Consider the following 141,816-nt stretch of genomic DNA (forward strand, 5'->3'; position numbering starts at 1 on the left):
TCAATACCATTTACAACGCCCCGAATGACACATGTGCGGGGCACAGTCCTCTCCATATTCTCCCCGCGGCTTGTGGGAAACGTAAAATCTATCAAGCCGACCATGTAAGCGTGTGTCAATTGTTCTCGCGCACGTGCCCTGCTTAATCATCGCCGACCCTTCTAGCTGCATTTTGATCAACAGATGATCATCTATTGTGCCAGATATGCGTCATCATAACGGCAACGCGTCCTCACTATTTGCGATTCTGTTACGGGGAGAATTAATTACGGGAATTTTCCAGAGTGCTTTCGACAACGGCTTTTATTAGACGCGATTGCGAGCTTTTTGTTTCGTCCTCAGTTGTCTGTCCTGCCCCACCACGCCACATGAAATTATCGCTGGGCTTTTAGCCGCTTTTTTCTAGTGAGGATAATGCATTCGTTATTCAAGCAGGGTTTATTACAGTAGGAATTAACTAAACAGGACTCTGGAGAGGACATTGGAGCTGTTTCCTATGGAAAACTAGTTAGACTAGCAAGAAAGGTTTTCCTGAACTGTATCTTGCACAAAATTGTAGCACTATCACATTTTTTTATCAAATAACAGAATGTTTTTAATGTAATTGAAGGATGTTCTAATTAAGCCCCAAATGGTATTTGATTTTTCTTTGTGCAATCAAATTTCTCTTTAAAACTTTGATGAACCTTGAAAAGCTTCCATTTGCCTGATGATTTCTACTCTTTTTAACGTAATTATGAGGTTAATTTTCGCTTTTGTAACATTTCAGCAAAGGACCTACAATTTTACATAACTCAACTTCACAGGATTAGCAATCAACACTTCAAAGAAGGCAAAAGTAATGTTTGTAAAAGAATGTTCAAAATTCCATGGGAAGTATACTCATGTTATCGTTTAATTAATTTTTCGATTGTTTGTGTTAATTTTTAACATATCTTGAACTCAAATTGGAATCTGAAGCGTTTTGTTTCACCATTTAATCAGAACATAGCAAAATTTTAATTAATGTTTCAAAATAGCAAAAAATGTGCCCTAATTGATCTGGTTTAGAGCTTCTAATACACATCATTTGATTTTTCGACGATTTAATATGATGTCGGTATGTCTTGCTAGGGGCTGGCACAAGCAATAATTGAAATTTAACTCGATTCCCCGCGGGAATTTTATCGACTTTTATTTAAAAGTTGGAATAGATGTACGAATGCACTGGAAACAAGGAAAAGTACTTTGGGCAGACAGTATTACTTCCCAGCTTTATTGAGTTTATAGATTCCCGATAAATCGAATTTCAGTGGCACGAAAGAACTGGCACAAGAACGAAAAGATTTTTTTAACTCTTTGTATCGTTGCGCTTTGTAACAAGAAAAATATGTCTAGCAAAGTAATATAACTCAAATTTTGAGATTCTCTTTGTAAATTTTCATTTATTCATTAATTTCTCTTGGATTAATTCGATCATCTTAAATCTATTTCTAAAATTAGTTTTTCTCTGAGCTTTGAAAGCAAGGAGTTGTCGAATTTTTCTAAATGTTGTTTTACCACTAGCGCCTTCGCCAAATTATAGAAAAATTAATCTAATTCGAAATTGTTTTTTTTACTTACTCTTTATTCTAAGAACGTTTCTTTATATCTGACATTGCAAATCAGTTCTGGTCTTTTATAGTAATTTAATATCGAAATAGCAGTCAATAGCAATTAAAAAGAACCAAAACTACAATAAACGCAATTTTGAAGAACTCATTTCATAGAACAAAATTTATAAATATAATTGAAATCAATTACATGTCATTATTACACAATAGATTTAAAGTGTCCCGTTGCAAATTGCATGCATATTGAACTGACCCTTGCACTATGTCCATCTCGCTTAATATCTCTATAAACTGGTGGACTGATTTAGTCATTGTTCCCGATTCTTCTACGGTTATTTAATTCTAATATACTCAGCATTTTGTAAAGAATTTTTAAACCCCGGAAAATTGGTGAATCGTGGCTAGTCCTGGGCTAGTCCTGGGCCAGTCCTGGGCCGGTCCGCAGCCAGTCTGGAGCCACTTTGAGAGCCAGTCGATGGCCAGGAGCCAGTTCACCATTTTGTCGTCCACATGAAAAGCAACCCCTCAGATGTGAGTATGTATTTTGTGTAATAAAATAAAAAAATTAATTAATTTGTCTCCGTTTTTACCCTCTTAGCAGCCAACCGAGTATCCCGAGAAAATAATATTTTTTTTACTAGTTATTTTCCGTATTTTCTACAAAAACGGTGTAAGGAATTTTTTGCTAGAAATACAATTTTAAAAACATTTGTCAACAGTCTTAAAAAATAATTTACGTAAAAATTTTCGTAAAATTTCGGAAAATTAAATTAGACATAAAGTAAGGAACCTAAACGCATGCTTTATCTATACGCTGAATGTTCAGAAAATAACCGAACTTATTTTTTTTATAAACTTTATTATTAATTAATTAATCCCCCGTTATGATCATTTGAAGGAACGTTTCAACTTTACTAGATTTGCTCAAGAAGTAGCGGGCAAACATTTTGTTGCAACTCGATACACTTCAATTTTTTTGTCAAAATTTCATGGCTAGACCCAATTGACCTTTTATGCAATTTCTCTGACTTTCTGTCCGTGTTAGTCATTAGTTGAATCGAAGGTTTTCCTATCACTGATTGACGACCATTTCTAAATCGAAAACCATTCGTAACATTGCTTACAACTCAGAGCATCATCTCTGTAAGCTTGCTTCAAAAGTTGAAACCAAGAACATGTGATTACAGGGGAGGTTATGCGCAACACAATGCTGTCAACCTCATATCACTAAATATCTCAATTAGCGCGTAATTCAAAAAGTTCAATTAATTTCTGAACAGACGTAGTAGATTATCGGTAGCAAAATGACTGCCACAATAAGGTTTTGCTTTTATCTCTGAAACAGTGTTTAACATATTCCCATTCTTTTTCCAATGTTCCTTTTAAAACTGCTTCTCTGTGGGTGGTTTTATTACAAGATCGTAGTGATTCCTCCAACATTATCATTACCCAAATCCCGATTCCAGTAATAAAACCTGTGCTAACGATTCGACAACGGAGTAATTTTGGGAGAGCGATATGGAAGTATCTCTTTAAGATGTTTGTTAATTCGTAACACGTGTTATTTTTAGTTTAATTTTAACAATTTCAATTTACTTTTTAGTTAAGGTGTGTTGCGAAACAGTAATTTAATTTTTAATTAAATGCTTAATCTAAATATTATCAAATATTAGAATAGACTGAATATTGTTTATAAAATTGAATATATTTGTATTCGTTTTTTTTTTTAATTTATTGATAAATATATTTTTGGATACAAATGTAATCAGTTTGTTAAATTTTAAGAAATTGTTTATGGTTTTAAAAGAGCCTCACTAATGTTTACATAATCTACAACGTTTGAATATTTAATTCCTTCGCTGTTTTTATTATGAGTTCATATTAAAGTAAAACTTTATCAAGGGTTATTTTTATAGTTTTCCTAACAATATTTTTATTCTTTGGCAATATCACAGCGAAATTTATCAGTTGATATGTACAGGGTGTGGCGTGTAAAATCTATAAAAATTAATCTACATCTTCCTAACGATATTTGTAATAGAAAAGTCTTAGGTATATGAAAAAGTTCTATTTTTGCGTTTTTTTTTTTTTCGTAAATTAAAGTTCAATTATGGATCACTCTGGAACGGTCCTGTCCGTGTGCTGATGAGTTACGTGCTGTAGACCAGCCGCGTAAACAAATCGTCGTTGAAAGATAGAAAGATACTTCTCAATTTTTGGGGAGTTTTTCAATGCAAAAGTACAAACTAATTGTAAGAAAAATAGATATTAAAAAAAACCTGATATTTTCTTATTATAATAATTAATAGTAATTACTATCTTAAATGCATTGTTGTCACTGCAAGAGTTCGCAAACAAAACCACATCCGTAAGTATCTATAGTTGCCAACTGCGTGTACTAAATAAACTCCATTAGAATATGGAACATAATGAAGTAAAACTTACCATTTCTAGAGAAAATGTTGAAATCGATCCCCATTAGCGCATTAGTACTAATTGTGGGCTCTTCGTCAAGATTTTCCAACACTGCATCTTCAACATTCACAACAACGCCGCGAGCGCATTTTCTTCGGCTGCACCACACACTAACACCATATCGACACGTTGAGAAATAGTAATGCATTGTCTCGGTTCATTGTAAAACTAGTTTGTGCACAAACTAAAAAATTAAGCAAAGTAAGAATCTCGTTTTTAATGTAATCGGAACGCTATTCTTATTTTTTACATCTTTATAAAAATCACACTGTCACCATCGTGGAATTACAAAATAAAAACTTTTGTCTGGAATCTTTCACTTTTTAACACTGATGAGTCGATGGACGATGCTTAATATTTAATAAATTAAGTGAATAATGAATTCAATACAAATACAAAATCAGTTGACTGCACAAATTTTTTGACAATGTAACCTAACCTTCTTTTAGTGTTAATAATATTAGATTATACCGACTTAAATTATAAGGTTGCATCTCGGGTCGCGTAAAAACAATTCCAAAGTTTTTAATAAATAACACAGGGTCGGCCTTCATTTTCATTGAATAAATGAACTTTAATTTACGAAAAAAAAAAACGCGATGATAGAACTTGTTTGTATAAGACTTTTCTATTACAAATATCATCAGGAAGCTGTAGTTTAATTTTATAAATTATACACGCCCTGTATTTTGCCGTACAAGGTGATCTTTTCAGGATGAATAGTAATACGTCAAAAAATAATAATACCTTTTTATACACTTATACTTTTTATTTAACTAAACAATTTCAGGAATTTTGGAATTTTCTATACCATGTAAAAAGCAATCATATAGGCACCAAACATGTAAGTATTATATTAAAACCCAAGGTATTTTTTATAAACAATTAAACATATTTTTTTGTAAGATATCCAATTAACTTCCGTCTAAATTTATCAAACTTCTTTGCTATTCGGATTGCTAATGAATATTTGTCAGGAGAGGATCTTGACGAAACACTGGATTGATTTATGCCTACACTTGGGCTGACGGAAGCTCATTTGTATTCCATTCCAGTTCCACCAATTTTCCCTCTCTATACGACTCCTCTGCTGCAGTAGCTATTTTCGAAACAGCCAATAAATCCCTACCTTCGACTAGAAGCTTGCATTTTCCTTTAAAAACATACAAGTTAAAGTTAATAAATAAACTACGATACAACATCAACTCAAAACGTCTCAGGCAACAGGTCATAGTCATAAGAAAAAACAGTAAAAGCGATCGGTCGTTTTACATTACCGACAAAAAATGAGTGTTAGGTATTACCAAAAAATACGTAGATTTACGTCCGATATCTTAGGAAACATATTTATAGGAACTTTTTCACAAAATTTCACACCAAGAATTATAAATGATAAAACCTTACCTTCTAAAACATCTAGATAATGCTCCATTTCAATTCGATAAGCTTCCTCATATCTAGAAGCGAAAGAATAGTAAATTGGTGCTCTTTTGACACTCTCATGGGTGTATTTTTCGATAGTTTGCACAGGCGCACGATTTTCTGTCTTCAGCATCCCCTTTTCGCCAAAAACCTGAAAGAAACAGATGGCATTTCACTTACAATCTAATTTACCTTTGAAGGAAACTTCACAAATTAGACTAATCAATCCTGCTCCACCAAACATTAAGTGAGTTAAAGATTTTCTACTTACTTCCAATCTCTGGTCATATCCGTAGACGCATTGCCTGCTGAGATCGATGATGCCGATGGCACCGCTGTCAAAGGATAAAACAATTGCTACAGTGTCAACGTCGTCGATTTCGTCAATCTCTGGAATGTTGGCATGTGCTATGGCTGACACTTTAGTAGGGTATTCGCCCAGTATGGAAATCACTTGATCTATGTCATGTACTGCACAATCGTGAAATATTCCTCCTATTGAAATAGATTAATTGGTAAGAAATAATATAATAATAAACTATAATTGTTATCTTAAAAATGGTGTAAGAAAATTCAAGGACTTTCTTGAATGTTAAAATAAGTGCAATTAGTTTTTGAACAACGTTATTAAGAGATTATTAAAAAATTAAGGAAACTAAAAACCTACAGAAATTACAGTAAAAATGTTTTAATCAGTTGCGATTTTATAAATGAACTGTAAAATTCCATACATAATTATTTACTATGGTAACATTACTTGTGATGTAAAGGATTGTAACTCCCTTGTAACACATTTTAGAAAGTTTGTTCATAACAACTTTTTCTGTTATTTTGATGAGTATTTTCTGCCCTGTAAGGTTCCACACTATATTTTTGATATCTTGCACAAGTTTTTGATATTTTCATTAATTTTGTCATAAAAAAGCTCTTACCAGAAATTTTTAGATAAGCCAGACTTGGTAGAGGCGAATCTCGACTAGAAACTTTTACAGTCAATACTTTTCCAACTTCTCCTTGTTTCACTCTTTCCCTTATTGCAGCATAAGTTGGATCAAATCGTCTTCAACATATGGTTTCACATTACTGTCAATGGTATAGTTCTTTCGAGATACACAAAAATATTTATTATTTAAAAATGTAAGAAAAGTTCTAAACAACTTTATTTTCGATATGTTGTGTTAAAGTATTTAGAAAATGTCAAATTTTTACAGATATCTCGTAGGATATTTGACATGGATTAAGGAAATCTACAGCAATCTTAGAAAAATAAAAATGTTTCGGATATTATCGGTTCATTTGAACTTTTCTTCTTCAAATGATCCAAGGAATCACCTTTTTTACGTACTTAGATTACATTTTGTTATAGAATATTAATGAATTCGAAAATATTTTTGGAAAAATTCGATGTTACAAGAAATATACTAGCATGAAATACCTGTTAAAAGCGCTGAACAGCGGTTGATTAACTTTTTCAGCCAATTCAAACAAAGTCCTCGACTGCTCAATAGTTTCAGCTATGGGTTTCTCGCAGAACACCGCCTTGTTGCTTTTCAAAGCCTCCGTTATAATATCTTCATGTGTGTAAGTTGGCGAGGCACATACGATGTATCTCACACTTAAACGAAAGACTTTTAAGAAAGAGAAATTGATTTACATGTGTAGATATCTCTTAGAAGAAGAGATATTCAAAATAAATACATAATTTGAATTTTTAAAGTGATTTACTGATTGTCTTGTCTTAGAAAAAGAATATGGATATCTCAGCCACATTTATTTAAAAATATTTTAAATATTGGTTAGGCAGAATTTCGGAAAGTCAAATTTGGAAAAGTCGTTTCATTCCCAATTTTTAATTTGGTCTCAAATCAAACTTTTACTAAAGTACATTTTCATTCAGATAATAAATGTACAGTTAAAGGCTTGACCTACTTTTTTGTAACACCCTGTCCAATAACAGCGGATATTAAATTTCTTAGGACGTAGGTATATGTTGTGGTTAAACAAACAAAACTGCTATTGATTAGACACCTCCATAATCTTATGTATTAAAATTTTCATTACATTATCAATTATATGAAGTCAATATAGTACCTAATTATCAAAACGTTATCGAATCAGTTGCATCAATGATACTTACTTGGGATCTGTAAATACAGTGCTCTGTTCGGCGCTAGTAATGAATTCAACTTGAAGTAAATTAAAGTAATTTTTAACTTTCAACAATTTCTCTTTGTCGTCATCCACCACATATAAAATTTTGCCTCTTCTGTTTTTCACGAGATTGGTAATATGAATTGTTCCTAAAATAACCCAAAAATTAACATTACTTTTAGTAAAAAACCAATGTGACAGAAGTTTGCTTTGAAATATTTTTTCAACACATAGTTTCATAGTATGTATTTAATTTACGTTTTTTATTAACTTATATAAGAATGTAAAAAGTGGTTTTAGAATTTAAAACAAAACATATTTTTGCTTCAATGTTTTAACACTTTGTAGTTGGAAAACTTAACTCTGCAGCACATGTTAATACAATTGTTTGTTAATTTGTAAAGTAGAATTCGACAGTTCTTACCAGCTCTGCCTATTCCAAAAACAGCCACTCCAAATACCTGTGCTTCAGAATTTCCACTGAGATTCAGGTCCTTAAGATGCCTGTAATAATGGAACACAATATAATACAAAAAAGGTACAAAATATGTATAATAAATGTTCATCAAAACCTGAATTATTTATACAAAAACATTAAAAATAGAAACATCTTATAAGAATACTTTTTACAATGTTACATGTTACATTTTCGAATAATTTGAATTAGTTATTAGTGAAAGTACAAGAAAGTATATTTAAAATACTAATTCATTTTTATCTTACATGCATGTTTATTGCAATAAACGTCTAGAAGCCTGTATTAAAAACAATCAATAAAAAAATTACTTGCTACTCCAATAAAAATCACAAAGTACTTACTCGTAATAAGTAACATCTTCCGTTGGTGGTGGCGGAGCCTTCAAAGTATAAGGTGAAGGAGCTTTATATTTCAAAGTTGACATAGTAGTTACTAACAGGAATGTACCGTATATTTTCTAATACTGACTGAAACTTCAATAGTGCAGCCAATATATATGTATTAACAACATTGTTTACAATAATTTATGACATATGTTCGAGATAAAGCAAGGCATTATGTTCTATACAGTGGGACATAAAATCGGCAAAATAATACCACTAAAATATGTAAATGGTAAGAAACAAAATTAAAAATTCTGGAGATTTTAAAAATAGACAGTACTGGAGTTTTAGAGCCTGGAACTAAGATTCGGAGGAATACAAACTCTTGGAGCTCAGATAAGGAGATCTAACAAATACAAGCTTAGCATATTTCTTATGACATTTATGGAATCTACTTGTATTATTGTTTCTAAATAAATTTGGCGACCACTTGCGATTCATATATTTATTAATTTTGACTTTGCCCATTCCATCGAATGTTATATATTTAGTTAAAGGTCAATAGATCGATAGGACATCATTAACGTTCCTTCTTATTTTCACCATGTTATCTAAATGAGAATCTATATTTGGTTCAAAATTACGTAATACATAAAGATCGTAAGTTGACATTGAACTTGATCTCTTAAACTTATTTAATTTTTATGTAAATCACATGCCAAATTAGTTGATTGTATACGTATTTAAAATTGTGTTTCGAACAAAAAAGTCACACATATTTTTTGTGAAACGAATAACTTTAGAATTATTATTTATTAATTTATTTATTTATCATAAATTCCTAATTTTTCAATTAAAATGGAATCTATCCATTAGAAATTAAATTCATTTATTCAATTTGTAAAATATTCGTAGGCTCTAAGATCTAAGGCTCTTTGGCCTAAATTAAAGAGCAATATTTTCATACTCAAAGTTAAATCTATCGAAAATTTGCTACGCTCAAGTGACATTTTCTGTTACACATAAAATCAGAATTAGTTTAATAACAATCAACAGTAGTTTCCTACCGCTGTTGATTTTGAGAACTTTAATATAAATTCAAAGAACACACTATGACAAAACACTTGGTAACAATATTGTATACATACAAGTTAAGTAATTAGATTTCTTAAAAGTTTAGAATTAGCAAAATACTCCTGAACATACGAAAGCGAGGCATCTGGATGAGGGTAGGATTTTATAATATAAAATACCTTTTTCCGGTGACATACAGAATTTCGTGTTACGCGGATAAACTTTTATCGAAAGAATATAGGATCTCGAAATACGCGCTCGAAATAGTATCTACTTGGGAGTTTTAAAGAAACATAAAAGTTTCAGATATAGAAGGAAAGATGTATCCATACAGATACAATGGGAATATAACAGCTGTATTATAGCAGCTGACTTTGAATATATTATATAGGTATCTACTGATGGAAATAGGGCGAATATAGGGGATTTTAATTTATAATTCATTCTGTTAATTTCTAACAGCGGTGGAACATTAAAAAATCCTCATTATTTAATATAACATGTGTGAATGGGTAGTCTCAACAACTAAGATACATTGAGCAACTTATAATTGATAAATCGTTTTTTTTTCAAAGAAAAGAATAGAAATATACTTCCCGTACATTTTTAAATGATACCAGTAATGAACAATTACTCTACAGAAATGTCTAGGCGGAAGGAAAAATAATATCTTCTTTATTTAGAGAACAAAAAAAATTTACAATTTTTTATTGTTATAAAAAAGAAATTGAATTTCCTCATATATTTTTAGTCAACGATAAACTGGCAATTTTTTCAGGATTGGTTTAATAATGTTAAGCATGCACCCTTATAAAAATTAAAATTAACTACTTTGAAATTTGAAAGTAACTCATTCTAAAATATATAAACAGAATAGGAAATTTCCATTAGCTTTACAGATATTGGATCGATGTATATCTACCATCTTTTAAGCTTCTATCGAAATGCGGTGCAATTCTAAAAGCGAAAGCTGCTCTTGCCGCTACTATTTCGTACGCCTGCCGCTAATAGTGCATTCATCCACCCAGAGATGTCTCAAGCAAACCAATCTCGTTACAGTGGCGGCAGACAATATAGTTTACCGCTATTTAGCTAACAATATAGTTACTGTAAATCTCGTAGGTAAGGATACAAACATTGTTTGAAAATTTGAAATATAGAGCAATTAAACAATAGTATATGACGTATCTCTTGTACATCAGTGTACAAATTAATACTAATAAAATACAAGGTGTTTCTAAAATATGTTGTTAAACTAAAACAGAAGTTAGGAAATGTCAAGTTGAGCTGGTCTGAACACGCTTCGTAAAGACTCGATTACATTGAGCGAGTTTAGAAGCTGACGAGTCAGCTATAGTAAGATCATTCATATTCGTTGCAAAGTAATAAATCATTGCCTGTCAAGGGATCCAGTGACATTCGCTTTTAAGGGTTTTAGAAATTGAATAATTTCTTTATACATTATGAAGGGACGAAGGGATCAGTTCACGTCTGGCACCCTTGTTCCTACAAAAATTCCTTTATTCTCATAAACTATTTATTTTAAATGTAATTTATGATAAATCCAATTTGTTTTTTAATTTCCACATATGTACTACATTTTACCTTTGTACGCGCCACTGTTGTTTACTTGTTTTTTGGAAGCGGTCTCTGTTTTACGATCAAGCTCGTCAGGTTAGTATTTGACGTATAACCGACCACTTCGTACACTCGATGCACCTGGGCGACTACAGCTACTACGAGAACACAGTCGGTATGATGCGGTATTTCAGATTTAACATTGAATTTCATTTTAAATTTGAAATGGTTCACCTTACGCCTCCTAAAAATGATGACACGATTTTCCTTTGATAAAAGACCGACAACCTTTGGCTCTACTTTGCATCGAATACGATCCTACTATAGTGCGATAGTAACGATGGCACACAACGGTCTCGGTAGCCAAGTAGCTTGTTGACATTGAAACCAGGAACCACTTGGATACTTGCAGTTAGTTTACTAGCAATTGTGATGACACAGGTTTACTAGCTAACAAGCTCACACGCCAGCGAATAGCGAGTAAAGTAGTCCAACTTTAAGGCTCGATTACACTGAGCGAGATTACCAGCTACTAGCTGGCGAATTCATTAGCTGCTAGTAAGCTCGCCCACTGTAATCATGTTCACTAACTAACTAGCCGATTGTAAACAATCTGCGAGAAAAATTGAAAGCCAGACTACTTTACTCGCTACTTGCTGGCGTGTGAGCCTTTGTTAGCTAGTAAGCTAGCCATGTGTCATCATAGTTGCTATAGTGAACTAGATGTATCATGGTGGTTCCTGTTTTCAATGTCAACATGCTAGTTGGTTACTGAGTGAGTGGACAGTTTTGTGTGCCATCGTCACTATATCGCACTAGCTGACTAGTCCGCTTCTAAACTCGCCGGCTAGTAGCTATATACTCGCTCAATGTAATCGAGTCTTTTGGGCTCGATTACGTTGAGCGAGTTTACTAGCTACTGCCGGCGAATTCAGTAGCTGCCAGTAAACTCGCTCAGTGTAAACATGTTCACTGGTTATAAACAATATGCAAGAAAAATTGAAAACCTCGCTTTATCCGCTGGCGTGTGGGCTTGTAAGCCAGTAAACTAACCGTGTTGTCATCAGTTACTAATGAACTAACTACGAGTGTCCCAGTATCCCACTGGTTCCTGGTTTCAATATCAACAAGCTAGTTAGCTACTGAGCGAATGGAAAGTTTTGTGCTTAGAGCGTATACTGGAGACAGCGTTGCAGTGCCCGAGAGTGTAACGGAGGTTGTAGAGAGAGAGGCACGCGATTGGCTACCGTCCTCTCCCCCTGTCAACGACAGAAGCAGAATCGCATGCTGCTAGAGAGAGATAGCATATACCCGCCTATACCTCTCTATCTACAAGCTCCGCTACACTCTCGGCCACTGAGACGCTGCCTCCAGTAGTATATGCTCTAAGGTTTTGCGTGTTATCGTCACTATCGCACTAGCTGACTCGCCCGCTTCTAAACTCGCCGGCTAGAAGCTAGTAAACTTGCTCAATATAATCGAGCCCTTTGACTTTTTCTCGCAGATTGTCTACAATCAGCTAGTTAGCTAGTAAACATGATCACACCGGGCAAGTTTACTAGCTAGTGAATTCGCCCGCTAGTAGCTAGTAAACGGTGCCCGCGGAACAGTTCCGCGCTACCCTAACGTACCCTTCCCCACACCAGAGTCCACCGAGTCATTTGGCTCGATGACCCTACGGATCCTTAGCTAAAACGCTATTCCCAAAAACCCACCTCCGGGGTGCGAGTGGTACCGCCACTCACGCCCACGACGATGACTACCCCCCGAGGGGTTAGACTTAGACAAGCCGGCGAAGAAAGAACCGAAAAGATAAGGAGATCGTCAAAAAAGGCTCCCTCAGCCAGGACAAGAGGAGGTCCCACAAAGCGCCTACACCGGCCACGCTGGTGGTCGGAGTCGACGACACATGGGGCCCACTTTCACGAGGTTATACAGGCCTACAGCGACGAAGCAGGACAAACATGAGGGATAGTCCCCCTCGGTTCCAAATCATTTAGACGACTAACATCGCCAAAAATAACGGCGCGCGCCGTGACTGAGGCATAAATAGTGCGAATACCTACCTGCATTGCTCTATTTACTACTAATAGAGCACTGACCAAAAATGAATTAATGATTCCTAATTTTAACATTAACTAATAAAGTAAATTCTTCAATACTTCAAAATAAATACAAAGATTCAATTACATACGCTTAGTAACTATTTTAGCAGCAAATTGCTATTCAGAATTACTCTGAACTGATAATATAATACAATAATATAAATAATAATAAATAATTAATATTTGCTAGAATTAATATACAAATGACAATATTCAATTTAGATACCGACCAAATGAGAAAATTAACAGTGATCATGACGAATTTTTAAAATATGTTTAAAGTACATACTTATTTAAATATTAATCATTCACTAAGCTATTTGTGTTCAACTTCATATGTTCATAGGGCCTTTCGATTTGGCAAAAATAGAAGCTATTAACAGCCAATAGCAACTCAAGAATTACTATGAACTGATACTAGCTGCTAATAGCTACTATTTTTGCCAAAATGAAAGAACTTCAAGTACTTGCATAATATCATATCTGCTTTCAAGGTCAGATCACTTGTAAAATGAAATAGATAAGTGACTAGATCAGAAATTGAAAATAAAGTACCTACCTATCTATATTTTTTTCTATTCGACTTGTTAATGTTTGTACCTACTTAAATTATTTGTTTAATTTATATTTAAAAACAAAAATTGATATGGATTTATTTTCTGAAAACTTATAAGGGACGTATTATGGATACTGAATCAAATAAAGTTAGCTGTCTAGATAGACAATGAAATTTGACAAGCTATACCTAGATAGATTTTTAAAATATATGTTCAGTCCTGTCGAACGATTTTATAAATATGTATTTCATAGTATCTACCTATAAATACATCTATTTTATCAGGTATCTAGTATTATAAGCATTTTAAGATTATTTTACTAGCTAGATAGGTACCTAGGTATATTGAATAATTATCTAGGTATACACCTAAGAAGGCATTTTTAAATAGGTTCTTAGATACTCAGCAACTCAGCCAATATATAGGTATCTATAAGTATATTATAAACATATTAAGATTATTTTACTAGCTAGCTATAGGTACTTACTTAGGTATATTGAATAATTGTCTAGGTATACACCTAAGTAGGCAATATAGGCATTCTTAATTAGGTTCTTAGATACTAGATACACAGCAACTCAGCCAATATATACCTAGGTATTTTGTTGTATGTATAATGAGAACAAAATAAATTAAATTCATGTCGTTACTTTAATATCCTTGGCTACCTATATACCTATAAATGAAATTTAAAGCTACAATAATTCCTATATTAATTAGATAGGTACCTATTGAATCAAATATAGGTATACCTTTTTTGACATATTAAAACGCAACACAACAAATGCCCAAGTACCTACCTATCTAACTCCTATTTTTATATAAATTTAATTGTAATTTATGTTTTTTAAATTTTCCAGTCACTCAATTAATTAATTTCCTTCAATTTTTTTAGGGTACCTACTCTACCCAAATTCAAAAAGAAAGTACCTAATACTTAAATATTATATATCACTAAGATGGACGCCAAAGAAAATAATGGAACGTTCCGAATGGCAAATGTTTGTACTCTTCGAAATGATAAATTTTCTTAAATAATAAGGTATATATTATTTAATTAGGTTTTTTATTTTCCTTATTGTCATCTACAAAGTCTTTATTCCAATATATTTTTAAATTTGACAAAAACGTATTTTTTATGCTTACCATAACCATACTTATTCGATCGAAGTGTTCATTCGGTTAGAGCGTTATTTGCTGGTTATTTACGTAGTTTAAGCGTATGTTCTTCCGTGCGATTTACATTTACAACACAAAAAATGCCTACCAAATGTTCTGTAAACGGCTGTGAGAATTATTATTCTAAAGGGGTGCCGTTTTTTGATGTACCGTCGCCTATAAAATATAAGTTCTGTTCTAAAAAGGCAGAATTGTCCAAGAAAAGGAGAAAGCTTTGGTTAGACGCTATGGGATTAACGAACGATTCATCAGATGTGTTAAGGATATGTAGTAAACATTTTATAACAGGTTTGTTTGGTATAAATCTAAATTTAAATTGATAGCTGTCAATGTTAGTGTTTATGTTATGAATATTTCTTGTCAGGAAAACCGGCAGCTTTGGAGAAGACTAGAGATGACGACTGGATTCCTACGCTGCAAATGAAGTCTCGCTCTTCAATTCATAGAAAAACTAGAAGCGATAATGGAAAACAAAGAGAATCGTCAAACTCATATCCATCAAAGGTTTGTTGATGTTTAATACCTAGATTATCGTTATGTAATTGGTATCATATACCATTCTGTACAATAATAGCAAGTCGAACAATGAAAATGTTGCCAAGTAATACTACCGATGAGCACTGTGGCGTTAAATCTATGGAAATATTTGATAGTACCAGACTATTCGAATTATTTGATAATCCAAAAAGTATTGCAGTAGTCATCGTCGACTGAGTAGTATTAGTAGATATTCCCATCGTCTCATACTCGTTTGAGCACAAACAATACCAACTATTTGCATAAATGAATTGCTATTGTGCCATACTAAGTTGTAGTAAATCATACTTCTTTTTGAAAATAAATAATCATTGTGTAGCCCTCGGGTGCAACAAACTAATTTATTCGATAATTGATGTTTACTAATTATTCGATAGTCGAATTCATTTGATAGTGCCAATTTCCAGTATCATGTTTATTTTCAGAAAAATACTCTTACATCCAAGCACAACATATCTACTGCAAAAAGCAGCAGAAAGTATGGTCAAACAGAGCTCAGAATCGTAAAAAAGGTATGTATAAAATTTAAAAGAAAAATGTAAAAATTAAATTAAAAACTTTTCTATTTCCATTATTTATTTATGAATTTTTTATACAATTGAATTCTCTGTTTTTATCCATTCCATTTTAATTCAAATAATCAAATTTAAATTGTTATTTTAATAATTAAACACATCCATTTGCTCTTTGCCAGAAATTAGATGATTTTAGAACTTTGCGAATCGTCATTGCAGTTCCCGAATTTTAACTGTTTAAAATTTAAATTGGTTCAGATTTTCTTTAATTTCTTTTTGCATTGAACTTAATTCTGTAGAACAAACGTTCTATTACTCCTGATCTCATAGTTATACATTGTTCTTATCAGATTTCATAAAAATAGTAGGTAAATAAAATATGATGCAAGTACCTATATAAATCTTAATTTTTCATAGCTGCTTCCTCTTAGGTTTAAATTTCCGTGGTTACCGCGAAAAAAAGTAAAATCTTAATTTGAATAAAAATTCAGATTATTTTAATTATTTCTAAGGTTCAATTAATCCGCCACACTTTTCATTACATATTTATTAATCCGACATACTCTTTTCATGACATTTGCGTTCAAATTCAATGAAAATTGATGTATCAAATATTGAACTTCAGAAACGATTTTTCTTTATAGATATGTGGTTTTCTCTTTTAGCTTAAAATTATTGAATAGAAAATCCCATTTCTGTGTAATATTCTAAGTCGTAAATTGAAAATAAAATTTATTTGTGCTAATGTATTCAGTTCCTGTTCCTAACAACGCAACAAAACACGTTACGGAACGTACTACCAAACAAAGGCGGGCAACTAGCGTCACTTTACGGACAACAAGCAGATAGCGCCACTGTGAAATTTTAATTATTAAGTAAACTAATTTTTCCAAAATTATTATTTGTCAGTTAATAACGATAACGAATATTAGTGAATTATTCAAAACGGTATATTTAAAAAAAAGAAAAATCTGATCTGATGTATACGTCGGGGATATGGTTAGTAGAGTTGCAAAGTTGTTTTCAAAGTAGAATTAGGGTTATGCTTGCTATTTTAGGATATCGGAAAAAATTCTAAAAGAATCGATTTGAAAAAATTCCTTAATTGTAAGGTCATTTTGGATGGAAATATACAATGTACCACATTTAAGGGCACCAACGGATCAGGTTTGACAGTCGCACAAAAACATGGTTACTTCACATCGGACAACATTACGGTGAAAGAAACAGCACTTAACAATAAGGTTCTTAGGATACGTTTAATAAGGGAGGACCTTCTTGGTAAGTCATTTTTAAATTCTTATTGGAATTTTCCTAAAAAATTATTTGTAGATTTAAAAAGAAAATACACGACATTTAATTCCCCGAGTAGAAGAAAACGGAAGGAGCAGGTAGTGTCAAGTTTTGGAAGGCAGATAAAAAGGAAAAGTCATTTCTTTGAAGAGTCTCCTATTCACTCCCCGTTGAGAAAAGGTGTTGATAAGAATTTAATAGAAAATATGAAATATTCACTTTCAAGTGCGAAAACTGAACAACAAATGAAAAATCAAAACGAGAAAGAAAAATCATTTATTATCAACAGTAAATTTCAATCAAGAAATGTAATGATGAAAAACAGTTCAGAGGATGCTTCAAAGACCTTGAACAGGGTGATAAAGAAACAATACAGAGATAAAATAAAAATAAAGCTTTTCCCAAAAGCAGCTGTTAGTATTGGAAGGGCAATTAAAAATGGAGCAGTAATTCCTAAATCAGATAAATCTGTGCCATTCCATAGAGAAATATTGTTTGTCAAAAATTATAAAAATGCCCAGCAGTGGAATAAGACAGATAAGACATTTTTTTTAAAATTTGCTCCCTATCGTTACCCTGAAGACGGCACTCTAGATTACTCTTTTCAGAAACTGGTAACGGATGTTAAACACATGAAACTACCCGCACCAAGTTGGAAAATAAAAGTTATTATTAAACAGGGAAAAATATCAGCGGTTACGTTTACAAATAAATTGACGCCGGAACGATGTGTCGGTTTCTCTGCAAATAGCGATAAGTACAAAATTACTATTGATAACAAACCTGCTTTATTATTAGGTTCACCAGAGCATGTTGCAACATCGGAAGATTTAGAAATTCTTTTAGACATCATACAGAATATAGATTCCAAAAATCCTATGGTATTTTATAAATAGTTCTTTTTCTCATAAGTTTTATATTTTACTTTAACCATACGAAGAGATGTTTATACTTGAAATGGACCGTTTAATATAAGTTGAACATGTTTTAAATAAGAATTGTATATAATGCATATAGTTTCGTTATAAGAAGGATAGTTTCAAGTTAAAAATTATATGTTATTTTTTAGTAATTGGAAAATAAAAGTTTTTGCTAATTTATAGTTTTTCTTATTATTATTACCGAAATGTACAAACCTGCAAATAATGCCATTTTTCTCAAGAATAACTGTAGGTGATTTTCTTAAGAGATAATATTTTTTTAAATAAAACGACTTTCAATGTTGCTGCCCGTTTTAAAAAAAGATAGATAAAGGACGCCCCTGAAAATCGATTTTTTTTTTAATAACTTTTAAAATACTTTGTAATTTAGTTATTTTTAGGAAAAAACAAATGTAAATAAAAGTAGCATCTTTTTAAGATAGGCACAGAAAGAATGCAAATTTCAACAGTTTATTTCTCTTTACGGATATAATAAAAATCATATTAAACAAAAATAAGCCAAGAGTGCCGCTATCTAAAAATATTATTTTTGTGCCTTTACCATAAAAAAATTTACATTATTGTGCTACAGCTTGTCCGTCCCTGGCAAACCAAATAAGCCAAATTGTTTTCCTGGGTCAATTTTTAAGGAGTCTTATATGTTCTCCATCTTATTAAAAATAATTAAATTACACAAAGTATTTTGAGTTATTTTAAAAAATCAATTTTCAAGGGGCGTTCTCTAGGGAAAATTTTGTTAGGGACCTGTCATGTTATTTTAACGTCCCCTGTATAAATCCCAGAAATTGCCCACCTGTTCTGAGACACCCTGTATAGTGTAACAGTCGCAAACATAAATAATTTTACAACGAACGTATCCATATGTATAATTCGTTATGGAGAGCGCTGCTGGTGCACCGAAATTTAATAGCACACGTGAAGGAAATAAAATTGTTTGAAACAAAATTACTGATCACGTAGCTTGGAATCATTTACGGGAGCTCTGTGTATTTGTTCTTAGATAACTGCATTATTAAGTGTTAGTTTTCTGTTTTTTTTTCGAATGTTTACATACAAATTTGCACAGGTGCTTCCGACAGCGCAAATATTAATATATTTTGACAAGTTTTATCAAAATTACCAGTAAATTGTTCTATACATTTTTTGTAAGTAAAGTCTATATAGAAGTAAAAATAATTGCAAGATAAGTTTCTAATTTAAAACACACTTCATTACCGTAGATGAGGATTTACAAAACTTAAATTTAGTTAGGCAACTTTATATACAATTTAGAGAATTGTCTGTTGTATGAACTTTCAGCCTTTACTATAAATAAACAAATTTTGTTTACCGTTATATTGTATGCGCTCGTCTCTGCAAAAGGAGTAGGTAATAAGATTACATCATCTTAGTTAATGAACGTAGTTAAAATGGGTTAGAAATCCAAGAATGTGTTTTACTAGAACAAAATATTATCAAGCCCTGGTGGCGGTGGTGCTCCTGTTCATACTTATAATCACATTTTCAATCAAAAACAAAAATCAAAGTTATATATCGTTAATAGAGATTGAAGAAGCAACAAACTCGAATCCCAGAAACCAAAATCAAACCTTCGGGAGAATATTCGACATAGACTTAAAATATGTTTTAAACAATGGGGATATGTGTGAAAAGGATTCAAACATATTAGCGTTATTTATCGTGACGTCATACTTTGCCAACACGGAAACGAGGAGTTCCATGCGCAGGATTTTTACCCGGGAAGATTTGAAACTGCTAAATTTCAGAAGGGTGTTTTTGTTGGGGGAAGCACCAGCAGACAAATTTGTAAACCAGAAAGAAGTAGAAGATGAAAGTAAAATGTTTGGTGATATAGTCCAGGGAAATTTCATAGAAGCTTACAGAAATTTAACTTACAAACATGTAATGGGTTTGAAATGGGCTAAGGATTACTGTTCTAATGCTAAGTATGTTATAAAAATGGATGACGATATTGTGGTAAATGTAGAACGGGTTCCCAACTTATTACAATCTTTTAAGCTACCCAAAAGCGGTAATTTTATGGCAGGATATATTTTGAAGAATATGTTCCCCATTCGAGAGCCAGCGAATAAGTGGTACGTAACTCCCGAAGAGTATGACCAAAATACTTACCCCCTCTTTGTCTCTGGGTGGTTCTATGTAACAACCCCAAATACTTCCGCCAAATTAGTTGCCTTAAGTAAAACCACAAAATATTTTTGGATCGACGATACTTACATCACTGGTATTTTAGCTAGGAAATTAAAAATTAGGCATTTCGATATAAGCCAGTACTTTGCAGTTCATGCCGAGTATTTAAATTGTTGCATTCAAGATGTACGAAACAAACATTTAGACTGCGACATATTGGTTGGCCCAAATGGGGGAAACAGTAATTTATTTTATGATTTCAATCTGGCCATGAATATCTGCGATTTAAAATTGTGCAAAGCTAGAACGAAATCAATAAATGAAACCTGCGTGGCTGAAAGAAAGGTTTATTTTGGAAGAGGGAAAGCTGTTGTCGAAAATTACAAACTGCATTAGATGAAGCGTTCGTTTAAAATTTTTTTGAATATTTGTGGGTCCATCACTAATAAATAAATTTTTTAGAATATGTATTAAAATTCTGAATAGTTACTGAACCTACAAGATGATTGGCATATTTCCTAAATGCGGTAGAGCAGATCTGAAATTTATATTAAAATAAATGGAGTACTTTGTCTAAGAAACATGAATCTTTACAGTTATCGTTAATTTTACAAAAATATCTCGATACATTAACATCAGCAACAACTGATGAAAATGAAAGTCGTCGTAACATAGTAAGCTCGAGTGGTTGTGAACTTTTGTTACAAATAAAAATTCGAACGAAATTTGCAAAATAAAAAATTAAAATAGGGCGACTTACCTTGAGATCTCGAAAAGGGTTGCACATATAGTTTGGTCTATTAAGAACCATGATGGTTCTATGTTTTTTGTACAAGTTGCACAAGTGATGCACAATTCTACTGATTTTTTTTTATTATACATATTAATTAATTATGGAAAATTTTGGAATTTCAAGATATATTCTAAACATTTAAAATTTGTAATTATGTTTATTTCGGTTTATAAATCTAGAAGCCATCCTGTATGCACAATATACAGGATGTTCGCAAATTTCACCGACAACGTTTGACTGCATATTCACGACAAATAAATACGATCTAGGAAAAAAAAGTTAAATAAAAACTTTTTGATTTTTGAGTTAAATGCCTTCAAAGTTGTCAAAAAGAAAACTAATTTAATTAATAACTTCATAACCCTCTTACTGATCGTGTTAAAATTTGGCACATTTATTTGGACCATTATGGCGTATTATTTCTTAAAACTTTAGTCAAATCGATATACTGGGTGATAATTTCCTCCGGTTATCTCTCGTCTGTGAAATTTCACAAGTCCGCAGATTTACGGACACCCTGTGTATTATTGTAATCAACTCAGATACCATTTTTCTTTGACTAAATTTAATTTTCTCTGTAAGTAGTTGTGTACCTTTTTCAAGTACAATTTCACAGTAACATTCCATTTTTCAAAATTTAAAAGATTAAAATTTGATCATGATGTTATCACCAAAATTTTCTGTGGGCCATCATCCCGTAACAACCAGTATTGTTACTGCATCACATTATCAAAATATGACCACTTTAATTTTCACGAGTAGTCAAATTATTTATTTTACATCGATATAAATAATTAATATTATTTATATAAACCCTGCTAAAATTATACTAAAAAACTTATATAGTTTATTTATAGTATATTATATACTAATAAATTTTATTTTTACTAAAATTGTTATAGTTTTCAATAATTAAAAAAAATACAAAAAATATGAATCGTTTATTTTTGGCATGGCAATATCACATTTACAGTCATATTTTTCAACTAAATATTTGTTATTTACATTAAACATAATGTAGGTGCATTACAAAAATTTCGAAAGATTCGAATAAGTAGAGTACATCTACAATTAGATTAATATCAACAAATGTAATGAGAAATATTTATTACGGTTCTACGTCATTGAATTTAAATTTTTCAATCTCATCTCGTCCAGTTTCGCCCAGTCCATTTTGGAAAGTGGATAAGATCCGTGCTTTTCTTTAATGAGCCAAATCGAATCTATTACGGCTCCGTCTTTATCGTCGGACACTTGCTCGATATACAAATGTGACCCGTTATATGCTTTTAGTCGAGTGTAGCCATAATCACGGCTGATGTAAGCCGACCAAGGCGGTCTGGTTATAGTGAAATTTTCCCTGCCTTCCTTACAACCCGCCGAACCAGTCACGATATGGACGGGAGCCGAAGGATTCACGTATGGTTGTTCATAGCTACCGTTGTACACCGTATAGTTATAAATAGGCCATAGTCTTTCATAGGAATGTTCGTGTGCCCATATTTCTAAATCTACGCCGTAGTTATAGAACAACTGCTCCAAACCGAAAAAGTGTAAAAACGGTAGACCTACTCTGGTTAGTGTCTCGTAGTGAGTGCAGTCGTCGTGGTTCAGATTCGAACAGTACATGGGTCTGTGACCCATAACGACGATCCAGGGTTGCTTCTCCCTGTTCTCTGGTAAGTTGGCTTGAGCCAGATCGTTTTCCAGCCACTGGTACTGGAATACCAGAGGCTTTATGCCGTAGTTCATGAAGTAATAAACTTCCGTCGATATGGATATGATGTGTAAAGGCCCTACGTTGATGCTGAACATGTAGGATTCCGAACCACCTGGCATGCTGAACCGTTCACGGTAGTTACTGAAATTGCTGAAATTTAAATATAATATAGATGAAAGGCATAGAAGATGTAGTACATTATAATATATGATTGACGTACTTATATCACGTACTAAACTAAACTATACAAAATAAATATTATGGGGTAAGTAACATAAATGTACAGGATAGGTCAAATTTGATACTCTTTTGGTTGAATTTCTCTTATTTTTGGAAAATATAGAAAGTAGTTCAAATGTCACGACTTAATTTTTGAAAAATGTTGAATGGCAAAAACCACATGGCGGTATCTTGACTCGTTTCAGAGATACAGGACGTTATTCTATTTTGTTCATTTTCTGATGCGGAATCAGATGTGGTTTTATTTAATCAAATTTTGCTTGAAATATTTTTTTGAAAAATAGGAGAAATGCCAAAGATGCCGAATTTGGTTCAGCCTGTACGTACATTCATACGTAAATTATTATTTTTTCTGTAAACATAAATTTCCTTGAAGTATTGGTGAAAAAATATTTACGTCATGCTAAGAAAGAGTTATCATTTAAAACTATTTCAGCATAATATATTTGCGATTTCAAACAAAACAAACTGATTTTTCTAGCCTTGACAAGTTTTTGAATATTATCAGTCTAAGGTTATTGCATTTTTAAAAGATAAAACTCAAATTTATTACCCGTTTACATAAATAGGCAAGCAACAAATACATCTACACATGCTTTATTAAATTTGTATTTCTTACTGATAAAAAAATAATACAAACAACAATATAAACATGCTGAGCAATAAGACCAACATACTTCGTAGTAATATAATCAAAAGATTTTTTGCAACAAAAGAAATATTAAAATCAACTATTTGTATATCGTATTATAAGTATCTGTGTTGCATAATAATATTTTTGCAAATATAAATGTAAAGGAGTCATGCCTAAATAGCACGTCATCATTACTGTGAAATAAGTATAAATATCAAACCAGGAATAACCACAAACTTGCAATAACAATAATTATTTTGCTTTAAATGCAGGTAATAATATTAGTACCATTAACACAAATGGTTATTAATTTTTTATGAATAAACTTACTAATTTTCCTCGTGATTTCCGGGGCAAGTCATATAAGGCAAGTACGCAGAAATGCTTTCAATTTGCCTCATAAAAGCATCACCAACTTCTGCATTTTCCTGTACAATAAAATTAAGAATGTATTTTTTTTTGTTTTATATAATTCGCCAAATTACTATATGAGTATCTATAACCCCCTCTTACTTATTATAATCAAGCCTTACCGAATCCATATCATAAGCAAAATCGCCTACATGCAAGGCAGCATCATACAACCCTCTTTGTGTTTCTTCTTGTAAGCGGACCAAAGACTGAGCATTTTCATTACCCATGTCGCCAAAAATTAATAAATGTGGCTGCCAATCTGTAGTATTAGGAGCGGTTTTAAAGAAAAATAAATTGGACCAGCCCATCTCACTCCCACAGTGGTAAACTTAGAGAAACATACATTTATTGTAGATAAATTATATAAAATAATAAAACAAATAATATCAACTTACCATATTTGCTATCTGGGGTGAGATCTTTAAGGGTAACTTTGTGAATATACTGTGAACGGTGCAGCTCTCCTCCATCAGTGAAAATTTTTGAAGTACCCACTTCTTGCAGTATCAGTCCACCAATTCCGTACTCGACAATAGAACTGGGTGTTTCGTTGAAAGTACTCCATGTCACAACTATTTCAAAAATATTATTTCCATAAGCAATATGCACTTGTTCTGGCTGTTGCCACACAATATCCCCGTAGCTTAAACTCGCACAAACGCAAAATATTTGTACAATTGTTAACCACGACATTGTTCAGATACAAATAAAGATTTCTATTCAAATACTATTACTGGTAATAATCAGTTTGTTTTAATCGTTTATCTACTACTGTTTCCTGAATACAAATTGATAACTTTGTTTGTCATCGTCATTTGAATGATTTTAAAATAAATAATAATACAATAATACAATGCAAAAACACAAGATAACGTCAATAAAATATTTTTGGGGTTATTTCATCGTCATTGATAATTGATTTTTTTTTTTAATGGTAGGGGGAGTTCCTTCTCTTTTTCCAATCAGATGTAAGGGAACTGGCCTGATCAGTTATTATTTAACGTGATTTGTTCGCTCAAATATGACGTCTTCAATTAGCAAAGCCAGCCATCTAATTCTAAATTTAATCTCTTGTTATAATTTCCATGGTGTTATTCTGTGCTAAGGTCTTATAAACCTATGATGGACATAACATCTCCATGACATCTCCGCATGATATTCGCTCTTTGTTCCCAAGATCTTACTGATCTTGCTTTGATCAAATTTTGCATTTCTATAATTGGTCGCAAAGAAATTTCTTATCCGGATTTCGTTGATTGCATGCCATGCGGATGAGCCCTTAGAAGCAAAGAACACAAATGTCAAATGTCAATTTTTAATTTCTTACAGTGGCGGCAAATACATTTTTAAGTTTTATTTTTATTTACATTAATCTCATATTTACTACAGCCCATTATGAGCAAAGTTTGTTTAATAAACAAATGGGAATTTAAGGTATTTTGCTCTGATTATTGAAATATTCCATGTATGCCCGAGACACCAGGGAACAACCAGAACTTTGGAGCCTGCTACAGATTTTACAGAAATGAAAGCCAACAATGTAATAGTAAGTGAATTTTATTTTTATTATTTTACTTACCAGGAGTATATAAAGTATTATTTAGCAACTGTAGAATAATATACACATATTCATATCAACAAGTTTTATTATAAAAATGTATTCAACATAATATAAAATACATGTTCTACCTACATATAAATTTATAAATCTCACATTTGCAGAACTAATACCTACAAGGAAAATATTCTCTTGATACAAAATTTTTCCGTTATAGCAACACATTTTTTAAGGCTTATTCACGTCCATGGATATTTCAAAAATAGTATACAGTGGAGTATACAACTCCTATTTTAATGAGCTTCTACATAGTGCGTGATACTCTTATCCATAACGTCTATTGTTACGACCTACTGCTTACAACCTAATTTTAAATCATTTTGTTCAGTATAACAAAAGTATCAATTACTGATACTTTGACTATTTTTTATACTTTTTAAATAACATCGGATTACTTCCTTTTTGTCCTGATTTATGAAATTATCCAAAATGCACTCGTTTTGCTTTACCTTCATACGAGAAAAAAGAAATAATACAGATAGAGACTAGACTTTTTGACAGAACTGCTGTTCCGTTTCGGTGATTTCACTAATTACATTATTTTTTAAGATAAATATTTTACTTTTGGTGAGTTATTAGCAGCACAACTAAAATGTAGCAAAAAAAATCAATTTAAAAAAAATCACAATTGTTTTCGTAAAGTACTTGATGTCTTTTTGTACACAGGTAACAATTATTTCCCATTCCAATTATCACAGAAAGTGATTCAATATACGTAACTTTTTTGTTGCTTACAGAAAATTTAATAAAATTAATTTACTAACAAATTTTGATTGATTCAAAGAGCTGAATCAAAGGAAAATGATTTAAGTGCAAAATCTGAAGAAATCTAGGGAAAATATATCAAATTAATCTATCACATTTTGCCGTAATATCAATCTCTAAAAATCGACACATAAATTCCAAATAATTTAATAAATTGTCCACAGTATGGTTTAACAGGAGTAAATAAAATTAAAAATAAAAATTATATTTTAAATATGCAAAAGTCAGGGCGGGGATTCTTAAACGTCATTTCTTATCTTCACAGGGCTTTTGCCTAGTAGTGCACTGAAAAAGAATCATGAAAATAAAAAACCTACCTAAATTCTCAGTATGTGACCGAGCCCTAGATACTTTTTTTGACAGTGATCAACTCTACTCGCTACAAATACAATGATACCGTAAATGGTGCTTAAATAGATTCGTGTTGATAAGTATTATAGCTTTGCCTTGACTTTTTTTGTAATTTTCTCGCTCAAAATGTTGGTGTTTTCTAAAAACGCATTCAAAGTGGAGATGTATTCTTTTTGGTGAGAACGGAAGTGGCCCACATGCGGCGACCTGTCCCAACACTTCCAGTATACCTGAAATAAAAATACTTCATGCAGGCGAAAAAAATTTTTTCTAAAAAAATACACTTTTTCCATATTGGCATTCAATTGATTTTCTGATTGCACAATATTCTGACTCTACAGGGGCTTTTAGGTATGCCTACATACATTTAGTCTCGTCCATATGTTTTACTAAAAAATATTTTGATAATGAAGCATGGGACCTACACTATTTTAAAAAATATATATTAGGCATAAAACCTGCTAAGTCAGTACTTCCTTTGTTAATAAAACACAACATTATTTTACCTAGCGACAAAAAGAACAGGAAATGAACTAAATTATGTGAATAATGAAATAGTTTATTGACACTTTCTTTTTTGTGACCTTCCCATTCATTTTCTGCATAAAGTACTACACTGTGAGACCACAAAGAACTTAATAGATTAATAAATAGCCAAAAAGACTATTAATTTTGAGTATTTTGAAAGATATTACTTGAACTCGAAGAGATTAGAGATGCACAATGCAAACGTATAAAAATGATATTTGGGTGGTCGAGGGAGTGAGGTTCTCAAAGAAATAACACCCTGTGTGTCATTTACATACATACGCTAGTAATATCTAACTCTTAAATAAATAAAGACGCATATCAGTTAAGAAGTCTCTATCTCAAACCGTTTTAAAGTCATTTGGAAGAAAAATCCCAAAGTTTGTCCGTCCAGTGATGTTTGAGAGTTTTTAATTCGTCGCAGAAATCCTTTTCTTGAGGGTTATTAAAATAAGTATAAGGTTTTTTCGATATTCAAAGTGATTTGAGGAATTAAATCCAAGATACTAGTTGAAACAAGTCGTAGTTAAACTGAGTAAGCTTTGTCAAAGTACCAATTTGTCGTGTTCATTCATTTATTACCTAAATCTCACCTGAATTCCCATGCTTTCCCAACTTTCCTTCGCCCTCTGGTTGGATTTCACAGCACCAATAGGATCAGTTTTACTCAAGAAAAACTGAGCTGGCGCTCTCACTAGATTAGTGTGGAACATCTGACTGGACCTCACGTAGTGCCTTGTTGCTACCTTATCGAATGCTTTTAAGTGATACCTAAAAAAGATACGTCGTTAAATGTCTAATTTTAAGGATTTTTCCATGCACATGCTTTTGGGGCTGCAACTTTACTTACACAACATATTGTCTGAGAGCGGCTTGCATAACCTTGTTCCTTGGGAATACAGCAATGGGGAGACCGACAGAAATTTCGGTAATATCAGCGGCGCTGTCCCAGACCTGACCTGCTATACGGTCCACGACGTGAGCGTAGCGATCCCTTTCAGCGGCAATGTTTACCAAAACTTCACCCCAAAGATAACCGCCAACAGAGAATCCGTGTAGGATTAGTGGACCATATTTCGTGTTGATATCCAAAAATTTTAGCACGTCCTTTGCTACCATCTAGAGGGAAATAGAATCTGCTTATAAAGAGTTATTCAATTTTAATGGAACCTTGATACCGTTCGAAAGAGAATAAAATTGTGTATCAGAATATAGAAAAACATACAGGGTGTTCCATTTAAAAAAACCGACATATGAAGGTTTGAAGTTAACTAAACTCGGCATTAAATTTTTAGCACCCTGTATGCAATTAAGCCACTTTGAAAGTATGGATGGGAAGCTTAAGGGTCTAGCTGTCCCCCCCTATAAATATTGTTGCTTTATCTTTCTTACTATAAAATACACATGGTTTGAAGCGAGTCACTGTTTCTCTCCATATAAAAAAAAATTAAATATCTCGAAAACGGTTAATTTTAGGAATAGGGAAACTTCATAAAAGTCCACCTAAAATAACATGTAGAATCAAAATTGCAATAATATATAGGGTGTTCCATTTAAAATAAGCAAGTTGATGGCGACTTCCGGTATAACCGGAAGTGGTACGTGGACGCCATTATTATAGTTGAGAAGGGCATGCCCGAAAACCCGGTATCCCAAATTTTCAAAATTCAAATAGAAGTAGTCTGAAATAATTCTAATGGGCCGTCACCGCGAGATACCCTGTATAAGATTTTGTAGTAGTTTTGTAGAAATTCTGCTGAAACTTTGGCAGTGTTAAATAAAAAAATTATAAATAAAATTATATTTGGAAGACTTGCAATTTTGAGGAAGTTATGGTTTCCAATTTTGTGCGTATTTAGGTCTATTTAATAAAATATATTTGAACTTTTTTTTACTTATTACGTTAATGGTGTGCTACTTATATATCGGGACATGCTCTGTTTAAAATAATGTACCACAGTAAAATTACAGTAGTATATAAAAAAGTGAATTACATAGTAGTTATACAAATATGTATTAATTATAATTATTATATAAATTATAATTTATTTTTATCAAAATAAGACCACCACTTACGCAACCACTTCATATATCACGTGGCTATTATAATACCTTATGATCTTTTAGCTTTTACCGAGTCAAATAATCTAATAAATAATTCATTGCGGATTACAACCTACTTTAATTTGTAAAATGTATGTTCATTATTATTTATTAGGCACTTCTGAACTTTACAGGTCAAAATAAGTGTTGTTTCAAACAACTCTTCAACATTGAATAGCTTTGATATCAATGGTATTTGTCTATACCAATTTGGAAAAGAGAAAATCCGAATTTATCAGAGAATTTCACAGATCTGAAAATTGGTCTTTACCATCGAGATATTGGCACTAGATGTCATGACTTTTTTTTATCATAATTCTAGGGAAAAAAACACAAATATGTTGTTGTCTAAATACCAAATAAACTCAACTCTTTTTCGCATATTTTACAAAAATCCACAATTTAAATTTTGGTTTGTTGCCCTTCAAAATTCAGGCAACCAGTGTATGGTTTTCAAAATAATCATGCTTTGTTAAATATTTACATGGAAAATACTGACCAAAACGAAAAATAGGGGTTATTGAAAAACAGAAATCGATCTAGAATTTAAATTTTTGTAACCAGGAATTTTTCATATCATAATACTCTAATAAATTCAGAAAAAAATGTAAGGAGTGGAGAATCTAAAATGACATGTACTTATTGTTATAAATACAGTCAGCATTTTAAGTAATCTAGCTGATTAGTGATTACAGTATAATAATAGAGAAACTGATAATGATTCCATTTTCATTACTGGCTACTGTTTGATATTTGTGTTTAAATTTCAAGTATTGAATAATGCAAAATTTAAGCATAATTTCAATGAACACTAAAGCCCTTATATCATTTTTTAATTTTAAAAAATTCACTGCAGTATTTTACTAATTTCCAGAAGTATAATAGAAAATAATAATTTCTTAAAGCAGAGGTATAGAAAAATTTAAAAGCTGGTATACATTTTTATGAACAGTGCTGTACATAATTGTTATTTACTTTTGAGAAATTATGCAGATGCAAAAAATAACATAACATGTCAACAACAACATATACTTCATAAAAAGTATCTATACATACTATATGTAAGTTCAGTTGCAAAGTTCAATATACTCAAACCGATAACTTACTTGAGTTCCTTTGGTAGGCCACAGCAATTGCCAGGGACTTATACTAACATTCAAAACATCAAAATCATGTTGCAAATACAAATCAGCATATTTATAAATATGTTTTCTTCTGGCCATTAGCCAGGATAACATTACAACTAAGGGCTTGCCTTCAGGTTTCTCCAATTTCAAATTTATCACTTTATTACTCTTCTTTTCCTTACTGAGTAATGAGAGATTTTTTGTTATCTCCAAAGAAGAAATGCTCCGAGTGTGAACCGTAGAAACCATAATCATCTGAAAAGCGTTTAAATTTGAACGAAATACAGTAATTTTCATTATTATTAAAAAAAAAATTCATTAGAAATATATGCATATAAGTATAACAGGCTTGTGAAAGCAATTTTTAATGAAGGTTTAATCCAATAGGTACTTCTTCAGTTATACTTTTATAGTAGATATAGGACATAACCAGCAGAAATGAAAGAGATATAAAAACCTTGATATATGTACTTACTATATAAAAAAAATTGGAAATGGTACTTACCAAATTTGAAGGCCTATTCTGAAGTTTATGGAAAGTATGAAGTTCGTTTTTTATATTCAAAGTCACTAATCGTCTGAAAGCCATTGCTGAAAGAAAAAAATCAATGCAAATACAAATAAATACAACCTATAAACTAGTTAATACTTATGTAGATACCCACTGTTCAATTTATCGGACTAATTAATAAATATATCGAATACAGCAAATTATAAATTTATCAGTGGCAAGACATTACAGATTACAGTCCAAAGTACAATTTAGTTTAGAGCGGCGAAATAAAAGGAACAAGAACTATTAAACAATTGTTACAAATAACCCTGAAGTAGATTCACATTTACACTTTTTTTAGTTTGTACCACGAAATTCAGTCAACGCGTGTTCACAAAAAATTTTAGAGAGAAATATACTAATATGAACCTTATTTATTTGACTCTTAAAGATTAGTCTTTGTGAAGGTACATTGCATTCAACTAGTCAGCTGTGCTTACTGCTTCTGTATTTAACAAGGTATTGTTGGAAGTTGGAACTTGGATTGGAACTTGGATTGTCGCTGTCTGCTGCCTTGTCTGCCTGTTTCCCACTTCTGCCTTGCCACTGCCACTATCATCACTATACCTACTCGTGCTCCCTGCTGTCTGGTTTCCTATGTTCTTGTTTGCTCAGCCAGAGGCGCACCATGACATTGTCCCCGATGATCATATTATAAAAATAACCATTTCCGATTTATGAAATTCAATTAACTGCATCCATTTTAATAATACGTATACTTATACTTCAAGGGGTTCCTTAGCTTTAAGATATTTCAATAAAACTCGTTATGGGGCAGCTTTTCTGGCTTATTATTTGTTTTTTTAATTGTAAAGAAAAAAATACTCGTTCTGCTGTATGTCACTAAAATTAATAGGTTCTGAGTTTTGAACATTCAGATATAATTATAATTAAACTTCATCTCTTTGTCAAAATTGTAACTATTTTAAATGTTTTTAATAGATTTCTAATTGTAGATGTATTCAGGTTTTATAAACATCAGCTTTTTTACTGAAGGTAGGTCCAAATCGTATATGATATTTATTATAGTTAATTAATAAAAATGTGAAGTTTAATCAAAATAGATTTATCTCGGAACAAAACTGAAATTAATTTTTTTTCGCGAAATGCCCTTTACACTTATTTCCAACAAATGAATAAATATATTTTTACTTTTACAGTAAATACTGTTTCATTAAAGTCTCTAGATTGACCAAATACCGCAATCAATGTTCTTATACTCACTCCAAAATGACTATGTATTTTAGAATTTCATTTAAATATATGTATATTGAAGTACATTCTTCACATTGCAAATGTTTAAAACAGTGAAACTTTCAAAATGGCAGATATTTTCTTATTGACTAGGACTTAAGACGTGACACTTGAAAAAATTGTTTCTGAAGTTAGCATTTTACATAGGTTTACATATTGTTTTAAGTACATTATTTAGTACCTTAAACCCTACCCAACTCTGCGGCTTTTGCACTTATGTTTGACTTATCATGGAAGTCTACAGTCTACAAACGTAGACATAACAAGTTTTTATATTTATTTTATTTTACGTATGTAACATATTTCTTGATAATTTCGACGAATAATAACAGCAGAAAGTTATTTGTTTAACTCTTGTTCCAATTTATTTAAAATTAAAATATCAACATATATGTAAAAAGGGTTGCATACTAATACAGATGATGTTTGAAATTTTATTATCCTGTATCCCATTATGCCTATAAGCATTGAGCTAAAATTGTTCGATTATATTTTCCATTTAAAAATGTTTTACTTAATTTTTTTCAATGGAGATAAACAGTATCTACCTAATAATTCTTTTATAACTGTTCGCAGTAGGTACCTACCTATCTGCCTCATTAAAATAAGTACCTACCTAGATTACAGGTAGATATGTCGTAGATATGTCATGCGGTATTTGTAAAATAAAAAAATTGTCATCTTTGAAGATTCTTATATATAAATAAATAAATCCAGAAATTAAAGTTAATACCTAATTAGATAGGTACGTAATTATATAAAGATGTTATCACAATCATTGTTATGGTATAGGTATTAGTTGTAGAATTTGTATTAAAAAACGCATTGCATCCAAGATCCAAGAATGCTCAAAAAGTAGTTAATCCCGTATTACAAAATTGCTCTGTATCCTGTGGGTTCATGATAACTTTGTTTGTACAGACGAGCTATTAAAACATTTCTCAGAAAATTCTGAGCCGCTCTGTTGAATAATATAATATATACCTAGGCATCCTGATAGTGGGGTGTACGCTTCTGTGGACATCCGCAGTCGACATACCAATACCAATCACCAATCCAAGACATTAAAAATAAAACAAATTTACGCGCCTCACACGTCGAAGTTTATTTGGATCCTCGGCATTTTTAAAAACTGTATTTAGTCAGAAATAAGTCGCTTCATGAATACATTCTTGACGAATTCTGTTAAAAACGTAGTGGCGTTGCAATCTGAATATCCATGAAACAAACAACAGAGCGATACGATAATTGACGTTTGAAGAAACATAACCTAACTTTTTAAACTTAGTCGGGTGTGTGGTGGATATTTTGTTTTGTTTGAACAAAATGTGATGTTTTGTGTTTTTTAAAAATGTCTTTCTTCCCAAGTACGGGAGTCATTCGAGAGTGCTTTATGATAAAACGTTCACAAAATAAAAAAGTTTATACCAGAGTAAATTATAAAAAGAGGTGGTTTCTTTTAACTAAAAAGTTTCTTATCTATTATGACGATTGTGACGAAGCAGTAAGTACCTTTTTGATTACAATTTCAGATATAATATGCCAGGGAATCATTTTCTTATAATAATATAGAATGTAATTTATTAGAATACAATCTAAACTGCTTGATTTATACTTTTAGGTATTTATTGCAAATTTTTCAGTGTTAAAAAATGTATACTCTAATGTAAATTGATGTGTATAATGTTAATTATGGATTTAAAACTATTTATAACTTCAGAAAGTGATCACCCATATTTAGATGGTAATTTATATTTTTTATGAATTTTTATATCATTTGCCATAAAAGGTTGAAGTTTAAAATAAATATTTAGTAGGTATCAGAAACTTTACTTTTTATTGGCGATGTTAAAATTCACATTCTTTTTACTTTTATTATTATCTCCAAGCTCTGTACGTATTTATATCACAACTACCATACATACCTACCTACCTACCTATTTGACTGTTTAAGACTTCAATATTCACTAATGTCATGAGACAACTTGACAACTTTTATAGATTTATTGATATTATGGTTTCCACGAGTTAAGATATTCTGTTATGTAAAAAGTCGTTTGTAATAATAATTTAATATATTTTTTTTATGAAATATGTATGTATAGATTTGTTTAATAATGGAAAATTTTAAAGGGAATATCGGTTATTTCATTCTTTGTCATATAATGAAAACAAAGAAATATGTACTGGAATTCTTTTTATTTTTTGAGAAATATTTAAGAATATTTTTGTGAATATTGAATAACAGTCTAGATTGTCTTATACTTATTCTTATACATTTTTTGTACAATTTATTAGAGAAATATTAAACACGAACCTTGTTTTTAGGTAATCAATGAACCTATTTTGTATCTGATCCAAGTCGAAATCCAGGTTTATTAAAACTCAAATAACTGTTATTTGTTAATTGTTATACTGCCCAGTACACCACTTTACTGACTTTACAAACACTATCTTTGCTAACTGTTTCTAAGAATATTTATAAATGGTTTAAAATCTTATTCATGTATACAATAGGTACTCATTTTATTTAACAATTAAGTATGTTATGATTTATGATTTTAAACGCTGTTTTACGTTCATTCTTATAAGCAATGTATTATTTTACAAGTGATAAAAGTTATTTTTGCCACACGTATCCTGGAAAAAAATTGTTGCCACAATATAGAATTTCAGATATTAATACGTTATTACCTTACTTTCTATTTGGTTTATCGATTTTGTATTTCGTCAAAATAATGTATTTTTTGGAAATTGGGCTATCAAAATATTAAGGTATATAATATTTTCAGTTAGATTTATTTAGTGTCAGTTTCAAATGAATAATGCGAATATCCATATTTCTACCCGATCGTTGTAATCTGTTGGGTATTAATCTGCCTTGAATCTCACAAAATTTATAACAGATAATGCCATTAAATCAATCTAAGAAAATAAGTTTGCTTATAAATTTGGATATAAATACGTGTATAAAAAAAGCCCTTTAAATTCGATGCCGCTAGATATTTTCAAAATTTTACCACTAGCTGTAACTTATTACGGTGTTTCCAATAAAAAAGTGGAATTTTATTCGAAAAACGAACCATTTTTTATTTTGTTTGTAGTCTAAGAAAAGGTGATTTTTTTAAATCTAAAATAAATATCGATTTGAGGACCCATGTTTATATAACCTTTTTGGATTAAACTCGCTCAAACAATCGCCTTTTAAAGTTTATACACATACTTTATTACACTCTGTACAACAATTAAATAAACCACTATCGCTAATTGAAAAAAATCTTGAATGTAACACTGGTTCCTCTGTAACATTTGTTGCCATACTTCTATCTAGAGTTTATTTTAATGGTATGTCTATAAAAAAAAAATCCCATTAACTTCTCAAAATTAGTAGTTTTATAGTTATTTTAAACTAATTGAAGTATTTGGTAACAGCAATATAAGTTAGAAAAAGTGATATCTCGAAACTAGTTTTAGATGTTTTTTTTTTCTTTGAAAAACGTGAATAAAATTTTGTGTTTTTTTTTTAAATTCAACACAATATTGATTCCTTCAAAGGAATTTTCTTTCTTTTATTTGAGCCACTTGAGGTCAGTTTTCAATGGCCAATTAGGTAATTTGGAGTATTTTAGTACAAGCTTTAGTTGTATTAATTTGTGTTTAGTTGTCAAATTTATATGTAAGATATATTTACAAATATCAATATTAAAAAATAGGAAATACTGTCTGATGAATATTAGATGTGTGTTTCAAATTTCTTGCACCGAAAATTTATTATTGTAAAAATAATGTATTATTGTAAAACAGCATAAATTTCGTTGATTTTTGCGCAGCGCACCATGGGATGTACCTTTGGAGTTTTCTTTGATACCATGAGTCACAATATGAAGCGTAAAAATAAATTTTTGTTCAATCATCAGAACATATTTTTTTATTCATTTAATTGATGTAAACTGAATTCAACATTGATTAGTACCATCTCGACTATTAGCTGCTATATTTAAATAATTTACTATACATCTGAGAACATTCCGTATGTTCTGTTGTTACTTTATTAATTAATCAATTGCGAGCCCGTTTAAATCATGTCGGTTGTATTTTGATTTCGAGGAATGCGACTGAGTGATACGATTTTGATGTTCCTTACATCTGTATAAGCTTATTATTCATAAGTTCATTGAAATGATATTATTGTAATAGTTTTTATCTTCCTAGTGTTCATTGTAGCCTTGCTCGATTTAAAGGCCCATTTATTTCGGCGCTACTGAACCCATTTTGTTTAAATTTTACGTGTAAGGCAATTACCTCGGGACTGTAATATCGATGTAATACACTATATTCGGTTTACAAATTGCACCTTCAATTAACTCTTCTTGGATAATTTATGTGAAATATAACTATAATACTGAAAACCCGGGTCGGCTTGCCGTACCCATTCCAATTCATTCTCGACAGATCTAATCTATAAGCACGATTGTTTTGTTGATCGCAGACTAATTTAAGTTTTAAGTAAATTTAAAATAAAAGCAGATAAATTTGGCGATCTGAACGAGAACGAACTTGACTGATTTTTACAAAAAATATCGACGTTCGTTAATGGTCTGCTGACCCAATATTTATTGCTGCGAGCCGCCACTATCTATAGAAGGCCTATATATCTTTAAACCTGTCAAATTTTGATAAAAATACATTTAAACTTTAGTTAAATAGCAAAAAGGATAAGTAAACAAAGTTGGTGTTACAAAAACTGACCACTGCCTGATTCTTTTGGCGCAAGGTAAAGATTTTAAAGCCTTTTAGGGCACGAATCACCCTGTGAATGGTTTAATAACTAGCGTCCGTTCTAGTTATTTGCTTACACGTCCATTAGGCTCGGAATTTGAACTGTCAGTCTGGGTGCGTGTACCCTTCTAGCTTCTATCCCTACACATAACACCCCCGCAAGGGGCCAAAAGGGCGAAACCTCTCGGTAAGGGCACGAATGCGCACGACTATGGGTGGAACCGAGTTTCAGCTGTGCCCTCTGTGTCGTCATTTTCCTCGGGCGAAAATCTGCTGCCAGTGAAAATTCATTCATTCGACCAGTGAAATTCTACGGTTTTTCTTAGTAGTTTGTTATGTAGCTCAAGGAGAAGGTAAATCGAATAAGTAAGTTGTTGCTGGTAGGGTGTTTTCATTGATGTTTTTTTTTTTTATTTCATTGAGGGTGTGAAAGGAGTAAATACAAGTATACCCCCGAGAATTAGGCCTAGTTGCTTTGCTGTGCTTTTGCCAATTATTTTACTGGTAGTGGATTTTGTATGCCACTGTAGGTAGTGGAAAAGGGAAGAAAACTAAATGTTGTTTTTATAGTCGGGTTTACATGTGTACTAGTTTTATTTCGAAACGTTTTTTTTTTTTTTGTAATAGTTCATTACTCCTGGTTGGATCCATAAAGCAGTACAGAAATGTGTAAAATTGTATTATCAGCTAATGAATAGCCTGTGTTTATATTTCAGCATTTGTATCAGAAATAAAATTCCAACTAGGTATAAATTTGGGTCAAATTTAATAGCGTATATAGTTTTATTATTATTATTAGCTTCTTTTAGTTTTTGTTCATTTTTATAAATTTACGTATTCTGGGATTTTCTGTATCAACATACGTAATTGGTGTGAGTGCAGTTCTATTTTTGGGGATCGATAGAACTTTTCCGAAATAGTCAGATATTCGAGTTGATGCGCGATATATCAGTGGCGAAGGTAGTACAAACTCTATTCCTAATGTGTTTAGAAATTTGATTGTAGTTTTGCATGCAATTGTTAATTTTTAATACATATATACATTCTTTTATACGTTCTACAGAAAAATTAATTATGAAGTTGTTTTTTTTTCTAGTCAGTTGTGATAAGATGCAGGTCTCCTAAGTTGAGAACTTAGAGACTGGCGTATTCTGCCGATTCTATACGGGGCCTAACTTTGAATAAGGGTCATATTTAGACAAATATTACTTTTAACCTTTAAAAACACATGCCATAAGTTTGTTTACTCAAATTCGTCATAATTGTTATAAATGCTTTTCATTAAAAACGAGATAAGTAATTTTAAAAAAATATTTCAAATCCGTCAGATCAGTATTTTTATTTATGTTTTATATTGTGAATATATTGTTGAAATTACAAAAAAGTTTTTAATACAAAAGTTTTAGCTTTTTTATGAATTTTTATAATACAGCGTTAGAAAAAACAATTGAATAATGGAAATAACTAAATTAAAGAAAACAAAATTGTTTAATGGAACACCCTATATATTAGTGCATTAGCTTCGTTAAATTTTTCTCTTTTTAAAAATATATAATATGTTACTGTTTGATTTAGGACTTTTCGACATATTTCAGTTTAAAACTATTTTTGAAAAAACAGGAAGGAAATTATGTCTGACGGATCGCAGTGGCTATGGACGAGGCAAGTGGAACAAACAAGTGATTTTGACAGAAGTTTATTTATCATCATTAATTTATTTCCTATAACAAACTATTTTAACAAAGAAATAATGTTTAGTGAGAACGAAAATTTGAAGTTATCCATTTGTTTTATGATAATAATAAAAATCATAAAATCAGTAAGAGAAAGAAACAGCTGAAAATCGTCAATCAGTTTTATAAAAAAAATCAGTTTTGAATTCTTTAATTCTACAAAGGAAAATCCAAAAGTGGTCACTCAAACCCTCCTAGTAGTCAGCATTCTGTGTTTTAATAATATTGTTCGTGGTGGAAAATGGTTAAGCCCACATTACGCGCTTCATCTGGCTTGAACTGGGTCACCTGTCGCCTTAAAACCACTCCTGAAATATTAAATTATGTTGTTTTATTTTTGGATTTAGACACCACCCCAAAATGTTTCACCCTATACGACCGGACGGTTCATCTCCCCCTCGCGTTAAAATTGATCCTACATCACACCCAACGCTTCAGTTTCCTTGTTTCGGTGATTAATAGCCAAGTTCAAAACCAGAATACGTTAATCTGGTGCCTTATAGAGGGCAAATGCGTTTCCCGTTCTTCTCCGAACTTCCTTTGAAATTTAAATGTTTTGGCGTGTTTACACGATCCACCTGACAGAAAAATGGCGTTGTTTCTTTCCCGTTTCCCAGATTTTCCTGAAAAAACAAACACTGTAATATATTAAATAGGTTTATCGATTGAAATGTTATTCGTGTCTAAAATAAATGCATTTAGCTAGGTGCGAGTTTATTGTGTCTGTTGACTTTGTGTTGTTCATTTATCGAAACAAATATTCTGGTAAAATTTCAACAAATAATATGTATTGTATATTTGTACATCAATATCATCAATATTTTAAGTTCAGTCAAAATCAGTTAACGTGTTTCGGCGTTTTAAAAAAAATTAAACTCATTCAAAAGATATGAATTTTATTCCGTACTTCTGGCCATCCCTGTATTTACAAAGATTTTGAATAACTTTGAACCTTGGACAATTTTTTTTTGTTTTTTTTTATAGGTTTCGATTTACGTCAGTTATAGCATATCTTATCTGAAATACAGAAGTATAGGGGCATGTAATTAAAACTATTGATAATGTTTAATAGATTTAAGGTTGTTTACATTAATTATTGAAAAATCGCATAGACATTACTTTGCAACAAACATCTAAAAAAAAATGATAAAGTATCAAAGCTTGTGTAATAGTTATCAGTGACTTCCGGATTTATATCACTAGAGCTGAAATACAGTAGACGAACGTAGTTCAATTAATAATATCGACTTTTATTTTTCTCTTACCTACTATTACAAATTTTTTAAAACCTATTTTTGTTAGTTTGATCTAATTCGAGAGAAAGTAAGTGGGAAACGATTTTCTTTTGTTTTCTTAGTAATTACGTAAAGATGAGTTTGTATAAAAAAAATTTTTACTAGCTTTTATTTAACTTGCCTTGTTATTATGGGTCAAATCTTGCAACTGAATTTTGTTGTTGTCCCCTACCGATTGAGCTGAAATTTTGCAAACACGTTTAGTTTGGATGACAATGCATGGTTAGATAAGTGACGTCATTCTAAATCCAACATGGCAGACTCCCAAAGGTGGCGGATCAGTTATTTTTAATGCACCCCCATGATATGGATATCAAATGAAAGGATTTGCTGAGAAGAGTACGAACATAAAATAACGTCACTAAAAGCTTGCCTTTAAAATTTTTTTTATACATGAACTATATTACTATTTCTTATTTCATGAACAAACTAATTTACAGTTATGATTTACTTATTTTAAGAGAAGCTTGCTACACAGTTGAATAAATCGAAAACAACTCAAAAACCGTTCTTTATACGAAATATGATTTTGCATAAATTTTACGTCAATGATTTTTTGAATTTCCCCATTCTTTGATTAAAACGGAAGATATATTTTTTTTTTTAGAAATAGTAATTAAGTGTCTACTTTCTAAAATACTCAGTGGCGTCGAAATTCTTATTTCGTAGGGTTATTATTATTTCTCAAGTGTTGTTAGGTGCTATCTATCATTATGCTTTTACATCAGTCAACAAAATTTGAGCTTGATTAAACTAGTAGTCCTGAAATTTCATTCTACGTCGCATTTTCTTAGATTTTCCTGTAAGATATCCTTAAATGTGAAGCTACAGTCCGCAGTCTTAATGGCATCTAATTAATTCAATTTTTCTTCGAGCGATTAAAAGCCATGTCATTTTTCATTTTGCCAGTTTATATTCTCGTCCCATCCTTGCCCAAGACTCTTGATTTTCTCGCTGAAACAAGCAGTCTGTCTAGGATGCAAAGTGAATGCAGCATTGGATTTAATTATTCTGCCGTATATTTTTAGATATGTTTCTGTTTAAAGAGTATTTAAAATATTTGGGTTTATACACGTACTCTAAAATTATATCTACCGCAGAAAGGGTACCAGTGAGAATATTCTGTTCTCTCACGATCATCACTTTAGTGTTTATGATATTCGGTTTTAGAACATTTGGCCTTTTTTCTACTATTCTGTACCCGCTGTTTTTGTAAATAATTCGTTAGAAACGCAGTGTTCCAGGCGTTTCGGAAATATGTACAAACAATTTGAGGCTGGTTCTACTCATAAAAATAGTGTTACAACTTTTTTTATTTGAATGGTAATAAATTTTTATGGTAACAAGCTGCAGTTCATGAAAAAAAAATAATAATCATCAAAATAGTGTAACCCTACAAGGTTTAAACAAAGTTTTATTGACGTCTGTATGGAAAAATTAAACATGATAATAAATATTATTAAAATATCTTACCAGAAAGTTATTTTGTTCCAAATCGATAATATTAACTGTTTCCGTGAAAAAACGTATTGGGTTATTTTGTGATGTGACCACATTTTCCTATCAATGCAAATTACTATTTCCGTTTCTAATTTTCATATTTTTTATAAAACAGTCAGTACAAGAGATAGTTAGGCAAATTTTAATACTTACAATTGTATAAAACAATATTTTCTTGTCTGTTTAAATCTTTCTCCATTTATCCTGCAAAGTTAGTACATTTAACCGTTTTTTTAAGGTCAATGAATTTTTATTTTTATTTACCTATCGAAATTATCATACAGGATGATTCACAAAAGGTGACCAAAAATGAAACCTCGTGTTCTTTGGTGAATTTTAAGAGGAGTCTTTCCTATAAAGTTTTTATCTATGACGCTTCGTTAAAAAGATACAGAACTTAAAAAAATAATTTGAATTTTTTAAAAATATTTTTCTAAATAAAATAGTACGCCACTGCTTTACGGTAACAATCATGACATTTTCGGATTCGCCTTTCAATTTTCTACAAATTATTACTCTTTTATGTTTTTCGAAAAAAGCCTTATTTTCGAGTAAAACTTAAAAAACGAATTGAAAACACCCGACCTCAACCCACTGGATTTATTTGTGGAGTTTTATTCGCAAATCAGGCTTTTTTCGTAGAACATAAGAGAGTAGTAATTTGTAGAAAATTGAAATACGAATCCGAAAATATCATGATTGTTACTGTAAAGCAGTGGCGTACTATTTTATTTAGAAAAATATGTCGCCTATACCCTGTATCTCCGCCACTGCAACATCTAAGTTTTAGAAAAAGGCCCCAGATTTTAAACAAAGTTTACATAAATACATGTGCCCAATTTCAAATTATTTCACTAATTTTTAAATTATTTAAAAAAATTAAAAATATTTTTTTAAGTTTAACACCCTGTAACTTTTTAACGAAGCGCCCTAGATAAAAATTTTATAGGAAAGACTTCCCTTAAAATTTACCAAAGAATGCGAGTTTTCATTTGTGATCACCGTTAGTGAATCACCCTGTATTATACAGTATGCAATCTTTTTTACGTTACATGTTGCAGCTAATCTTTTAAAAGATGCGATTGTCCTTGCCTGTATGAATAATAAAAAATATCCACAGGCTGAATTATAGTCCACATACTTTCTATTCAAGTCAACCTAAATTTATTGACTCAGTTTGGGTAATTACTAATACATATATTTTTTAAAAATTTTATCTAAATGCATGAAATTGGTTTAAGGAATATTTATCCTCGACGTAAAATAATAAAACTTGTTCCGAATACGCTGTGGTATTTTCTGATAACTGTGGTAGATAATGAAAAATTCCTTGCATAATAAATTTTTTAAAGCGTGTAAGAAAGTATATTCTGCATATTAATTCTTAAATAGTACATAGGGTGATTGTATTGATCTGTATATCGATATATATCCTAGTCACTCCCAATTTTCTTAATCTTTTATCACACGTTTGTTCTTGGCGCTAGATTGTAAGATAAAAAATTGAATTTTTATTAAATATTAGCCAATATCCATTTCGTTAGTTGTTACAATATATTTCGAACTGATATATTCGTATTCAAAATTGTACAGTGTTATTCATATTCCTCGTAACATTGCACCCCCTTTATGTCTTTTATTTTTGTATTAGGTAGATATGAATCAAGACTTTAGTTTTTTTTTTTAATAGAACACTGTATACTATTCTTTTTTATGCAGAGGGTGATAGATATTAATAAAATAAAGCCATTTTTTCCTATCAACTTTGGACCCATAAAGATGATTTTATTAATTGATATTTTATACAAGTAATTTTCCTCCATTGACCGTCTCAAAGTCATCCTACTTCTGTCCTTAATATACAGAGCGTTCGCAAACTAACAGATGATACTTCAAGAATAGCTTCTTTCAATGAAAATATTCCTAAGTACCGATCTAGATTCATTTGCTTGGTACAATTTTGTTTCCTTAAAAAGTTACGGTCCTTCAAAAAAAATAAACATTTTCTTTTGAAGGCTTGTACTTTAAAAAAAAAACTTTGAACCTTTGAAGTATAGTCCATTCGTTTCGAGGCATCCTGTATACAGATACACAACAAAAAGTAGAAGTTGGTTGACTTTGGGACAGTCAGTTGGGATATGGTCAGAAACTGTGGGTTTTCTCTATTTTTTTTTCTCATTCAATTGTAAAAAACCTAACCTCAAAAAAATTGGGCCACTGAGGGCGATAGCGACCTCTAGCAGATAGTCACAAACTAACAATTCTATTTATTTAGCAACTTCAAAAACTTGTGCCAAATTTCCGTAAAGTATATTGAATTTTGGAAAATATGTGGGTGAAATTTGATTATAAAAAATGTTAACACCCTGTATGTCAAAAACGAAAAACTATAGTCCCATAATCCACAGGAAAATCGCCTTCCTTTTTCTGGTGAATTTTTCGTGAAGCACCCTCGTATTTTATTGATTCGAGCTTGTCGTTCAACAAAACAATACGTAAAAGAAATTGGATTATGTATCTAGAAATACTACCAAAGGGCCGTACGAAAAAGGGTCTGATGTAATGCCTAATTTGAATAAAATGTCTCCCTCTCTTGTGGCTATGTGAGTATCTTTCGAGGAATGTAAAACCGGCTGACTCATCACCTACATATATAGTCGTTTCTTAGGGTAACACATTTTTGGGATGCCTAACGGACAGCGCTGATGTTTCGTTAAATTGAAAGTGATACATTTTGATGATGTATCGAGGAAAGGAATTCTATATAAACCAACATCCTAGTCATTCATTCATACCAATTGGTCAGCGTTAAATCTTTCAGATAACTGTTTTATATAAACATTTGCCCCTGTAATTTTGGTTTTTGAACTACAAGATGTTGGATTTTCCGAAAAAAAATAAAACGCGAACGCAAAATTCACACTTTTGACGAATATTAATTTTTATTTGTATCAATTGCAAATCTTTTTCGTAATTAAACTGATGGATACAATCGAAGAAAATTATAAGAAAGTAGGAAACGAGTTTTACATAGATCTTTTAAGGGTTAAAAAATAAATGATTGTATTTTATAACCTTCATAGTTACAATTACAGGAAAACATTAAGGAATTGGCAGCAGAAACTATCCCGAGTCACTTGATCTATAAATCATGCGAATTACAATTTAAACAATCGTCTCGTTTGTTCTAGAAGCGGAAAGAAAGGGGTAGGGTCGACTTGGAAACTGTCCATACCGTGGAACCGATTGAACATTTCGGTAGGGACGAGATCAGCAGCCAAGGAAATCTCTGGCCCTTCCTAGTGGGGTATCATCAATCCAACAATGATTATTCGCTTTTCCTACTGGCCTTCACGGACTCTGATCGCATCGATTGGATCCTAGACATCCGAAAAGGTATATGTGTAATGTGTATACTTGTTATACGAAAATTTGTAGAAATTTATAAATATTTTCCATTAAAAAATAATTAACCATCAAGTAAATTATCGAAAATATTATTTGCCTTCCATTTGGTCATGTAAATATTTCTTGCAAAGTAAAAAATTTGTAATGTGTTATTTCTAAAGTATTAATCATTTACAGATGTCTATAAATAACAAAATCCTAGCATTTGATGTCTTTAATCACTTAATCGCACAGCTAATTAAGACGACTCAACCTAACTACAATAGCTATCATTATCTAATTTTGTATAAAACATATATTTTTGAATAACAATAAGTACTTATCGACAAACCGGATTTCGTTATCTGCATGGATATTACTATTTTAAACCTCAAAACAAAATATTTATCATTTATCAATGAATTAAACATATGCAAAATTATATTTTCATCTAAACTAACATTAAAAGTCCCTATATCTTATAACGTCTTATTTATTAATACTGCTAGTTTCGTTGTTATACAACTACATCTTCAGACTTCAATAAAGCGGTAATCAGAAGTTTCAGGATTTGAAACGATGGTTAAAAAAATTCTTTCAAAAAATGTATAAATACATTAAAAATGAAGCAAATTTTGAAGTAAACACGTAGAATGCAAGTAGGTTACAAATATTTTAATTTCGAGTGGTTACTCTAATCTACTTATAAAACCAAATCACGTTATTTTTATACAGGGTGCTTCATAATGATGTGTAAATATTTTAAGGTATTTAAAAAGTAATTTTATAGGGGGTACTTCCAATACATTTTTTTAAATCTCAAGATGGCCGAAAAAATTAGCTTTTATTTTTTTTTTAATTAAATTTTTAGTTCATATTTGTTTAGCTTTTCCTGTGGATAAAAAAGAATCTTTGCAAAAAGCATGTCAAAAATAATTTATTTTTTTGCTCGTAAACCATTAAGTATAAAAATGAAAAAAATATATTGGAAGTACCCCCCCCCCCCTCTAAAATTACTTATTAAATACCTCCTTAAAATATTTGCGCATCATATGAAACACCCTGTATGTCATTATTATTTTAAATAAATATTAATATTAATTTTAACTATTTTTAGCACAAACAATCACGTAATGCGTAATGTGGTTGTAAAGGTATGTAAAAAAATATGTATTATTGGATATCCTGTTCGAATAATTTTAAATTTCCCAGAATTATTAATAAATTGTTGGAAAGTGCAACCACATATCGTTGCAAATCTAACGTCATTTTATTTTTACCCATGATTTTGACATATGCAATTGCTCATTGACGTTATGTTATCATGCTAAAAAAGGACATACGTTTTTATATGTAGATACTGTGAACAGAATTATCAATGTCCTTGAGAGGAATGCAAAACAGAACAGAGCAAATAATATTGATAACAACTTATATCCCAGATATGTCTCCAGTTCGAGTCGACACTTTTAGGAATAGTTGGCCCTTGCTTTGCACAATTTCAGATCGTCTTTTGTCATTCGCTTATACAACTTTTCAACTCTACAACTAAGTAGCAATACGTTAAGTTGAAATTTGGGACACACCATATAAACAACAATACATCAGGTGTTCCAAAAAGTTTGGACACCGCTCGATCACAGACTGTTGGGCCATCCTGTATATACTTCCGAAACATCGAGGTTGCGTTGATGACGTGTACCATTGTAACTCTTGAGGTATGGCTGAAATCGTCTTATTTTGATCCCAGCTTTGTCCCAACTTATCAGAGACTCGCATACATACATCATCGCAATCCGAGACCAATATTTTTTTTTTCTTTTAGTTTGTGCCTGTAACAGAAACGTAAAATTTTACTTCCACCCCTCTCCGTGGTCGGGCAAGGAGTGGAGTTGCTGCAAAAACAACGTGAGACTCTCGGAAGGGTGCCGAGCGAGCGGATATTGGGCGCAGATCCAAGTAAACAATTATCAGTCGTCGGAGACCAACAGCAACAAGGAGAATTCCTTTAACAGTAAGTGTTATTCCGTATTTCCCGAAAAGGAACTTATCGCATTCGCGAAATAAAAGAACAACGCTTAAAATTCATCGGGACGCCGATAATTCGTTCGTTCTATTCTAACCAGATAACACTTTTGTTAGGATAACAGCTTTTTACAAAGGAAAATCGAAGGCCCATTATGTGGAGACCTACTTCTCCACATTCATCCGATACAACAAAAGCCCGATTGTTAAATTTGCCGTGGTACCGTAACTGGAAGCTATAAATGTCATATCCAGTAATGGGTTTGTTGTTGATACACTTCAAATCGGTGATTTAGCTAAATAAATGTTATGGCCTTTGTTGTGGATGATGAGTTGAGATATATACTCAAGGCGTGTGATAACGTCCAAGAATTTGGACTACCTTCTTGTCAATTTTCGGTCACGCGTATGATTCATTGATTGTTCGTATTAATCCTTTTTTATGTGATGCTGATGATGCACGTCAAATTTTGTATAGTTACAAATTTTCTTTCTCGGCAAAATTGTACAATCCAAATACTGCACTTTTTATGTCTATTTTTCTACATTAAACACTTCACATAGAACTTACAAATAAAATATGTAAGTATATCTCACTATCCGCGTCGTTTTACAACATGTACATATCTGCCTTTGATCTGAAGCTTCGCATCGATCAATTTATTCGATACGTATCTAGCCACACCCTAACGCCTGCCCTGTCGGGGCAAATTGATAAATGTAATCTAATTGTTTAAAAATAAAAAAAAGAGTGTTAACTTTAAAAATTTACTGTGGCCATCCTATTCAACCGATTTCAATTTTTTAAAAACCATTTGAAAGGTTGAGCGGTTTTTTCTATGTGAAAAAATTTTCAAGTATCTATATGCTTTATTTGAGGCACATTTTGAAAATTCGAAAATTGTTTTCAAAAAATTATTTTGCGAAAACTATCCAACCGATTTTAATGAAGTTTGGTGTATTGTTTTATTATATTCTAAAGTTTTTTTTACAAACATTAGAATGCCCTTGGAGCAATTAAAATATTTTTAAACAATTATCTAAAAAACTCGATTATTTTGCCTCTTCCAACATGCATAGGGTCCAAGATATAAGTAAAAAACTCAGATAAAGTAGGTATTTTTTTTTAATTTTTGAAACATATTTGCAATTTTGAAAATGTTCCGGACCTCGCCCAGATCTAGGGATCTACACTTTTATTATGTGAGTTTTACGGAAGGTATTCCAGCAAAAAATATTCTTTCGGATTTAGACGTAATAATACACGTAGACAGCCGATTGGGTCCAAGTCATCCCCCCAATTTTGTACGAATGTATAATTGAATTAATTCTAGATAAGGTGTTTTTTCTCTATTAAAAATCGAAACTTGTTTGGGCAATAACATTAATAATCTTTTCGTGGGTGAGAATTCTTTGTGGTGGTCAGAAGTTCCTGGTGGTGGTCGAATGGTCTATCAAAGTGTACATTTAATAGCCAAACGCCGGACCTCGTCTTCTCCGACAGCTGTACGGGCTCTTACATTTATTATTAAATTATTTTTCCTTCCTAAACCGTACGCGTCCGTAAGGATCTATCGTGCGTGCTTTGAATTTTGATTAGGCATTTCCGGCAAATTCTTGTGCCTCGCTTTATTATAAACATTGTTTTATTACATATTGTCCACTGCCCTCGAAACGACGTGGTGGGAATGCGGGAACGTCTCCTTGCGGCGTTACCTTATACAGGGGCTTATACCGAGTGGTGGGGAATTATGTGTTTGCTGTGATCGAACGGTTCACTTCTCAAGATTTTGGCTGAAGGTGAATACAATAGGTCACGTGGTGTAGTCAAACTTGATACGTGGAGGACCAAAAAAACCAAAACCCTTCTAAGAAAATTGTATGTTTATTAACATAAGTTCTGCAGAGTTGCATAAGCACCGAAATTCTAACAGAAATTAACAAGAAAAGGGCGAACTCCGGAATAAATCGAAACTCGATCGGGTTTTGTTCGAATGCCTCCAAAAAAACTAACAAACACCTGCATCTCGAATAGCCCGGTTGTTTAGTGTCTTTGTGATACATGAGGAGATGATTGTGTTTCGTTGTTACTCTTCCATTCCGCTAATTTAGGTCTGAAGCAGTTAGTTTAATTAAATATGGAATTTAAATCAATTTAAAATAAAATCATTCATTTCAACAAAAAAGTCAGAAATATTTTATAGTTGATACAATTTAATCAGTCATTTAAATACTAAAACCAAAAAATCATTTTGACATTTTTCCTAGGGACAAACAACATTTTGCAAATTTCTCCGTCACTGTATTTTATGAGCCACCTTGTATAGTCTTTCCGAAGTCAGTTGAACATGTATAAAAACGCCTAGCAATAAAATTTTATTAGTTTCATAGGCGTGCTTAAAAAAGTTTTCTGCTAAAAGTAAAAAATTATAATAATTTGTATATAATGTGTAGAAAATTTCTTTTATATGTTCATTTGACCAACAACGTATTTTAATTATTTATATCCTCAAACAATTTTATTATATTGAAAGTAAATTTCGTTTTGTTTCGTTTCAAAAAGTGTCCAAAGTGCTATATTGTAATAATATTAGTAGACAAAATATTCCTCTTATTTCTCCCTTTCGCAATTGTACTCGTAATATAAATGATTAATGCCTATAATAAATTAAAATTACCTGAATCACACCTAATTCCGCATTGCTGCACCGCACTGATAGGCCATTTGTTGACATTTGAATTTATGGCCAGGTCGCCCATTGCGGCTGTGTTTGTGCCGCGTTTGTCCGCGCGCTCATCCTTCAACTGAACGACCAGATCTGTATATGGATATGGCTAAATAAATATGGGAACAAGTTTTTCAAATATTCCAATGCCGAGTTGCTGCGTCAGCCATCGAAGCTGGTACATACTGCCAACCTCTTGGTTCTTCAATTGAGATCGGAAAGACGATACAGAAAACTCATTTTGCAACAAAAGTTAAAATTTTTATAAATTCATTTTGTGAAGCGGAGTTTTAGAAATATTTTCGATTTATTTAATTAGGTGTATATGTGGTAAGACTGTTAATTTTTTCTTTAAAATACAGTTACAGATGAAATATACTGACCGAATTTTCAGAATTCCCAGTGGCGTCGAAATTTTGGGTTTCAAGAATATCTGAATTAATGATGATAAAAAATTCATTGATTTTTTACCTTTATATTAGTGAAGTTAGCAGTTCTAGTTTTATTATTCTATGTTAAACATTTTTTGAAATAAAATTATGACAGAAACAAAATTGCTAAATGTTAAAGTTGGCTTCTTACGTAGTCTCTTGAAATTGTTGTTAGATGGCGGCTGCAATTAAATTTCGTTGTGTTTCGTAGTTAATCCATTTGCATTCTTGGTTGTTTTAATTGGTTGCTGGCTGAGTGAATACCCTGTATTTTCCAGAAGTCCTAAATGCATACAGTAGCGGATTGTCGATCATCTTACCCGATAATCCCCGTATTTCTTCCACTACACATTGGTTTAACAAACTTTCATTTCGTAGAATAGCGTTCATGAGATATTTATTGGTCGGCCTACAACCGTATAAATTTACTACTTAATGTATTTAACTATTCATTTAGCATTTTGGTGTTTGGGCAGTTCTCATCCGTAAATCAAAATTTCAAATAAAAAAAGTGACAGTAATAAAGAGAATATCCATAAAAATAGTTTAGTTTCATTTTTATAAACGTCACTAAAACACTATCTGGAATTGTTTTGTTTATATTAATCAGCAGAAATTATAGTCTTTTGTAATTTAACTCATTCCCTAAAACTAAAAAATGGTGCTGCACTGTTTGGGGTGTAGGCGAATGGGTAGAAAATTACACACAATTTCAAATTTTCCAACTTAAAAGGAGTAATTTCGAGGTATATTGCGCGAAAAAGTTTATTTTACCTCATGTACCAAACTGATTCAGTTGTATTAAATCAAGAGGGTATCAAAAACTTGTTGAGATAAGCCGTTTTGTAAACAAAACATCGATTGAAAATCCAGTGGTACATACCCGCGGTACGGTAACTTTCAGGTACATATCCGATGAACGTCTGTTGAAAACCTGTCTCGCAAACTAACGGTGAACAAGTTGTAGTTACCTTGGCACAAAGCAGTCTTCTTTTACCCGCGCCATGTTTATTTGACAATACGCTTTCATATGTTATTTATTTTTCGTCGAAAATAGTGCCCTTTCCGATGAAAATGCAATTCGACATGCTAGTCAACGTTTTCCGGAGCGCCACTGGTATGTTTTTTCTCCATTTGTGTCCCTTGTAGAATCGTAGTTGTATGTTTTTGTACGGTCTGCGGCTGTAAGTTCGAAATATGGCACGTCGAAAAAGTATACGTTTTGGAAGCATTAGAGGCCATGATTAGTTTTAAATTTCGCCATGAGATTACTTCAGTTAAAATCAGTATATTTTTTAGAAAATTGTGTAATTTTTGTGTGCATGAAATGGATTTTTTAGTAGATTTTATCAGTATTTGAACTAAATTTTGGTGTACCTATCTATGTAGAAGTGAAATTTTCAGTAAAATCGAAAATAAGAACTTTTTATTTACGCTCTATAGCTGCATTGTACGTTTTATAAAAATTGTTGAATTTCATAGAAGTGACTATAACTGAATATCATCAGTAACTTTCCTAAACATTCACTGACCCCGTCTTCGTACGTTACTTTTTAAATATAAATTATTGGCTATTAATAAATATTCAAGGATTGTAAAAGAGCAAAATATAAATACAATATATTTTTTTTCGTTTCCATATGAAAACATAATATTTTGCATAAAACAAGAATTAATTATAACAACGTATATTATTAAATTAAAATGTATGTGTAACTGGGTTATAACATATACTTAGAGTAATTATTTACAACAAATGTGTTAAAACAATACATATTTTTGGGAATAAAGTGGTTTTGTTTCTTCAATTTTGTTGGGTACCACATATTTGTAGTATTCACTTTTAAAATGCACATATGTAAATTTTTAGTTTCGTAATTGTTGTGACAATGTAGTTAACTGATGAATTATTAATTATTTTGTAATTTCGTTAAAGTGGAATTTTTTTACTGTTCTTTTAATGACCTCTTTATCACTTTTTTCATCAGAAGAAATCTAGAATTTTTTCTGTGTAACATTCATCCTCTTAAGTATAATTTTTAGAAAGTATAGTAAATAAGTAAGATCTAGATTTCTATTGAAAACAATGTAACATAATCGTTACATTTTACTGAAATGTTATGACAATTGTATTGTATCGTCTCATGTCGAGTGCTTCCAGGTTTAGAACAAGATAAAATAAAAGCAGATAGTCAATAAGTATCTGTTACAGATTTATATCATTCTTACTTATCTCAACTTCTAACTTGATATTTTCGTAGCTCCTAGATTAAAAAATATTTGCACTGCCAATTTTTTTAAAGCCATTAATATTTCAATCATGAATTCAAGTACTGATATGGTTAAATATTTATGGTTATAAAATGTAGATTATAGAATTACTGTAAAGTATGTTATAGATTTTTTCCATTGCATCACTTAATTTCTAAAATTAGAAGACAAAAGCAAATAAAAAAAATGGCAGCTCCTTTAATCGGTATTTTATTTTCTTGAATATAACCCATATCCAAGAGAGCAACATTAGATGTGAATGATTAAATCGTTACGACCCATTTCTTTCTCTGTTCTCCCCTAGGTACTCAGCCAAGCCCTACGATGCCTGGCGGGGGGACACCTGGTACCCCATCCTCAAAACAAAAAGAAAAGGCTGTGATGAGGCCCAAAGTTGTAGTGGCTTTGTACAAATATGAGGCTACGGAAAGCAGTGATTTATCATTAGAGAAAAACCAGGAATATGAGGTCATCGACGATTCCCAAGAGCACTGGTGGAAAGTAAAAGACTCAAAAGGGTAAAAAACTGTTCTACATTTACTATATTTTTATCCAAAAAAATACATCAAAAAATTGTTACAATTCTGTATTCTTGTAAATCGGGTGCTGAAAACGAGATAAATAGTTATTTTTTTAAATTTTTTTCATTTATTGATACTTTTAGCAATATCGGATTTATACCCAGTAACTACGTCAAAGAGAAGGAGTTGCTAGGTCTGCAGCAGTACGAGTAAGTAAATTTTTTGTGGTGGAAATGTGGTGAGTTGTACCAGCGTCTTTATTTTGCAGGTGGTATGTGAACGATATGTCACGACAAAGATCTGAGTCTTTACTTAAACAAGAAGATAAAGAAGGCTGCTTTGTAGTAAGAAATTCTTCTACTAAGGGATTATATACCCTATCGCTTTACACAAAAATGTAAGTGGTTTCAAACTGCTTTTAAGCGACAATATGGTAATATACTACTTTCCATCAAATATTAGCATACATTAATTGGAAATTTAAATGTAAACAAATTAGTGAAACATTGAACTTGAGCTATTAGTGACATATTACAAACGAGTTATATTATGGAACTATTAACTTTATTTACCTAGCACATGGTAGACACTTTGCTTGTTTAACAGGAAATTTCAAGTTAAGTAAAGCATTGTTCCAGTTATAGTGTATTCAGTTATAAAATTACAATTACATCATTGACTATTTTACTGGAAAACAATGTGTAATAAATTAGCTTTTAATGTTTTTTATTGACACCAAATCGATTAGCCGGTTTATCGATACGGTGTTTCTGATTGTTTAAATTGCTGCTGACGAGCAATTAAGAATTTTTAATGCAAAATTTTATTACGTATTTAAATGTACCATTGCTAAATGTTCTTTTTCTTGACGTCATGGCATTTTCTCCTGTTACGCTCGTCAATTGTACGCATCTCGCCCATTTCATCCTTATTCTTTGAGATGTTGTGGTGTAATAAACAATCTTTCAGACCTCATCCGCACGTGAAGCACTATCACATAAAACAAAATTCGAGAGGGGAATTCTTCCTGTCCGAGAAGCATTGCTGCAACTCTATCCCCGATTTAATAAATTATCACAAGCACAACAGCGGCGGTCTGGCTTCTCGTCTAAAAACTAGTCCCTGCGATAGGCCCGCCCCTGCAACGGCCGGATTAAGCCACGGTAAGTGACAGAATACAGTGTTGAAAATTTATACTCTATTGTACTCTATCGCAAAGGTATTATCGAGTGCCAATCCTGAAAACATAAAAAAAATTGGTTCAAGTTTTATGGCTATATCTGAAAAAAAATTAGGCTAACCAATAGAGAGAAAGAAGAGACTTCAATATTACAGCAAATTTCATGTATTACCTTTTGAAAAATACTTAGTAAATTAAAACCCAAGTGAACAATATTTTTTTGAACAATAAAAACTGCAAAAAATTACATTTGGTTTTTGTTGTAATATCTCGAAAAATAATGATGGCATCGTCTTACTCATAGGACTTTTGTAGAGAATAAAAAAACCTATAAAATGGTTTTTTGTGCGACCAGATCGGTTCATTTTTTACAGAGGAATTCGGAAAAACCCTCTAAAATAGACCTTTTTTAAAAAATTCATAACTCCGTCAAATTTGAAGCTGGAAAAATAATCTTGCGGAAAATGATAGATAATAATATGTAGTTTAATCGTGCGCAAGATGGTTTCTGTCGCCCAAAATGATCAAAAGTACGCTCGTACTTCGATTGTTTTGGGCGACGTTCAACGGAATTTTACCATATTTCCCATCACTCAGGTGAAAATCTGAGATATACAAATTGGAGATTTTGTCGTCTACTTTCAGATGCCGTTATCAGAATTTAAATCGGACCATTTTTGATAAATCGCCACGCTGTGCAAAAGAAGACCCTAATTTGTTTATGCAATTGTGCAAAAACTATACATCGGACAGAAAACATCTTGCGCACGATTAAACTACATATTATTATCCGTCATTTTCCGCATTTTCCAGCTTCAAATTTGACGGAGTTTTTGAAAAAAGGTCTATTTTAGAGGTTTTTCCGAATTTCTCCGTAAAAAATGAAACGATCGGGTCGCACGTATTCTCTACAAAAGTGCCGTTCAGAGTAAGACGGTTTCATCGTTATTTTTTGAGATATTATAAAAAGAAAAACAAAAGAATGTCATTTTTTTGTAGTTTTTATTCTTATAAAAGAAAATTGTTCACGATTTTGCTGGGGAAATCGCTTGGGTTTTCATTTACTAAGTATTTTTCAAAAGGTAATACATGAAATTTGCTGTAATATTTAAGTGTGCCAAAAAATGTCTATTGGCTGGCCTACATTGTGAAAAGGAAGGCCTAAACCACAAATTTTTACAGTATGGTTCTCTCTTATTAAAGTGCAAGTTAATTTTTAGAATCGATTTCTTATGTCCGTCGTGTAATAAATGTATTATCATTGGAATGTAGGCTTAAAATTCTATTTTATTTTAAATTTTAACATTTAACGAAAAGTCTTACCAAAGATGTTCTTTCAAAATAAACTGCATTTCTTCTAAAATTTCAAATTTTTAGATAAGTGGGAAATCGACCACACCGAATTGATGCTGTTAGAAGAATTAGGATCTGGACAATTCGGCGTGGTAAGGCGAGGGAAGTGGCGGGGATCAATTGACGTAGCCGTCAAAATGATGAAAGAAGGCACCATGTCTGAAGATGATTTCATCGAAGAGGCCAAAGTCATGACGTAAGTACACTGCGATAAAGTCTAATTTCTAGTTTTCTTTTAGCGAATGCTTTTGGTGGAAATGTCTTCTCTTTTGTTTTCAGTTTGTAACATAAGTATTTTTTTCATTGTAGAAAACTGCAACATACCAACTTGGTTCAGCTCTACGGAGTGTGTAGTAAAAACAGACCCATTTTTATTGTGACTGAATATATGAGGTACGGGTCGCTTTTGAATCATCTGAGAAGACACGAGCAGTCTCTAAGTAGTAATCAGGGGCTTCTGCTGGACATGTGCATACAAGTAAGTAAAAATATGATATAAAAAGTATCGCATTTCTTTTTTGGGATATATATAAAGATTTTTAAGAAAAACATTATTTTCGAATAATAAAAATCGGTAATAGTCGCTTCTCATTTTTTAGATACAATCTCTTCAAAAGAAATGCATAAAATATTTAACCATGTTTTTAATTTTTTGATTTTTGAACGTTTCGTGTAAAAGAGGAGTTACAAATATTTCACTTTCAATTACTGCCTTAGATGACGTAATTTGCGGCAGTTTGAGCTAAAGACACTACAGATTTATGATTCTAAAAAACAAACGATTCCAGTTTACAATTCTACACTAGAGTGAGATACCTGCGTTGATGTTTCATTGCAATTAATTCCAGTATACCGTAGATTTACACTTCAGCGAGAGCCACTACCAGTGGCCACTATTGGCACTGCCAACTTAGAAACATAATAAAGCATGGCAGTACTACCAAATTGTATTGCATGTTCCTAATTGAAAGATGTCACCATTCCTCCACTTTCACGTTTTGAAGGCTAGAAATTTTACTCTTTATTGACATAGGTATCTTATATTAATACAGTATTTGTATTTCATTTTTGTTGTCTTCGTGATGCCCGACAATTAATTTCTACCGATGAAAATGTTTTATGTGTTTAGAGAAGTCTGTTCATGCAATCAGAGTGATAGAAAATTAGTTGTATTATTTTCTATAAAAAAAAAATTTTTGGTGATTTTTAGTTAATTCTAAGGACTTTAGTTAATTTTATTAAACCTTTTCAATTTTTGTCGTCTATTTTCCTTAAAAAAAAAGTATACTTATCCACAAATTGAAATTCTGACATAACTTTTGATTCTAAACAACCTTCTTGAAGAGCATATTTTCATGTTAATCAAGGGCTTTTTTTCATTTCCTGAACACCCTGCATGCAAATTTAACAAGCAGTGTTTTTATCAAAAACAATTTTTCTGTAGAATGAAATAAAAATTTGATCACTATTGTCGCTCTAACGGTGGACCCATGCCATGTTTTAGAGAGTGATTTTTAGGCCCACATAGAAAATTTTCATGAAGAAATAAATATTGAAATTAGCGGTTGTTGACCCTGAAATCTTGAAAAGATTGCACATTGATGAAAAATATTTTCTTCACAATTAACTGAAATATACTGAGGGTTGCTTTCGGTGTATAGCAAAATAAAACTCAATGGTTAATAAAAGTATTTTTATTGAAAAGAAGGTTAGAGTTGTCGGAGCGAGCGTTGGCTGGAGAGTCTTCGTGATGTGGAGTAAGCATCTGGTTCTTGGCGCCAATCTGCCGTGGACCTTTTTGAAACCCTGTTGTGTCCCACGTCTGTTTTTTGCAACTGTTAGACCGATCCGGGTGGGGTCAGGCTGGCGCTCTTAACGTAATACTTAAAAATGAGTTACTTACAGACATGGGTACCCATAAAACAAACAGCACTATGATGATTGAATATTCCAAATGTATCAATTTTACATTTAAATAACTGCAAAGAAAATTTAGGTTGTGAAAATTAAACAAAAATGCACATTTGTATCAGTTGATTATGATATAAATATTTTGCACATACAGGGTGTAAGAAGTTTGACTGCCATTACTTTAGCACTTTTAGCCCGAATTTTAGAAATTGTGAATCTCTTAAAACAGTAATTTACCTTTTAATCAAATTATGTATTTGAAAAATATGTAATTAAAGTAAACAAAGATTCACGTCGTCCTAATAATCATACGTATTAAAAATAATTTAGGTACTTACCAAAAAGCAAAATTTAGCGTACAAGTACAAAACAATCTACAACACATGCTCACAATGTCCACCACCATTTTTGATGCACACACGACACCTTTGAATTTTCGTGCACTCACCGGAAAACATTTCAAGAAAAGGAAATAGTGGTACACAAAAAACACTCCAACATGGTCGAATCCAGATATCAGCTGAATTGCGTTTTGCTGTTTTTTTTTTGTTTATTTTAATGTATTCTATCTTCTGCTAAAATTAAGGCAGTCAAACTTCTAACACCCTGTATACCCCCTCAACAACTTCTATTTCTTTTTTTTTTTTGTAAATTTTGTTTGGAATTCGCAACTGGCGCACTATATCATTTCATATAACATAAAATTTTACTTACAGAACTGTTTAAAATTTCCAAAGGGATGAGCCATTTACTTTTTTTATAGGTTTGCAAAGGTATGGCATACTTGGAGAGACACAACTACATCCACCGAGATTTGGCTGCCAGAAATTGTTTGGTCGGTACGGAAAACGTAGTAAAAGTCGCGGATTTCGGATTAGCCAGATACGTATTGGACGATCAGTACACGTCATCCGGTGGNTACCAACTTGGTTCAGCTCTACGGGGTGTGTAGTAAAAACAGACCCATTTTTATTGTGACTGAATATATGAGGTACGGGTCCCTTTTGAATCATCTGAGAAGACATGAGCAGTCTCTAAGTAGTAATCAGGGGCTTCTGCTGGACATGTGCATACAAGTAAGTAAAAATATGATATAAAAAGTAGATAGAAAACTTTCATGAAGCAATAAATAATTAAATTAGCGGTTGCTGACCCTGTAATTTTGAAAAGATTGAAATGTATCAATTTTACATTTAAATAACTGTATAGAAAATTTTGGTTGTGAAAATTAAAAAAAAATCACATTTGTATCTATCAGTTGATTATGATATAAATATTTTGCACATACAGGGTGTAAGAAGTTTGACTGCCATTACATCAGCACTTTTAGCCCGAATTTTAGTAATTATGAATCTCTTAAAACAGGAACTTAACTTTTAATCAAATTACGTATTTGAAAAATATGTTTAAAGTACCAAAAGATTCACGTTGGCCAAATAATCATATATATTAAAAATAATTTAGGTACTTACCAAAATGCAAAATTCAGTAATTTTCAAACGTACAAGTACAAAACAATTTACAACATATACTCAAAATGTCCACCACCATTTTCAATGCACGCACGACACCTTCGAATCCAATTTTCGTGCACTCGTTGGAAAACACTTCAAGAAAAGGAAATAGTGGTACACAAAAAACACCCCAACACGGTCGAATCCAGATACCAGCTGAATTGCGTATTGCTGTTTTTTTGTTTATTTTAATGTATTCTATCTTCTATAGGTTTGCAAAGGTATGGCATATTTGGAAAGACACAACTACATCCACCGAGATTTGGCTGCCAGAAATTGTTTGGTCGGTACGGAAAACGTAGTAAAAGTCGCGGATTTCGGATTAGCCAGATACGTATTGGACGATCAGTACACGTCATCCGGTGGTTCGAAATTTCCCATCAAATGGGCACCACCCGAAGTTCTCAACTACACAAGATTCTCTTCTAAATCCGACGTTTGGGCTTACGGTAATACTTTTACAGATAATAAAAAAAAAGATTAATTCGACGTTTCGTTAATCTTTCAGGTGTTTTAATGTGGGAAGTGTTTACGTGTGGGAAAATGCCTTATGGAAGATTAAAAAATACCGAGGTGGTGGAACGTGTGCAAAAGGGAATGATATTAGAGAAACCAAAAGCTTGTTATAAGGAAGTATATGATGTAAGTGTTCAATTGTATATTTTTTTGGTTTTCGTTTCACATCGTTACAACTTTTTACCTTTATTTCATACCATTGCGGGTAGATAAGAGTTTGTGTAGTTTTTTAAAAATCAAATTTTAATTTGATTATTTATTGGATAAAAAATATTAATTTCAGATTAGTTCTGGGAAACACATAACAATAAAACGCATTTTGAACAGCGTAAAGCAATTAAGTTACAAGCGGCGTACGGTGAAGAGTGTGTATCACGTCCGACTGGGTCCTTGTGGTTCGGGAGGTTTCGTGATTGTCGAGACTATGTGCACGACGACGAGAGGACATGACGTCTTCGCACAATCCGGAGAGCGAAAACTTCGAAGGTGTGCACTATGCGCTGATATCTGGTGTCTGATCAATCATATACGCCCTTCCAACATTGCGTTGGTTGGTCAGTGATCAGACTTCAGTTCAGAGCCTATAGCTTCGTTGTTTTCATTTGTTCGGCTTTTATGTCAACGCCCGGTGCTTTCGTCATCGTGCACGCTTGTCTGCCATCACGAAACCTCCCGAACGACAAGAACACTTCTCACTAGACGCCATTTGTAATAGTTAATATGTTTATGTGACTATTTTAACTTGATTGCTATACTCTGTTCAATGTGCCTTTGATAACTATCAAAAACTCGTTTCATGCAAAACGTTATAACTTCGTGGTAGTTTACTGATGAAATTTTGTTCGGCCGCTCGGAAGGCTTCCCACTACGTAATTCTGTTGACAACCCAGAGAGCACCACGCACTTCACTACGATAAAATCAGTCTTAAAAACTTAAAAGGACTCTATAGCAAATAGGCAACCAGCAATACATTTTTATAGATTTTATTACACGGTTTGTGTAAATATGAATTACTGCACAAGTAACAGACTTTCCCCCATTTTAAAGCAGATTTTCTATAAAATGGAGTTGGTTTGAAACTCAAATTACTTTTTGGTGCAAAGAAATTTGTAATTTACGGTGCAAATTACAAATTTCTAGACAACGGAAAGTAATTTTAGTTTCAAACTAACTCCATTTTATAGAAAATCTGCGTTAGAATGGGGGAAAGTCTGTTATTTGTGCATTAATTCATATTTAAACCAACTGTGTCATAAAATCTATAAAAATGTATTGCTGGTTGCCTATTTGCTTTCTGTTTCAGGCGGAAATGGGATAACTTTTTAAGTTTTACAAATTTCCGTTGCAGGTTATGAGAAAGTGCTGGAGTCACCTGCCGGAGAACCGGCCATCGTTCAGAGTGCTAAAAGAAACATTACACAATGTCTCTTCAGTCATCCTGGTTGATTGACTGGCTAAGCTGGTATGCGATACGGTGTCGCGCAGTTCCTCATCTTCTGCATCGACAAGTGACCTGTGCTGTAGTAATTACGAACAGACTTGGATAAGTGTCTGCCAAACACTTTGCAGGGAAGCTAAAAAGGCGCAGTCGGAAAACTAGCACGGAGAGGGTGATAGACCGTGGACCGGTTTGGCACACAACTCGAGTACAATAACTTTAGATGAAAATGTACAGTATGTTTCCGTGGACGGCTTCCCTAAATGTAAACTTGACCATTTTTAAAGCTAAGTAAACTAGAGTCAAGATTTTTGTAAGTATTTTTTTTTCTTTGTTATTAATCAAAATAGGTACGTTATAGGACGCGCGGAATCCTTTTTTCAGACACTGAAAAAAATAACATTAACGGCGATTGTTTTCCGAAAAAGAATATATTTTGATGTACTCGTTGTCTCTCTAATTTTGATACTGAAATCTGTCTTTCTTTCGAATTACCTAGTTGTGTTGTTCTTCCAGCGATAAAAATCTTTGAGAACGTCTTGAAAAGTGCCAAATTTTTTTGTGTGTAATACGTCGCAATGTGCGCTGTCATTGGTCGAACTTTATAGGTAAAAAATCTATGATATTAATGTAGCTTAATTCCTTTAATGTTATTTTTTCAACTTATTTGTAATAGTTGTGGTCAGTTTGTTGCAAATAAGAATACCTATGTGTTAGTAAAAAAAATAATTAGAATATTTGGGTTACTCGACAGAAAATTATATTTGAAAATGGCTCATTATTCATTCGTCCATATTATTCAGGAAATGACGTGTAACTTGCAACTTGTGAGGTGAATATTTCACGCTTCGATGTTTAAATTACGATCGGCACGTTACTCCACTATTACGATTAATATAAACGGTACGATGTTTGAAAAAATTGAAAGTCGAACAAGTTCTACAGCAGATCTAGCTTGCGAAATTTATGTTACAGTTTGCCTCGAACTGTTCAGGCAAACTTTTATTTGGCGATGGAGTTCTTGAAAATAAGAAAAATGTTGGGAATTGTTTAGTTCTCAAGATACTGGGTGTTGTTTTTTGAAATATATTTATATTCGGCGGCCGAAATTATAAAGAGTGACTAATACATAATATAAAAACACTATTACCATAATGCGTATAAAATATAAAATGATTTCTATACGGTTCAATATTATTTATCTTTGTGCCGCTCGCCATGCACATCGGTAGAATCTATAATCATGTATGGACTGAGTTACACTGAACGTCGATCTATATTTTATCTCTGTCTTTTGCACTTGGTAGGGAATAGGGAAATGCTTTTTTAGTGGGTGCAAGCGGACTTGATTTGCCCGACCTGAGAAACGTCATAGCATAAGCGTAGACTAGAGGTCTAATTCCATGGCTATAATAAATTTATAAATTAAAAAAACACAACTGGGACGTTTTAAAATGCTGTAATAATTAAAATTGATCAAAGTGCCGGTTATAGCAAACCGTAAAAAATATTAGATGTTATGTTTTATTGTGTTTTTTCAATATTTTCTACATCTTGTTGCCTTTTACGCAGACACGCCAATGGATTTTCGTTCCCGGCACGCTTCATCCCCCTTACTAGTCCAAGAGCTAGCGATGAATCACTATCTATAATTTTGGCCGTCCAGTATAGGATAATTTATCTATAATCTTAATTAAGTGGAAAGATTTAACAAAGTTGGAATATCGAAAAATAATGGGATGTTTGCCGCCGTTTCAAATATTAACAAAAAATTAAATAATGTGACAAAATGGAAATCAACACAGCTGTAACAGTGCCATCTATTAACAGCAAGTTCAACTAAAATATACCACCATGCTCCTTTTATTTATTAAGACGGAGAAGAAAAGTTACTTAAGAGGGCTCTATAGCAAATAGGAAACCAACAATACATTTTTATAGATTTTATTACACAGTTTGTCTAAATATGAATTAATGCACAAATAACAGACTTTCCCCCATTTTAATACAGATTTTCTATAAAATGGAGTTAGTTTGAAACTTAAATAATTTTTTGGTGTAAAGAAATTTGTAATTCAATTAGTAAATTACAAATTTCTTTATACCAAAAAATTATTTGAGTTTCAAACTAAGTCCATTTTATAGAAAATCTGCATTAAAAAGGACGGTGGCACGTTTAGTTAACTTTTAAGTATATTTTATAGATTTTATTACACGGTTTGTCTAAATATGATTTTAATGCATAAATAACAGACTTTCCCCCATTTTAACACAGATCTTCTATAAAATGGAGTTAGTTTGAAACTCAAATAACTTTTTGGTGTTAAGAAATTTGTAATTTACGAATTAAATTACAAATTTCTTTACAACGAAAAGTTATTTGTGTTTCAAACTAACTCCATTTTATAGAAAATCTGCGTTAGAATGGAGGAAAGTCCATTATTTGTGTGTTAAAAACACAGGTTTTCTGTTTGATTTACATTTATTGCTACCGAAGCTACTCCAAATTCTGAAATTTCATACATATATTTTAGAACAGTGGTTCCCAAACTGTAAGTCGTGACTCCCTGGAATTGGTTCTAGGAGGTCGCGGAAGAAATATATTAATAGATTTATTTCGCATGTTTTAAAAAAAACGTAAATAAATAAGCTTGTTTTTTGTAAACTACTTTCTGAAGGTGAGCGTACTATAGGCGCAAAGTGCAAGAAAGTTACTTTAAAGCTAGAAATTTTAAATACTCTTGAGGCTAAACAAGGATACATTATTAGAAGCTAGAATGTTCGTCTTAGGCATCGCTAGAATTATTAGAATCGATAGAATTACATTGTAAGTAGGTATGTTTTTTAAAGTTGCTTCTCGCTCTCAAAATATCACCATATGCCACCGATATAATCAAATAGGGTTTTTTTTAAAGCAAGTAACGGCTCATTTGTACGTTACTTGGAAATTGGTGATTTTAAATAAAAAATGTTAGAAATCTTTTTGTGTAACATAAAATATAAATGAAAAAATGTCTGTAAAAAAATATTATAAGAAATTTCAACTGAAATACCCTGGAAACTAAACAATTTCCAACAACTCGTGTTTTATGGAAATTTTTTCATATTTTGAGTTCTACGGTGAAATCAAATTTAGTCCATGAAATATGGGACGCCCCGTATACCCTACAATTTTCCTGCGATAATATGGTTTTGAGAATGTCACCAATTTTTGTGATATTTGTTTTAAATCATTGTTAGTGATGGTAGTGTAAGATTAGATTGTGTAATCTTCAAATAAGCCAGTTGTATGTGATCATTAGGGATACCAACTTTCTTTGTCTAAAAAGTAACTGTATAAGACTTTCCGTTTGTGAGATTACTATATAATATATTGATGACGTTGAAGAAATATTTTTGAATCCCGCCCTACATTTCCGTTCAGGGACGTTTTAAAATAATTCTTTAATTCATTGTTAATGTTTGATTAATATATCTGAAGTTCATTATTACATTAAAAAAGAATAATAAGTTACGGTAATTGTGATAGAGTGGGTAAAAATGCTGTAAAATTTCAAATTAGGCACAAGTATGTTAAAGATTTTTAAAGTACGAGACGATTAAATTAATGACGGAATTGTTACCGTGTCAGTTTGAAATTTTTATTGCTTTAGGTTATATTAATAATCCCGATTGTTGTATTTTTGCATATGATTGACTATGAAAATGCTTATATGACATATTCTAGTTAAATAAACTTGTAACATTTATATCAATTTTTTTATATTTATACTTAGCACGTTTTTTTACCACACCATAAGAAATTACAGATATACTGTGTTCAGTTTGTATCTTTAAAATAATTAAATGTAATATAAATGAAAAGATATTATGTTTCTTTACCCCATCCTTCCCCGTTTTAGTTCCCAGTCTATCGTTTAATAAATACGAAAAATATTAAATATATAATAAAGGACAACAGAGATCAGGAAACAAAGATTTAAGAACGACAAATATTTTAATACAAACAGAATCACGAGATAAATCAATTTACAAAGTTTGAAAAACGATTTACCGACTTCATAATCTTATCGGTCTACGATTTAAAAAATTGCAGTTTCTAAGCCCCTAACCTCTGGCGGATTATTTAATTCTCCTTCAATTTGGACTTTGTTGATCCTTAAATATGTCTGAGGAATTCGGTAAACTAAAAATGAAAGTTCGATAAAAAAATATACTCTATAAATATTACAACTTAAAAAATTAAACTTACAGTTTATTCTCATGTACTGTTTCCTCCGTTTTTTCCTAAAGTGAGTTTTCGTATGCGACAAGGTCTTTTCAATAACAGTAGCCTCTACCTTCACAAGGCCTTTTTGGACTATTGGCCTACCTACAAGTGTGAAATCTGACCCTGCAGCTAATAGTACCTACAAATTAAATTCACTTATTTTTGGCCTGTTAAAAACATATTTTTTTTAGTATATGTCAAAAAAAAATTATATTTCATATGTTGCAGAACTTGTATTACTGAGTCTCAATTTAATTTTTTAATAATATATTTAAAATAAGCCTTTGCGATCGATAAAAACAAATACATACCTTATCTAACGATATTTTGTCTCCTACGTTTGGTGGCCAATAGCCTTCTATAACTATCACATCTCCATCTGTAACCTTAAATTGCTTTCCGGCAAGATGAACTACAGCAAACAGTCTGCCCTGTTTCCGATCGGCTACTAGTGCATTAACTTTATTTATTGTACCTAAAAATGTATACGAGTGTCAACAAAAAAACTATTATAAATACTATTTTTAATAAGAATAATTATATTTATTTTGATAGATTGATAATTAGCTGGATAACTTACTTTTAGTCAATTTGCCTTGAGCCTCCGGATCAACAATTTCATATGGTGTCGGAGTATTTGAATACAATTTGTGACAAGTTGAAACGAGACCTGAAGTTAAATTTACTTTAAATAGGTTTTGCTGTCTTAATTGTGGAATTTGATAACATTTTAGAAATATTTGTCGCATTAAACAAGCCATTTTTAGGTTAACTAAAATGTCCAGAAATAAAAACATGTAAAGTGCTGCGTTCGAAAATTATCTGAAACCGGATCACAAAATCTCTAGTACTGACTGGAGCTACTTTCGGGTATATCAATTGGAACACTCCTCATGAGTTTTTACGCGTTCCGGTGCACAGTGCTCTACTTCTCCCCCAAATCGAATTAGTTGGCGTAACATGACTGATCCGGTTCACTTGAATCGGCTCTTTTCACTGAGCAGAGTGAACCGGGTTCTGCCCAAGTTCTCAAAGATCCTTAGTCTTAGAGCATATATAAAGCATACATGAAGGAAGCCGTGTGTTAAAAAGGGTAGACGTTGTAGAGAGAAAGGGCGATAGTTTGGGTACTCGTTCTCTCTCTACTGATATATGAATATGGGTTCCAGAGCAAAAAGTACTAAACTCATAAGAATATAGTGTACAATGGTGTATTAAAGACAGTATAAAACAAATCAGTATGAACTTATACTTTTTTATAAATAGAATTTTTGGGGACATTGAAGATAAAGAACCATGTCCTTGAGCAAGCCACCGCTATGGTTGGCCTTTTTACTATTAAAAAGGAATAAATAATATCAATTCTACTGTCATAAAAGTGGGTTAGATCTGTGTGTGGTGCATAGATATTACACAATAGAGTCCCTTACACAAAAACCAAGGGCGACATCTATTATTTTAAAATATAGTCACATTCATAGGGAACCGCTTAATTTGGATTTTATATAAGTTAAATAATTCGATTCAGTATAGATCTCATGAATCATTGTTTTTGCGAATAGAAGGAAAACTGGGGTTATTTAAGAATAGCTTGTTATACATATATTATTTTATTCAATTTTAAGAGATAATTACAGCTCTGAAAAATAAGTAAAAAAAAATTATGGAATATTGAAATTGAAAAAGTTTTAACTTAATGCTATTCTTGTCTATCGGCATGCAGCTGAGTAGCACCCAACCTAGACGGGTCCTGACTTGGATAATGTACTGCAGTTTTCGTTGTTTCACTAGTAGCTGTACTCGTACTAGTATTAACAGCTGCAGGTGGGGCAGCAAAAGGAGGCAATTGAGGTGGATTGAAGAAAAACGGAGGAATAGGCGGAGGTCCAAACATCGGAGGAACCATGAGTGATGGAGGAGGCGGCATGTTGGGTAAAGGTATATGCCCAGGTTCTAAATTAAAGAAGTTGTTACTCAGTTCTGGAATTGCAGGTGGTAGGCCTGGAACTGGTTCGTAATTTTCTGGGTGGTGACTAATACTAGGCCCGGTGCGGCCTTGAGACCGGCCCCATTTAATTGTAAGCCTTCGACCTCCAAGTATGAGTTTGTTGAAAGTTTTTTCAGCTGCAGACTCAGCAGCAGCTCTCGTGGTGTACTGTACAAAAGCACATTGTTGTTTTGGAACAAGACTTATGGAACGGATTTCTCCGTACTGATAGAAATGATCCCTGAAAGAAACAATAAAATTCGTATTTACAGTATAGTGGGTTGAAGTATTAATAAATTTATTCCTTTCCTTAATTTTATTTTTAAATTCTACACTTGAATAAAATTAATACTACTATAGTAGATTTATTTTCCTGTCAATAAGAACATAATTTTAATATTTAGGGCATTTAAAACATCTGTTTTTTAGTTTCATAACAAAATAACCTAATAAACATTTTTGATGAAATCGATATCTGAAGATTACATACCTTATATCCTGTTCAGTAAGGTTTCCCAAATTGCCAATATACAATGTAGTAATAGTTTTGTCATCAGGAGGTGGTAATGCGGGCATTGCCGCAGCTCTTTTCAACAACTTATCTGCTACGGGATCATTAACTCCATAGTAACGATCTTTAATGTTTTGGTCTGCTAGAGGATCATCTGGATCAGTTGGTTTCTCGTGACGATAAGGACACTCTTCTCCTCTTCGACATTCCCCTTTAACCCAAAACGAGCACACATGGGGTCTATTTCTCTTATAGTACGGCGCGGTACGTGCTAGTCTCATTAAAAGATCATTTGGTTCATTCAGTTTACTATTCACTGTACCTGGATCTGATCTTGCCAACTAAAAAAAACATTTGTTTGGAAAATATCAAGAATATTAAATAAAAACTTATACCTCTCTTTCCATGTTTTGTATATAATATTCTTTATTTACATCACTTTTTGGAAGATCATCTTTCATCTTTAAAGCTGCGTCACGCACTTGAATAGGTAAACCATACTCTAAATCTAATAAACAAGTTTGACAAACATTTTTTAATTTACTGCAAGTCTGACACACTTCAGTTTTCTTAAAACGCATCCTAGCTCCTGGGCACCATCTAAATACTGTGAAGGGTCGGGAGCAAATTTTACATTCTTTGCCATATTTTTCTTTTGTCTGTAGAAAAATTTGATTCATATGAAAACAAATTTATGTTCGTGTTATAATCTTACCATTCTTATATATGGATTGTCTCCCAAACATGTTTGGCAAAGTACTGGAAAGTCCTAGATCAAAATTTGAGGTTAATTACGAAGTTACATTAAAGAATGATGATTACTTACTGCATCTTCCCAGTTTTGTCTATTATATGTATTGGTAGTTTTTGATGTCGCCATTGTCAATGTACTTTACAGAAGTTTATTTATCGCGTGGAAACCAAAATGTAAAATTTCGTAAAAACCAAAGCACAAAAAATTAAAAAATTGCTAATTGACAAATTGACAACAAACTGACAACCGACAACCAAGCGTGCAACCAGAGAGTATTAAGGATTTTTTTAAGTGGTATAGTTGGCAACAAGCCGCTTACTAAATTTAGGTGGCGTTCAGATCACAACTATGTAAGGTCCAAAAAAATAAAAAAATCGACGACTGAATATAAGATGAGGACGGCGAGGGGATAATAATACGTTTACTTAAATTGCTTAAATTATACTAGAGTTATCTGAAAAAGTCGACTTATTTTAAAAAATAATTACCCCATTTATCAAAATTCAAATTTATTTAATGGACACTTAAATTTATATTATTAATTTGTCCATAGAGGATAAGTAAACAGGGAGTTTAATAGAAAATTAAAATTACTTTTCCTCCAATGTAGGCTGTTGTTCTAATATAAGAATAAACTATTACCCAAACCTTATCTTTATCTTTCTGCCACTAGCCTACACGGTCTCCGTAAACGTGCTCTTGTGACGTACTCTAACACGAAAAACAAATTAAGTTTTTGAAAATCGAACCCAGCCTAGGTGTGTTTTTAGTTTTGATTTTTGTGGAGGTTATGTTAATGTCAACAAATTCAAAATTAAATATTAGAAACATTACAGAGGAATCAGCATAAAGGGTGCTCTATTTTTTTTATCTATAGAAAAATGCTACAAATCCGAAATACATCAAAATATAACTATGTCAAGGTTTTTGGTAGGTGTTTATTTTTACTATAACGAATCACTAATAATTTTTCTTTTCATTTTAGTACGAAAATGTTTTGAAATATGTTCTGTATTAGGAGCAGTAGCAATATTCATTGTTATTTTATTATTAATAGCCACATTCGTTCTAAAATCGACAGGAAATGTTCAGATTATATACATTGAACGAAACAAACCATACTTGAGTAAAACAAATTCAAAATTTCTTAGTATTGGCTTAGATACTTCTGTTATTGCAGAAGATTTTTACAACTTTAATACAACGTAAGTTTTTTTACTATATACATATATTTACATGCTGTTTTAATAAAAATTTTAGAGACGTTAAATTACAAAAAATGGTAAAATATCTTCAACCAGCTTATTTGAGAATAGGTGGTAATTTAGCAGACAAGTTAGTTTTCAACCCAAATTTAAAAGAGGTTGATAAACATGTAAAGAGATTTTACAGAGGAATATCCCATATTTATAATTTTTTAGACCTTCGTTCTCTTCCAAATTACGTAATGACTGGTGAGTGATACACTAATATGTCTGATAAACATAGAATCTTTATTAATTTATAAAGGTACGCAATGGTTGGAACTAACGAAATTCGCTCAACAAACCAATATGGAAGTGTTGTTTGATCTTAATTCATTAAGGAGATTTGATAACGGCTCTTGGGACTACACAAATGCAGAGTCGCTAATCAAATTTTCAAATAAACATAGTCTAAAATTAAACTGGGAACTAGGAAATGGTATACATTCTTATTTATACTGTAACTTTATAATTATAATGAGTTTTAGAACCAAACTCTTTCCGTCACAAATTTAACCAGGAGGTAAATGCAACACAGATGGCCAAAGATTTTGCTGTTTTAAGACATATCCTGAGAAAATATGAAACATATAAGAATTCTTTGCTCGTTGGACCAGACACCACGAGACCCAGAGTAAAACATCAAGAAAGTAAAATTTATTTGCAAGATTTTCTGCAAAATGCAGCAAATGTAATCGATGCCATAACTTGGCATCAGTAAGTATGCTTTAATTTTTTATAATGATGTGTTTACATAATATATGTTAAGAATATACATTTTACATTATTTTAGATATTATATCAACGGACGTACGGCTAAGGCTGAAGACTTTTTAAACCCTATAGTGTTTGATTATCTAAAAAAACAAATAGATACTGTTAAGAACATTACAAAGGATTTGGATATACAAAATAAACCTATTTGGCTTGGTAAGAATATTTTTTTATAAAAAATAAAAACTCAATAATCTATTTTAACCAAACAAATATGACTAAAAATGAATACGCTTAAAAAGAACATATAAATGTATTATAAATGTACTACTTTAGGAAAGCATTATTGTATTGGTTATACATTAGCCGTTATATTAGCTATAATAATTCCTATTATTTGTAATTGCCCTTTATGTATTATATTGAAAATTGGCTACTAAAGATTTAAGTTTTTTATGAAAAAGTGACAAAACTACGTTCTTTTTTTAGGTATTACTTAACAATGCTTTGGTACAACTAAATAATCAAAAATTTACTTATCTCATCTATTTAAATAAATATTAGGAAAGTTCGTCTGCACAATGTTGATCATTTATAATCAATGATATAAACAGGGTAGACGTAAATTTCTCAGAAAATAAAACATAGGTATGTGCCATTAATGGGTGTGGACATAAACACTTCAGCCTTTTTTATTTTTGCAAAGAACAAAACTAACATTAATATCGTTTCGGTTAATTCTTTTATCCAGGTTATTCTTACACAAGCACAGTCTTGTTTTTAACTCGCACAACTAATTTCCTCACCGCTTTTCTTGCATTAGATTAGTGTACAGGTTACACACACACGTAGGGATAAAATGAAAGCCTTATACAACTTTCGGAAGTACATTTTTTTAGGAGAAACATCATCAGCGTATGGAGGAGGAGCTCCAAATTTGTCAAACACGTTTATCGGCACGTTCATGTGGGTCGACAAATTGGGACTCTCTGCCAAAATGGGAATTAATGTTGTTGTCAGACAGTCTATTTTTAAGGGGTATTACGCGCTTCTGGACGATGACTACAATCCGAATCCCGTAAGGCTCACTTCTTTTAAAAAGTGCATTAATAAAATACAGATAATTTGAATTGCAGTAGTATTGAAAATATCTTCCTCTTTTTCACACTTATAGACTTTAAACAGTTTTTTTCCTAAACTTTTAGGACTGGTGGATAAGTATAATCTATAAAAAACTTATAGGCATGCGAGTTGTTCCTAATTATACGTCTTGTTCTCCAAAGGTTAGATTGTACTGCCACTGTACAAAGAAATCTGCTTTTCCGTCTCTTCAACCGTCGGTTACAGGTGACTATAATCTGCAGTGACGAAAATTAAAGTGGATAAATTTTTATAATGAAGCATGTTTTTTAGATGTTTTGTAGGCCCATATAGAAACTGTCGTGGAGAAAATAGAATTTTTTTATGAATCCAAAAAAAAAACAGGTTTTGCTTTTCCGGGCATAAATGGTAGTAGTGCTGCATATTTCATTGAAATTTTTTTGTCATGAAAGCATAAAAATCGTTCTCTAAAAACAGCATGGCTTCCACGCTTCATTATCAATATATTATCGCTTTAATTTTTAGGAGTACCATTAATAATGTGTTATTTTACAACTATGTCATTGGGTATTTTTTAAGTTTTTGGAGTAAATATGGATAAAGCTACTGCACATGTCAGGATCGAAGGACTGCTTCCATTGAACATGGAGGCAAAGTCATTATCAACAGTTTACGCTTTCGAACTGACTTCTGATACGTTAATGTGTTCAAAGTAAGCCTAGTATTTTTGATTAATTTAAGCGTCATTCAATTGCTTAAAAAATTAAACAAAAATAATTCTAAGTTTTGTTTACGATTAAATGCACATAGTTTAGAATTTGGGTTAACATTTACTATTTTTGATACTCATTATTCAAAATCTAATTTAACACTTAATTTGATCCCAATTTAAAAAATATTCTTATGTTTTAGAGGTGTTAGGCTTAATGGAAAGCTTTTAAAAATGTCCAAGGACAACAACTTACCAGAACTCGTGCCAAAGACGGTAGATGCCAGATCATTTGTAACCATGCCGCCTTTTTCTGTTGTTTTTTGGGTTATACCTGCTCCTCGTGTTAACGCTTGTTTGTAATTAAATCGCGTTGTGTATTTTCTACTAGTCAAATCTATGTGTGCTATTTTTGTAACATAACTCGTGCCGAATATATTATATACTCATCAAGAATATGTTTTGTTTTAATAAGTCACTCTGTATCCCATAAAACAAAGTAAAAATACACACTTTATTCTTTTTCCATTGTTTTTTTATAATTATTTTCAAATGATGTTCCTAAAACATGTCATTTTCAATTTTTTTTTTTCATTTTTTGCCAAAAAGTTACAAAATACATAAATAAATTCAGTGCAGCTCTACATCTGAAAATAAATAAAAACTTGTTTCAGACTAAAACATCTTTATTTTTAAATGTTCGTTTGACTTACGCTAAAAGTGTTACGAATTTTTGGAGTTCTGAAAAGAACAATTTTTTTTTCAACTCAACAGACAAAGATTAATTTGTAAAAAAGCACAAAAATAGTGGTAAACACTGCTAAATATGCAAATAATAGACATAAAAATACCCAAAATTACGAAAGTCTCTGAATTTTGACATTTAATCTATATAGGGTTGGTGACTTTTCCTTGGTAATTTCTGAAACATCAATTTCAGAAAATCTAATTTACTGAGCGCCAAAACAAATCTAATCAAATGGTACGCGGGCATTTATGAAGGTATCTACCATTCACCATGAACTAGTATTTAAAAAATTCTTGATGTTAAAAGATAATGGCCCCAAGAAGCCTATAAAACGTTCAATTATAAATATAAAATCATAAATGTGAATTTATTATATTATATGAATCCAAATTAAACATATGTTTGAGAAATAAATAAACACCTTAAAAAATATTAAAATAAAAACAATAATAGTAAAATAATTTCCTTGTTATTCATAATATAGAAAAAAAGTTTATATAAAAGTTGTACAGAATCAAAAAACCTACAGGGCAAAAGTAATTTCAAACATACAGGGCGATTAGTAAAAACGAGACGCGCCAAATATTACATTTTTTAAATGAAACACCCTGTATATTTTTAAACATATGGATTTCTGAGAAAATTCTATATATGGTAATATAAACAGTTTAACATTTTAGTGCGGGGTTGCCAAGTTATGTAGAAAATTCTTCGAATTTTGGAAAAACATGACCTCGAAGAAGTTGTATTATTAACTTTCAACACTTAGAGCAAAAATATTTGACAAGAGTTATAGACAAATGTTAGGCAAAGACTCCTATATTAGCTAATATCGATATTTTATACAGAGCCTTTTTTACAATTCTATCATTTTTAGAAAGTTCAAACTTGATTTTCTAAAATTAGTAAAATGCAACACTCTGTATTTTATTGTCGTTCTATTTTATTCACATACCAGTCTACTTCAACTTTTATTAAGTATGTTATACACCTAAAGTTGATAGTTTTTAGGATATAGGTAGCAACATTTCTGGAAAAAACTAATATTTATTATTTTCGATCGCACGAAATGGCTTTGTGTCAACTTGTCAGTTCATAATTTATCATTCNTACTAACACTTGGAGCAAAAATATTTGACAGAGTTATAGACAAATGTTAGGCAAAGACTCCTATATTAGCTAATATCGATATTTTATACAGAGCCTTTTTTACAATTCGATCATTTTTAGAAAGTTCAAATTTGATTTTCTAAATGCAACACCCTGTATTTTATTGTCGTTTTATTTTATTCACATACCAGTCTACTTCAACTTTTATTAAATATATTATACACCTAAAGTTGATAGTTTTTAGGATATAGCAACAATTCTGGAAAAACCTAATATTTATTATTTTCGATCGCACGAAATGGTTTTGTGTCAACTTGTCAGTTCATAATTTATCATTCCATTTTGAGTTAATTTTATTATTTAATATTTATTTGTGGTACCTATTCTATAAAATAATAAAAATTAAGTTTTTTCAGAAATGTTGCTATATCTTAAAACTAACAATTTTAGCTATAGGACATGCTTAATAAAATTTGAAGTGGACCGATATGTGAATAAAATAGAACAATAAAATACAGGGTGTTCCATTTGAAAAATTTTAGAAAATAAAGTTTAAACTTTCTAAAAATGATCGTATTATAAAAAATGCCGTCTAAAAAATCGATATTAGCTAATATAGGAGCCTTTGTCTAACAGTTGCCTATAATTCTGTCTAATTATTTTGTTCCAAGTGTTAGTAGCTGAAAGTTGATACAACTTCTTCAAGGTCATGTTTTTTACAAAATTCGAAGAATTTTCTACATAACTTGGCAACACCCCGTACATTTTATATTGAATTTCACTTACGGAAATATCACTTCGTATTTGCAAGTACAAGAAAAAACAAAAAGCCCTAAAATTATTTTCTGTTGTGTAGAATGCCCCTCCTCATTGTTTTTCAGTCGTTGCACTGAGACGAGGACGGATACCGACCTGTGGCCCTTGAAAACTGCTTGCGTTGGAGGACGTGTTCAAGCATCTGCCAATAATTAAAGATCGACGTGTTGGCATAATTCCCTTCCCCGTAATTTTTCATGTACGTTACATTGCACTCAATTTTACACCCTTGGGTGCCCTTATATTGGGCTGTATTTTGGGATAATTTAATTATGCAGACGTAAATTCTTGAAAATTTGAGATTAGATCTCCTAGAGAAAACGTAAATAGGTACCTGCTTACCTGCATATTTTTTTATAGATCTATATTTTGTAGAAGCAGAAAGTTAAAAATAAAATAATTATGTATTAATATTACAAGAATAAATAACAACATTTTATTCTTGTGTTAATATCATCCCGCGTGTGTTAAACAGGGTGAATATTGAATTAAATATCCAATGATTTAATGATTAAAATTTATTTTCTGCATTATAAGGTTCCAGTGAATTAAATAATTATTTTTTTAAATTCCCCTTTTTATCTAATTTTTTTTATTTTTATTAATTGGAACACCTGTCCATTATTAATCTTATTTTATTGGTTTAATTTAATTTATGGTTTTTCCTCTATTACATTTGCTAAACAGAATGTTAAACGCCATGAAGATTTTTATGAACATATTTCAAAATTTTTGGTGAAAATCATCTTTTTTTTTAGCAAAAAAGAAATTAAATACATATTCTACACAATAAACTTGTTTAAATATATGTACAGTTCTAAGATTTATGTACCTGTATACAAATTTTTGAGGTGACTGATGTTTGAGATTATATTTTTTCCATGCATACTCTCTATCCTAGGAGGCAGTGGGATGTGCGCATACCGAAGCCTTTAATTGGGGTACGATGATACTTCAACTTCGGCGACTTAAATCGGTGTAGAGAAAGGGAAAACCAGGACCGTTTCTTAAAGTAAAATGAGCATAAAAATTTCTGTGTTGTACAGGTATAATGTATGTCAATTGTAATATTTAAAATATTATATAGAATAAACCATACCAATTATAATAATTTATATACTCACAATTTGAATATCATCTATAGAATGTCCAATAATTTATGTCATAGGAGTATAGCTTTAGGTATACTACAGCGTGCCTTTGTCAGCCATTTACCATGGGGTGTATACATTGACGGAATATGGTTCAAAATAGTACAAATGTCTTTCGTGCTTTAGTTTACAAATGTAGTCAAAGATGGCGCTGTTGGCAGAATGACATACCTTCAATGCTTAAGAAATATATTTCACAAACAAATTACCAATTTTTTCATAAAGAGGAATATAGATACAGATCAATATCAGTCTTAATGCATTTATATTATTTCCAATTTTTTTAAATTTGAAAACGTAAGGTATTTTTTTTAACTAATGATATTCTGGGAAACCACTATTCTGTGGGCTACTGGCCCCTTCCAACATTGAATTAGGTACATCCGAAATATCTATTAAAGAGCTTAGATTTAAGAATTTGTCTTTGTCATCAGTATCACCATCGATTTCGACCTTATTAGTCGTCATCAGTAAGCCATAGATAAGACGACCGAGAAACGGTTTAGCTATTTGGATGTTTATCTATAGATATGCTCTGAGTATGGGTCACCTACGAAGTACATACATCAATTCGTACAATATTAAAAAATTTGAAAACGAAAATTATTTTCTGTGAAGAATTCACATCAGTATTATAACAAAATATCGGACGTGCCGGTTATAGTGATAAATCTTGAATAATAAACAACTGGTGGACCGTATGAGGCCTTTAATTCGATAAGGGCCGGTCCTGGTGATGAAAAATGCATAAGTAGTCTCCGAAACTACTTCAATATTCAGTTTGCGATTTTTCCTCTCGGCACTGTCCACCTTACGTTGTATTCTTTAATTACTAAATAGAAAACAAAGGAAATACCTGAAAGTCTTGAAAGTTCTAGAGTGCTTTAAAAAATATAATAGATAACCGATTTTTTCTTTAGAAGGTATGTATATACGATTTATTCTTTTCTTCGATTGGTTCTTTTGTTGCAATTTCCGCTAAGCCAACGTTTCGATTTTATTTAAAACCATTTCAGGGCCCTAAATAATAATAAAAGTAAAATTTTATTTTTGAAAAAAGTTGACAATCTGCAAACAGCTAGCTAAAGTGAAAATAATTATGAATTCAAATTTGGTATCTATCTACCACGTTAAAATATATTATTAATGTATATATTATAGTAAGTTAATAAACTGAACAATTAAAAGTAAATAAATTTTTATATTTGCAAATTGGCGGACTTTTTTATTTTTTGGTAGGTAATTTTGGGTTTGCAAATTTTATGAGTAGCTTTTTTAAATTATTGATTTAGTATAAAAGAATATTAACATCAGCTTAAACTTCATTATATATTCACAAATTCATTTCATTTTCTCTTATAATAGAAAAATTTGTAGAGAAAAATCCTCTATGGCTGTCATTGGGAAACTAAAACTTTTTTATATTTTCTCGTTCCAGGTGATGTCTTTCACACAGAATTTATCTAGTGCAATTCCATTGTTTCTGTTTCTATTACTTTACGAAAGTGTGGATGCAGATATATCGTGAGTACCGAAAATTATACAACGTCAGTAGTTATAAAAAAAATACTTTTTTAAAAAGTATCTTCATTAATTTATGCAAAATTAGTAATTATTGTTAAAAAACACCCTGTACGATACCTAAATTGCTTTATATTTTCAATAAATATCAAAAATAAGAATTCCTGGATTTTGAAATATAACGTTTGACTTTTTTTGAAGTTTTTCACTGCCTAACTATAAAGCTCCAATTTGAGATCCTCGTGAAGCTTCCATACTTAGCGGTGGGTAATCGTCGACCTATTATCCCTTTTTCAAAGGGTTTTCGCGCAATGAAGAAAATGAGGATCCTTGACACGCTTTTTGAAAGATCTAGTATTAGAATCGCGATAATACATGATGTTCAATCTGTACAAATCTTTTCGGTACTTATACCGCATATTTGGCATTTAGTTCCCATGATGGACAGTCCTTAAATATGTTTTAATAATATTCGGATTGTTTTTCAATTAAGTTAGAAATATTTGTCGAACATAAACAAATGCCTTATCGTGTGGATGCTGCATATCGATACATTCAAAAACATGTATTCAGTTCCGGAATATTCGCCTCATTTGGCGCAACAGAACATACATGGTACACTATTGGTTGCAATACTAACTTCGTGATTTCATAGTTGCCAAATTTAATTTAAATGACAGGCAAGGTATTACTAATTCACATATAATTGTATCTATTCTTGACTTAACAATATATAATATTGTAGGATTTTTCGAGAACATATATGAACCATTAAAAAATAATATTTACGAGCATGTGCACTTTTTATTGAAAAATAATTTTAATTTATAATAGCTTTACTGACTTAATCCTTTAAAGAGAGTAAAAATTAAAATATTATTTTGCAGCTTATGCCCGTTAGATTTTTATCAGGAGCAAAGTTCTGAGAAAAAGATGGAACAACCACACCACGAAGAACAAGCGTAGGTCCAAAAACTTTTCTTTTTTTGATACTAAGTTGTGTAATTTTTAGCACTGGCTTAACAATACATGATATTTTACCTGAGGATCCCAGTAAATACGATAAAATGAGACCTCCAAAGAGAGATGGAAATCCCACTATTGTTTATTTTCACGTCACTGTCATGGGTTTGGATAGCATCGATGAGAATTCGATGGTACGGTCTTAGTTAGCAATAACTTTTGAAATAATTTTAAAAAATTCTGCTAAGAACATACATAAATGTTTAAACTTTATAGAAGTATAGTCATGTATTGTCTTTCCATTAAAATCAAATAATTTTCTTTGTGCTTGCAGACCTACGCTGCGGATATTTTTTTCGCTCAAACTTGGAAAGACCATCGTTTAAGGCTACCGGAGAATATGACTTCAGAGTACAGACTTTTAGAAGTAGAATGGTTGAAGAATATGTGGAGGCCTGATTCATTCTTTAAAAACGCCAAGTCCGTCATTTTTCAAACTATGACGATCCCGAATCATTACATGTGGCTTTACAAAGATAAAACTATCCTTTATATGGTCAAGTAAGTTATAATTTTTCTCTAAGTAGGGCTGTATGAAATTATTTGGTTTTAGGTTAACACTGAGGCTTTCTTGTGCAATGAATTTTATGATCTATCCCCACGATACTCAAGAATGTAAACTGCAAATGGAGAGTTGTAAGTACTACTCTATTAGTTTTAAAATATAATTTAATTGAAAGTCTGAATATTCTGCTGTATACAGTATCGCATACTACCGACGACATGATATTTCAATGGGACCCAGATGTGCCCTTGGTAGTGGACGAAAACATTGAACTACCCCAATTAGCTTTGGTAAAAAACTATACAGCTGACTGCACTCAGGTTTACTCTACAGGTAATCAAACCCATATAAAATCTTCATGATTACTTGATTACGTATTTTTAAGGCAACTTCACCTGTTTGGAAGTGGTATTCGTATTGAAAAGAAGACTGGGGTATTATTTGTTTCATACTTACATTCCCACGTGCTTGATTGTTATTATGTCGGTGAGTATTTATAGTACATAGGCTTTATTTACTTTATAATCTGTCGAAATATCCCCCTTCTTGGATGTAAACAGGTATTTTTTTAAATTTTTTAAACATTTTTGCAATTTTGAAAATGTTCCGGACCTCGCCCAGATCTAGGGATCTACACTTTTATTATCTAAGTTGTACTGATGGTAATACAGAAAAAATTTGCTTGCCCTTTCTCACATCCACACTGTTTCTTTAAACAAACTCTTTGACTTTGAGATGTAATTTTAACAATTAAGTACCTATCACTCACAATTCAATCTATTTTTAGTGGGTGTCGTTTTGGATAAAACCTGAAGCAGCACCTGCTCGAGTTACTCTAGGAGTTACATCTTTACTTACTCTATCTACTCAGCATGCTAAGAGTCAAGCTGCTCTCCCACCGGTGTCTTATTTGAAAGCCGTCGATGCGTTTATGTCAGCATGTACTGTGTAAGTATCACGCTATCTATGGCGTTAAACAAAAAAGAAGTGCAACTGAACCTTATTTTTTTTTGTTACATGAATGACCTAAAATGAATCATCTCCGTTTCTTCTCTAGTTTCGTCTTCATGGCTCTAATGGAGTACTGCTTGGTCAACATAGTCCTGGGAGATTCGGACGCACCCAAGCCTCCCCAGCCACCCAAAAAGGCCAGCGCGACGAACAACATATTCGATGCGCCCAAGGAGAACTCCCTGCTACTATGCGCCCCTCCAAAATCGCCTCCGTCCCCCACTCCTGCGCAAATACGGAGGAACAGAGCCATCAACATCGACAGATTCTCTAGGATATTCTTCCCTTTGTTGTTCACCGTGCTTAACTGCACCTACTGGATTTTATTTGCTGAATATATTTAAGTAGATTACTGATGCGCAGCTTGACCAATATCATCTTGTCCGCCAGACCAAGAAGAGAATCGTCAGTAGAAGTTACAAACACAGGAGGCTTAGATACCTTCTGTGGAATGTTAGGCACATCCATGTTCACCGTTTGACAGACAGAGAATGAGCTACGGTGCTAGAACGGCAGCATTACCACTGTTGAAATTCGCGGATAAGATGAATTGGGTCAAGCTGTACACGTGAAAGAATAAGATTTCTTGAGCATATTTACATAATTTCTATGTAGGACATCAAATTCAATACAGTATACCTAGTCTGACGAATAGTAATGGATAAATGAAAGGGAACAAATAATATTATCAAGACTTTAGCTACTTGTGTTGCAGGGTGAGTTTCAATTATATTGTACATAGTTTGGCTAATTAAGATGCACTAGTTATTTGAGGATGGATGAGATTTTATCTTCGACAATTCCACAACGACAAATTTGAGAAATTTAAGATATAGCGCTTTTCAGTAATGCTGATTAAGGTTATGTAGACAGAATAAGAAGTCCCCAAAATGATTAGAATTTGGTAATTACAACAGGTAATTTTCCAAAAATCGTTTCAAAAAGGTACATCCAAAAGGCCACCATATAAAAATTCCTGGTTCATAGTGACCAGACAGTATTTTTCAAATACTTTAACACTCTATCTCTAAAGCTTCACTTAGAACATAGATTCATAGGAACTTTTCTTCTTAAAACGATCTAAGGAAACCCTTCTGGTAATATTTTTCTCTACTTAAGTTACACCTTCCATATTTGTGTAACCTGAGGGGTTATTTCTTTAATTATCTATCTACCATTATGATCAGTATCATAACGAGTCTGGATTTCAAAAGACTTTACTATTTAATTCTCGAAAGGGAATTTATAATTATCATTACACTTTAATTAATACGTGGGAACTTAGTAGGTACGTACAGAGAATGAATTTCAGACAATTACCGTACGTCGCTCATATAGAATGTAATTCAGTGGTTTGGAATGACTTTATCCATTATTAAATTAACCGTAGACTCTAAAACTAAGTAGACTGCTCAATGTGGAACCCAAGGAAAAACTGCCTGTTTTTCGGAAATCTATCCTGAATTCGACACCTCGCTTCGACACGCCCATTTCTTGGATCCAGACGTTTCTTCTTACTGGCGGGAACCCTGAATATCAGGACGCTTTGGCATAACTATGCCATGTTAATAGTTATCTAATGGACTGAATTTACATTTATATAAATAATTCTGCAACTAATTGGACTTACAAGTAACCCTAGCCTTCCTCTAGTGACTCCGTGTAGCAATACGGGACGGATTAGTCAATTTCATTTAATCTATTCTTATAGCTTGGAAAATCCGCCTAAAAACCAGCTATTTCTTCTAACAACTTATTCTTGGAATTCCTACGTTCTTTGGAATGCATTTCGCGCGTTATTAAAAATTAAATTAAATAGAACTTTTTCCGAAAATCGCCCCATAAATTACACGGATCTGGCTTTTGTTACATTTGTGAATATCTATAATTATAGTAAGTTATTGTTAGGTGAAGTTTAAAAATGTCACTAAATTATTAGATAATAAATGACTGTTAATTAAATTAGATTAGATTTATCCAATAATTTCTTAATACCGTAAATATTGTTTTATCAAAAATATTTCTGAAGGTCAACATAAGGGTGGTGTTGTTTTAGAATAAATACAAAATTGAAAGATAATACATGCTTTATTTCTATAACTTTGCTGTCTACATAATTTTTAAATATTTTACAATGCGCCTATATGTATATCGTATACCGAAAAATCAAACACTTGTGTTACATTTGGAATAAATCGTCTGGCATGCCCATCTAGAAATTGGGAATAACAGAATCAGGAATTGTCCCTAATTTGATTGTATGACATACTCTGATAGTCAGAATATATTATTACCAAAATGTGAACAAAACCATACTTACAGCTTTTGCTTCATTGATTCCACATGCTGCCCAATTAGAAGAAGTTACACAGTGATCGTCGTCTTTTTCAACTGAAAACAACGTTCAGTCAACTATTGTCAATAATATTTTTTTAATTTGTACTCACGAGAATCGGAACATTTTTCCGTAATCTTTAAGAATTTTTCATATATGTCAGAATCAGATTCTTTTAACGGGGCCATTAATTGTAGAACTCCCTCTGTGTTTGGATTACCATCTTCGGTCATCTACAAGAAAATGTGTATTCCATTTATTATTCAAAAATCGATGAAACCTCGGCATATTGGTGAAGACAAAGGAACACTTTGTAAGAACAAAAATTGTAGCTTTTTTTTCTGAAATATATTATTTGGCCCACAGATGTACATAAGATATTCTTAATTAAAAAATTGATGGAAGAAGGTAGATCTTCCTTACGAAAATCAATTAAAAGATTAGGCCAATTATGCAGATTCCACCAATAAGAAAGGAAAATGAAAAATGGATCAGAAATAACGTACCGAAGGCCAAAAGGCTTGCAGACAATTTAGAACAAACATTTTAAATACTCAGAGAAAATGAAGAGTGGGAGGAAAGTCCTCAAGAAGATCAAGAAATACACCTGGCTACACCTAAAAAGCAAGTACTGAAACTAAAAGAATTAAAACAGTTACCAAGGAAGGCTATAGTGAAATTAACCACTCTAATAATTGCTACTTTTAGGCTTCAGTACCTAAATTGTGGAAAAATGGTCATTATGGTCTTCAAGGCAGAAATGCGTCCTGATGAAGTTTTGTCCTACAGACCCACAACATCGAAACTTTTCGAAAAATGTTTGCAAAAAGAATGAAACCTGTAAACTGTGAAAGAAGATAAAGAATTGTTCGCTCTTTTTGAAGCAATGTTCCCAAATCCTCCAATCTTACATCTAGGACAGACATTACAAGAATCTGTCAGAATTAAGGGAAAATAAACCAGGGGTACCATAAGGAAAAAAATATAATAATTAAAAAATACTGACAATAAGATACTTACCACTTTAAAAGACTTGTGTATGCAGAAGATCAAGCATTTGGCTTCGTGGGAAGTGGGTGGTACTTTGTGAGCAACTAGTTCAGCAATGTCAGCTTGAAAAAGAAAAATATATCACCATATCGCATTTGATTCATTGGTTAAAACTAAATTCGGTAAAAGTCGTTTAGTTAGAAACACAATTTTAGTTCTTGTAACTAAAAGAAGCGAAATTATCAATACTCAGAGAAGACATGTTACCGTCAGTTGCATGTACTTCATCGATACATTTGGTTCCATATTCTTCCATTTGTTGCATCAATTTTTCTTTAAAATCTTGGTCCAGCTATAAAAGAAACAAAAAACAAATTAACTTTATAATATTATCTCTAGTAAGTAGCAAATTATTTAATTTAATTTAATACAGTAATTTTTCCTTCTGTTTATATGTAATATTATTTTATTATACTGCTACTGCTACTTACTGCGCTGGAGAGTACGATGAAACATGCCAACACCACTAAAATTTTCATTTTTCGCGACGAATTTTGTAATGATGAAGTTACAGCTAGAACCACTGTACTGATTGTAACAGTGAGCAAAAAATTCTTTATTTTATAGGCGCGTCTTCATTCACAAGTCGAAGGTCGCAGTGGAAGCACATTATTTTTCACGGGACATTAGGTAACTTCAAATAATAGACTTTGTTTCCGTAATTACTACATTTTTCTCCTAATACTAGATTTTAACATCACATTACCAACACATAGGCCGGCTATACTAATAAAAATGTTTCTGTTTTTCGATGAACATTTTTTTCGAAACTTAAATGAAATTAATTTAAGGACAAATAAATGTAAGGTTATAAACTCTTAATCATTTAATGGATTTTTAGAAAAATTGCCAAGTACTTATTGATGCCAGATAAAGTATATTACAATACAGGTATAACCTATTTTCACCAGTATTACCATTCTTTATAGTAGATAGTCTGTAGTTTAGTGTGACAGAAATGTAAGAAAAGTAGATAATGTGAATCTTAGATAAGAATAGAAGACGTATTTCATAGTTACGCAACTTATTCATTAATTAAAGGGTTCGTCCAATTGTTCCTAAATACTGAAAAAAAAATAAATGATGCAGATTTCCTAAATTATGAACAGGAATTAACACATTTCGAAAGGTTTGAGTAACAATATAATGCTGAAAATTGATTCAAATGTATTGTTAATATCTATAACCTTAAATGTTTTTTTCAGTTTCTATTGCAAATAGCAATAACAAATGCTATAAAATAGTTATAAACACATTAAAATGAATTGATGACATTAGTACTGTTAATAATAATTCTATGATAATAATTCTATATTTTGCTGTTGAATTTAATTTGTATGTTTCGATTTTTCAAGAATTTAGAAATTAAAAATGTTGTTTGCATCATGTAAGTTATTATTAAAAATATATTAGCAGGGATTGGTCAAGCAAGTTTGGATAATTTAATTAAAGGATAAGTAACACTAAGAAAACTAGTATTTATGCAACAAAATAATTCAGTTTAAGAAAAAAAAATATCTTGCTGTAATTTTTAAAACAAAAGAGGTAATAATTTTTGACTAACAGAATAATGTACAGCATAAATTTTATACGTGTGAGAAAATCTTTCTTGGGATAAATAATACAGATTCTAGAAAAAAATTCACGTTTCATTCACGAAGCGTATCTGTTCGACCACAGTGGATGCAGTGGAAAGGAAGAATTTTATTGATGTTAAGCCAGCAACAGGAGATTGCATTATAACTTTAATAGTTTTAAATTTTTATTGCCAGTTTATGAGCCAGTGTTGTATTACCGAGAATATCTCAGGTGTCAGAAGAACCGTAATATTCTCTATGTATTTAATGTAAAAAAATTTCACACGTCGTGAAAATAAATGAAGGATAATATGAGAAACGCCATAAACAAACTTTTACATACGGTAGTATTCTATGATTGTTGTTTATTTAATAAATATATACAGGGTGGGCCATTAGTGTGAGAAAGTAAAATAACTCCCTTGTTACTCAGAATACAGAAACAAAGTTTATATAAAAGTTATACAGAATCAAGAAACCTAAACTACAAAATTAATTTGAGGAATTTTTAGAAAGTTTAAACTTGATTTTCTAAAATTTTTCAAATGGAACACCCTGTATTTTATTATTCTATTTTATTCGCATATCGGCCCACTTCAACTTTTATTAAGCATGTTCTATATCTAAGATTGTTAGTTTTATAAAATAATAAAATTAACTCAAAATGGAATGATAAATTATGAACTGACAAGTTCACACAATGTGATTGTTTTTTCCAAAGCCGTGCGGCCGAAAATAATAAAAATTAGTTTTTTCCAGAAATATTGCTATATCTTAGAAAACTAACAACTTTAGGTATAGAACATGTTCGTTTATAAAAAATGCCCTGTATAAAATATCGATATTAGCTAATATAGGAGTCTTTGCCTATATTGTCATGTTTTTTCCAAAATTTGAAGAATTTTTTACATAACTTGGCAACCCCGCACTAAAATGTTAAACTGTTTATATTGCCATATATAGAATTTTCTCAAAAATCCATGTTTTAAAATATACAGGGTGTTTCATTTAAAAAATGTAATATTTGACGTGTCTCGTTTTTACTCATCGCCCTGTGTGTTTCAAATTAATTTTGTCGTTTAGGTTTTTTGATTTTGTACAATTTTTATATAGACTTTTTTGTATTATGAATAACAAGGGTGTTACTTTACTTTCTCACAGTAATGGCCCACCCTGTAAATAATAAGTTATACACTGTATTCCAAAATGATTGAACAAAATTCACATTTTATCCAGTTCTGATTTTAAAAATCGCTGAAACAGATCAATTAGTAAATAGAAATTGTCACTTTTTTGAAATATTTTCTATTTTTTGAGACATGTTTAACATACTTATAACATTACCGACAATAGCCCTTCTATAGACGAATTCAGCGATATGTGGTCATATCTACTTTTTCAATTTCCATTTTTTAATCGTTATTTTTGCTGATTTAACACTAAAACAATTGTTTTCTATGCCATCCGATTGATTATTTAAAATAATGAAATGTAGCTTCCGAAATTTTCTAAAGACGAATAGTGATATAAGGTTATAGGCAAAATACTAGGTTTTGGAGCTCAGAAAATCCTCTTTGGATGCAAGAAAAACATACACAATGGCTGGAAAAAGTGAAAGTTTGGACTGGAAACGTAGGATATCACTTATTTCTTTTTGCGTTTTCAGCTGATTCCAGCCCTGGAAATAATTTTTCTTAACCCTACTGAGCACGATATGCTTGCTGGTGCAGTACACTATTATTGTTTTCATTTAATTCCTCCATTTTTGACAACTATGACAAAAAAGTAGGTACAACATATTTAAAAAAAATGTTATAGGTCTGTCAAACATGGCTCAAAAAAATAGAAAATATTGCAGAGAAGTGGCAATTTCTATTTACTAATTGACCTGTTTCAACATTTTTTTAAATTTCAACTGAAAAAAAAATGAATTTTGTTCCATCATTTTAGGACACAGTGTATAAAGAATTTAGTTGTGAAAATTTTTGCCTCACTCGTATTTCAAATTCGAGGCAGAAGTTGTGTTATTCCTTTTCATAGTAACTACTGCTTCGTTATTAACAGTAAATACATATCTGCTACTGCCAACGAATTCGTTTTAGAGTATTGTTGTCGTTTGTGTGCTCTCTAAAATGTTTGGATAATAACGTAATATTGAACGCTTCGAAGAAAGGTACGTTAGATTCGTCATCAGAAAAATTAAAAACAGTGCGATATTATCCGCGGAGCGCAGATGGCTCCATCTGTCGTGCTAACTCCCAACTGTGTAAAAAAAAGTGTGATATTATTTATCAGAAATTTAAAGAAATATGTCAACGAAACATATAGTAATTCACATATCTGAAAACATTATCGCTGCCCATTTTTCTGAAAACATTTCACATATTTCATTCGAATGATTTTCGTCATAAAAGTTCTCTTTATGAGCATAGAAATCATTCCCTAAACAACGGTGTGGGTCCCACGTTTCTTTTTCAATATACGACCACTTCAATTTTGTGCCTCATGAAAGTGGTCTTTTTGGACTTGGATATTCATTTCTTAAAAAGAGTATGTATAGTCATGTTTTATTGTCAAAATTTTCACCTGCCGCCACTGGTGTCATCGAGTTTCTGTCTTTAAACTCAGAAATCAACAAAAATCTTTGGTGCACTGGGTAAAACTATGACTTAGTTTGTTTGTTTCTAATCTTAAATTACATTTGACAATCATTTTACGAGTATTTTATGTATTTTTCGTGCAATTTTTTTTCAAAAATCAAATTGTATATTGTTAAATTTGAAAAAAAAATACAATTACTTGTTATCAAAATAAGCGTTTATTAACATGAAACCTCTGTTTTTTAAAATTGGATAAAAATGGAGAAGTTATAACTGGTGTTTTTTACAAGACACCCAGTATATAAGTAGGTAGGTACATTTAAATCAAAACGTATCTATCTAGTTGGTACGCATTACAACATAGGTATCGATTTTTACTAAAAAAATATATTATGAGTTTATCTGATAACGTAATCAAATACAAATTGCCCATTTATCCATTTATACCTATTTCCACATTTCCAATATGTTTATCCGCAAATATACAACTGCGAATATAAAACACCACCAATTTATTCACATGCGGTGAAATAGATGACGAGTTCCGTAGAAGTTTATACTACCGTTGGCTTCGAATCCGGCCCTGAGAAAGTTCCTTCTTAGGGGTCATCGAATCGCTTGAGAGGAAAAGGTGTCTTAAGTTGCTGTTGCACCGTAGTCGTGCATCGCGCACCAGTTCACATTACTGAGCTGCGTTTCCAGCACTGCGATCATCCTCGTCTCATCCGTAGACCGTTTGAAGCGCCTCCGAAAAAAAATCGGTTTAAAGTTACCCCAACCACTTCCTGGTCTTTAAAGGCTCCTAACCTACAACGCAGGTTGACAGCGAAAAAACAAACACCGAAAGATCGTGCCGGCCCTACTCGCGTTGTGTTGTTTCGGGTCGCGTAACAGCCGTAAAGAACAAGGTCTCAGTTTCAGTGCCGGATAATTAAAAGCAATTAGTTTTAATTTTAATGATGCGTGGCCGGCGCGTATCTATCGGATCGGCATCACCTGGGGCTTAGGTTTATGCACGTGAGAATGCCTGGGAGTTTGGCGTTTTTAGATGCAGGAACTGATTTGGGCGAAATTGCACGCGGTGCGTAAGCTCGTGTTGTGTAAGTGCAGTGAGTGAATAATTGGCTGGCGGTCAGTTTTCAGCTACGAATAGGTAAGTCAATAACATCCACAAATCCACAATAGAAAAAGGCAAATGCCAAATGCGGATTGCTTTTTGTAGAAGTTTTTTTAGTTCTTTCTGACAACCATATTTTTCAAGTTGAGCATGGGACCGTTTTTTTTTTTAACTAAATAGGGATGCGAATGCATGACCTACTTATTACAATTTTGATAAAATGATCTAACTCAATTAGTATTTTTTTAAGGTGATCTTGTTGTACTGTTTGAAATTCAATGATTTGTATCTATATAACAGGATTCTTTTGACAAGCAAAAAGCATACCTGAATAAGAAGCAAAAAACAGCAGTAGCCTCGATAGTAGCTCATGTTTTTGTTTGCCTTTATGAAGTTTTTGTGTTGTGTTTGTGTTGACTTATGTTATATCTGTTAATTATACTGAACGATAGATCACGAAACGGTTTTTTAAGGTGATCACATTGTTCTGTTTGAAATTGCGAATTAAATTGTTTATTTATCTTTCTACTACTACTAATGGGTTTTGAGCTATGGGCATATATTGTGGATTCTTATAACAAAACAACTGTCTCTAACAAAAATATTTCGTGTACAGCATTTGCATACATACACAACTGTCAAAATTAAATATCAAATATTTGATTTCTTTATTTGTTTTCAAGTCAAAGGGCGATATTTTTGGTGACAATTTTTCATATCTTTATTTGTTTTCAAGTCAAAGGGCGATATTCTTGGTGTCAATTTTTCCAGTATTTCCCTTATTATTTGCTTAAATGTACCTATACAGACTTGCATTAATCTACGTCAAATATCTTTCAAAATATTTGCATCGATATGACAAAAAAAAAGTTTAACACCCTTTCCCTGGAGAAAACATTTTCGGATTCTTATCTTATTTTAATGAGCACTACACATATTTTCTTTCAACGATGACGATATAATATGTCACAGTTATTTCTAAAAGTAGGGAAAAATACAGTTATGTAAATAAGCTATACCTACCTATTTTTTGACGGATATTGTTGTTTGTGACAATAATTTACCTAGTTTTAGCTGGAATGCCATGAAAGCTATAAAATTTAAATTTATTCATAAGGGAACATTTTTCCTTTTTTTTCTTTTCGTTTTTGCAGTCATATATGTACATACTGTTACTGAAAATTACTTTGGAAAAAATGAATTTTTTTTAGAGGTAAAATACGTCTTTAAATATTTAATTAGTGACCTCTAGTTGTTACTGTTTTCTTTTTTTAATCTGGATTAGGTCAATGAGTACCTACAAAAAAACTACTAAAATTTGTTGACATTTTTATTACGACGTCTTCAAGACATTATGTGTTGGGTTTTATTTTTATTTTATTTTAAGTAAAAAATATAATTGTGAATACGGAAATAAATATCATTACACAATTATTTGACAAAAGCCAACACGTGTAAAAGTGGTCCTGACTTAGTCCCAGCTGAAAAAAGGAAAAAATAATACCACTTTTATCAAAAATGAAAAATGTGATTCATATAAAACAGTTTATTTTTCTCGTAAGTATTTGTTAAGATACATGGTAATGCATGGGGATCATTCTAAAGCCTAAAAATTATGTTTTTAAAAAGCTAATACAATCTAGTCACAAATCGATTTTAATTCGGAAAGTTCATAGTGCTGAGTTTTAACTTTAATTCTAACCTAATAAGTAAGTGGTCGCAAATGTAAAAGTAAATATCATTCTCGAAAACCAATGCAGATATCATCTTGAGAATAGAGCTCTAAGAACCCTAAAACCTCATTGAAATTGACTCACTCTGTACATATTTTTAGCGTAGGTAGGTCGAACTACGGGCCTCAAGAATATCCACTGCTGTATCATCATTTATTAGAATTGCCTTAATTTTTTCTCAGAATTTGTTGCTCGTATGGTATTCGGCATCTTTTCATGTTCCCGTATAAGTCGCTTTTAAATGGTGCAATAATGGTAATCGAGCTGGAAATACAAAGAAGGGTATCATCTGAAAATATCACATTCTTTGAAACCATTTTATCTAATTTTCCATTGATATATAAACCCTTACTTATTTTGTTTATGGATTATAGGCAATTATAAATCAATTCCCAATATTCATATCAGTTCAACTGATTGTAGGGAAAACCCAATATTGCAGATTGGTCTCAATATGTGCCACTTTCTTTGAAATGTAATGGTAAATCGAAAAAATACTAGGTGTTTTAATGTAGATAATAATTAATCTGTATATATATCTTCAGTACTTCACGTTTTGTGAGTGTCTTGATCCTTGCCTCCTTCTCCCTAACGCTTCCTAGTTTCTATAAATTTCAAAGACTACAGGGAGCCCGCCCCTGCATCTTTGAATCATAGACCTATCTTTGAATTGAATCAGGGTGTTCAGTGGTAGGTAGAACGTAGGCACATTAGACAGGACAAGACGTGGTAAGGGCTGGGATCTATTTTATGTAGGTATACCTACTTCTAGTCTCGATGTTTCAAATGCCGTATTATTTCAACGCCAACACATGAATCATTTGATATGTAATTGAAACATGTCACGATATAGTTTGTATAACTAGCTTTTAAGCGTACGTGGTTGAGCATTTGATATTATTCTAAACGGGATCGTTTGGAGATTATAAAATTGTGGACAGGGTGAGCAACAAAAACTTACGGTATGTCAAAATAGAATGTGTTTGTGCTTCTTCAAAATTATCGGTATGTATTTTATTGAGGACGCTTAAACCTAAAGCGACAAGCTCTATGAACATACTTTTCTTAGTAATTAGTGCAAAGAGCAGATTTTCATACTTGCATTCGCTTGATCTTCTGCTTCTAACACGTTCAAGAGATATTGGTCTCCTGGAAGCTTGTTTCTGCTTGGAGATGATAACCTTAATTATTTTTTTTCTTTAACATTAGATGACAGAAGATGCGTGCACCGCTGTTCCAATAAATATAATGGTTTTAATTATGCTCATCAAAGAAACTAATGGATAATGTAATGACATTAGTAGTTTCTACAAGGATCTAGGCTATGTTCTCTTGAGTTCTGATTTCTAATAACCCGTAATCCTAACTCTTAACGACAAAATGATGCTTCACTTTACGACACCGTCTGAGTTATTATATTTTCGATTTGATTAATTTCCTTTTATCGTCGAGTCGGAAATAGCGTAGCAATTCAGCAAGCCGAGTGTTTTAAATATCGGTCGTTCACTTATTTTAAATAGAAATAGACGTGCGTCGGTGATATCGATCGCCATATAAATACTCAAAGAGCAAAAACAGAGAACAGATGCTGGATGCATTTACACCTTTCGATGATGTCGAATAAATAAAACATGTTTGGTTTCGCGGTCGAGAGCCTTGCGTCAATGTTGCGCTGATGAGGCATGTGGTGGATAGATGAGGTGCTAAAAATTCTTTAACAGATATCTCGTTTTGAAAACGTAGAAAAATTAATTGCTTGTTGTACAGAGCGTATTTAAGTAAAGGTGCACGAGTGCCACCTTGATAATCTTGAGACCAAAATTCGACCAGAAGTACCTTGCTTCGTTTGCGAGATACAGGGTGTACGAATTTCTATTACAAATACAGTTTTAAGTACAATGCAATCAGTAACAGTTAGGAAATAGGCATTTGTTCCTAACTACCCTTTAGAAAACGTTTAGAGCAAATATAAAAACCACGTAATAAGAAATTAAATATTTATTTGAATGATGCAATCCTTTGTTGTAATATTAGTTACAAAATAAGTTAATATTTCTTCGTAATGGTTCTAAACTAGTGTCTTATTTAACTAAACTCGTAATCTGGTCTTATCCACGGGTTAAATGGATAAACCTCACTTCTGCTGCTTTCAGAAGTAGTCGATCTTTTCCTCCTTCCACTCTGTACAGTTCCGAGTTGGAGCAGAACCGGATTGCTGGACAATGCAGCCACTGCTCCCAATACGGCTAACCCTGCCAGAGGGATTAACAGCTTTTTTAAAGCTAGTTTCTGAAACATAAATAAATAAATTAGATGCGTAAATTGTGAGCATTGCGTTGGACTAGTTTTCAATTTCAAGACGACTTCTCTTCAAGACTAAAAGATGAAAAACAATTTTTTTCCGAAAAGTTGCGGCAGCATATTATAGGAAATCTATTCCAGTTTTTGAAACTATCCCTCAATTCTCTGTACGACCATTTGTCTCCGAGATATCGATGGTTGAAGACAAAAGGATCCTTTTCCATTAAAAGTCCGATTTTTTGATGAAAAATGGTCGTATCGAAATAAAAAAAAAAGAAATTGAAGCTGAATAAACAAGCTATCTGGTCCATGCAATGGCTTAGCTGAAAAACATTTTTCCAAGTCCGTGGACCGTTGGAAAAAAAAATTGCAACATTTTTTTGTCGTACTAGGTCTTAGAATTGCATGATACTAACCGTAGCTCCTAAAAATTTTCGACAGAATGATCTAAAAACTAGAATCTTAGAGCTTCAAAATGCTTTTTTTTTAAATTCCCTTTACGACCATTTTTCACCTAACTACAGTCTGTCAAAAATCACGGAAAAATTTCGGAAATTCTTTTGACCCTTTAATTGTTTGCATTAGTGTATATTTTTGTAGTTATTTTTTCTTAACGCAATATTCAGAAACGAATATTTTCATCAAAACATGGTCGGTATATCTTTGTCGTCCAGTAAATGATAAATGTTTACTTTGTGGTTAATAGTAACAAGGGGATTCCGTTTGTGTTAATAATGTTGGTCGTGTCTTAATAACGTTGCCAGACAATACATTATTCAGAGCTCATTCGGCATACAGTAAAGTTATAATTTAGCCATAAAGTTGCGACAGAGACACTGGAAATGAAGACAATTTTGTAAGACACGCCCATGGCCCTGTTATAGGGAAAATCGTATACATACACAGTAAGTTTGCATCTGGATAATATGTTTAGGCAAATAAAACTATTGTATTGTAAAATCTTACATTGTAGCCGCTGTGTTCTTGGGACACTTCATGTCCAGAGTCTCCGTATCCACTGTGTCCAAAACCACCTCCTCCATGTCCTAAACCACCCTCTCCATGTCCAAAACCACTTCCTCCATGTCCAAAACCACTTCCTCCGTGTCCAAAATTGTAACCCCCTCCATTGTAATCGTATCCTTGTCCAAAACTAGGTCCTTAAAATTATATTTCCCATTATTAACATTTTTATTATATACTAAATTGTTGTTTTGTGACATTTATCTAATATCGTTTATTATTCCAATTACATGAATAGAAGCATTAAAAAATGCAACTTCTCTAATATATACTACAAAAAAAAAAAACAAAATAAAGCTAATTCAATAAAACATACAAAGTAAAATTGCCTATTGCAGCTGAATACAAATCAAACAAAGTTTAAAATCATCAGCAAATAAAAAATGCTTAAAAGTAATGACTTCATAAAGACGTTAGTAAAAAGTAAATAGTATAGGGCCTAAATTCGAACCTTGTGGAACTGTCAGTGTAGGAAAAAACTACTTCGAAGTGAAATTTAGATATCTGACAATAATAACGTCTGTTACTTAAGTAACATGTGGAAAATGTGTTTAAGGCCTCTGAAAAACCGAAAGATCAAAGTTCAAATGGATTATGTCATAATCAATTAAAGCAAAAAAATCATTTTTGACTTTGGCAATCAATTACTCGGGAAGTAATGGTCATACAGAAAATCCAAGCAGGGTTTTGAAAACTGAAAAGTCGTAATTATTGGTTTTTGATAAAAAACATTTTTTCGAAGTGAAAATGTTGGTTAAAAAAATGGTAAAAAACTGCATAATTAGGGATATTTGAATAACTGGGCATAACTTTGCAAATAATGAATGTTTTAAGGATACTGTAACTTTTCAACCTCAAAGTGTCCTAAAGAAATCCTGATAATTTCAAAACTCTGCGATTTTTTTTCTTAGTGCCCGGAATATTTAAATTTGTCGTTTTTGCTGGAAATCAATGTACTAACTAATTTTTCACTTTTTATTCATTTTTTTAAGTTAAAAATGTTTTTTCATCAATAATTCACATTTTCTTTATCAAAAAGTGTTCAAGATTCTAAAAAAAATGAAAATTACAGCTCTTTAAAAATCACCCAAAATTTTAAGATTTTTTTAATATCCCTTAATTTCTGTACCTAGTGTATATGTAGTTGCAATAGTTTTCAATGTTATTCGCCAACTATATTAAAAAAACACGTATTACCTTTGTAATAACTTCCTCCTCCACTACTTCCATAATTATATCCACTACCAGTAATTCCGTATCCACCTGAATCGTAGTATCCATACCCTCCAGGTCCACTAGATCCATGATGACCTGCTCCAATATCACCTGCACCATAATCGTCTATAAAAAAGTATTATCTGTTAAAACGACAAACCTGTAAAAATTCTCCTAGGCCACTTTGATTCTCTTGATTTAAGACTTAAATTAATTTCTAAAACATATTTCCTCCTCAGTTTGGAGAGCTAAAAATATGCGTGATATTTTCTGCCATAACATTGCAAACATAATATAACATATATTGTTAAATTCAGAAAAAAAATCAGATTTAAAATAAAATGTTCTGTTAAACAAACCTGCTCAACCAAGATTATAAAGAGCGCTAGTTAGTATGCATTAATAAATTCAAATAAAAAAACTATTTGATGTCCATTCAATGTACCTACCTGACGGATGCTGATGTTGAGCAATTAACCACAAGCCCCGTTTGGTCCCTGAATGCTTTTGATCGTTGATCCCATCACCTTCCTTTACAATGACGCCTCTCCGTTCATCTTCGCCTATTAAATTCTGAAATTAAGAAAAACGACATATGTCTTTCAGTAGATTTATACAGATAAAGATTCTCTATTCACTATCGACCTGGTTTACAAATTAAAGTTATTTTTACATATTTCCTCAGTCCATATCTAAGAATTTGTTTCGTATAACGGATTTGTCTCTTCAATAATTCACTTAATTTTTTTTTGTCTTAACAAGTCTTCGGAAAATTAAGTGAAAATAATTTGAATTTTGACTTTCTATATTAAGAATAATAATAAATAAAATTTAAACTATCCTGTTTATAAACAGGATTCTTCCTATAATCCCTGAGAGATCTAAAGAATATAGACTGACAATAGCGGAACTAATTGTCCGATTTAGGGAAAGGGGATGCTTTGCACTGTATTAGCTGTCCTGTCAAAATTTGGTTAAAGCATCTTCCTCGGTTGCGAAAATTGAATAATTCCAAATATTTCGAATTTTCACCACCACGAACGGCTGTGACAATATTTTCAACTGCAAGGCGATGTTTCGCATTGTATTATTAGCTATGTCCTGTCCAAATTTGCTTAGTCCATCTCTCTCGGTTGCGAGAATATATACAGGGCGGACCATTAGTGTGAGAAAGTAAAATAACTTCCTTGTTATTCATAATACAGAAAAAAAGTTTGTATAAAAGTTGTACAGAATCAAAAAACCTAACTACAAAATTAATTTGAAACGTACAGGGCGATGGGAAAGATTACATTTTTTTTAAATGGAACAGCCTGTATATTTTTAAAGATATGGATTTCTGAGAAAATTCTATATATGGCAATATAAACAGTTTAACATTTTAGTGCGGGGTTGCCAAGTTATGTAGAAAATTCTTCGGATTTTGGGAAATCAAGTTTGAACTTTCTAAAAATGATCGAATTATAAAAAATGCCCTGTATAAAATATCGATATTAGCTAAATATAGGAGTCTTTGCCTAACATTTGCCTATAACTCTACGAAATATTTTTGCTCCAAGTGTTCGTAGTTAATTCGAGGTCATGTTTTTTCCAAAATTCGAAGAATTTTCTACATAACTTGACCACCCCGCATTAAAATGATAAACTGTTTATATTGCCATATATAGAATTTTTTCGGAAATCCATATGTTTAAAAATAATCAGGGTGTTACATTTAAAAAATGTAATCTTTGGTGTGTCCCGTTTTTACTCATCGCCCTGTATGTTTCAAATTAGTTTTGTAGTTTTTACTTTTTTTGTATAATGAGTAACAAGGGAGTTATTTTACTTTCTCACACTAATGGCCCACCCTGTATATACATTTTTGCAATCACGAAAATTGAATGTTTCGTTCATTTTTTATGCCATTTGAATTTACTTTTCCTTGTCAAAAGCAAAAATTGGTTAGCGACGTTAACCTCAAAAACCTTCGGAAATATATAGCCTAGTTTCTGGTTTAAAATTATGTCGGTCCGTGTAGTTTTTAAATTTATTTAATGAACTATTTAATTGTCCATAATTACAAATAAAAAAAAATGTTACATATAACGATAGGTCATGAAAATATATTCATTTTAATGAATTTTATTTATTCTGTAAGATGCCCAAAATTAAGTCACCAAAATCGCTAAAATTGACATGTTGATGGAACCAATTATATTATTCGCAATATATTGGCCAATTTATTGCAGTTGGTAAACATACCAATACAACTTGGCCAAATTCATGAACAATTATTGAATGAATTAATTAAAGTAATAAATTTTTGGATTGTTCAATATTTCCTAGAAAACATAAAAAACTTACCTTATCATTTTCATAGTTAGTAATCCCACTGCACTTCGAGAAGCCCGTGCAAACAAGCATGATGCAAAACAGTCGTAAACCACTCATTGTCTCTGCATTTTCGACAGCATATATTTGTCACCAGGCGAGGAGCACTGACTTAGACGTCGCTGAAGATGCTTTTATGTGCCCTGAATGTGCATACGTGAACTTGAGTGGGTACACAGTGACCGAAAAAAATTGCGACAGAGTACATCATTATCGGTGCTTTGTCAGATGGAATAAAGCAATGAAATTGTTCATTAATTAGTTGGATACCCCACATGTTATTCTAGTTTTCCTACTTAATTTAATTAGTGTGGATTTTTTCTCGCGTTTTTAAACAAGCAACTAGCTTTGCGTGGGTCAACTAATATAATTGGCTTATACTGTGTAAAATTGTAAACTGGAAGAAACCCAAGAACAGAAAATTGAAAAATGAATTTAAGTTTGGTTTAATGCATACCTAGATGTTTTATTCAATTTTGTTATTCTTTTATAAAAAGAATGCAATATAAGAAATACATAATTTAAAAAATTAAATATTCTACAACTTAATTATATTCATTGCGATCTCTTTTCTTGCTCTGCACTTGTCGCGGACAAGATGACATTGGTTAAGAGGGCTCTATAGCAAATAGGCAACCATCAATACATTTTTATAGATTTTGTTACACAGTTTGTCTAAATATGAATTAATGCACTAATAACAGACTTTCCCCTATTTTAACGCAGATTTTCTATAAAATGGACTTGGTTTGAAACTCAAATTACTTTTTGGTGTAAAGAAATTTGCCACTTTTGAACAAGCGGCATTGTAAATTACAAATTTCTTTACACTAAACAGTAATTTGAGTTTCAAACTAATTGTTAAGTCCATTTAATAGAAAATCTTCGTTAAAATGGGGGAAAGCCTTGTTATTTGTGCCTTAAATCATATTTAGACAAACGTAATAAAATCTATAATAACGTATTCCTGCTTGCCTATTTGCTATGGAGGCATATTCTTTTTTAAGTTATAAAGCCAACTAAAAATTAATAGATAATTTCAATTAACATCTACTATTTTTTATATTGTCATTTTAGTTTTTAATGCCATTCATTTAATTATTGTTACCACAGACATAAATGTTGTTTGGCACACTGTGTATATTTAACTTATTTATCGTATCTCGAACTCCTTGTTTTCTCCATTGTAAAATCAACATGTGGACCGTGATTTGACAGTTGAGTGACTCCTTACAATTGTCCCAGCGATAATTTAATCCCACTAATGTGACGACGCGGTCGTCTTGTTAAGGTAACGATCGTATTTCACAGCCTATTGTTTGGCGAAATTTAAGTGCCCAGTTTTGCAATATGTGTTCGGCAAATCTTATCTCCGGTAATTTTCAGTTTCATTTTCAGATTTTACCCGCGAGCATACAATGTCAAAGCAATTATATTGCGGCAACGTAGCTGGTGTTTCTGAAGTGATTTGGGCTTAGTTTTAGTTGTGATTTGTTTGTACTAAATGTTGGTATCTTACCTTGTTTAGTTAGTTCAATTTTGTCTTAACAAACTTTGGGAACATGTAGATTTTGAACAAAAATAATGAATACCAACCTAGTTTCTGTTTTAATTTTTTTTAAATGTGATAAACTTGAACGTTTTTCGAATAAAGTAGAAGATATCCTTTATTTTTGAAATACGTTTAGGAATCAAATATCTTCAACGAATTTCCAAAAAACTCATTGGCGTTTCAATGAGGGCCACTGGTCAACATATTTTTATACCAATTAACTAACCCAAGTTTCTTAAACTCCGTAAAATATTTAAGCCAAAAACGTGATTCTTTTTTTAAATTACAACACCATGTATCTCGGAAGCCAAACTTGTGACTACGCTTAGTGCGGCGCGTAGTTTAACAGGACCGTAGTCAGATTACGAATGAAAATATTAATATGTTTTCAGAAAATATGTCGCAACATAGTACTAGTGCCAAAGAGCAAAACTAAATAGAGGATAAATACCTATTTAAATGTAAAAAGAAAGACGTCTGTAAGTTCATAGAAAAATACACAGTCTTCACCGCTGGACGAGGCGTGGCTCTTCAAATATCTCGTCACTTTAGTTTTGTAACAAGAATTTATAATGAATTCACAAACAATACGAAACAGGTCATTTCACTTTTACCCCCAACTAATAGTTGCTAATGTAAATTATGTTTCTATTTCTAAATAGTTATTTAAGTACACACGGCGAATACAATTTATAGCAGACGTAAAATAAAAAGGTATCGACACGACTACTACAAGGTTCCGTAAATAACTGAACAGTTCAAAAAGCGAATCAGCTGTGAAGGCCACCGAGCCTCGTGCCGGCTCTGTTAGACTCTGCATGTGCACTAAGCCTATTTATGACACAGACTTAAAATACTCTGTATAAAAAGTTAATATTGCTTCAAATCGAGCTGTTCTTAAAGTTCTATAAAAAATAAAAATACTGAAAAAGAAATATTTCATATAAATGAAAATTTAGAGTATTAAAGATTTACATATCAGATATTTATATATCAGCCTTGGTTTCTTATTATTAAGAATATCGAGTGTTGAAATTTGCTTACAAAAGTAATTCACGCTGAAAATAGATACAAAAAATCTACATTTTAGATTAGGACCTTATGAGAATGTAACTATGAAACATTTTATGTTGCGTCTCTTTCACGTAAATTGGATACATCACAAAATGCTCAAGCACCGTGATTTTGCGTTGATGTTGGTTCTTTGCGTCGTAAAAGCTAATACCAGCTCTTTCGCGATGTTTTATTTGTTGAAGCCGTTTTCTCAAACGATGTCCAAAACAGTAAACTATGTACATAGACTTTTCTAGTTATCCTTAAATTTCAGCTTCGGTTGCTTCAATATGTTTCATAGACGTACTCTTGGAATACTTATAATTTTCACCTTTCAAAAATTGGATTCAAATTCATATCCTCAAAATATTCAATCAATAGTAAAAACGTCAAAGAGCAATAAATAATTTACTATATTTTTTAAATAAACATTTTAGCACAAATATGAAACAAATTAGTACTAAATATTTGGATTTTAATTATAATAATTTAAGTAATATTTTATTGTTAGTTAGTTTAATATTGAAGGACTAATTATATTTATTTCAATAAAGTACAAAGCAAATCGCAAAATAAATTAAAAATTGATCTTTTTTTAAATTTTTTGATGTTGTTTGTAACTCATCCCACTATTTATATCGATCGCTATTCGCATTCTGGAATTTTATTCAACCCAATCAATCAGTGATTTAATAGACCATCCGAAAGGCATATGCGAGAAAAGAACTGTTCCTTTTTGATACCTGAGGCCATATTTCACGCCACTGGAAACGGCGGCTGAATATATTTACATCAGTTAGGGTAGAAATGGGTTTATTTTGAAAGGATTTATCCTATTCTAGCCTTCCGCTCCATTGTTTCATTTCCATTTTATATTTTATTAGGTGGTATATTTCTTGTGTCATTGGCCTTCTTTTTTGTTTTTTAATTAGGGACGTTTTCGTTTGGCTCTCATTAAAATTGTAGTTGGAAAAAAGGAAAATAAGCCATTTTTAAACATTTAAAATAAACAGTTTCGGTAGTGGAATTTTCTTTATTATGAAAAGATGCAAATGGTAGAAAATATTAAATTGTACAGTGAAAATGCAGAATACTAAAAAGTGACAACTAAGTCCAACCGACAGAGGCCATATTTTTAATATGCAAAAGAAAAAAGCACGCGACTGACTACCATTATCCTCCGTGTTTCGTTTCCCTTTTATAAAGCTATTATTTTTCGACATTATTTTATATTGTTTGGTTAATTTACATTTATAAAATGATTCAAAAATATTAATCACGTTAAAGGTAATCACATCCTAATTTATCACGTTTGGTGGATTTTTTTAGGGCAATAATATCAGAAAACTATGTAGTATTGCCGACAAAACCATTTCTTTAAAACCGTTTTTAGACTCCAATTTGACGGAATTTTTTCTTATAATTTGACTAGAGAAACCATCATCCAAAACCTTAAAATATGTTTTCGATATACTCTTGACATTAGTTATTTTTATCTCTTTTTCGATGTATTAACTTATTTTTCAAATAAACAGTTCCCCATTTTGTATTATTGTTTATATGGGGCAAGGCCTCTTCAAATTCGCTTGTGTTGTTTTGTTGTATTTTAAGTAAACTCTTATAAAACCGTAATACGGAAGTACTTATACGATACATGTGAAAATGAAATTTGTTTCCACGCCACTGACTTCGCTTGCGGACGATACGGTGTCGTTTGCTGTTTAGTGTTTTCAGTAACAGTTGATGCCGGTAATTTGGCTTTCCCCCGGAGATATCATATCTGATAATATAATATTTCAGCCGTCCTCTTCTTCCACCTTCGTTGACTTTTCTTATTTTGGATCCCTAATAATAAGGAAGAGGGTGTTTTGTTTTATCGCCGTTTGCAGATTGTTACTGGTACGACGTCGAAGGAACATAGCCAGTTGTTTTTCTCGTAAACAAGTAAATATCACATCCACAGATATTCCTACAGAAATACTTCTTTTTATCTTAAAAAAAAATGTATTAGGAAAATTTTTCCCGAATAGTATGGGTATATTTAGGTATGACGAAAAGTTATTAATTATAACAAAAATTTCAACTCAAACCGTTCCTAATTTTCTACCACATTTTAAGTATTCAAAAATTGCCGCCTTATTCCTAGCAATATTAATTACTTCGTATTTCGACAATTAACATGAAATTAGCAGCCACGATATATTAATTAACACATCTTAGACTGGTCGTAGCTTCTTAAGAACGTAACAAGTGTTAACAATATGCCAATATGTATGTTTCAGGCAGTATACTGCAAAAGTGCCTCAGTTTCAATTTGTATGTTGGGTTGCCTATACGACAGCGATGCTAAATCACGGTCCTTGGTTTTAACGAAAGCTTAAAAATATATTTTTAGTAATTTTTGTACTGTATTTACAACATAAAGATAATTTGTTTTACTTAATGATAGGTATGATAAAAAAGGCTAAAGATTAATTTTGTCTAAACCTTGTAATTTTTTACAGAAGATGGCCAGCTTCATTCAGTTTAGAAGGTCCAGAAGGGCTTCCACATCCAGCATCTACATGCAGGTAAAAATATATACTTTTTATTTCAAAACAACTTTAATATCATTTGTTGAACAAAGAATTCCGAGATAATTTCGTCATTCGAGACATAAGCTGGTGAAATTTGGTTTATTCTATTTTTCTGTACGTTATTGCCATTTGTCGATATATGTGGCAGTTTAGGATGACGTATCACCGACAGTTGTAGTCCGTAAAGGATGCAGAGGCGTGTTGTGAAAGGGGTTATTTTGTTTAAAATCAACAAATGACATCAAATTCAAAAAGAGAATATTTGTTTTGATTCATGCAGCATTATTCCTATGACGTTTTATGTTTCATATGGTTTTAAAAACGATTCGAAGCACATATTTTCTTCAGCGAACTATTAGAAGAAAAATAAAATGAAAATGGAATTCAGTTTCAATTTCTGATGAGGCTCATTTATACACAAAGCGCCTCGAAACGCTGCGTTTTCAATATACGGGATGTTTAAATTAAATGAAATAAATGACTTTTTTGCCTCAAAATCTTTTAATGAATGGTGCCGAGATATAGTCGTTTCGTAACCTTAACTTGCCATGCTGTATACATTTTTTCATGGCTTCGTATTCGATTTTTTCAGGCGTCCCCGCACGTCAATGGTCCCGAATTTACTGATCGCGTAAGAATTTCAGTTATGCGGCACAAACGGCTCTTATTCCAGATATTCTGTAATTTCAGCCGGGAGAAATAAGCGTCCTCGTTTCTTCATGGCAACATGTTACACATGATTTATGGCCAAATATTTGCGATGCCGCACTTTGTAGTTCATATCTGGTATTTGTCGTCTGTAGTCGGCTCCGGATGCCTGCCTGCCTGTTTGAATTTCGCAGATTTCCCAAGTGTTCCGAAATTACGTTTCGCTTAGTATTCTGGTCTAGGATGAGTTAAACTTTTTAGTAAGCCCACGGGATGAACAACACACTCGCGAAATAGGGAAAATTTCCCGAATTGCGGCGGGGAGCGGGCCGCGGGTTTTATTATGCATAAAAGGTGATGAATAGTCCGCTTTCCGTTATGAAAATGAGAGGCTTACAAAGAAGTTCAACAATGGCGCGTATTCGAAATTAATTATTCACCCAGGTTCCCTGGAAATGCATAAAGTTTTTCAGATCCATCTACCCTAGACAATGAATGCGGTACTTGCGAATATTCTTATTGCACTTTATCAAGTTATTTCCGTGAATAAAGTGGAAAACAATAGGTTCAGAGCTATATTTTCACAGTAATATAGTCCATATTAGAAACTAAAGTGCGGTTTGTGTCTTTAATTTCAGGGAATAAAGTAAAGTGTCATTTTTAGTTCTCTTGGGATTAAGTCTGCTTTTATCTACAACCGTTTCAAAAGTTACAGGTTTTTCACACAATTTCCGGTGTGAAAATCTCAGCACATATATTCATCAGTTTGAGGAAAACATGAAAACATGGTGGTTAAAAGGAATTTAAAATGGGCGCCAACCTATAATCAAATTAAACTTATTAAACTCTATAATGGTTTCCTCTGTGCCAGGCTACCATAAAGATTGTTTCCTTTCGGGACTTCAAATTCCCTTAGATGGCAACATATCGTAAATCTTCATTAAATCTGGTGTGACTTATTCAACTTTAGTTACTAATATTCGCTAATAACTCGAAATTTTACTAATTACAATTTTAATTATAATTCTTTACTTTGATCCGTAATTTTTATACAAATCTTTACACAAATATTCACTCGAATATTAACTCGAGTCTTCACTGAAATATTTACTTAATATCTCAAAATATTTATGAAATATCTAACCGAAAATAATTCGAATCTTTACAGATAAATCTTTAAAAATCTTTACTTCGATATTTGTAATCTTTATAATAGAATCTTTAAACAAATCTTTAATCAAAATTTGTTATCTTTGCTGGTAAGATCTGAGAGAGAGAAAAAAAACAAAATTCTATTAGCATGTGGTTGTACAGCTTTGAAGGCCATAAAAAATAAGCAAAATTCAAGTGGTTACTAAACTGAAATCTACTAGATTGAATTTAAGACTAGAAATTTAATTATTCGGTAAATTACCTTTGTATGATGGATTTTACTATTCATAGGTGATACAATGTAGGTAAACCTTTGGTTTAAATTTTTATTAAATTAAATCTTACAAAAAATTCAACCGAAATGGTCGTTTGAACAAAATAAATGTTAGATTAGGCAACTGCTATTTAATCACCACTGTCATTGACCATAACCTAGGTCCAAACTACATATTATCTAGTCCACTAATCATGTTTCTATGGATCGATCGAGTTCTTAGGTCGATGTGACAGAAACAAATAAATAACCTTCAGTACTTGACATCCAAGTAACCTAAAAGTTGTGGTGAATTGGTCCATCAGATCCGTGTACAATTAATTAAACAATAATAAAAAGAAATAATGCATAAAACGTTGTTCAGTTAAAATTATACATGTACAGATAATAGTACAATCCGAATAGATTTACATTTCGTTTAATAAAGTGTCTTCAGGTTTATAAACAGGTACCTAGTCCTAGTAGCAAACATTCATTAAATCAGTGTTCTATAACTAGTTGTAGGGTGTAACAAAGATCTACATAACAATTCAATAATACAACAGTATACAGGTGGAAACAAAATAACTATGTGTTATAACAACATTGAATTTTTATATGAAGACCTCAAGAAGCTGTTAAATGTTGTACACGAGCAGTGTTATAGCTAAAAATGGTGACATTCACGCCGTACAGATAGTGAACGTTACACTATAAGCCGAGCTCGGGACTCGGTCGGATGATCATAGCCGTCGGCCTTTCGCTACAGCGCATCGTACGAAACCGGTAATAACGGTAGTTATTGGCTTCGCGTTTGCTTCGTGTATACGTGTTTTAATATTATAATAATGTCGAGCGCACCAAGGGGTAAAAAACGACCTTTCGCTGATAAAGTACGCAAATTTATTTATTTTCATTTATACCTATCTGTTTATTTATTTATTTGTTTATGACGAACACGCCTATGACTAGCCGACGAAAACACCGAGCTTTACAAATAAGGTATTCCAATAAGTAAAAAATAAAAGTTTGGTTTATATTTTCTAGTGTTTTTTCGAAATCGTAACTTCCCAAAACTTTGATCTTTACCATTTTTTTCTAGATAGAACGGTAAAAAGGATAAGGGGGGCGAAATGTTTTGTGAATGACCTTGAATGCAATTAACACGGTTTCCAATGAGAATTCAAGGCAACTCCTATATTCCTCGATGATATACAAGGTTTGTTCCAAACTAAACAGGCCTTTTTAAAAATAAGAACAAAAAGTTTTTTTGGCAAAACCGACTTATTTAGTTAATGGCCCAATATCCTGCAACAAACACCAACTTCCTTCTGCGCGAAACGCTTCAAAAGGCGAAGATAGAAATGTGCGTTAAACGGTTTGGCTTGGTGGAACTAACTCTTTATGGACAATGCTCTTGGAATCGTAAAAGCAAATCAACATCGTCTTCATCTTCGAACTCCAAACGAGATTTCTTGGGTTTTGGCTTGTCTGGCGCCTTCCACTCAACACTTTGGCGCTTGGTTTCTGGATCATATTGAAAATGTCACGTTTCATCACCAGTCACAATGTTGTAAAGGAAGTTTTTGTTCCTTTTGGCCTCCCTGATGACGTTTGAATATTGAATTCTGAGCAATTTTTCGTCGTCAGTCAACTTGTGCGAAACAAAGCGTGCACATATGTACTTACCAGTATCCCAAATGTTCCACCAAAATGCGATACACTGATGTTTTTGAGATGCTCACTTCCAATTCCATGAATTTCAATGAAGATTTTGGTTGATTTTTGATGAATTCACACAGTTTTGATGGAATCTGCGGTGATGACGGATTTCGGTTGGCCAACATGTTGCTCTACAACCTTTTCAACTCTCCTGTTTTTAAATTTTATATCACTTGTCGTTTGATTTTTGTATGGTCATTCTGTACATCATTATATTACTAATAGATCGCGGTATTTATCGCATTAAGTTGGCAGCTCTAATAAATTCTCACACGAGAGTATAATTTCAGTCCCCCTAATAACTTACTAGTGAAGTGTCATTACATATTCCACTTAAATTAGTATCACACATCGTCATTACTTAGTCCCATAGGTTACCACCAGAATACCACACTAATTGCGTTGAAACAGCGTCGCTTGAAGCACAGGGCAGGCCAGGTTTAATCTTTAGTAGGCAGAATCTTGTGCACACTGAGAAAAGAGTTGCGATAGGTCAAGTGTGACCATATCTCTAATTCTGTCTGTCAGTAACATTGGTTTACATTTAATGGAAGTTAGTTGACTTTTTTCATTGATTTTTAGTATCTTTCCTTAAATTATTGCTTTTTTAATTTTAGATAAACTTAGCACACAAAAAGATAGAAAGACATGGGCATTGTTGTTCCAGAAAATCGCACATTATTAGATTATTAAAGAAAATAAGATATCCATGTTTGTCTTCGATAAATTTTTGTAAAATTTTATACATCGACACTTTCAACTATGCTGCATTTGTTGTTAGTTGAACTGAATCTCATTAGATGATTTCTTTTGTCATTCGGTGAGTGACTGTACCCATCAAATATCGTTAATCCTCTCCTGGCGGACCCGTTGTTGGTCCTTGTTCGTTCCGTGGCACCTAGGCATGACTCTCTCTTCCTCCTATACTCCGTGCCGAAGGGTTGAAACCAGAAATGTTTCCCTCTATAATTATGGCGCAATTGGGAGTCGCCATCCACCACTTGCGGTCACATGCGCTTAATGCGCATTCCGGACATTTTATTGTAGCATCAACGTCCGCGAAAACCATTCCCATGAAATACGATCTGTCGCATATTTGTTAATATTCATGGTTCCGGAGTGCGATGGTGTTAGAGCAACATACGCAGCGGGCGGTCGTTGGAAAATTATAGCAGCTGCAATACAGGGAGATTCGCAATTTATCCAAAAAAAATTTGTAGATATATCAGTCGTTTGAAATAGAATCGATATCACCGAAAAAGTTAAAGTACATAGCGATTTCTGGAAAAAAATGTTTGAAATTTTTATATCTAGAAGCGTAGTTGTATGAATGTGAGTATGTTTATTAAAATATTTTTTGCACGGTTTCTTCCAGGTGGCTGCAATCGTATAGCCATACCCATAGACTCTGGTCGAACTAAACGTGAAGGTGGTAGAAATGTATTCGCCCAAACGGTGCACAAACACAGCCGCACTGAACGACCGACCATAAATTTCAACTGTTGACAAAATGCCTAGCAGTGCAGTGCAGCAATGCCGAATATATTTTAATGAATATGTAAATATTTTTTGATATAACCAAAATTTACCTTCAATATAATGAAATTGTTTGAGGACATAAATAATTAAGATATGTTGTTGGCCAAATGCACATAATAGAAATTTTCTACACATTATATACAAATTATTATTTGTTACCTTTAGTAGAAAACTTTTTAAGGGACGCCTATGAAACTCATTAGATTTTATTGCTAGGCGTTTTTATACATGTTCAACTGACTTGAACCAGTAAATTTTCCGTTACAGGTTAGGTGTTTTAAATAATTGCTGCAACAAAATATTCAAAATACCCAGTTTACGCATGATGAAGAAACGCAGTCAGAAAAAAAAAACTGGCTCTGAAGCTGGGATTACCACAACAGTTGAAGGAATATGGTGTATTAGACGAGGGCGGTCGGTAGCAGGCCACCTCGGTCTCATGATTTAAACACTCTCGATTTTTTTAAGGGGACATAAAAAAATCGAAATATATCTTATTGGAGTGTAAACTATTGATGATTTACGTGACGTATTACAGCTGCTGCCAATAGTTTACAATCGGCGAGAAGGAACATTTGTCTTGGTTCGTCAGACGTGCTCAAATGTGTTAACGAGTGTAGTAGATAAAATTTTAAAATAAAGAAGTAGAACAGTCCTAATATCATGTAAGAGCAAATTATTTTATTAGAATACTAATTAACATAGCAGGTACCATAATTTTTTGAAATTTTGAAAAGTATAGCCAAGGGGTTGTTGAATTTCATGTTGATGAAACCTACGACCTTCTTGGAATTTTTAACTATGTTAATAATACTTCTCCATATTTCGGAACGGGTACTTTGCCACAAGTAACTTTTTTAAATAATTTAACAGCCTGTTTAAATGTTTTATAAAGTATTTTCTCATAAATTCATAAATACAGTTTGTAAATAAAACTTAAGGTTTTATTTGGTTATGTTTTATACATTTTAAAATTATAATTATTATCAGTAAATGTCTTATATCTGTATATGTTAATTAAAAAATGAAAAGAAAATAAATAATACATTATAAGCGCTTTATAGCTTTCAGGACTATTGAATATAGACAACTCAGTAAGCATGGTCCTGTGGCGCAACGGATAACGCGTCTGACTACGGATCAGAAGATTCCAGGTTCGAATCCTGGCAGGATCGATTATACTTTTTTGTTTTAATTAGGCCATAAAATGGCGCAAGTATATTAGTATATTTTGTTATATGAGTTGGAAATGTCGTTTTTTTTTTGTGTGAATGAACCATCATTGTCAAGTGCACGAACGAAAAGATGTCATATCAAATGTCACCAAATTATTTCAGTTTAGATTTTTAAACATCTGTAAAGCGGTCCTATGAAATTAAATGAATCGATAAGCTTCCTGCAAATTTAATTTCATGTTTCAATTAAGAAAATCATACACATAGTTATTTGATATTTTCATTTTCAGCGAAGAAAATTTTCACATCTAGAGAAAAAATGTCATTTTGAATTTGAATATTTTTTAATACCTATTAAAAATTATTTCCTGAAGATTCTTCAATATAAATATGTATTTCTAAATTATCCGAGTAAATTGAAAAGAAAATGTAACAAAGATGTCTCAAATTTGTCTAAATTGTTTATATAAAAATTTAAAAAATAGTATACCTACTGATTTAACAATTTTTAAACTGATAATGTTATTAAGTCGTGTACTGATATTTGTGGTTAGTGACTAATTTTCATAAGCCTTCGATAGCTCAGTTGGTAGAGCGGTGGACTGTAGTGGATTACAAAAGTAGACATCCATAGGTCGCTGGTTCAAATCCGGCTCGAAGGATCCTTTTTTTTTATTAGAAACATTTTCTGCTGCTAAATTTAAAATTAACTGATAATGGTTTGCAGTTTTTTATTACTAAATGAATAATAAATACACAATTGTTAAGATAATTTTAATTTTCCAATTCAAAGCGAACGTTTTTCTTTGTTGTAAAAAAAATTCCAAAGCAACTTTTCATTATTTTAAATAATCAATCGAATGGCATAGAAAAAAAAAGTTTTATTGTTAAATCATAAAAATTAACGATTAAAAAATTGATATTTTTATCTTTTTTATTAAAAATAAAAAAATATATCTATTTCTCTGAGAAGAAAGTTTGCATTTTTTAGAGTAGATTGGAACAAAAATTATAAAATTCATTTATTTTTCTGCTTGTGAAATTTCTGAAATCATCCCTTAACTTCTAACCACCCTAACTGTTAATTTTAATAGTACAAGAAAAAGGCTATAGACCATTTTTATGTAGAATTTTATGCTTTACAACTTTTATAGGATTTTTTTTTCTAGTGTTATCTTGAAAACCCCCTTTATTTTATCTTTTTCACCCTTGCTCGGGGGTTGAAAAAAAAATTACTTTCTGTCACTTATTGTTATTATACAGTGTGTGCAAGATAAAGATGGGATAGCATTAGGATCTAGGAAACGGTAAGCGATACGGGGTGGCTCAAATTAGAAAAAAGTTGTGTTTTTTAGACCTATATTTTGTGCTGTATTGACTTTATACTATTATGACTTCCTCCAATAGATATTTTGAAAGCGTTTAGAGCCGTACTCAGGAAAAATTTAAAAGCCAAAACAGGCTAAAAACCTTTTTAAGCGATTACAATAGTAATACCATCTAATTCAGAATTAAAAATGACTTTAGATGTTGTCATAAAAATAGCAGCGACGCATTTAAAAAAACTAACCTGGTGATGGCCCCTCGAAGACGAAACGTCGGATTACAAAAATATTGACGCCATTGGATAAAACGAAAAGAGCGGCAAAGTAAACATGCAATTTATTTTAAAATTAAAGCCAGAAGAAAATGAAACGATTTTGCAAAATTTCGGGTTTAAAATTTTCTATAGGGCATATTATTAGGTATAAATAAACACGACTTTTTTCTAATTTGAGCGACCCCAGGCAAGTTGACCAGTTTGCGATTTACAGGCCCATTTAAATATACAAATTCTTAAGGTAATGTATTCAAATTATTTTAGTTGCTGTTATTATTACTGTAAATTCCTAAATAACGTATGGTCCAGTTCAACTAAAAGGTAAGATTTAAATATTTTATTAATGTTAGGTACCTTTATCTAGTTTAAAAAAAACACAGATATTTAAGAATACTGAATTGATGCAATACACTGATTTCCAAAGTTTAGTCTTGTTGGAAAATATGAAAGAAGGAACTTTTTTTTGAAACGGTTGAAAATTTAAATAATTTTAGATGTATGTTGAAGATTCCACTCAATAGATTTCAAAATTCTTTTTATAAAATTATGGGAACAAATGCAATATAATGTATTTGGGTGTTATTTCGGTTCTGTATTTTTTGGGGTCCTTTTAGCAAGTTTATGTATTGTACAGGGTGTGACTGAGATATTGAACACACTTGAAGAAACACTTTTGTTTTTTAATTTTGGAAATCCCAATTTAATTCAGACAGAATTTGGTGAGTGTAAACAAATCAATAAATTAAAGCTGTTATTTTTTGAAGTACCCTCGTACCAGCATTTTGTGTTCTCGCACACTTTCCGTGTAGCATCTAGCGTGCATTTGCGGTTACATAATCCCAGAGTATCGTTAAACAAAGTTGCAACCTCCGCCGACAGCTTACCTAGAGACCACCACCTGCCCCGACCCCCAGAACGTAATCCCTAAGGAACCCCTACCTAAGGATCAAGTTACCTTGACCAAACCAACCGGAATCGCGTGCCACTACCAACCGGCACATGTTTGAAAATATGAAAGTGAATCAACTCCGCCAGTTTTACGAGCCATAGTAGTAACGTGTTGTATGCTATTTGATAAATTGAGTGTGTTTTGTAAACAAAACTTCGTCGATACCGCGCATTGTGCTCGGTTAAAGGGGCCATCTTATGTGGGTGTTAAAAACGAGAATTGTGTGTTTCCCGGATGAAAAACTGCGAGGTTTTCTATATGGGAAGTAATTAGTGCGTTTACACGTTAAAAGGCGATTATGGCCGACTACTACGAGGTAATGTACCCTTCTCGTGCTTCCGTTAAACATTACATTCTTCCAATGCAAATTTTATTTCTGCCATAGCTTGTTATGCGGTGTTTACAATGTTACATCCACTGGAAAAGGTTAGATTGTCTTACATTGCCTTCCATTTGCCATGTAAAATTTTAAAACGTCGTAAAACTTCCTAAAAATGAAGATAAAGTGATGTCGTGACGAGATACACAAAACCACATCATAAAAACATTATTCCGCGATCCCGTATCTTGACGTTTTAATAATTCATCTCTGTTTTGGTATTTGAAACATAAATAAAGTGCTATTATGTGCTATTTTTATTTCCAGTAGCGAAGTAGGTACTCTTGGCGATAATGGCAAGGTCAATATATTCTTATCGGCAGCGAGGTTTTATTTTATTTGTAACTGCCTCCCATATCGCGGTTTAAAAGTCTTATGGGGTCATTCAGCGAGCGTGAAAAATGAGAAATACAAACAAAGCGAAAAAAACATCAGCTAGACCACACAATTTATAATTATGTATGGATAAATGGCTACGTATCTTATCTGTTATGAATTAAACATTAGAGACGAACCAACTGACAAATATGTCCTTGCAAAAATAGTTTAAAAAGTGTTTTAGATATTTAGAAAAACACTGTCTAATGTTTTACCTGCTTGTATTTTGGGAACTAAAAATATGCGTCTTTATTCACAGGTATCTCTTATTTTCATATAATTTTTCGATTATTTTAAAGAATATGATACCTTTTATAAACCTTTCGTAAGTCGTAACACATGATTTTTGAATGAGTATTACAGATTCTGTAACATAACACTTGCTACATGGCAAAGTGAAAATCGAATCGTGTATGTTCGTTCTGCAGCCGCAGCATTTTGTCGACTTACGCCGTATAACAACAACGTATCCACTAATTTGCGCTTACTTCATTTATGCTCCAATGTAATCAAACACTGACCATTACTGCAAATAACATTAATTTGTACAATTTTACCCATATTTGACTAACACCGAAACAAAGGACCCTTTTAGATGAGAAGGAACAATCAATTCTAACGCGAGCAGTAGATGTACTGTGGAAACGAAGACTAGAAGAGATAGGCCTAAACTGTAAATAAATCTAATAACTCGCAAGACAGTGGTATTCAATATGGTGTAATTAATTTATTTTTTTTTTCATTTCTAAATCCTATTAATGTACATTTTCATTCACACACACCCTGTAGATTTTTAAGACTTAGTGTATACATTGAATTGACAGAATATACAGGGTGTTTGTAAATAAGTGCGAAATATTTTAGAGGTCGGTTACCGGTTATTTTTTGAAAAAAGTGCATATAAACGTAGGTCGAAATATGCTTCGTTTGCGAGATACGGAATGTTTAAATTTTAATTTTTTATTTATTTTTTTTATTACTTCCAAGAGTTTTAAAGATATTGACTCGAAATTTGAAAAACGCATTAGAGAGATATGTGCATTTACAATTAATATTTCTATTTGCACCAGTGGCGTTCGTGCGAGAATGCCACAACCTTTTTTAATAAAAACGCCACTGACTTTTCCCGATTTGATATTTTTTTAGAAATCCACCATCAATTCTGGATGAAATTGGTCTCTTCAATTTTTTTCGTAGGATGCACCGTTTTTGAGGAAAAATTTTATTGTGGGTTTTGTTAATTTTTTTATTTAAAGGTGCAAGTAGAAATATTCGGATCACCCCAAAAAATGCACACTTATCCCTCCAAAGCGTTTCTCAATTTTCGACACATTGCAAATAACTGGAAAAATTACGTGTTTTTTAATTGATTTTACTGCCCATGAAAATCTAGACGATTTATTGTTATTTTATGTTGTAGGCAATCAAATTACCTACAATCTAAGATACCTAAAGTCATATTTCACCAATTTGTTAACTGTAAAATAAAACTCGAACGCGGAAAAAATAGTTTTCGGAAATTGCCCATTATTATTGCAAAAAACGATGGATTTTGATGAATTTTATGGAAAGGACAGTCAATCCAATGACCATCATGTGTGCCACAGGCCGATTCGATTGACCGTGAAATTGTTGCTACATGTATTTGTTACTTAAATTCGTTCGATTTTTTGCAACTAATTGTTTAATTACAAAACGTTAATTTTAGAAATTAATATCGTAGATATAGGTTCTAATTGATCCAAAGAAACGTATTAAAAAGTTGAATTAAGTTGCGTTATAAATAAAATGTTAGGCAAAATCCGCTCGGGAATTCGCTCTTTTTGCATTAAATGAGCTTATTTTTACGGCAATTGAAAAAAAGAAGTCACATGCACCTCCTTGTTCCCGAGATAGCTTTTGCCTACATCATACAACTAATTTTCCAATAGGTCGTCTAGATTTTTATGGTCTAAAAAAGTGAAAAAACACATAATTTTCCCAATTTGTTTACTTGGGGTCACTTTCGAGTTAGTTTTTTGATATTATCATTCTACATATCCTTCCCCATCATAATGTGTAGTAAAATGTATACTAATAATTTTTTTAAGTTTAGTTTTCAAGATTTATGATCTAATTCATATGGACTAATATTATTTTGTTGTCCTTCAAATAAGTTAAAACTTTCTCAATGAAATATTCAGTTATTAAAAAAATAAACAATAAAGTAAAATACTGCATGTGTACATGGGGGCTTTGTATTACATATATTTACATGTTGTTGTTTAGATTATAATCTAGAAGCATTGTTTGTGGTACCTACTTAGTATCGCAGGGTTGTTGCCTTCCTTAATTGCAAGGTTAATTTTACTAGGTCTTTTGTGCTCACCGTACTCCATCCCCTTTGCCCCGAAGTTTGAATACCTGCTATTGTGTTAGGCTTTCTTTAGTTCCTAGTCAGGGATGGTTCCACTTATTTTATCGTGCTTTACAAAATATAGTTTCTACAGTAGGGTCGAGCCCATACTTGAAATTCTACATATACTGTACAAATTGTATGTAACAAAAATCAAAAGCCAATAAATAGTAAGTAGAACTCCTTAAACTACAAAGTGTATTATATCTTAAATGTTATTGCTACTCAAAGAACTTTTTTTGCACCGTGAATCTGTTTGGTCATAGCCTTGTTTTGTTTCTGATATCGACAATTGAAATCATTTCTACTTATTATTGTTAGTTTCATAAAGTCTGATACAGCCTACCACCAAACTGCATTTATCACCAAACTGCATTGCTTATTGGAATTTTATTCAGTTTTTATTTTCACATCATTTCACAAATTACATTAACATAAATAATCACCCAATTGTGTCAAGGACGTAGACTGAGGCAACTTCATTTATCTTTTTGTTTTCACTACAGTACACGTAGTGCGTTTTTTTCCTTTAATTTTTCGAGCAGCCACGGCTTTGTTGCAAGTAAACAATGTCTGGAGAGCGCTGGAAGCTTTGTTTTGAGAAACATCAATCTTGCATGAAGGACGTTGCTAGATTTCACGAAACAAAGGCAGTAAACAGTGAGCAAAGAATAACTAGTTCCCTGCATGCTTACAGTGCATGGTTAAATTAAAATAGTACACTGCACCAGAGAGAGTGTAATAATTATATATATGTTCTGTAGAAAGCGGGTTTCCAAGCATTTCACGAATGATGCGCATTTGAAAACTACCCATACGCTACAAGTCATATAATTGGTGAAAATAGGTAAAATAAAGGACCTTGTATATCCCATGGCTGATTCCAAATATAGGTGGTGACTCTTCCGTAAAAATAATGATACGTTTTTGTGACATACTTCTAAGTAGTAACGGAGTTACTTTTGGTATGTTTGTTGCTACTGTACAAAACTGCATCTACGAAAAAACAAATCTTTAAAAATCTGAAGATCTGAGAACACTAGAACTTGTAGAATCAAACAAAAATTATAATTTATTGATCATCTTTGCTATAAAAAATTATCATTTAATTCTCTTGCGTAGACGGACTAGCTTATAGAAAAGAGAGGAAAGATTGAAGGGCCTTAATGCGGGCGAGTGGCCACGCATGGTTGGTTAGCTTCGACGGTGACTCATACCCCCCTTTTTCGAACTACATTCGCTTTTATTCCGTGTAATGACCGTTTTGTACTCGTTGGAATCCCTGCAAAGACGTCTAAATGGATTTAAACCGTCTGGAAATAAGGAAATCCTAAACTAAGCTGGTGCAACGTTGCCAAGTTAGAAACGGGGTTACTCACATCTGCTACTCATGTAAAATAATGTCACTAAAAATGTCGGTCAACAATATATCTCATTTTTTTTAACGATTGTAACTCCTCGGATTTCCCTTAATGCCTAAATCACTGATTAGATATTGTATAAATGAGATTTTTCAATCCTTGGAAAGTGAAACTTTGTCCTTTAAAAATGAACAGTTGGCAACAATGCCTAGAACCCGCAATCAGGATCTCCGATTTGCGTAAATATTTTATCGAAACCAAAATAGATTGTTCCTCTGTGACTAAGTCTGTCCAGCTAGACATTAAGATAACCCAAAAAGATTGCAGGTGCATAGGACGGGAAACCGACTCCAACGCAGACAAATGGCTGCAGGAAAAAAATAAAGCAACACGATACTGCTAAGTATTCGGCCGTACGGAATAAATAAACCCGGTGTTTTATGTGAATCGAGAGAAATGAGAAATAAAAATCGTGCGTTGCCCGGTGATGTTTTGTACTTTTCATTGGATGGAATACGGTGGCGGGCAGTTAAATATGGGTTTAATTTGTGGAAAAGTGCGTAATTCTGATAAATTGTCTAAGTGAATTACGGGGCTTCATTTAATATGCCCTGTTCTTGTCGAAAGCTGACGAAAAACTAAATGTTGTGCTATGAAACGTGAAATATTAGCATAATAAATTGAAAAACTTCCATTTCCACTTACCAGCATGTAAATAAGTACATTAAAAATATATGTACCATCTGCACTCCTCATTTTATTAAATGTGAGAGAAGTATTTTTGGTTGTACCTACAGCGGCATTTAACGTAATCTTCTTTCATAAATTTTTGACCTCGTCTTTCAAAAGTGCTGTTCAAATCTCCAAAGACATGACAGTAAAAAAAAAACAAAGTTATAGTCAGTTGAACATGTATAAAAACGCCTAGCAATAAAAAATGAGTTTCATAAGCATCCTAAAAAAGTTTTCTGCTAAAGGTAAGAAATAATAATAATTTGCATACAGGGTGTCCCGACACTTGGTACAAAAAAGTCGAGTACAGATAGATGACGTCAAAATAATATCTGTTTTTCATATACATTTTTTTCATATGGGCCTTCGTTAACAAGTTACGGGCCCTCAAAGGTGAAAATTAAAAAGTTATTTTTATTTACAGTCTCTAAACTATTAACTTCAGCATTATGCAAATTTGGTGATCGATAATACATATAGTTTTTTTCTTTATATAAATTATAAATTGTCCGCCGAATTACGTTTTGTTTTCGCTTCCTCTTTACGCAGTGATCTATAACACCTTGTTTAATAACGCGAAACATTGTGGACTCATACATGAAAGATATATACTCGGAAAGCTTATGAAAAGAGCTTTAAGTTAAAAAAAAATCGTCAAGATTCGTTGAAAAACAACGTAGTTACAGACTGTCAAATATATTGTTTTCAGGCGAATTTCGTTTATTTAGCGGCAGGACGATGAATATTATCGTCATTTTCTTCGGACTCGTTGTTCTTCGCTTCCCCCACCCTTCCGCCGCGCCACGGCTCGCCGAAAATCAAACGACCCATTGAATTTTGACAATATTTCTTATGCACTTAACATACTTCCACAAATAAAATATTTTTACTTGGGAAAGTACTCGAGTTGCCGGTTATGACAGTATTTTTTTTGCCGCTACCAACCTAATTTGTTTAACAATCAGCCGTCAACTTTGACAGTCTGTAACTGTTGTTTTTCAACGAATCTTGACGATTTTTTTTAACTTAAAGCTCTTTTCATAAGCTTTCCGAATATGTAATAATATATAATATATCACGCTCGTGCGTCGTATATTTCATTTTACAACTAAGGCTGAAAAGTTAAAAAAATNACTGACTTTTGACAATATTTCTTATGCACTTAACATACTTCCACAAATAAAATATTTTTACTTGAGAAAGTACTCGGGTTGCCGGTTATGACAGTATTTTTTTTGCCGCTACCAACCTAATTTGTTTAACAATCAGCCGTCAACTTTGACAGTCTGTAACTCTGTTGTTTTTCAACGAATCTTGACGATTTTTTTTTAACTTAAAGCTCTTTTCATAAGCTTTCCGAATATGTAATAAGGCTCATGCGTCGTATATTTCATTTTGCAACTAAGGCTGAAAAAATAAAAAAAATTCCAGGTTGCAAATTTGAAATTAAAAAAAAAATGATAGATTTCAACGTATTATTATGAAATCTACCTTGAAAAAAATCAGTGCGATTGTGGAAGATCCTCGGGTTCGTCCAGGCTAATAATTAGGTTAATTTGTTTATAAGGCCATAACTTGTAAAATATTCAACTTACCAATTCCAGATTTCGTGTCAGTTATTAGACAGTGATAAGGAATAAGAGGATGCGATGCCAAAACGTTCTGGTAATAATAACGCAGTTTATAAATGTTTAATTGAAAAGTCATAAATAAACTTTTTCTGTTTATATTTCCTGGCCTATACTCTTATTGCACTGTACCATAGTGTTAATCTTTATGAGATATAATTGATAGTGAACTCAGTTATAATAAAAAATGTCTTGCTCTATGTCTACCAAAGTCTTCATTTGTTTCATTTTCTCATTTTTGATATGTGGTCTTTTGTACTTATATAAAAAGATCTGTTACTTCATTATTATAGTTGAGTTCATTAAATGTAATAATATGCCACCTCCTGCTTTCCCACGCAAATCTGATTATGAACAACTCAGCTGTTCGAATGAAAGACTATAGTTACAAGAAATGCGGTATATCTAATTAACGTATTCCAAAGTTGAACAACTCTTACCGCAGATTTACGTTTATAGGCGTGTTCGCCACGATTTTATCTAAATTCTCCGGCACCGCATAAAATTCGGTAGCGTTGTCCTGAACTGCACTGCCCCTTTCGTACCAGCGAAAGCCTAAGCCGTTTTTATCTCTTATTTTTCTAGTTGCTGTCGAGCCTGGCCACCGATCTGGACAACATGCTCAGCGAGCTGTGCACCACGCCGCCGCCCCCGTACGACAGGTTGTCGGACAATGAACTGCATAATAGGTGAGTCACTTTGCCTGCTTCTCGAGATGAAAAAATCGAAACCTGATCGGAGCTGAAAATATCGCGAGTGCCAATTAAGAAAGGAAATATAAAATTCATCGAAACCTACGTGTGAGTTGCGCTGCGTTAGCACACAAGCCAAATGCACGTACATAAAAAATTATTTCGTGAGGTTATGCGTGAGGTGCTGATTTTTCAGAAATAAAAATGATTTTTTTCGAATATCTACCATTTTTCCTCGAAAGATGGCAACAGTTGAGATGTCCCTCACTGTCAGCTAAAACGACTAGTGCAATCAAAAGATTCCGCCTTTGTCTACAACATAGCGAGAAATTCTCAGTTTTGTACGTTTGTAGCGGTATGCTACAATTACATTTAGTACCTGCCTCAATAAATATATTTTGCTTTCTGGGAATTTACGAGCCATGTAAATTATACTTTGAATTATCCGAGATTATCCCAAATAAATGTATTTAGCAAATGAGATTAGAATAAGTAGGCTGTAAACATAAATTAGTTGCTGTTTATTAGGGTACATAAGCACAAACCGAGTAGTTAATGACCCGGATAAGTGTTAATTAGGATAGGGTAATTAAAGTAGGTACCTGGGGACAAGGATAAAAACCGAAAACATTTCCAGGCACGAACCAGAAGTCTTGAAGCCTAGTTCCTGCTCGGTTGTGTCTCGTGTTACCAGAGAAATTAGTAGAATAAAGTTTTCCATGCTACTTATAGTTTTTCTCCTCACTTGAAGACCAAACCACTATACTTTTACTGACAAACGGACTTCTTCTTCTGTAGTGCCCTTCATATGTTCATAAAGATGACAACAATATATAATGCAATTGCGGCTTCATCAAGTTGAAAACATCTTTTACGTCTGCAACTTTATTACAACTATAACATATCTACAAAGTGTTCGCGAAGCATTGTAACTCTGGGGACAAAGAGAGTGTTTTCGAGCTTTGATACTCGGAGGAAATATTTTCATTTCAGATACGCACTATTCAAATAAGCGATGAAAGCCCAGGCCTGCAGACGGGCGCTATATAAAACTACCCGGCTCGAAGGGGCATCTGAAATATCGCCCCGTGACTCTTGATCGTTCCGCCATCCCCCTTTTGACTAAGATGGGATTACGTCCCTTAGCGAATTTTATTTTTCGATATGCGAGGATGGAATTTCACACCCCTAGGCATCGCCAATCCTACAAAGTGTATTAGAATTGTCGGTAGTGTGATCGCCCCCATATATTCACCCGTAATGATGGACAAATTGTCATGAGGAGAATTCGTGTCTGAAGTTGTGGAACATTTTTAAGCGAGGGGCTATTTCTGGTTCTTATTTGTCTTCTCGAGTTCGATCGCTGAGCGGCGTAAAACTTTTCATAAAGTGGCGTTTACAGAAAGGACAAAATAAACCACGTGAATGAAGTTTTCAGGATTTTGCAGTGTTTTCAAAATTTGTCATTTAGATTTCATATTTCAGATGGGGCTAATAGCGCTTTATTAACAATTAAAAAACAAGGCTTTAGAATAATGCGAGTCCCAAAAACTCTTCAGCATCTTGTAGGGGGATGTTTAAACTTTAATTTAGGTATCCGGCACATAAAAAATAATAATTTTTAACGCGGAAATCGGCCGTTGAAAATCGTCATTTTCGCATTTTTAGTAACTTAAATTGTTTATAACTTTAAAACTATCAATTTTAGAGGCAAAGTGCATAGGAACTTTTTTGTTCATAATATGACAAAAAACTTTTCGGAGTGAAAAAAACAATTTTTACAATTTGTGTAAACAAATGGGCATCAGATTTCCGGCCGGCATCATCTTGATTCATGTTAGGGAACATCTCACGAATCTGAATATGCAAAAAAATCGAGTTGGAAAATTTCCCCCACGGATGCGAGGTTTTCGCCTTGTCTTATATTCTGGTGTACTAAGTTCCGCTTTAGTTCTGGAATATCCCCACTATAACCAGAATAAATATAATACTGATATTCCTAAGAATATGTAACCATGACTAATGTGTAAAATTATTACGCTATTATTAGTTTTCCATAAACCTATTGTACAACAATAAAAGCTTGATACATACAATGATTCCAACTCAACCGAAGAATACCCCTGGTTCGTACCGGGGTTCCTTTCTGATACGAAATTGTATTTGCACGGCAATAAATCATATTTATAAATTTATATGAAGCATTTCCTTATGCCCTATTACGTTTTTGAATATGCAGAACCGTTTATAACATATTTAGACTGCGATTACGGCAGGCAAATTGAATTCGTTTTGTATTTATGACTTTTTTCTCCATTTCCATTTCTCCACTCTCCACATAGTAAAACGATTTTATTTCCACAATTGAGCGGTTGTTTAGCGCACAATATACGCGGTCTGGGGTCAGAGGTGGGTAATAGGGTTTTAATATTGTGTTTGCCGCCTGTTAAGTATAAAATATATTATAAAATATCTGAATGCAAATTTTTAGATTTAAATACAAATTTACATAAGCATTTAGTAGCAAAACTGCTTGTACAGTTCGGATTAAGCTTCATTTATGATATTAACTGACAAAACAATACATATTTTTTATTATGCAAACACCCCTTTGAAATGGATTTATGAAGAAATTGATCGTTTATCTTTGATGATTTATATATTTTACTTATTTGGTTGACTTATATTTTCAACACTTTAGTCTTCTTGCTTTACCAGGTTTGCTGAATTCGCTGTTACTTATTTTTACAAACAAATATTTATTTACACTTTTTAACTTTTATATAATACCTACCCCTAACGTTTTTTGATTTATTTCCTTAGTCTTACTAGGATTGGTACTAAAACATGAAAGTCAAAGGCGAACAAAAATACAGCTATTTTACAACTTTTAAATCTTATACAGGGTATCCTGAATTACATAAGTTAAGGTTTATCTGACGATAGAATTCCTAAAATAAGAAAGAAATTAAAGGCAGAAATCAGTTGAATTGGTTTACAAATATGTCCACTGATTATATTGACAATGGGATAAGAACTTTTATTTTATAGTTATTTCTAAGAACAAAACGGTCTTTATTTCCTTCAAAAGGTGAGCCATTTTCGAATTTTTACTTTTTGAAATTAAAAATAAATTAAAAATATCTCCAAAAGTATTCATTTGACAAAAAAGGGTATAGGTATTGTTTCAAATACAAATTTGTATATACTGTAATCACCAAAGACCCAAAAAAGTCATTGACATAAATTTTAATTGTCCCCTTTGCCGTTATAGTCTTTCCGAAGTCAGTTGAACATGTATAAAAACGCTTAGCAATAAAATTTAATGAGTTTCATAGGCGTTCCTAAAAAAAGTTTTCTGCTAAAGGTAAAAAATTATATAATGTGTAGAAAATTTCTATTATATGTTCATTTGGCCAACAACATATTTTAATTATTTATGTCCTCAAACAATTTTATTATATTGATGGTAAATTTCGTTTTGTTCCGTTTCAAAAGGTCTCCAAAATGCCATGTTGTAATAATATTAGTAAACAAAATATCCCACTTATTTCTCCCTTTCGCATTGTAATATGAATGATTAATAGAAAGTGCCTATAATAAATCAAAATTACCTGTATCACACCAAACTCCGCATTGCTTCACTGCACTGCTAGGCAATTTGTCAACCGCTTGTCAACAACTGAGATTTATTGCCCAGTTGCCCAGTGCAGCTGTGTTATACGCCGTTTGCCCGCCAACCTCTTGGTTCTTCAGTTCAGATTGGAGTATACCATCTTGGACTACATTAATACATGTAAAATTGTATTTGGAATAAAATTTTTTCTTATTTTTTTTATGAAATAGTTACTTTTAAATAGTTTTTATTCAACAATGTAATCAGCTTATTTAAAATTTAAACAAACAATAACTCCATACAGCATAATTTTTCTCACAATGTAAAACATTTCTCTTTCCTTGAATGAACTAAACGCACTTATATTTGCCAGATAGTCAGTAGCGCCTATATTCTGGAATTCGTAACGACAGAATTTCCCAGAATCCTCACCACTGGCACTGGTCGACAAATTTGTATAATAATTCGTTACAATTCTGCCTTTATTTGTGTGAAGTAATAAGTAATAATCCAAGTTTCATGGATCTCCATCGAACATCTTCAAAAATATTTAACTAAATATATTTGTACCTCGGAATCTAAGCATTTGCCATGTCGGTAGAAACTTTTTTTCTTATTTTGGGGAGTTCTATCACCAGGTACATACATATGCACTGATCGTGCTTCAGCCTGTAGAGTAGGCAACACTTTATTCAAATCCCATACAGTTCTGTAGGACTCTCTGAAAATGTTTGCCACATTGGCAGATTGGTAAGTCCCCATGTACTCAACAGCTTCATAGTAAGAGACGAAGTTTTTTTCGCAGGAACGATTTATAGTATTTGACTTAAAATTCCATCTTTGGTAAATCATTGTCATTATTTCATTTATTTCAACATTCAGCATTTCGAAAACTTGATTTGTATGTATAACATTGTTGACTTAAAATCACTCAAAGAATCGCTTCTCAAAGCTTGTCTACGTACCTAATTATTATTAACACCCTGTATAACATTTTTTTCTGACCCCTTGGTATTATTTCAACATCCTATTACAGCAAGGACCAGCAAGATCTACAGAAAAAAATATTTTTATGATTTTAAAATTATCATTTGTTGCGCTTCTGGACTATTGTCGATGTTGAAAATTTAATTGTGTGTACATTACCTAAATCGTACGAATAATACGATGTTATTGGATTTATTCAATTATCGGTTAGGCACGCATTTGGTGGCTTTATTTTCAAATTATGCTGAAAATTAGCCGGGAACCGTGGCGATAGGATTCGACGTCTACAAACATAGCAACCGAGAACAAATAATCCCCGTTTGTGGTTCTGTATTGTCCCGGTGGCGATAATTCCAGAATTTGTTCTGCACCTGTTTCGTATTAAATAAATTACACTTAATGCCAGTTCAGGTTTGCAATAAAATTCTAGTTCTTCGTAAAAATGAATAATTACTTTTGTTTCGTTTCACAATAGCAAATTGTTTTAATAAAATAAATATAAATATTGAACGCATGACAGTTTGATCTCTTAATCTGTATATTTTTGCAGATGCATGTTTAAAAAACAACTTTGAACTTCCATATTTATCTTTATAAATGAACGGGTATTTGGAAAACCACATAATGCATTTGTTTATAAATTTAGATAAAGCGTGTTATCGGGACATATTTAACACATGCAGTATTTCCAACTTCCCATTTTTATTAACTTAACGCACCATTTATTCGACCATATTAGCTGGGTATTTTCAAGGAGAACTAAACATTTGCCTCTCATGCCGTTTTTTTGGTTTTTCTCAGAGTAATTATTAAACAAAAGTTTTATTTCTTTTTTTAATAATATTTTGTTCTAAATACATATTTTCTTTATGGCCGACACGTTTGGGTTTCTTTTTCGTATTAGCGGAGGGAAGAAACAAAAATTATTAAGATGCTTTCGTCTTAGATTTCGAAAGAAATTGATAAGGAAAAATTTGGACAACTTGATTCGTTTAAGGGGGCGTTTATATACGCAATTTTTTTGTCCAGCGTTTTAGAAAATCGAAGCAGTTATATAAGTTTTCTTCAGGGTACTTATAACAACTGACAATAACATTCAAAATAAGGGAAAAAAGCTTACTATTGTCTTACTAAAAGTGCGATTTCTTGTGTATAAAACGGTAGCCTTAAGAGATAGGGAGAATTTTTCATTTTTGTCCGTTTTCTGTGTGATACAATAAGTTTCTTAAGTGATGATTTTTATTTTTGTGTGGAGGTTTTACGAGGATTTTTATTCAATTTTTTAGGCCAAAGATTCGGGTTTTTTTAGTTACAACGTAAATCTCTTTAAATTATGTATCAGGTTTGATATTTAAACAAAAAATATAATAAGATAAATATACAACATAGTCTACTATACCCTACATACCTCTCAATTTTTTTTTGAGATGCACGATTCAATTTTTTTTATACAGGGTGTCCGCAAATTTCACCGACAACGTTTGACTGCATATTCACGACGATAAATAAATACGATCTACGAAAAGAAAGTTAAATAAAAACCTTTTGGTTGGCTTTCAAAGCTGTCAAAAATTAAACTAATTTAAATAATAACTTCGCTCATTTATTTGGACTATTATGGCGTATTATTTCTTAAAGCTTTAGTCAAATCGATGGGTGATAGTTTTCTCCGGTTACCTCTCCGTTTTAGCAATTAAAACCTTTATAGTAGTCGTATTTTTTAAAAACATTTAAAAAAAGATTGTCTCTTGAGAAAATCGCGTATAGAAAGTCATTCAGTGTCACGGATTTAAAATTTTGAGTTCAGTAGGTGATGTTAATGTTGATTGCTGTGGCTGTCGGGTAATGTCATTGTTGTCGTGTTTCTTTAGGATTCTCATCACTCCACACATGCAAATTATGAAAATTTACAACTCCTCATTTTTTTTGTTCATGTTTTCTTTGGCTAGAATGCGTATGGAAATGCACGAAAATAAAAACTTAGCCCATAACTGACACCAATTTTTTTCAATCATTAGAATCATATGTTGCAGTTGTAACAATGACTATACAGGGTAATTTATACGGATTTCATTTACCTGAAATCATGTGGTCGTGCCCTGCATACTTACTACTTTACTGGAAAATGGCAGGTATTCGACAAAATGGGAGTTTTAAGGGCTTATATCTGATGAATACTAGTTGACTCCCGTATAATAAGCAAATTATTTAATTTTTTTAGTTTCTTTCTTAATAATGTTTACTTGATTAATTATAATTACATTTTGCTACGTGGTAGTTTGAAGTTCATTATAAATCTCTTTGCAAATATCATCGAACAGCGAATTTTGCATACTTTGCCGTTTGACGAGTGAGATAACTCCGCTTCTACGCGAAGAAGAGCCGACAGTCATTTGTTTCCATTTAACCGGTGCCAAACTAACGACGTTACAGTGAACTTCACTTGTGCCAACTCGAGAAAGCGAAAGGAAAATTATGTATCGGCACTTTGACTTTTAACGCGTGTGAAGGGGTGCGATAATAATGATAAATCGGAATCTGCCTCTGGCGACCCGACATATTGTTTTATAATAAAGTATAAAAACGGTCGCTTCGTCTAATATGAAACTGGTTTCCTTTATTTTTCGTAAATTTTCTTTTTTTATAAAAATTTAGTAGTAAAAGGTTGCTTACGAGTTATTTATGCCACTTTTCTTAATAACTTTCTGTCGTATCACTTAGAGAAAAGCACTGTATTGGGGAAGAAATATTTTTTTATATCCAAGGGATAATTGATTTTTAGAAAAAAATTTTATTCAAGAAGAGATGAAGTCCAAAGGATAAAATTTCAACTTTAAAATATTTGTATCGTGTACAGTTTAGCCAAAGAATATTACTACACCCTGTACTCCTTGTTTTTTATAGTATGTAAACTAGTGGAAAAAATTAAGGGATCAAAGAAAAATCTAAATATTCGTCGATTTTTCAAATGATTGTATCTTTGATAAAAATGTTTTTTTCATTTTTTTACAGATTATGAGCATTTAAAGGTAAAAAAAGTGATCCTTTAATTTTTTAAAAAATTCAATCGAATGAAACATAAAAACGGCTTGATGGATCGAATTGAAACTCTGTTGGGGTTTTAGGGGTACAATGACCTGTAAAAGGCACACTTAACATTAGTCATTTTCCCAATATTCTCAATGATTTTCTCAGTGATTTTCTAGAAGACCCCAAAAGTCCTATTTTCTACGATTTTTCAGTCATGTTAAGGATAAAAAATTTTTTTTTCTAAAAACCGTGCCAGGACCTTGTAGAGAATTCATTCAAGTTTCTGAAACCCACCGTCGATTTTCTGTGCAACCATTGGTTTCTGAGATATCGATGAACAAAGAGAAAATGATCCATTTTCATACAAAGTCCGATAGCTCAGCGAGAAATGGTCATATCGAGACCAAAAAAAATAAATTGAAGCTAAATGAACAACCTATCTAATCCCTAAGGTGGTTAAGTTGGAAACATTTTTTTCAAGTCCGTACACCAAAAATAAGATCGAAAAAAATTTCGTAAAAATTTTTTTTCATGATATTCATTAAGATTGCACGATACGCGTTACTTGAAAAAAATTTTTTTTGCAAGATCCAAAAATTAGAAACTTCAAGCTTCAAAATGCATATTTTTTACTCCAATACGACCATTTTTATCAAAGATACAGCCATTTGAAAAATCGCCGAAAATTTATATTTTTTTTATCCCTTAATTTTTTCCACTAGTGTAGATAACACAAAATGACATCTAAAGACAATTTTAATTTTTATATAGAAAATATATTTTATCTTTCAAAATAATACTTCATTTATACATAATAAATAATTTGGCACCAAATAAACCGAGGAACGAACATATGAATAATTTTATCCTCTTCTGGGGAAGGCGTACCCTCCCTGAATCTCAACTCCATATATCGGGGCTCCTGCACCTGGACCGCCGAAATTTTGGCTGTAACCTCCCTTCAGATCAACTCCAAAGCCTCCATTTTTATAGAGGTTCCATACTCCAGCGGCACCTACCTTTGTACCACCTCCTGGTAGACTTTGGCCGCTGATGCTCAGCCCAGCTCCTGAAATGCCACAGATTCTCTTTATAATTTCCTCCTTACAGAAGGAAACTTTACAACTACCAAGTAGAGATACATGATTGTGCATGAATGGTGTTGGCATGGAAGAAAAAATGAATAATAAGAATAAGTGGTGAAAATGTACAATGGCGTTTAGCGTGATACATAGTGAAGGAAAGAAAGATGGTATCTATAGCTGTTAAACTTTTCTCTGGAAAGAGCGGCTTCGTTTTTCTCCAGGGTGTGGATGGATTTACTTTGGAATACTACGGGAAAATGGTAAAATATGGAAAAGTGCAGAGATTGATATCCAGAAGAGAGCAGCTTCAGTGCAAAACAATAACAAACACATAAAATAGATAACGTACATAAGCTACGCAACAGGATTTTTATAACATTTGCTAAACACTTTTTTATGTTATTCATAGAGCGAAAAAATATACCAAGTAGACCTTCGAACTATTTGCATCTAGGTCTAGGGTGCAACTCTAGAGCAGCGGTCCGCCAGTTATCGACCGCTGCTCTAGAGTCTAGATTGATGGACAAAAATGGAAGAAAACTTCAGATTGTAATTTATTTCAAATGAAAATAGTTCAAAATGACCATATTACTGAAGCGCTTTACTAATTCTGTAATATTAATTCATTCACCTGAAGGTTGATGGGAATATTTCAGGTCCCCTCCAACATTAAGAGGCCCGTTGTTGTGGAAGTCTTTGGAAGCGTAAGCGTTGGCGTCCAGTTTGTGATCGTTGGAGTTGGCAAGGTTGACTTGATGTTGTACATAGGGAACGCCGTCTTTTAGACCATACTTTGTATTTCCGATTGAAACAGCAGCAGGTGGCTGGTTTTCTCTGAAACAAAAAATGATATGGTTGCCTATATGCCAGCTGGTCCTATGTAGAGTTCGACATTTCGGTGCCTAACTAAGGCGGAGACTTGACGAATACATTAGTAATCCGTACTGGGGCTACATTTAATATTCCTTTTAAAATATTTGACAGTTAAATGAGTTTCCAATTTACTTACGTGGCACGCAAATGTCAAGCTTTGGTTATTATTCGTAATATTCGTCGTATTTCATGTATTTTGATGATTCTGGAGGTGAATCGTGTAACTTTTAATTTTATATGGTATTTATAGCTTTAAACAATATCATGGTCTATTTTCTTAACGAAAGAAAACAATTTATTGTATATTTATCAAGAAAATGGTATTTAACTGTATTGGTTTACCTTTTTGGTCGTCTCTGCACAAAATCTATTTTGGCTGTGTTCCTGTCAATAAATGGCACAGCAGTTGCAGTAACTAAAATCACACAAAATATTACTAAACCCTTCATTATTATCAAGATCAAGGAACAGGTTGTGTGTTTTTTCAAGAACTCTAAATAAATATGGAGGTTAACATACCTTCATATATGTATTTATATCTCTGTTTTACTTACAATCGGTTCTTTACCGTTTCAGGGTAATACTGCCATCGCATAATCAGGGGACAAAGAATAGAATGTCCTATTTCGCAAAACCAAATAATGACGGTGAAAAACCGAGCTTAGAGTATTGTGTTGTGATTTATTCGCTCGTTCATCGCTTGGTCTAAATATAGAATATAATTTATGGAACGAAATCTGCTGTTATACTTAATATATTTGTTTTGACTGCTGCTTTAATTATAATTACTAATAGCAGCACCAAATGATTTAATGACTGTTATTTTGGTAATTTTTTGTGACATGGGTAGGTACTTTAAACTGTATCTGTCAGTAACTCGACGAATATTTATTGTTTGAAGATGTCTTTTTATGAATCTTAGACGATGATTTTATGTGTATACCCCATGATAGATCAATTAAAGATGTGTATTAAATCTTATTTTGAAATTATGGGTATGGTATTTTGCCATTTAATCGGGTTTGAATATTTAAATCTTTGCGTTTTCTTATATTATTTAGATAATTCTTAATTAATGTGAGGTAGATAACTAGGTATATACTGGACGGGGCTTTAGTCCGCAGAGCAGTTGTTGTCTTTGATGTCAAATAGCATGATGTTTTTCAAATGAAAACTTTAAGAAAATGTTTAGTCTTGATTGGAATTAGCCCAATTCCTTTTAAAGTAAAGAAAAAGTACAAAGGTTAATATGTAAAATATATAAATGTGTAATTGTAATGTATCTAACATAACTGTGCAGTGAATAATATGCCAATCAGCTTTACTTTGATTAGGTCAACTCTGGGTAACTGGTGATGCCTAGAAAACTGAAAAAAATACACCAAAATGAACATGAAATTTAAAAAATACGTATTAGTCAAGTCGTTATTGGGTCCAATCGTTTTCACTCTATTTACCTCTTGGTATATGAATATTCATACGTGGATATTATTAGTACGTGAAAAAATGCTCCTATAGCAGTAGTAATTACATTTTAACGAGAAACCATAAAACAATTGGCCAGTGCTTTGTCATCTGGGATTTTGAATTATTCCGAACTTCGGTAAATAACCAGTACGACCATATTAGTAATTACTACCTATATAAGAGATCATTTTCTATTCGCAGCTTCCAGTACATGTAGGTTAATTGCAGTAGTTGCACATAATAGAGTCCAAAATGAAATACTTCGCTTTGCTAGCTGTTTTTGCTGCGGTTGCTACTGCTATTCCCGTTGGATTTGTTGAAGATGAAGTTGGACAACAATATGTTTTGGTGCCTGTGAATCGTGAAAAAAGGTAAGACTTCTTAGTTGTTTAGTCTACTCCTATATGTATACCAATTCAATGAATTGTTGCATATTATCAGGTAAATTATTACCCGAAGTTAAACATCTTTTTAAAATTCGACACCCCTTTGAAAACTCATTAGTCTGAAATGATCCAAAAAACAACTTTCTGAAGAGTTACAAAAGACCATGAATAGTTAATAAATAATAAGTATATAAAACGTTTTATTAAGTCGACAGTTCATCTGCTTTACATTTTTGACTAATTCCAAAATATATTGATGAAATATATGTATAGAAGTGACATAAAAATGAGTAAATGTTTATAGGCAAGCAACAAAATTGGATATTTCCAACACAGGGGTGACCCTTGGACATAAAGGCAACATTTTCGACAGCAACAGCCATAAACTGGATGGTAGCGCCTATGCCACCAAGAACTTTGGTACACGTGGACTCGATCAATTTGGAGGACGTCTGGATTACGCCCATAAGCCTTCCGCTTCTAATGTTTTCTTAGGTGCCGATCAAACGCGTCATTTTGGTACGGATGTAAAAGCTGGGGCTCAGTATAACTTTGTTCACAAAAAGGATTTCGATGTGGGCGTTGTTGGCCAGTACGAGAGACACTTTGGAGGACCGTTTGGGACTGGAAAGCCTCAAGGATATGTGGGACTTACTGCCACAGGAAGATTTTAGAAGACTTACTTTAAATTACTGAATATATTTATTTCCTAATGTTTTTAATTACTAACATAAACATTTAAAAAGTGATATTTAAACACACAGTTACTAGAAGTGTAAGGTTAGTATTTTAAACTAATAAAATTATGATTTAAAGAAAATTTGTTTAATTTTTATGGTAAATACACCTTTACAAATATATTTTAAAAAAACCTTTTTTTGCTGGGATTCAGTGTCATAATAAACAATGAACTAATTTAACTCTGAACTGTAATATAATATTAATTTTTTTAGGTGCTGGAACAAATAACAAAAATTATTTTTTTTCTTTTTATGCCATTTGTTGAGAATATCATAGCCACTTTTTGACGTTGTTATTTCTTTTTCTTTTTTTTTATGTGATATTACTCAAAGAGGCCTACTTTTTGATATTTTATGTTTTCACATGTGGTTTTTTCTAGGGCCTACTATCATTAATAAAGACCCTCAAAAATTAAAAAACATATTAGGCATTTTTTGAAGAAGGAAATAGATAACATTTTCGATTTGATCGCACCTCAAAACCCTAAATACAAATTTTCCTTATTATAATTTTTACAGGGTGTTCACAAAATAAGTGCAAACAAAAAATTTCACTCATTGCAGAGTGTCTTGTGTTAACAGTGGAAATTGATTTCACTCATACAGGATGCGCACAATATTATAACCAAATTATTATTTTATTTTTATTGTACCAGAAAGAGTTTCACAACGAAATAACATTTAAATACTATTATACAGGGTGTAACGCATGCTGATGGCCAAACTTTAGGGGGTTATTATACAAGTAATTGTAACATTTTTTTGGAAAGTTGATAGTTGCTCATTTATTTAACATATTTTGATTTCAAAAAATTTTGTGACTTTTTTCATAAAAACAAAAATATCTCTGTTATTCTTACAGCCACATCAAATTTAGACATACCGTCGGAAAGAGCGTTAAATTTACTACGAGATGCAACTGCTGCTCTAGAATTTCCATTGCAAACACCATACACAAATAAAATATCTCTATACTCGTTATTTGTGGAAAAACGTGGCATCTTCAGTTTAGATACTTGAGTAATCAACAAGAACACTAAAGTAATTTTATGATTTTCGACAGTTGTGTCAATATTGTTTTTCACAGCCGCCTTGGCATCTATATATCATGAAAGACGCATTCTAAACAAAAACACGTTTGCAACAATATTTCGGATTATAGGAGAAAAAGGGAGATTTAAAAAAACAGCTTTTTGAAGAAACTCCCACAAAAAATTCACGCATGTAATAAATAATACGAACAGACTTAAAATAAAAATAAAGTACTATAAAGTTTATGTATTTTCGATTTTTACGGTTTTACTACCTTTGCCCTTGATATTGTTGCCAAAAAAAAAATAGCAAAGTCAAAAGTTGATACTCGTATATCGTTGAAAAGCTTACTAAATACAGTAGTTTTTGCTGAAGAAAAAACACGTCCTCATTAACAAATTTTTGGCGTTACCACCAATAAGGAGATACCACTAATTTTGCTCATTTTACAATTATTACAATTAACTTTTTACAGCACCTGGTATACAAGATTTTTTAAACACTCTTATATGCTCACCTTGTAGTAAATTTAACGATGGTACATCTAAATTTGATGTGGCTGTAAGAATAACAGATATTTATGTTTTTATGAAAAAAGTCACAAAATTTTTTGAAATCAAAATATGTTAAATAAAAGAGCAACTATCAACTTTCCAAAAAAATCTTATATCACTTTTTTGTTGAAAATTACTTGTATAATAACCCCCTGAAGTTTGACCATCAGCATCCGTTACACCCTGAATATAATATATTATGTTTTCTATTAACCCATCACCATACCATTTTTTTATGCACTGTTTCGCCTACTCTTATTTCTAATAACTCTCCTCAACTGATGTGGTGTTATTTGTCGACATGCTTGTCTAATTCTATTACATAAATCTTGATTAAAAAAATTAATTTGTTTTGTGTACGTATTAAACATAATTTAATTCCATTTTACGTATCAAATGCCCTTTATTAAAACAAAATTGGCCCAAATAGCAGTAGACTTTGTAATACTACATAGATCATAAAAAATATATCAAATCAAGAAAAGCCTAGAAGCTGAGGACTGATACATTCGGAAAAATATATATAAATATTCCTCCTATAAAAGTCAAATGCTAAGAAATGTAAATTTAATTTAAATATATTAATAATTTTGAAATAATTGTGCGAAACTAAAAAAATCTGTAAATATTACTGCTGGTCTTAAGATTCTACGCAATATTTTTTTTAGTTGTGGATTGTAAGAGTATTTAAAAATTCTGAATTAGATCCCGTATCTAGGATAATAAAAAATTGCAGTTCAATTTAAAAAATATTCATCTTAATTTCAATCGACATTTCAATAAAAAAAATCATTGAACAAAAATTAAAAGAATTGTAATAATTATTATTAATATTATTTTTTAGTAGAACAACCATCATTTTTTAAATATGTTTTAATTGATATGACATTAATTTCTTTTTAATTTGTTACAATTTAATTTAAATTTAATAATAATAGTGATGATAATAATAAAATGGTGCCCAGAAGACTGTAATAACTACAATGACTTAGAAAAAAAACTACTGAAAGAAACATATGACATATGTATATTTTTGAAATTGAAAATTAAAAAAAAGGCCTTTTAGAGAAAGACGTTAGCAGTAGTGATTTTCAGTGGGAAATCCTGTATAAAATTCCAGTCTAATTGGTTTTTACAATACAAAAAGAGTAAATCACCTTATGACGGGTTGAATTGAAAAAATAATTTAATTATTCGCAATTAATAATCATTTCCAAGAATTAACAGAATTCACCAGTTGACTAAATACAAACAACGATAATCGTAAGAGTTGAACACATTCTTATCAACGATGCGTAAGCCAGGCGCTTGATACAGACTCGCAGAACAGGGATTTCCGTTTCTCCGGGATTTCGGTGAAGAACCATTCGCTTGGAAATTAATATTTAAGCGCCCCTTCACAAGCTCAACATCAGTACAACTAGCTCATTCGCAAAAGCTTCATAACATACCTAAACGGTTCAAAATGAAATTTTTCGTTTTTTTCGTTGCTGCCGTTGCAGTCGCTGTTGCTGTTCCGATTGAAGTAGCTGAAGATGAAGAGGGACAGCAATACTACCTAGTGCCAGTGAGCCGAGAGAAGAGGTAAGAAATATATTTTATTTTTTATTTTTCTGTTTAGTTTCGACAGTATATGTTTTGCCTACATTAAGTGACATCATGCTAACTAAAATGGAAAAATAATAAAATTTATACTTTAATAACAATTTTTATAATTGCAATTGTTTTTTTTTGGAATTTTGCCACACTTCAAATCGCCCAATGAGAAGTTGATAACATATACAGCATTGTAAAAATTAAGTACACAAATTTAATTGTTTATATATTTTCATTACTGTCTGTCTTTGATGTTTCTGATCAAAATCTAATGAACAGGACTTACCTACGTACATCCAAAGTAATAGTCAATTATTTGAATTCGTTTTTATATTTTAAAAAAAAATACAAAAATGTGTTATTTTAAACCAACCCCTGATTTGTGACGTAGATATTTGTTTACTGATTCTTAAAAACATTTTTAATTTACAGTGAGTTTTAATTCATTTCAATTCTCGTGAATTATAAACTAATGTAACGTCAGTTAAGGATTATACATAGAAGAATTTATCTTTTATGTATACAGGTTCGGAAAGTCCCCATGGTACATCAGCCGTTACGTGAGAGCGATAAAGTAAGTCATAGAAATCCGTGCGATAGACAAGGATGGTTACATTGAAGATGTTTCATAATCTGAATAGTCAGTCCCACTTCTAACCCGAACCGGGCAGTGGCTATTCAGATTATGAAACGTCTTCACTATAGCTATCCTCGTCTATCGCACGGATTTCTTTACATTGTCGCTCTCATGTAAAGGCAGATGGACCATGTGGATTTTCCAGCCCTGTATAAGATAAAAAGTTATCTACATTCGCAGTAGTATTTATATAGCAATATTATAAAAGTTACTTATTTACATATTTCAAAATACTTTGGAATGTGAAATAATAAATACGTAAATATTATTACTCATGGCACTTCCTAACATTAGTCCTTTTTTAACAGTTTATCATTCACTGTATCTTTTATGTTCTAGACAAGCAACCAAATGGGGTGTATCTAACACTGGTGTCGGTCTGAGCCATTCAGGTACCATCTTAAACAACGACAACCATAGACTAGATGGTAGCGCTTATGCCGCTAAGAACTTTGGATCACATGGACTCAGACCCGATCAAGTTGGAGGTCGTTTGGATTACGCTCACAAGCCTTCTGGATCTGGTGCCTTCATAAGCGCGGATAATGCTCGCCGCTATGGTACGGATGTCAACGCTGGAGCTCAGTATAACTTTGTACACAAGAATAATCTTGATGTGGGTGTTGTTGGTCAGTATGGCCGACATTTTGGAGGACCATTCGGCACTGGCAGACCTCAGGGGTATGTGGGACTGACCGCTACAGGAAGGTTTTAGAAGATTTGTCTATCATTAATCAGTAGTTGTTAGTAATTTATTTATTTATCAATTTTTGTAACCGTGCCATTATTATTTCGAATCAAATAAATATTTAATTATACTTATAAAACCTGTTTTATTTCTTAATAATTGTATGTTTTTTGTCGATAAACACTTTTGGAATGGTTGTAGTCCTACTTTTTACAAAAAAGCTATTTGGTATTTACAGTGTGTTTTTTTGTAGTTCATATTTTTAGAATTAAAATATTTTAGAATTGTCAGATTAAAGCATTCAATTCAATGGATAATCGAGTGTTGCGTTGAAATTGACATTGGCGGGAAGTTCAAAATTTAAACGCATTCGCATAAACTAAATGAGTTCCCTAGTTTTTATCTAATATTTTTTTTAATTAAAAAAATATTAGATTTGATGATAATGGTATATTTTACAATAAGAGGTGAAAATTCCCCTTTTTTCGTGAGTTGACAAATTGCGGACAAAAGTGGACAGTTTACTAACGTGAAAAGTATATAGTCTTGAGTTAAAAAAAATTAGTTTCTCTACTTATACATAGGTATACCTATACTCTGTGTTTGACTTTTCATGGAACCACCCTTACCACTTTTTTATTTGAAATCGAAACGTTTTTAGATTTTATTATGAAGTAATTACCTGTAAAACGATTATTCCGATATAACCAAGATTGATATTAGTCAAAGGCGTCTGGCTCTAAAATTAAAAATGCGTGGACTTTTGTTATCTCCATTAGGCAGACAAGTANTACTTATAAAACCTGTTTTATTTCTTAATAATTGTATGTTTTTTGTCGATAAACACTTTTGGAATGGTTGTAGTCCTACTTTTTACAAAAAAGCTATTTAGTAAATACATACTTGTATTTACAGTGTGTTTCTTTGTAGTTCATATAAATATTTTAGAATTGTCAGATTAAAGCATTTAGAGGTTTTAAAATCCAATACTACAATCAGCAGAGCAGGAAAAAGTTGAAAATTCGATGGTTGATCCTACTCCCACCAGCTGTTTACGTCATTTATTTGGCCAATAGAAGCTGGACCTTGGAATAGAAGGGGGATTCAAATGGTCCATCGAGCGCATCATCAAAATTGGAAAAGAAATTCAATGGATAATCGAGTGTTGCGTTGAAATTGGCATTGGCGGGAATTTTTTAATTAAAAAAATATTAGATTTGATGATAATAATGGTATATTTTACAATAAGAGGTGAAAATTCCTATACTCTGTGTTTGACTTTTCATGGAACCACCCTTACCACTTTTTTATTTGAAATCGAAACGTTTTTAGATTTTATTATGAAGTAATTACCTGTAAAACGATTATTCCGATATAACCAAGATTGATATTAGTCAAAGGCGTCTGGCTCTAAAATTAAAAATGCGTGGACTTTTGTTATCTCCATTAGGCAGACAAGTAAGAAAATTACTAGACCTGACCAGAAAGAAGAAAAACAAAAAAGGGGGCTGAATGCAGATAATTATTTAATTATTTAAATTTATATTACTTTGTTCTATTGCACTTACTTTTTGTTGTGAATGTTTGCAATAAACTTGAAAGTCTTAGGGGCACACATGTTCCTACATTAAGTTTTTATTATTAACTAGATAAAAGAATGGTTCGATAATTGAATAACAGTTTTCAGTCAAAAACTAAATGTTTGGGTAGCCATATTTCAAATTCGGTAGAGGTTTTTGGGTATTTGGATAAAAAAATCGCTTATATATATATTTTAATTTTAGAACTGGAAGCATACAACTAAAATGAAATTTGGAATAATACAGCAAATTATTATTATACATTATTGTAATTGTTCCCACATAGCAACAGCTGCAGTTTATTTAAAATTGCCACTATCATATAGAAAATTTTATTACTTTATTTTAATTTTTTAAGCATGTAGAAAACATGTTTCTTTGGAATTAATTTAATTAATAATTCCTGCAAATTTAGTATTTTAGTAAAGAAAATCATAAAGATGATTGGATCCAGAAGGCATGTGAGCGTAATCCAGACGGCCTCCCATTTGGTCAGGTCTAAGTCCATGTGATCCAAAGTTTTTAGCGGCGTAGGCGTTACCGTCTAGCCTGTGGTTGCCGTTGTCGAAGATGGTTCTTGCGTGACTGGCACCCAAACCGGTGTTGGAAATACCTCATTTCGTTTGCCTGAAGATACAATAATGTACTTGAAAGGAAAATTAAATTAAAGTATTTAGACCATAATCTCATACATTCATATCTTTGAAACCTAAATTTGAAATGCAAAATTTTGCAGATATTTTTTCTTATTCGTCACTTTGAAAATTATTTTCTTCAATAATTCTCATTCAAAACATAGGTAAAAATTTGTTCTTACATTTTCTCGCGGTTCACGGGTACCAAATAGAATTCCTGACCATCTTCTTGTTCACTGAATTCAACTGGAAGGCCTGTAGCTACTACTGCTACAACGGCTAATAGAACATAGTCTTTCATTTTGAATACTATTTATTGTTTAGCTTGGAATAGTTGGAGTTGAACTGATGCTGCGCATCAAAAAATCGCTTTTTATATTCATTGTTTGGGATGGCCCTTTACCAAAACTTTAGATAAGTGGAAATTCCACTTAAAACATCCTTTGTGTCCTTGTATATGTAATTGGACATGTTGCATAAACATTGATAAGAACAAAGTTAAAATTAAACTCCCGTTCTTATCATCAGCATGTAAGACAAGGACATTGGATGTGTAAAATTGGAAATTTCGTTTATGCAAAATTTTAGTGAAGAAGCTGCTGAAGAAGGAGTATATATACAATTTCCTTCGAAGCTTTGAATCAGTTCGTCTTGAATATTTCCTTGATAATCAACAGATAATTTTCAAAATGAAATACTTCGTTTTGCTAGCCGTTTTTGTTGCGATTACTACTGCTATTCCTGTCGATTTTGTTGAAGATGAAGATGGACAACGATACGTTTTGGTGCCTGTGAACCGTGAAAAAAGGTAAGATAGTAGCCTTAAATTTGTTGGCAAAGTAATGAGATCTCATAGAAAGTATAATCACTATTTGAAAAAAAAACACGTTTAAATACTTATACGAGGTGTAAATCCATGTTATAACCTCAGGATGTTGTAACTTTCTGAAGTTGTTGATGAATTACAAAATACTATTTATGGTTACTTATTTTTTTTTTGTCGTAAATAAAAAATATATATGAAATATTTTATTAAGTCCACAGTTATCATTACTAAATTTAAAGAAGAGTTCATGCTTTACTTGTTTGACTAATTGCAAAATATATTAAATAAATATATGTACAGAAGAGATAAAAATGAGTAAATGTTTATAGGCAAGCAACAAAATTGGATATTTCCAACACAGGGATGACCCTTGGACATAAAAGCAACATTTTGGACAGCAACAGTTATAAATTAGATGGTAGCGCTTATGCTACCAAGAATTTTGGTACAGGTGGAATCGGTCAATTTGGAGGACGTCTGGACTACGCCCATAAGCCTTCTGCATCTAATGTTTTCTTAGGTGCCGATCATACCCGCCATTTTGGTACTGATTTAAAAGCTGGGGCTCAGTATAACTTTATTCACAAAAAGAATTTCGATATGGGCATTGTTGGACAATACGAGAGACATTTTGGTGGACCGTTTGGGACTGGGAGACCTCAAGGATATATGGGACTTATCGGCACGGCAAGATTTTAGAAGACATGCATTAAATTACTCACGATACTTATTTCCTAATATTTTTAATTACTAATATAAAAATTACAAAAGTGATGTTAATCACATAGTTATTAGAAATGTAATTCTAGGGGCTCCTATTTTAAACTAATAAAATTATGATTTAAAGTAAAATTTCTTTAATTTTTGTTGCAAATACACATTTACAAATACTTTAAAAATATTTGTTTCTTCTGGAATTCAATTGTTCTCTTCATTGCGTAACGGACTGATTGAACTATGAACTGTAATATAATATATATTTTTTTAGTGCTAGAGTAAATGTTCTGTAATTTAAAAATAAAATTTGTTTGGCCCAAATACCAGTAGATTTTGTAATATTAAAAATATCATAAAAAGTCTAGAAAGATTGAGCAAAAATACATTTAAATATTCCCTCTATGAAAGTCAGAAATATAAAATCAATAATTTAAATACATATATTAATAATTTTGAAATAATTGTCTGAAACTAAAAAAAATTGTAAATATTATTGCTGGTCTTAAGTTTCTATGCAAAATTTTTTTAAATTGTGATTTGTAAAAGAATATTTTCAAATTCTGAAGAAAACTAGATCTCGTTTCTGGGAAAATGAAAAATTCTTATCTAATATTAGATTCGTTTAAATTAAATAATTATTGAACAAAAATCAAAAGGATTATAATAATTATTATTAATATTAATCTTTGTTCCACCAACCTGTATAGGTATTGAATATTTTTTTAAATATTTTTTAATGAAATGTTATTAATTTCTCTTTATTTTGTTACATTCAAGTCATGATTCATATATAATTGAAAATTAATTATGATATAGATTATGTAAAAAAATAACTAGCTGAAATTAAATTAAAATAATTTATTAAATGAAATTGATAAGAAGGTTTCTGCAAATTTAATGTTTTAATTAAGGAATACATAAATATGTTATTCCATTTTCGTTTCAAGAGTTGAAAAAATATTTATAATTTTATTTTGGCTAAAAATATGTTTTTTTAAATTTTGCCCATTTTTCTTAAAAAACCTTTTGTGTAACAGTTTTTTAAATCTCTCAGTACATTTTTCCAACAAACCAATAATGACAAATTGAAGAAAATGCATTATTGTAAAAGAATAAAGTGTAAAAATGTTTGTTAATGTTTTAATAATAAAAATTTATTGCGATATGTTCAATTTTTTTAAACTGTTTGCAATTACAATAGCAATAGCTTCTGTTTATTATGTATGTAATTTTAAACTATTTTATTAAATATTATTTGAAGGATTTCTTGCCAAAAACAATTACTACAATCAATATTTTATTTAACCTTTCAATTAAAAAATACACAGTTTCATAAATAAGTTACAAATAAATAAAATAACAAAAAATCTTCTAAAATCTTCCCGTAGCAGTAAGTCCTACGTAACTTTGCGGTCTGCCAGTCCCAAACGGTCCTCCAAAATGTCTCCCGTACTGACCAACAACACCCACATCGAGATCTTTCCTATGAACAAAATTATACTGAGCTCCTGCGTTGACATCTGTACCGTAGTGGCGGGCATTATCAGCTTTTATGAAAGCATTGGATCCGGAAGGCATGTGAGCGTAATCCAGCCGGCCTCCCATTTGGTCAGGTCTAAGTCCATGTGATCCAAAGTTTTTAGCAGCGTAGGCGCTACCATCTAGCCTGTGGTTGCCGTTGTCGAAGATGGTACCTGCGTGGCTGGCACCCAAACCGGTGTTGGAAATACCCCAATTCGTTTGCCTGAAGATAAAATGATGTACGTGAGAGGAAATTTATTTAAATTAAAGTATTTAGGCTACAATGTCTAGATAATCTCATATATTCATATCTCTGAAACCTAAATTTGAAATGTAAAATTTTGCATAGACATTTTTTCTTATTAGTAGTTTTGAAAATTGTTTTTTTCAGTAATTGCCATTCAAAACATAGGTAAAAATACATAAAAGTTTGTTCTCACCTTTTCTCGCGGTTCACGGGTACCAAATAGAATTCCTGACCATCTTCCTGTTCATTGTATTCAACTGGAAG

The 141,816-nt window shown here is 32.0% G+C and overlaps 17 protein-coding genes and 2 non-coding genes across 27 annotated transcripts in view; 10 read left to right on the plus strand and 9 right to left on the minus strand.

The window, feature by feature from the left end:
- Positions 1-4,826: 4,826 nt before the first annotated feature.
- On the minus strand, positions 4,827-8,584 carry LOC108905396 (uncharacterized oxidoreductase YrbE). Its single transcript, XM_018708232.1, has 8 exons — positions 8,460-8,584; positions 8,065-8,144; positions 7,627-7,789; positions 6,925-7,104; positions 6,422-6,549; positions 5,761-5,984; positions 5,472-5,640; positions 4,827-5,220 (listed from the first exon to the last, which is right to left on the minus strand). The coding sequence occupies exons 1-8, from the start codon at positions 8,540-8,542 to the stop codon at positions 5,081-5,083; spliced, it is 1,167 nt and encodes a 388-aa protein (XP_018563748.1). The 5' UTR covers positions 8,543-8,584; the 3' UTR covers positions 4,827-5,080.
- Positions 8,585-14,651: 6,067 nt separating this feature from the next.
- Positions 14,652-18,359, plus strand: LOC108905382. 3 transcript variants are annotated; one of them, XM_018708215.2, is made up of 5 exons: positions 14,652-14,797; positions 15,299-15,438; positions 15,897-15,983; positions 17,045-17,267; positions 17,319-18,359. In XM_018708215.2, exons 2-5 carry the CDS (start codon positions 15,355-15,357, stop codon positions 18,173-18,175), a joined length of 1,251 nt encoding a protein of 416 aa, XP_018563731.1. In that variant the 5' UTR covers positions 14,652-14,797; positions 15,299-15,354; the 3' UTR covers positions 18,176-18,359. The 3 variants fall into 3 exon arrangements, with proteins under 3 accessions (XP_018563731.1, XP_018563729.1, XP_018563730.1); XM_018708213.1 differs by lacking the exon at positions 14,652-14,797 and adding an exon at positions 14,925-15,222; XM_018708214.1 differs by lacking the exon at positions 14,652-14,797 and adding an exon at positions 14,925-15,222 and having other exon boundaries at positions 17,138-17,267.
- A 1,215-nt stretch (positions 18,360-19,574) lies between these two features.
- LOC108905386 (beta-1,3-galactosyltransferase 5) lies at positions 19,575-21,434 on the plus strand. The gene has a single exon (XM_018708219.1). The coding sequence runs from the start codon at positions 19,649-19,651 to the stop codon at positions 20,765-20,767; it is 1,119 nt and encodes a 372-aa protein (XP_018563735.1). The 5' UTR covers positions 19,575-19,648; the 3' UTR covers positions 20,768-21,434.
- A 669-nt stretch (positions 21,435-22,103) lies between these two features.
- On the minus strand, positions 22,104-25,064 carry LOC108905370 (acid phosphatase type 7). Its single transcript, XM_018708201.2, has 4 exons — positions 24,568-25,064; positions 24,292-24,500; positions 24,089-24,186; positions 22,104-23,034 (listed from the first exon to the last, which is right to left on the minus strand). The coding sequence occupies exons 1-4, from the start codon at positions 24,863-24,865 to the stop codon at positions 22,281-22,283; spliced, it is 1,359 nt and encodes a 452-aa protein (XP_018563717.1). The 5' UTR covers positions 24,866-25,064; the 3' UTR covers positions 22,104-22,280.
- Positions 25,065-25,800: 736 nt separating this feature from the next.
- Positions 25,801-34,879, minus strand: LOC108905438 (transmembrane protein 53). 6 transcript variants are annotated; one of them, XM_018708291.2, is made up of 6 exons: positions 34,789-34,879; positions 31,170-31,255; positions 30,644-30,919; positions 28,285-28,553; positions 28,028-28,205; positions 25,801-27,136 (listed from the first exon to the last, which is right to left on the minus strand). In XM_018708291.2, exons 2-6 carry the CDS (start codon positions 31,251-31,253, stop codon positions 26,990-26,992), a joined length of 954 nt encoding a protein of 317 aa, XP_018563807.1. In that variant the 5' UTR covers positions 31,254-31,255; positions 34,789-34,879; the 3' UTR covers positions 25,801-26,989. The 6 variants fall into 6 exon arrangements, with proteins under 6 accessions (XP_018563807.1, XP_018563802.1, XP_018563806.1 ...); XM_018708286.2 differs by lacking the exon at positions 34,789-34,879 and adding an exon at positions 33,456-33,577; XM_018708290.2 differs by lacking the exon at positions 34,789-34,879 and adding an exon at positions 31,658-31,757.
- On the plus strand, positions 33,801-62,190 carry LOC108905437 (tyrosine-protein kinase Btk29A). The gene is made up of 12 exons (XM_018708285.2): positions 33,801-33,975; positions 44,970-45,174; positions 46,991-47,179; positions 52,923-53,136; positions 53,283-53,348; positions 53,408-53,536; positions 54,109-54,302; positions 55,697-55,868; positions 55,982-56,150; positions 59,309-59,546; positions 59,606-59,739; positions 60,963-62,190. The coding sequence occupies exons 1-12, from the start codon at positions 33,823-33,825 to the stop codon at positions 61,062-61,064; spliced, it is 1,965 nt and encodes a 654-aa protein (XP_018563801.1). The 5' UTR covers positions 33,801-33,822; the 3' UTR covers positions 61,065-62,190.
- Positions 62,191-65,016: 2,826 nt separating this feature from the next.
- On the minus strand, positions 65,017-66,123 carry LOC108905398 (39S ribosomal protein L21, mitochondrial). The gene is made up of 4 exons (XM_018708234.1): positions 65,903-66,123; positions 65,634-65,797; positions 65,305-65,461; positions 65,017-65,238 (listed from the first exon to the last, which is right to left on the minus strand). Exons 1-4 carry the CDS (start codon positions 66,117-66,119, stop codon positions 65,135-65,137), a joined length of 642 nt encoding a protein of 213 aa, XP_018563750.1. The 5' UTR covers positions 66,120-66,123; the 3' UTR covers positions 65,017-65,134.
- Positions 66,124-66,946: 823 nt separating this feature from the next.
- LOC108905381 (pre-mRNA-splicing factor RBM22) lies at positions 66,947-68,824 on the minus strand. Its single transcript, XM_018708212.2, has 5 exons — positions 68,647-68,824; positions 68,536-68,589; positions 68,216-68,479; positions 67,800-68,161; positions 66,947-67,550 (listed from the first exon to the last, which is right to left on the minus strand). Exons 1-5 carry the CDS (start codon positions 68,698-68,700, stop codon positions 67,022-67,024), a joined length of 1,263 nt encoding a protein of 420 aa, XP_018563728.1. The 5' UTR covers positions 68,701-68,824; the 3' UTR covers positions 66,947-67,021.
- A 539-nt stretch (positions 68,825-69,363) lies between these two features.
- LOC108905388 (heparanase-like) lies at positions 69,364-72,798 on the plus strand. Of its 2 annotated transcripts, XM_018708221.1 has the most exons (10): positions 69,364-69,504; positions 69,560-69,779; positions 69,835-70,028; positions 70,084-70,257; positions 70,307-70,535; positions 70,612-70,748; positions 71,432-71,610; positions 71,738-71,879; positions 72,213-72,345; positions 72,546-72,798. In XM_018708221.1, the coding sequence occupies exons 1-10, from the start codon at positions 69,456-69,458 to the stop codon at positions 72,703-72,705; spliced, it is 1,617 nt and encodes a 538-aa protein (XP_018563737.1). In that variant the 5' UTR covers positions 69,364-69,455; the 3' UTR covers positions 72,706-72,798. The 2 variants fall into 2 exon arrangements, with proteins under 2 accessions (XP_018563737.1, XP_018563738.1); XM_018708222.1 differs by lacking the exon at positions 72,213-72,345 and having other exon boundaries at positions 72,546-72,675.
- Positions 72,799-77,608: 4,810 nt separating this feature from the next.
- On the plus strand, positions 77,609-80,571 carry LOC108905357 (glycine receptor subunit alpha-3). The gene is made up of 9 exons (XM_018708187.1): positions 77,609-77,691; positions 78,576-78,650; positions 78,701-78,845; positions 78,986-79,212; positions 79,265-79,347; positions 79,415-79,549; positions 79,602-79,702; positions 80,004-80,164; positions 80,274-80,571. Exons 1-9 carry the CDS (start codon positions 77,609-77,611, stop codon positions 80,569-80,571), a joined length of 1,308 nt encoding a protein of 435 aa, XP_018563703.1.
- Positions 80,572-82,319: 1,748 nt separating this feature from the next.
- LOC108905411 (general odorant-binding protein 19d) lies at positions 82,320-84,140 on the minus strand. Its single transcript, XM_018708247.1, has 6 exons — positions 84,044-84,140; positions 83,820-83,904; positions 83,583-83,674; positions 82,675-82,795; positions 82,548-82,618; positions 82,320-82,439 (listed from the first exon to the last, which is right to left on the minus strand). The coding sequence occupies exons 1-6, from the start codon at positions 84,089-84,091 to the stop codon at positions 82,407-82,409; spliced, it is 450 nt and encodes a 149-aa protein (XP_018563763.1). The 5' UTR covers positions 84,092-84,140; the 3' UTR covers positions 82,320-82,406.
- An 8,566-nt stretch (positions 84,141-92,706) lies between these two features.
- Positions 92,707-97,635, minus strand: LOC108905416 (glycine-rich cell wall structural protein 1.8-like). The gene is made up of 5 exons (XM_018708252.1): positions 97,525-97,635; positions 95,628-95,751; positions 95,161-95,304; positions 93,907-94,100; positions 92,707-92,928 (listed from the first exon to the last, which is right to left on the minus strand). The coding sequence occupies exons 1-5, from the start codon at positions 97,609-97,611 to the stop codon at positions 92,725-92,727; spliced, it is 753 nt and encodes a 250-aa protein (XP_018563768.1). The 5' UTR covers positions 97,612-97,635; the 3' UTR covers positions 92,707-92,724.
- An 11,513-nt stretch (positions 97,636-109,148) lies between these two features.
- Trnar-acg lies at positions 109,149-109,221 on the plus strand. The gene has a single exon. It is a non-coding gene; the product is annotated as a tRNA-Arg (tRNA).
- A 571-nt stretch (positions 109,222-109,792) lies between these two features.
- Trnay-gua lies at positions 109,793-109,883 on the plus strand. The gene is given in 2 exon segments: positions 109,793-109,829; positions 109,848-109,883. It is a non-coding gene; the product is annotated as a tRNA-Tyr (tRNA).
- A 17,845-nt stretch (positions 109,884-127,728) lies between these two features.
- LOC108905440 (attacin-A-like) lies at positions 127,729-129,444 on the minus strand. The gene is made up of 3 exons (XM_018708302.1): positions 129,269-129,444; positions 128,685-128,887; positions 127,729-128,037 (listed from the first exon to the last, which is right to left on the minus strand). The coding sequence occupies exons 1-3, from the start codon at positions 129,373-129,375 to the stop codon at positions 127,832-127,834; spliced, it is 516 nt and encodes a 171-aa protein (XP_018563818.1). The 5' UTR covers positions 129,376-129,444; the 3' UTR covers positions 127,729-127,831.
- Positions 129,445-130,582: 1,138 nt separating this feature from the next.
- LOC108905443 lies at positions 130,583-131,599 on the plus strand. Its single transcript, XM_018708305.1, has 2 exons — positions 130,583-130,764; positions 131,084-131,599. Exons 1-2 carry the CDS (start codon positions 130,646-130,648, stop codon positions 131,451-131,453), a joined length of 489 nt encoding a protein of 162 aa, XP_018563821.1. The 5' UTR covers positions 130,583-130,645; the 3' UTR covers positions 131,454-131,599.
- A 2,898-nt stretch (positions 131,600-134,497) lies between these two features.
- Positions 134,498-136,165, plus strand: LOC108905441 (sarcotoxin II-1-like). Its single transcript, XM_018708303.1, has 2 exons — positions 134,498-134,689; positions 135,678-136,165. Exons 1-2 carry the CDS (start codon positions 134,571-134,573, stop codon positions 136,051-136,053), a joined length of 495 nt encoding a protein of 164 aa, XP_018563819.1. The 5' UTR covers positions 134,498-134,570; the 3' UTR covers positions 136,054-136,165.
- Positions 136,166-138,898: 2,733 nt separating this feature from the next.
- Positions 138,899-139,872, plus strand: LOC108905445. The gene is made up of 2 exons (XM_018708306.1): positions 138,899-139,049; positions 139,397-139,872. The coding sequence occupies exons 1-2, from the start codon at positions 138,931-138,933 to the stop codon at positions 139,764-139,766; spliced, it is 489 nt and encodes a 162-aa protein (XP_018563822.1). The 5' UTR covers positions 138,899-138,930; the 3' UTR covers positions 139,767-139,872.
- Positions 139,873-141,066: 1,194 nt separating this feature from the next.
- The window catches only part of LOC108905442 (attacin-C-like), an 862-nt gene continuing 112 nt past the window's right edge, over positions 141,067-141,816 (minus strand). The window contains exons 1-2 of the mRNA XM_018708304.2: positions 141,746-141,816; positions 141,067-141,528 (exon numbers count right to left, since the gene is read on the minus strand). The exon at positions 141,746-141,816 is cut by the window's right edge and continues 112 nt beyond it. Of these exons, the coding sequence (XP_018563820.1) occupies positions 141,156-141,528; positions 141,746-141,816 (444 nt within the window). The 3' untranslated portion in view covers positions 141,067-141,155. The remainder of the gene's footprint in view (positions 141,529-141,745) is intronic.

This window comes from Anoplophora glabripennis, unplaced genomic scaffold (genome assembly GCF_000390285.2).
Source record: "Anoplophora glabripennis isolate ALB-LARVAE unplaced genomic scaffold, Agla_2.0 scaffold42, whole genome shotgun sequence".
Lineage (NCBI taxonomy): Eukaryota > Metazoa > Arthropoda > Insecta > Coleoptera > Cerambycidae > Anoplophora > Anoplophora glabripennis.

Coding starts and splice junctions, on each gene's coding strand:
- LOC108905396 (XM_018708232.1), bottom strand. CDS start 8,542: ATGTCAACTTTGAAATATAAAGCTCCTTCACCTTATACTTTGAAGGCT. Junction 7,105..7,626: donor ACTGTATTTACAGATCCCAA/GTAAGTATCATT, acceptor CTTTCGTTTAAG/TGTGAGATACATCGTATGTG. Junction 5,221..5,471: donor TTATCTAGATGTTTTAGAAG/GTAAGGTTTTAT, acceptor ATGTTTTTAAAG/GAAAATGCAAGCTTCTAGTC.
- LOC108905441 (XM_018708303.1), top strand. CDS start 134,571: ATGAAATTTTTCGTTTTTTTCGTTGCTGCCGTTGCAGTCGCTGTTGCT. Junction 134,690..135,677: donor CCAGTGAGCCGAGAGAAGAG/GTAAGAAATATA, acceptor TTTATGTTCTAG/ACAAGCAACCAAATGGGGTG.
- LOC108905440 (XM_018708302.1), bottom strand. CDS start 129,375: ATGAAGGGTTTAGTAATATTTTGTGTGATTTTAGTTACTGCAACTGCT. Junction 128,888..129,268: donor GTGCAGAGACGACCAAAAAG/GTAAACCAATAC, acceptor TTTTTGTTTCAG/AGAAAACCAGCCACCTGCTG. Junction 128,038..128,684: donor ATATTCCCATCAACCTTCAG/GTGAATGAATTA, acceptor GTGGCATTTCAG/GAGCTGGGCTGAGCATCAGC.
- LOC108905386 (XM_018708219.1), top strand. CDS start 19,649: ATGTGTTTTACTAGAACAAAATATTATCAAGCCCTGGTGGCGGTGGTG.
- LOC108905445 (XM_018708306.1), top strand. CDS start 138,931: ATGAAATACTTCGTTTTGCTAGCCGTTTTTGTTGCGATTACTACTGCT. Junction 139,050..139,396: donor CCTGTGAACCGTGAAAAAAG/GTAAGATAGTAG, acceptor AAATGTTTATAG/GCAAGCAACAAAATTGGATA.
- LOC108905381 (XM_018708212.2), bottom strand. CDS start 68,700: ATGGCGACATCAAAAACTACCAATACATATAATAGACAAAACTGGGAA. Junction 68,162..68,215: donor TACAAAACATGGAAAGAGAG/GTATAAGTTTTT, acceptor TGTTTTTTTTAG/TTGGCAAGATCAGATCCAGG. Junction 67,551..67,799: donor CTTACTGAACAGGATATAAG/GTATGTAATCTT, acceptor TGTTTCTTTCAG/GGATCATTTCTATCAGTACG.
- LOC108905357 (XM_018708187.1), top strand. CDS start 77,609: ATGTCTTTCACACAGAATTTATCTAGTGCAATTCCATTGTTTCTGTTT. Junction 77,692..78,575: donor AGTGTGGATGCAGATATATC/GTGAGTACCGAA, acceptor ATTATTTTGCAG/CTTATGCCCGTTAGATTTTT. Junction 79,348..79,414: donor TAAACTGCAAATGGAGAGTT/GTAAGTACTACT, acceptor TGCTGTATACAG/TATCGCATACTACCGACGAC.
- LOC108905388 (XM_018708221.1), top strand. CDS start 69,456: ATGCTACAAATCCGAAATACATCAAAATATAACTATGTCAAGGTTTTT. Junction 69,505..69,559: donor TAACTATGTCAAGGTTTTTG/GTAGGTGTTTAT, acceptor TTTTCATTTTAG/TACGAAAATGTTTTGAAATA. Junction 70,536..70,611: donor GATGCCATAACTTGGCATCA/GTAAGTATGCTT, acceptor ACATTATTTTAG/ATATTATATCAACGGACGTA.
- LOC108905443 (XM_018708305.1), top strand. CDS start 130,646: ATGAAATACTTCGCTTTGCTAGCTGTTTTTGCTGCGGTTGCTACTGCT. Junction 130,765..131,083: donor CCTGTGAATCGTGAAAAAAG/GTAAGACTTCTT, acceptor AAATGTTTATAG/GCAAGCAACAAAATTGGATA.
- LOC108905438 (XM_018708286.2), bottom strand. CDS start 33,495: ATGTCCACAGAAGCGTACACCCCACTATCAGGATGCCTAG. Junction 31,256..33,455: donor CCCACTATCAGGATGCCTAG/GTATATATTATA, acceptor TTTTTCTTTCAG/CAATGGCTTTCAGACGATTA. Junction 27,137..28,027: donor GGGAAAGCATGGGAATTCAG/GTGAGATTTAGG, acceptor TTTTTATTTCAG/GTATACTGGAAGTGTTGGGA.
- LOC108905398 (XM_018708234.1), bottom strand. CDS start 66,119: ATGTTTTTATTTCTGGACATTTTAGTTAACCTAAAAATGGCTTGTTTA. Junction 65,462..65,633: donor ACAAAATATCGTTAGATAAG/GTATGTATTTGT, acceptor TTTAATTTGTAG/GTACTATTAGCTGCAGGGTC. Junction 65,239..65,304: donor ACAGTACATGAGAATAAACT/GTAAGTTTAATT, acceptor TTTCATTTTTAG/TTTACCGAATTCCTCAGACA.
- LOC108905370 (XM_018708201.2), bottom strand. CDS start 24,865: ATGTCGTGGTTAACAATTGTACAAATATTTTGCGTTTGTGCGAGTTTA. Junction 24,501..24,567: donor CACCCCAGATAGCAAATATG/GTAAGTTGATAT, acceptor TGTTTCTCTAAG/TTTACCACTGTGGGAGTGAG. Junction 23,035..24,088: donor GGAAATCACGAGGAAAATTA/GTAAGTTTATTC, acceptor TTTAAATTTCAG/CAATTTCAGTAACTACCGTG.
- LOC108905382 (XM_018708213.1), top strand. CDS start 15,015: ATGCCTACCAAATGTTCTGTAAACGGCTGTGAGAATTATTATTCTAAA. Junction 15,439..15,896: donor CAAACTCATATCCATCAAAG/GTTTGTTGATGT, acceptor GTTTATTTTCAG/AAAAATACTCTTACATCCAA. Junction 15,984..17,044: donor AGCTCAGAATCGTAAAAAAG/GTATGTATAAAA, acceptor TTGCTATTTTAG/GATATCGGAAAAAATTCTAA.
- LOC108905437 (XM_018708285.2), top strand. CDS start 33,823: ATGTCTTTCTTCCCAAGTACGGGAGTCATTCGAGAGTGCTTTATGATA. Junction 53,137..53,282: donor AAAGTAAAAGACTCAAAAGG/GTAAAAAACTGT, acceptor TGATACTTTTAG/CAATATCGGATTTATACCCA. Junction 55,869..55,981: donor GAAGAGGCCAAAGTCATGAC/GTAAGTACACTG, acceptor TTTTCATTGTAG/AAAACTGCAACATACCAACT.
- LOC108905411 (XM_018708247.1), bottom strand. CDS start 84,091: ATGAAAATTTTAGTGGTGTTGGCATGTTTCATCGTACTCTCCAGCGCA. Junction 82,796..83,582: donor TACACAAGTCTTTTAAAGTG/GTAAGTATCTTA, acceptor ATTTTCTTGTAG/ATGACCGAAGATGGTAATCC. Junction 82,619..82,674: donor GGAAAAATGTTCCGATTCTC/GTGAGTACAAAT, acceptor CGTTGTTTTCAG/TTGAAAAAGACGACGATCAC.
- LOC108905416 (XM_018708252.1), bottom strand. CDS start 97,611: ATGAGTGGTTTACGACTGTTTTGCATCATGCTTGTTTGCACGGGCTTC. Junction 95,752..97,524: donor CTAACTATGAAAATGATAAG/GTAAGTTTTTTA, acceptor TCTTAATTTCAG/AATTTAATAGGCGAAGATGA. Junction 94,101..95,160: donor AGGAGGAAGTTATTACAAAG/GTAATACGTGTT, acceptor TATAATTTTAAG/GACCTAGTTTTGGACAAGGA.